This window comes from Mercurialis annua, linkage group LG8, assembly GCF_937616625.2.
Source record: "Mercurialis annua linkage group LG8, ddMerAnnu1.2, whole genome shotgun sequence".
NCBI classification, from domain to species: Eukaryota; Viridiplantae; Streptophyta; class Magnoliopsida; order Malpighiales; family Euphorbiaceae; genus Mercurialis; species Mercurialis annua.
Genome location: NC_065577.1, coordinates 8,672,857 through 8,817,035, shown reverse-complemented (window position 1 = coordinate 8,817,035; position 144,179 = coordinate 8,672,857). Strand labels below are relative to the sequence as shown.

At 32.0% G+C, this 144,179-nt stretch overlaps 8 protein-coding genes, 4 long non-coding RNA genes and 1 other non-coding gene across 14 annotated transcripts in view; 4 read left to right on the top strand and 9 right to left on the bottom strand.

Annotated features, from left to right (window-relative positions):
* LOC126660648 (protein transport protein SEC31 homolog B) overlaps nt 1–818 on the top strand; it is a 12,105-nt gene extending 11,287 nt beyond the window's left edge. The window contains exons 22-23 of one of the 2 annotated variants that reach the window (XR_007635399.2): nt 107–274; nt 633–818. Coding sequence is in view for 1 of the 2 variants with exons in the window: in XM_050354228.2 (XP_050210185.1) it covers nt 107–208 (102 nt within the window). In the remaining variant the exon portion in view is untranslated. Of the gene's footprint in view, nt 1–106; nt 545–632 lie in introns of those variants that run through there. The other variant, XM_050354228.2, reaches the window with a different exon arrangement.
* An 11,808-nt stretch (nt 819–12,626) lies between these two features.
* Nucleotides 12,627–14,518, bottom strand: LOC126660649 (serine/threonine-protein kinase-like protein At3g51990). The gene has a single exon (XM_050354229.2). It carries the CDS (start codon nt 14,261–14,263, stop codon nt 12,830–12,832), a length of 1,434 nt encoding a protein of 477 aa, XP_050210186.1. The 5' UTR covers nt 14,264–14,518; the 3' UTR covers nt 12,627–12,829.
* Nucleotides 14,519–28,638: 14,120 nt separating this feature from the next.
* On the bottom strand, nt 28,639–28,744 carry LOC126662402 (small nucleolar RNA R71). Its single transcript, XR_007635778.1, has one exon. It is a non-coding gene; the product is annotated as a small nucleolar RNA R71 (small nucleolar RNA).
* Nucleotides 28,745–44,138: 15,394 nt separating this feature from the next.
* On the top strand, nt 44,139–45,919 carry LOC130014893 (uncharacterized). The gene is made up of 3 exons (XR_008789624.1): nt 44,139–44,279; nt 45,043–45,104; nt 45,761–45,919. It is a non-coding gene; the product is annotated as an uncharacterized LOC130014893 (long non-coding RNA).
* Nucleotides 45,920–57,145: 11,226 nt separating this feature from the next.
* On the bottom strand, nt 57,146–59,492 carry LOC126661104 (uncharacterized). Its single transcript, XR_007635512.2, has 4 exons — nt 59,191–59,492; nt 58,918–58,993; nt 57,590–58,037; nt 57,146–57,296 (listed from the first exon to the last, which is right to left on the bottom strand). It is a non-coding gene; the product is annotated as an uncharacterized LOC126661104 (long non-coding RNA).
* A 3,222-nt stretch (nt 59,493–62,714) lies between these two features.
* Nucleotides 62,715–63,201, bottom strand: LOC126661567 (S-protein homolog 5-like). The gene has a single exon (XM_050355422.2). It carries the CDS (start codon nt 63,199–63,201, stop codon nt 62,803–62,805), a length of 399 nt encoding a protein of 132 aa, XP_050211379.1. The 3' UTR covers nt 62,715–62,802.
* Nucleotides 63,202–66,279: 3,078 nt separating this feature from the next.
* Nucleotides 66,280–69,079, top strand: LOC126660717 (uncharacterized). Its single transcript, XR_007635428.2, has 3 exons — nt 66,280–66,642; nt 67,609–67,705; nt 68,857–69,079. It is a non-coding gene; the product is annotated as an uncharacterized LOC126660717 (long non-coding RNA).
* Nucleotides 69,080–83,058: 13,979 nt separating this feature from the next.
* Nucleotides 83,059–85,778, top strand: LOC126660718 (uncharacterized). Its single transcript, XR_007635429.2, has 3 exons — nt 83,059–83,342; nt 84,309–84,405; nt 85,556–85,778. It is a non-coding gene; the product is annotated as an uncharacterized LOC126660718 (long non-coding RNA).
* Nucleotides 85,779–89,189: 3,411 nt separating this feature from the next.
* LOC126661566 (S-protein homolog 5-like) lies at nt 89,190–91,136 on the bottom strand. The gene is made up of 2 exons (XM_050355421.1): nt 91,060–91,136; nt 89,190–89,571 (listed from the first exon to the last, which is right to left on the bottom strand). The coding sequence occupies exons 1-2, from the start codon at nt 91,134–91,136 to the stop codon at nt 89,190–89,192; spliced, it is 459 nt and encodes a 152-aa protein (XP_050211378.1).
* A 34,335-nt stretch (nt 91,137–125,471) lies between these two features.
* On the bottom strand, nt 125,472–127,369 carry LOC126659968 (ubiquitin-60S ribosomal protein L40-like). Its single transcript, XM_050353304.1, has 5 exons — nt 127,215–127,369; nt 127,023–127,109; nt 126,838–126,940; nt 125,813–125,879; nt 125,472–125,705 (listed from the first exon to the last, which is right to left on the bottom strand). The coding sequence occupies exons 1-5, from the start codon at nt 127,315–127,317 to the stop codon at nt 125,673–125,675; spliced, it is 393 nt and encodes a 130-aa protein (XP_050209261.1). The 5' UTR covers nt 127,318–127,369; the 3' UTR covers nt 125,472–125,672.
* A 973-nt stretch (nt 127,370–128,342) lies between these two features.
* Nucleotides 128,343–128,732, bottom strand: LOC126661565 (S-protein homolog 5-like). Its single transcript, XM_050355420.1, has one exon. The coding sequence runs from the start codon at nt 128,730–128,732 to the stop codon at nt 128,343–128,345; it is 390 nt and encodes a 129-aa protein (XP_050211377.1).
* A 4,932-nt stretch (nt 128,733–133,664) lies between these two features.
* LOC126661564 (S-protein homolog 5-like) lies at nt 133,665–134,051 on the bottom strand. The gene has a single exon (XM_050355419.1). It carries the CDS (start codon nt 134,049–134,051, stop codon nt 133,665–133,667), a length of 387 nt encoding a protein of 128 aa, XP_050211376.1.
* Nucleotides 134,052–138,814: 4,763 nt separating this feature from the next.
* On the bottom strand, nt 138,815–140,314 carry LOC126659455 (acyl-CoA--sterol O-acyltransferase 1-like). The gene has a single exon (XM_050352745.2). The coding sequence runs from the start codon at nt 140,069–140,071 to the stop codon at nt 139,016–139,018; it is 1,056 nt and encodes a 351-aa protein (XP_050208702.1). The 5' UTR covers nt 140,072–140,314; the 3' UTR covers nt 138,815–139,015.
* Between the last annotated feature and the right edge of the window lie 3,865 nt (nt 140,315–144,179).

Here is a 144,179-nt window from a genome sequence, read left to right as displayed (position 1 = left end):
CTTAAATTCATGAAATTATTTACATTGTTTGTTTGTTTATCGATTACATAAAAAACATAATATAGGTGTTGTCTTTAAAAACCTTTCCGTATTGTGCATGGAACAGGTACTTCTCACAACAAGTGAGTGGGATGAATGTAATTTCTGGCTGGCAACTTTGAAAAGAATGATCAAGACAAGGCAAAGTGCGGGTGTGAGATCAAGTTAGACACTAAAAAAAGAATCTGATTACTGTCATCTTCCTCTGCTGCGTATTCATCGTTTCACAGCTGTGGTAATGCTTCTTTTGGATGACGATAGCTATTTTCTTCGTTGTATACAAAAACATATTTTCTGGACTGCAACTACAGGGTTTCGGAGCATTAGACCGACCTACAGAAATATCCCTTCTTCTAGCAGATAGCTGAATGAACTTGTTGCCTTTTTTTTTTTTTTTTTTGACTTTGAAATTTGTAGTATTGAGAAATTAGATTTGTTTTTGGCCCACCAATGTTTTAGATATCCATTTTTGGTTTTATGAAATATGTTGGTGTTTCTTATTTTATTTGTTTATTTTTGTCATGCCCATTGTCGTTTGTTACTGTTTAACAGAATGAACATTCGTATTCTTATTTTTTTTTCTTCTCCTGAAGAGATGAAGACGTATCAGATGCATGAAGGACCCATGTCAGAGACTCGTCTATATTATTGTACAACTTTTAGTTTTTTGTTTCTATTTTTATGGAATATGCATTTTCTACAAATAATTTGTATATTTAGGTGGCTCATCTTGAATGTAATTTTACATAATTTTATACAATTGAATTATTTTTGATCAATCGGCTAAACTTGATAACAATTTGCCTAATAATCTGCTACGGCCCCTGACTTTAGGGATACCTTACAACAAACTCCTTAATCTAAACAAACGATCAGTAAATCTCCTAATCTTTATGTTGGCGCTCGGTAAACCACTTTAGGACAAAAATATCCTTGGCGCCGTCTTTTTTGGTCAAATGACATTCAAAAGAAAAAAAAATTTGACGGCGCCACGTCATTAATAAATCCTAGAAAATTAAAACACCTAAAATACCCCTAAATTTATTTAAAAAAATAATTCACCCTAACTCAATCTAACCCAAACCATTCAATCAACCCTCCACCACCACCCAACCACCGCCGCCAACCAACCACCGTCACCCGACCAACGCCTTCACCTGACCACCGTCGAAAAATTTCCAGTCATCTTCTCCGAGTGAATAATTACCGGAAAATTTTCCAGTCATCCCAAGCTCGATGTGGATCTTTTCTTGGAACAGATCCCATCGTGGATCTGTTCTTGAAACAGATCCACCATTGATCTGTTTCAAAAACATATCAAAAGCTTAGATGAGCGGAAAATTTTCCGGTCATCATTCATTCGGAAAAGATAACCGGAAAATTTTTCGGCGGTGGTTGGGGTGGCGGCGGCGGTGTTGGTGGTTGGGTTGGTTGTTGTGGTTAATCAAATGGTTTTGATTAAATTGGGTTGATTTGTTTTTTTTTTTTTTGTCTTTTTCTAAATTAAATTAGGGGTATTTTGGGTGTTTGAAATTTTTATGGTATTTCGCTAACGTGGCGTCGTCGGTAATTTTTTTTTCTAAAGAATGACAGTTGACTGTAAAAAAAGCGGTGCCAGAGGTATTTTGGTCATATTTGAGGTTTAGGTGATTTAGCGAGCGCCGCCACAAAAATCAGGGGGTTTACTGATCGTTTTTTTAGATCAGGGGGTTTGTTATAAAGTACCCCTAAAATCAGGGACCATGGCAAATTATTAGCCTAACAATTTAGTAGTTTACCATAAAATTATGTTTCAAGAATGCCAAAAAAATGAGCATTTTAGCCTAATATACAATAAGAGATTTTTACACAAATAACGGAAAAATAGAAAATATTTATAAAAATACAATCTAAAAGTTTTCTTTACGAAAAATACTATCTCGCAAAAGATATTTATAAAAATACTATCTTTTTATATATAAAAATACGATTTTATATACACTCAGTATAAATTTTGTATATAAACATATAATTTACGTATACAATTTTGTTGTATATAATCCGTATATAATACGAATTATATATGTTTTTTTTTAAAAAAAAATCAGATCTGAGAATATTAGATATGAAATTTCAGATTTGAAATTTCAGATCTGATATTCTCATATCTGACAAGCGGGAAAAAATGGCGAGCAGCGACAGCCTCAATGGTCGGCGACGACGTGGAGCTGATGAGCGGCAGAGGTAGCGAATGTAACAATAGCGGCGGCGATCGGCGTGACAGCAGCGACGACGTAGGGAGGGTGCAGCTGGCAAGTGGAGGATGATGGTGATTTTGTAAGATGAAGATTGAAGTTAGTGGTGGGTGTTAATAGAAGAAAATAAAAAAAAAATTAGGATTTTGAGAGATATAAAATATGAAGAAGATAAAAAGTAGAGAAAAGTAGTGTTTTTATAAATTAAAAAGTTAAATTATACTCCCTCCGTTTCACAAAGATAGGCCGTTTGGACAAACACGGAAATTAAGAAAAAAGTAGTTAGATAAGTTAAAAATAGTTTATTTGTGTAGTTTTCCATTTTTAGCCTTTAATATTTTTTAAAATAAATAAATAATGTATTGATGACTTATTTTTGTATTGATGTATTTTGCATTGGTATTAAAAATTGACATTTATTTCATATTGATACATGGAGCAATTAATTAAGTTGAAAATAACAATATACATTTATTACGAGTAAGTAAGATTTTTAAGTTTAAAATTATTAACCAAAAATAGAAGGTGACTTATAATTTGGGACGCCCAAAATAGAAAGGTGACCTATCTTTATGGGACGGAGAGAGTATTGTTTATAAAAAAAAATATAAAAAAATATTTTTATAAATATTTTATTTTTTTTATTGTGTAGGGTGTAAATTTCCCAAGAAACAATGATGCATGGACATGTTAGCGACATTGACATTTTCCCCATCTTGGTAAAAGAAGTATAATTTCCACAAAAAAGTGAACACTTTTTTCCATGAAAATCTTTGTCCAAAATTTTAAAACTACCCTAATAAAAATTAAACAAAAAAGTTTGTTAAAAAATTAGTAAACAATTTATTAAAATTGTGACTAAACAAAGGAATACAATAAAGAGAACCGTAAGGACTATTAATTTATGCTCAAATTTGGTGACAGAATTAGAAATTTTATTTAGGAAGGCAATTTATTTAATTAAATATAACTGTTTATATAAAATTTAAAAAATCTAAAAATTTAAAAGTTTGAAAAAAACTAAAAAAATTCAGAAGCTCTAAAAGCTAAAAGTCCAAAAGGTTACAAAAACCTACAAGACAGTCTTCAAATTTAACATGTTGTAGAGCTTCTTCTTTTTTTCATTAAAGGACAATTTAGTGGAGAATGTGTAAGTTAGAGAACGTGAAAATAAAAAAAAATGTGGACATTTGAAAATAAATGGGCATCTGACGGTTTTCTGAAGAACCGCTTTAAAAGAGAAGATACGACGATTGTAAAACCCAACAAAATCAATACAAAATTCAAAAACTCCCAAGACAAAAGCAATGTCAACGTTTTAGTTCTTAAAATTCATACACAATGTAATTTATGTTTTTTTTAGTTCAATCTCCGTTTTTCAACATTATTTTTAATTATAGTTTGAGTTATAATTTCAATTCAATTTTCAGTTACAAAATCTCTCTTTCAATTTTAAACGCTATATGTAGAATATTTAAGAACCTTTAATTTTTTTTATCCTTTAAAAACTGTCATAGTCGCTTGATTTTAATTTCAGAATCTCTAATTTGAGGTATAATCCTCTGGCACGTTCACACACAAAGACCACTAATTATTTTCTAAAAAATTCATAGAAGATAATTTGGCACGTCCAATGAGACTATCATAAAGATGGCTCCAAAAATACGTAATATTTTAGAAAAAGATGTAGCCGACTCTCAAGAGAAGGACCGTTTGCCTGCAACAACAAGGCTAAAAAGACTCATTCATACCGTGGTCGAACTGTTTGAGAACTCACTTGTGCATCTTAATCATGAAAATTCAGGGGTACCACAAAATGTTGTTAAGAGAAGAAGAATGTTGTTGGTGACTCTCCAAAAACTATCATACTCATATGATAGATTACTTTAAAAAGATGGAAATGAGACAGAAGAAATTTGAAGAACAATCCAGAAAGCAGGTCAAGAAAAATGGCAAAATGATTGGAGAGAATTCCAAGAGAGTTGGGGAATACTCCGGAGGAATAAAGAAAAAGTATAGGATCATGATTGATAGTGTGGCGGAGATGCAAAGCAGTTGGGCTCAAAGAAAGAATTTGCAAAGCAAGATTTCGAAACAAGTAGAACTCGAGGGGCATTCATGTTCAGGAAGTAGCGAAATCAAACAAGGTATTTCAACCTTCTCTTGTTGTTAATCCTATTTTTGACGAAAAGTACGTTCCTCCTCATCGTAGAAATGTGGTGATAGGCACTCTTAAAAAAGGGAGCTTTTCATCAAAGAACAAACCATAATATTTTGAACACATTAATGTAAATATACAACCTAATGTGTGTAATGAAGGTTTTAACCATGATAGGAATAATTATGGTAGATCCCTAGAGCAAATATTACTCCAGTGTCTGTTTTGCAACCTCCTTTTGTATCAAATCATATGGATATGATACAGTGAGAGAAGTAGTTTAAGAACTCTATGGCCCTGACTTAAGGCAAGTTGGAAGGCTAGAGTTTCACAACCCATATCATGAAGTAATTGACAGAGATGATCCATATCCAAGAGTTGCAAGAGGTTATAGAGTTCCTGGTTTTTTTTTATTCTCAAGATATGAAGACCAATCAACACTTCAACACATAGCAAGATTTACTATCAAATGTGGGAAATTGAAAAATATTTTTAATTTTTCAAATCTTAAGTTGAGACTGTTTCCTACTCACTTACAGAAGAAACATTCACTTGGTATGCCACTCTTCCTAAAAATTTCATCTTTGTTGTGCAGTAAAAGGAAAGGCAATTCCACACTCAATTTTTCCTTGTAGAATCAGAGATCTCCATAGCTGAAATTTCAAAAATAACTCAAAGTGCTGGAGAACATGCAGAGTTGTTCATTACGAGGTCTAAGAAGTTGAGGAGTCGTAGCAAAGTGTATCTGCCAGAAATAAAGTTTTTGAAGCTAGCACAAAGGGTTTGGACATAGATTTGAGGACAAGGTTCTAAGAAATGGAATTCCATGATTTTTATGAGTAAGCAGCAAAAGTCACGAAAAATGAAGACTTGCGGAGAGAGGCGAATCACACGATGAGGACTTCAACGAGTACATAATTCCAAGAGATAAACTATGATGTTGCTGTACTAGACTTGAAATCCTTGGGTTCTTACATTTGTCAAAAGTTGGTGAAGAAAGGTACCCTGCACATGGGAAAAACACATGCATTAAATGCACAACCTCAATAAATGTTCGGCGTATCAAAGACATAAGAGATCTTTGGTTTTTTGGTGAAGGAAAAATTCATCTATTTCCCAGAAAATTACAAAACCCTTTCGAAGAGAAAATTTAAAGAAAAAGAATACTGTAAGTATCATGATTCTTGGAATCATGCTACTAATTTGTGTTGGAGTTTTAGGAATATTATCCAGAATAAAATCAACAAAAAAGTTCTAAAGTTTCCTTAAAAAAATAAGACCGAAACCACGGTCTTTAAAAATTGAGGCCCAAACCACGGATAAAGAAAGCAAAACGTGAAAGAATCTAGAAAATATATATGTACAAAAGTCAAGAAATTTTAGGTTTTTTAGACTTTTGCCAAACAATGGCTTGTTTATACCGATTTTTTTATGGTTTGTTTTAAATTTCAATATCATACTATTGGATTCTATTAGTTTAGAAAAGGTAAACATGCTGGCCACCTTTTCTTATCTTTGATGGAGTAGAACTATTGGAATCATTTGCCCTGCAGGAACCGTTAAACTGTAGGGATCGTCTGTAACTATTGAATTGCTAGAGCGTCTGAACCTGCTAGAGCGTCTAAAGTGTTTGAAACTATTGGAGGAGTTAGAATTGCTAGAGCAGCTGGAGCATCTGAAGCGTCTATATATAGTAGTTGTAGCATCTGAAACTGTCGAAGCATCTAAAACTTGTGGAGTATCTGAAAATGATAGAGCAACTGGAACGTCTAGTGGCTAAAGCGTTTGAAGCTGTTGGAGATGTTGAGACATTTATAGTTTTTGGAGCTGCTAGAATTACTAGAGCGGCAGAAACATCTAAAACTGCTAATTGTAGTGGATGTTATTTATAGAATAACACGAAGGATTTGTGAGTTGGTTATAATTTTGGTCAAGAAATTTTTTTTATATATATATAAATTAATTTACTTTTAAACTCATTTATATATAACATGATTTTTTTTACCAAAATTAAAAAATTTAGAAGTTTATAAGTCCAAAAAAATTAAAGCCCAGAAGCTCCAAAAGTAAAGCCCTAAAAATTAAAGAGATACTGAAGGCCAAGCACATAAACCTACAAATTAAAATCTCCAAATTTAGCACGTTGCAAAGTTAGTTTTTTCATATAAAGGACAGTTAGTGAAAATGTGGAAATTGAAGAACGTGGGCAGTTGAAAAGAAATGATATCTGAGCGTTTTTTGAATAAGCGCTTTACAAGAGAAAAAATACGACGATTGCAAAATCCGTCAAAAGCAATAAAAAAAACTCAAAAACTCTTTGAGAGAAAAGGAATGTCAACATCTTAATTCTTAAAATTTATACGTATTGTAATTTATGATTTTTTTAGTTCAATTTATGTTTTTCAACATTATTTTTAATCGTAGTTTCAATTATAATTAGTTTCAATTTCAGTTTTTCAATTACAAATCTCTCTTTCAATTTTAAACAGTATCTATAGATTGTTTAAGAATTTAAGTTTTTTTTCGGTCCTTTGAAAACTGTCAGAGTCGCTTGATTTTAATTTCAGAATTTGTAATTTGAAGTGTAATTTTATGGCACGCTCACACACCACTAACCATTTTCTAAAAAATTCACAAGAAACAAACACATTTGGTTGTTTTCTAAACCGTAAGTTCATTAACTTTTTTTTAAGAAAAGAATCAGTCAAAATGACAGAACGACATGTCATTTAAACTTTTTTTACCAAACGACATGCACTTTGGCTCATTATGTTTTTTAAAATAAAATTATTCAATCATTTCTAAAAGGCTTAATAACAAAAAAAAACCCCACCTTTTAGCCTTTTTTTAGTTGCACTCTGACGTTGTAATTTTGCTAGTTGCACACTAATTCGCACCTTTGGGTTTCAATTCACCCTCAAATCAAATTGGACTCTTTTTCACTCGGGAAAAATTCATAAAAACCCTTATAAAATACTCGTTTGAACTTTTTTCCACACAAAAAGTTAAAAATGGATGATTTATTTTAAGTTTTTCCAAATGGAAAAGAAATCAATTTAGTACTTGAGGGTGGAATTGAAAATCAAAGGTGCGAATTAGGGTGCAGCTGACAAAATTACAACGTCAGGGTGCATTTGAAAAGGGGTTAAAAGGTGGGATTTTTTTTGGTGATTAACCTTTCTAAAATAACTATGTAAAATTGAATTAAATTCAAATTTAAGATAAGTAATTAATTATACTTAAACTAACATAAGTTTATTTAATATATTAGGCTATTAATCAATTGTGCCATCTGAATTTAGCTTCTCATATCACAAAATCCCCTAAACTAAAAAATATTATGAAATGAAAATAGCATTGCGCATGACTATAGGATATGAAGGGATTAGATATATTACTATATATGAAGGCAGAGGCAGAGGCACATGCAAAATAGAAATTACTATAAGCTTGAATAACAAGTGAAGGCATACTCACACTTTAAGAGATTAAAATCTTTTAAGGGACACATATTGAGCCCCACTAATAATGTGGTGGCGTTAAATTTCTAACTACTAACAATTGAGATTCTAGCAGTCAATTTAGATATGAGGAAAAAAAGGGAAAAAAGATCATTTATGCTCTTAATGTTTGCCTCCAGGATCAAGTAAGCCTTCAACGTCCGAAAAAGTTCAAATATGCCCCCAACGTTTTGAAAATGAACAATCAGGCCCTCCAATTTTGACAATTAGGCCCCCAACGTTTCATTTATAAGTCAAAATGGGGGTCTGGTTGTTCTTTTTTAAGATGTTGGGGGCATATGTGAACTTTTCTAAATGTTGAGGGCTTGCTTAATCTTTGAGGTAAACGTTAGGGACATAAATGACTTTTTTCTAAAAAAAAAAAACATGTGAAGTAGAATAAAGGTTCTTACATGCTGCTAACAGCTACAGACAGAGACACTGTTCAAAGTTTATGAGTTCTATGTTATTGGGTATTGAGTCCCATTGTTCAACCACTTTCTTCTTGTCTTTTGTTTCCAAAGAGAATTTTTGTCTTAACTCATAAATTCTTTGTTTATGGACTTGGTGAATGTGTTATTTTAACTTTTATTTTGTAAGTCCAGCTTCATTATTTGAAAATTTTGCTGGGATGTCTCTAAAGATCATTAAAAAAATTATCGGGTAAAAAGTACATTTTCTATTTCTTTTATCCATTTAATTAAAATTTTATGTATTAAAAAACATGTTTTAATTTAAAATCCTAAATTTAAATATTAATATAATTCTATTAGTTAATACATATTTCGTTAATAGAATCAGAGCTAATTATTATGAAAAAGGTAAATTTGAAAAATAATAATTAAAAGGCCAAACCTCCAAAAAATTCAAAATTTTTGCGATTTTTGTTATTTATGACCAAAACTTTCAAAATTAGCCAATATAATCCGTTTTTACATATTATGTTTCTTTTATAGCCATTTGTTGAACCGGCTCGGTTTTTTTATTGTGATTAAACCTTTTATTATGACACAAAACGCAAATGTTTGGTGTTTTTTATGATTAAATCTTTTTTAATCTTGTATATATGGTTGTCAATGTCATGTTGAAAAAAAATCGGGTTGATTCAAATTTGGCTATAAAATAAACATAATATGCAAAAACGGGTTATATTTGCTAATTTTGAAAAATTTAATCATAACTGAAAAAAAAACGAAAAGATTTGGTATTTTTAGAGATTTTGGCCTAATTAAAAATCGTCTTAATATTTAAAAAAGGGCAAATTATTATAGAAATACATTTGCTAGCGAGGGTCTAGCCTTGACAAGCAAAGGCTTGTGCACCAAGAAGCCGTGAATCCAAACTTCTCCTCTGCGGTTTTACTAACTACTACTAACATTTAACACTTCAAACTATAATGCACAGATCTGTGTTTAATTTAAAAAATAAATAAATTATAGACATACATTTGGTTAATGGATAAGAAAAATACCGAAATATATATGTTTTGAAAATACACACATAAAAACCACAAACTTAAAATATTTTTTAAAACTAAAATACTAAAATGAAATTTGATATTCATCATAGATTTCACAACACTATCTCTATTGAATCAAATCTCAATAGGTTAAAAAAGATTAATTATTATGTCCCACGAATTTAGATATGAATTATTTATTTTCTTTGATCTTCCTCAAAACATTTTAGGAGTCCCTCTAATTATTATGTTTCGAGATCAAATAAACTCATTTTAATTTTTTAGATCAATTAAACACAAAACTTGTATTTTCGGAGTCCAATAAATTCATTTTAACTTTTGGATCAACTAAACTTCCAAATTTGCGTTTAAGGGTCAAATAAGTTCACATTTTGAAGTACATAATTTTAGAGTTACTTTACCTAAATTGAGAGAGCTTTGGATCCAATTGACCTAATAGTTAAAATGGATTATTTGACCCTGAAAATATAAGTTTTGGATCTAACTGTCCTACAAAGTTAAAATTGACTTATTTAATTCCGAAACATAAATTTGAGGGCCTCGTTAGCCCTTTGCTCAAAGTAAATGAGACAAAATGGAACTTCATAAGAAAGCTGTGTTTGGTAACATTCTATTGATGACCCTTGGATTTTAAGCAGAGTGCCTTTAAGAATGTCTAATTCTTTTGTGGTCCAATTTCCACCCTGTCTTCAACCTCCACAAGTAAGTTCTTGTGAAGGACATTAATTGCTTCATAATGTTTTTCTATATGCTCTTTCTTTTCTTTTCCAGTAGATAGTTGTGTATTTACCACCAATCAATATTTTTGATACACTCAATAAATACATTACATCTAACTTTTTAACAAAAAGAATTAATTTAAGGGAATAAAAAATGAAAGCTAAAATGAAAAATGTATAAATAAAAATATTAATTAGAACAGAGCATACAAAAGATTTTATCAATTAAATTAGAACATATAAATTTCAAATATCAAATATAATAAATAATTTTTTTTATATAAAAATTTAGGATTAGAACATCATTTTTCATATCACAACCCTAATCCTAAAATTAATGAGCAGATTCGATGTCAACATCTTTCATAAAAGTGTGCAAAACTAAACTCAAAAACAAAAATACATCGATAAATTTGGTTCAGTTTTATATCATAAAAATATTAATATTTTGATTTAGTCGATTTAAGTTTTAGCATACACAGAGCCAGACCAAAAAATTGTCCAGTTTGCTTGTTTGGTGTAAGAAAAATTCTAATTCTCTAAAATTTTAATTCAATTTGATGTTTTGAATATAAATAATTTAATTCAATTATATTTGATTGAATCGAATGGACGCTCCTAATTTTACGTATCATAGTCCATTTCTTTGACCAAAAAGATGTGGAAGCTATCATCACACACCTATGGGGACTTTTTTTTGGCACCAGGCAATCAAGGGAAAAATAACTAGCTTTCAAGTAAAAGTAAAAAAGGTAGCAATTACAAAGAGAAAAAGGAAAGAGTTAAATAATGAAAGTGTAAAGATTAAAAAGAAAAATTAAAAAGTGAAAGAAGATATTAAATAAAGTTTGGAATATGTCTCCCACAAGCGTTCCTCCTCCCTAATTATTAAAAAAAAATAGGTTTGGAATATATGACATGTGAAATTCCAAAATGCAGTTGGCCTACACTACGTACAGAGGAAAGCCAAGTCTTAATCTCAGTTCGGTGCATATGTGATTAATCTAATGCTATGACTGACCAATGTATCATAACAACCACATTTGGTACTCATAAAATAAGAATTGAATAATTAAAATTGCTGAATCAAGAAATCATGTTTGAGTGATGCACAATCTTTTATATCATTAAGTTGGTTTACAATTAGTTGTCATCCAAAGCAAAGTTTTGAGGGAGGTGATACGGTGAGTCCGGACTTGTGCCGGAAATTCATCGTTTCATCACCCGCATGCTTTTTTTTTATATATATATATATATATATATATATATTTATTTTGCATATATTTTAATTAATTGCTCCGTTTGTGGAGACTTGTTTGTATTTTGGAGTGCTTTATGACATAAATTTTGTTATAAGAGCATCTTACATATTCGATTAAGATTTTATCGCTTTTAGACTATCATCTGTTCTGATTCTTGATAAATCTTATTTTATAAAAATTTCATGATTTGTTTAAGATTCTTATGATGGTTCCGACTTTTTTTATTGCAAATTTATATTGGTTTCAACAATTTTTGCGATGATTCAAGTTTCGAGCTGTATATTTCTTGAACAATCAGACTTGTATTCAACTCCAGCGCAATTCTTTAATTCATATTTTTAAAGGTTTTACGACAGAATTGTGATCAAATCACTTATGATTGTAATATAGCCACTTTTTCTTTGTCAAATTTAGAGGTTTATCTTCCTTCTTATAGTATAACTGTTTTTGTTTTAAAGTTAATACAAAAATATCTATGTTTGATTTAAAAAAAAAAGTTGTAAACACGCTACATTTCATATCAATAGGTTTTGAATTCGAGTCACCAGTAAAATCCAATAATCTTTTTATTTATACTAATAAATACCAAAATATTCCATGAAAATGACATTTAGACGATTAATGTTTACTAGCAATTCAAACTTGAAGGAGAATAATAATAATAATAATGTACAATTAGTCATAATTTAACAAGAAGACAAACTCACTAAAAATAAGGTACCATGTGGCTGTCATCAGTTTTCAAACTAGTATTGGAAATGTTTACCTGTCATTCTGCTCCTTTGGCTATTGAAGAACAGATGACAAACAATTTCTTGCAATTAAAATTGTGAACTTGAACAAACATTCTTCAATTCTTAAATCAATAAAGGGTCATTTCACCCCTTCAACTTGGCACACTATATTAAAAGAGTTACAAGTTCGTAATTTTGAACAATAATACGCGTAATTTGTCCTTGTCAATTTTAAGTCAGTTTACACCTTTGATCATTAAGACTGACTTCACTTTGACGTCGGATTAGGGCGTAAACTGATTAAAATTGTCAAGTTGTAGGCTTTTGTTTTGTCTAAAATTACGAACCTGGATTCTTTTAGTCTCGTGCCAAGTTGAAGGAGCAAAATGAGCCTTCGTTGAAGGCGCAAAATGAGCCTTCGTTGAAGGAGCAAAATTCAACATTCAACCAAACTTTAGTTGATAAAAAGTTATCACATTCAAAAAAAAGTTAGATATCACTTTGCATTTTGAAGTACATTTATTCATAAGCAATTCTGTAATATACAAAACCTTTGCATATCAAAGATGTAAATAAATGAAAGGAATCAACAAAACAGACTATAAAGGGGACATCAGCAATGTGCCCTTCATCTACATACAATTAACATTTCAAGAATAACTGAAAATCAACAAATCAATGTAATTCACAAGCTAAGAGAAGCTTACAAGCCCGAGCTTTGCTCCGTTGTCAAAGTTGCTTCACTCATTTTTACAATCTCACCACATTCTTGAGTACTAAAACTCGAACCAGCAACTGCGTCATCCTGCTTCGGAAACAATTCTGTACCGTTCCCAGCAGATTGGTTTCTTCTCATTTGAAAGAGACCTTTATCACTAATACAAGCCTTTGATAGTGGTAACTTTTTTATATTATATCTTCCGCTACCAAATCTCGAGCTAAAAGTCCGATTTCCAGACTTGATGTTAGATTCAACCGCAGTCTCTGCTTCTGCACTCGCCATGAGATCCATCAAATTGCTCCGAAACCCTAAATCCGAATAAACTCTCCGCGAATCCTTCACGGATTGCACGCCATCCAAATTCTCGTCACCTACACCCTCCGGTCTAACACCGAATTGGGTATTTCTCATCTCAACGGGACGTCCCATTGTCTCAACCATCATACAAGGATTGTTAAATCCATTCCATGAATGAAGAGGAACCAATTTACTCAATGCACTTAACCAATGAGCCACTTCTTTCATTGCAGGCCTCCTCTCCCTACAAGACCTAACACATTTACTACCAATCAAAGCCAATTGCTTTCTAATCATAGGATCCTTAAGAGGAGCAATTCTAGGATCATAAATAGCACTAAGTTTCCCTTTCTTAACAAGAGGAATTGCCCAATCCACAATTGAAGGAGGGGAATGCCCTACATCTATAGCTTTTCTCCCACTTATAATCTCCAACAACAAAATCCCAAAACTAAAAACATCAGTCTTGGTACTCAAATTATCAGGAGTCACATAACATGGATCAAGATAACCGATCGTACCGGCCGGCGGAGTCGACTTAAGCCTATAATCATCATCTATACCACCACACCTCAATGCTAAACCAAAATCACCCAATCTAGCATTAAAATTCCTATCAATCAACACATTAGCAGACTTAACATCTCTATGAATTACATTTTGTGAGTGTAAAGTGTCAATAGCTTTAGCAATTTGTAAAGCTAATCTAACTCTCCTACCCCAATTGGGTGGTCTAGAATTGGAATGAAGAACATCATAAAGAGTACCATTACTCATAAACTCAACAACAAGTAACCTATCTTTAGTGTCATTAGCAAACCCTAGTAAATTTACCAATCTTGGGCTATGAATCTTGGACAAAATCTCCATTTCATTGTCAACTTCTTGCCCAATTTCAAGCCCTTTTGAGGGTTTCTTGATAGCTACATGGCGCCCACGTATGACTGCCTTGTAAACACATCCATGGCTGCCTTTACCCAGCAATTTCTGATCAGAGAAGCCATTGGTGGCTGCTTCAAGATCACTGTAATGAAACTGCTGGATCTTGATTGGTTTTTCTTGTGAAACTGATGTGGAGGTAGCAATGGCTGAGTCTGCCTTGCAAGAGAGATAACCCATTAAAAAAGATCCAATCTTTCTGGTGTTTTAAGTTAAATTTATGAAATGGGTATCTAAAATCTTTAATTATATAAAGAATTGAATGGTTTTTAAAAATTTGAAGATTTGTCTGCTACATGAACAGAACAGAGAAGAAGATAAGTTAATTGGGTTGACAAAGAATTGATAGTGTGACAAAATTTGTGGCAGATGATAGAGAGAAAATGGAGGATAGAGTAAAAGTAGTGTTTGGGTAAGGGAAAAGGAGCCCACCAAATTGGAATCCCAATGCTAAATTTATGCCTAAAATAAGGCTTAATTTTACTACTATATACTAAACTATGTTCCAAAGTCTTTCTTCATTTTTCTTGTGTCTTCTACTTGTAGTCATTTTGTACTAACTCATAGAATTCCCTCCATATTTATTGTTATAATTTTATTCAACTTCTTTAATTTCAAAAATTAAGTTTGAACATTTATTTATAGATTTAAGTAGTAATTTATCTCCTCAACTTGAACAACTAACAAATAAATCAATTTCGTGGATAAACTAATTACGAATTTAGTGATTACGAATAATTAACTCCATTTTGATAAGTTCCATCAATTTGCAAACTAATTGTCCCTTAAATTGCAATTTATCATCTCAACCAGTAAGTTTAAAATGAAATTAATTATCCATAATCACTAAAAATTAATTTATATATTAATCGCCCTTACTTACAAGTTGAGAGGATAAATTGCTACTTAAATATTTATTTATAAGGTGTGTACTAATTGAAGCAAATTGAAAATCTAATATATAAAACATTCAGTTTTTTAATTTGATTTAATTTGAGACTGTTTGAAATTGTTTTTAGAAATTGTTTTAAATTGTTTGAAATCTTTGTAGACTGTTGGAAACTGTTTGTTTGAAACTATTGTTCTTAGAACTGTTTGAAATTGTTTTTAGAAGTCTCTATAAATTGTTTGAAACATTTATAAAATATTTGAAATTTTTTGAAACTGTTTTCTAATAAAGGTTGTAAATTGCGATTTTAAAAATTGTCTAGAACTGTTTGAAATCTTTATAAACCGTTTGTACCTTTGTAAACTGTTTGAAATCTTTATAAACCGTTTGTACCTTTGTAAACTGTTTGAAACTGTTTTTTTAAAATTGTTTAAAACTTTTATAAATTGTTTGAAACCATTATATAAACTTTTTTTAGAAGGGATAATGTCAAAAAAATCACGAACTTTATATGTTTTTTCATTTTAATCACGCAGTTTAAAATTTGTCATTTTCATACATGAACCAACACTTTTTTCCAAATTTATACACGGTGCTGAGGTGTTACGCTTCCATTGGTGTAATTCGCTGAGGTGTAGGTTACTTTACACCAATGAATGAGTGCCACCTTAGAGCCGTGTATGAATTTGGAAAAAAAGTGGTAGTTCGTGTATGAAAATGACAAAATTTAAACTGCGTGATTAAAATGAAAAACTTGTAAAGTTTGTGATTTTTTTGACATAACACTTTTTTAAATGATAATAAAACTGTGTTTTATAAACTTTTAAAACCGTATGAAACTGTATGAAATGAGAATAAATAAATTAATAACTTAATTTTTTTTTGGAAAAATTATGATAGTTGGACTTGAATTCGAAGTAAAATTTGAAACAATTTGATTACGAATTATAAATTCGAGCGGATCAGGAACTAAATTTGACAACATAAAATAAATTTTTAAGAAGTGATGATACAATTAGCAAAATCAATCTATTTAATTGTTATTAGCTGGAATTTTGAATTTATTTGTTAAATTTTTAGTTATTTTATTTAGATGAACTGAAAGAAAAAGAAAGAAGAAGAAAAAGACGAAAAAGAAGAAGACGGAATATAAATCCAAAACGGCAAAATATGAAAATAAAAGAGTAGAGGAAACCCTGTAATTAGCCAAAATATTTTGTAAATTGTATATTTGTATCTTTTATAATTGTAATGTAATCGACTTGTTTAATGTCATAATTATATTTCAATTTTTGAAAGGTTTTTACAATTATGTTCAAATTTTTAAGTTTTATTCTTTTTTAAGTTCAAATATTTTTGTCTTTTATCAATTGTGACTAAAACTCTCATAGGAACTCTTTTTAAAAGTTAGATAATATTTTAAAAATTTGATAGCAATTGATAAAACACAAAAATATTTGAATTTAAAAATAAAATATAAGTTTCTAAGCGCAATTTCACAAACTTTTCAAATTGAAATATAATTATAAAAATTGAAAAATATATGGCAATTGATAAACAATTATAAATGTTTGGTTTTAAAAGTAATTTTTCCTACACACCTCTAAACACCTATTGTTTTTGTTTAAAGTGGCAAGAGGCCGGAGATATGGGTGGTGATATAAGTTAATGTGATAGTGATTTTTCATTATTATTGGTGATGTAATAAAACAAGGTCCTTTGTTTTAGATTTTGTCCCTATTTAGTACCCTTTCAATGAGTTAGGGTTTGGCCCAACTATTTATTACTTTGTACTACAAAAAAAACATTTATGATGCTTCATACAACTTATTGAGAAATCAATCATTCACAAAATGACAATTCAAAGAATTTAAAAGGTTAACTTAGTTTTAATTCAATCAAGGGATGGGCCAAGGTTAAAGTTAAACACTCAATTTTACCATAATTATACTAATAATTTAAAGAATTAAAATAGAAAACTATAGTATTATAATAATTAAATTAATCAACCATGAAAATCATAAATATCCTATAAAAATTTAAATTTATCTTTTTGACAAATTTTAATAAATATTATGACATAAAATTCCAAATTTAAAATCTTCATAAATTTTTATAAATCTAAAATTTCATAATAATTTTTTGACCTTTTTATTATTCTGTAGGTGGTTTTTTCTTTTCTTACAAGAATATTCACCAAAGGCTTTAAACCCATCATATATCGACTATAAAATGTTCAAATATGAATTCTTACGACAAACTAATAAGACATAAGCCATGATGATATATATAATTATAAAACACTAATAATATGTAATTTTTTTTATCGCAAATGCTTATAACTTATTGTATATATAATATTGTACAACCATTGCATCAAATAAACACTCAACAAACAGAGATTGAGATTCTCAACTTTAGTAATCTTAGTTTATTTTAAAATTATAATCAGATTACAATAAGTTATTTTAATTTACATTTAATTTATTTCGGTTAATTTAGTCAATTCAAAAATTTTATATTAAAAATTGAACCTAACTTAATTATCCTAAATTTGATTTGTTTTAATTATAGTCAAATTAAATTAACTGAAAATTAAATCAAACTAATTTTTTATTTGATTCGATTAATTAATTTAATCTATACCCGAATATTGTATACAAACTACACCCTATTTTCGTTTCAAATGGCTAGAGAAGATATATGGGTGGTAACAAGTTAATGTGATAATGATTTTTCAATAGAATGGGTGATGTAAAACAAGGTCCTTTGTCTTAGATTTTGTCCCTATTTAGTAGCTTTTGCCCTTTCAATGAGTTGTGTTTTAGCCCAACTAGTTGTTCTTTTGTACAACTAAAAATTTATGACGCTTTTTTTCAAAAAATAAAATAAAATTATGACGCTTATTGAGCAATCAATCATTCACAAAATGACAAATCAAAGAAGTTAACAAGGATAACTAGTTTTAAGTTTCATTCATTCACGGGATGGGATAAGGTTAAACACTAAATTTTACCAAAATTATACTAATAATTAAAGCAACGAAATGGAAAACTATTTATAAGTAGGCATTAAGATTGAAGGTTTGAAAGTAGGTATAAATTGAAAATAGAAAAATGATTGCATAAATAATTGCATACCCTAATGGGAAAAAAAAGCAAAAGATTGTATAAATATTGAATTATCAGATTTTTCGCTTTTAAATATTATTAAAAATAAAAATAAAAATAAAAAATTTGAGAGCAATTTTTTTTAATGAATAAAAGCTTTATTAAAGCCACAAGATGTGGCAAAAACCTCAACTCAAGAGTTTACGTCACTTAAAATTACGACTCCGAAAAAGGAGAAAACAAACTAAGAGAAAAAGATACTATAAGGGTTTCTATACAAATCTAAACCGGAATAAGTAAAAGAAGGATGTTTATATTTTTAATAGAAACTAACACACTGCAAACAATAAAATTAAAACTAAATAATCCAATAATAGATAAAAAGAACTAAAAATAAAAAAAAATTAATAAAGGATCATCTTGCTTGAAAATTGTTTTTCTAAAAAGAACTAAAAGTAAAGAGAATCTCAACTCCGGATCATCTTGCTCGGAAATTGCTCTTTCTCACTTTTCATAAATTTTATTTTACTGATCTCTTTGAAATTTCTTTAGAAAGTTTATTTGAAATTTTTTCTGGCGTGTCTTGTTTTTTCTTTGAAACTATTGTCCAATATTTTTGTTCTTGTATATTATTTGAAAAAAATCTAGCAAACTATCATTTAGTAGAAAACCATAGAGAGCAAACATACGATTTATTGAACTGTGGCAATTATTTCATAGAACAAATAACAGAAACATTAAGACTAAGTTTATCTGCAAGCAAGGGCCATTAAGTTCAATCTTCCAATAAAAATTTCCGCATAAATCTCTTTCTTCTACGTCTTAGGCGTAGATAAAAATTTATACGTTTTTTGAGCATGCAGAAGGTGTATGCCTTGGTCGTCGTCTTTGAACTTGCAGTGCACTGTAAGATCTACATCTTTTTCGACGTTGTTTGTTATAAAAACATGCCTTAAGTCTGGGAGATGCAATGGCTAATTGTATTTGACAAAGAAGCATGAGATAATATTGTTTAATGCTAGTAAAAGAACTCATGTTTAATTAGTTTATATTTTTCTTGTATTTTAACTATTGAGATTTATAGATTCGTCAGATGAAGGGAAAAATTAAGCATATGACCTTGAAAGGTAACTAATAATTGTGTTTCTTCAATTAGTATTATATGTTTTTGGTAATTAACAAAATTGGGGTTTAATGTAATCTAATGGTAGAACCATGCTACATGCTCATAATAATTAAAGTACATAGACTTAATCTAATTGTAGAGACATTATGTTGATTAATAATTAACGTACATAGACGTAATCTAATAGTAGCGACATGTTATTGATTAGTTTAACGTACAGAGACGTAATCTAATGGTAGAGACATGTTAATTAATATTGAGTGTACATAGACGTAATCTAATGGTAGAGACATGTTAATTAATAATTAACGTACAGACGTAATCTAATGTTAGAAACATATTGTCGTTGCCTCATTAAACTACATCAAATTAGGATTTTATCTCCAATTTGTAAGGAACGACTTCTAATTGCGCCTTTTTTTAACAGAGATATGATTAGCGGGAGGTTAACAGAGTTAGAGGGGGTTTGTTAAAGAAGAAGAAAATTCATTTTCAATCAGCCCATTGGCTGGCAGAGGTGTGAGTCAAATCCAGGACCTCCGAGTGATTCACAATGGAGCTTATGTTTTAAAGTTAACGGTTTTTTTATATACTAGTTTCGCATTACGTGCTATGCACGTGGCTCGTAACATAACTCGTCAATGAACATATTAATAAATTTATTATAATTATATCAATTTTTTTATTTAAAATTAATATTAAATTAGTTAAGAATTTTTGTAAAAATAAATATAATATATTCGGTTATTAATTTTTTTTTCATATTGAATTTATTCTTCTTTTAATTTTATAATAACCATAATTAAATAATTAACTTAATTTAATTAATAATATCTTTAAAAATAATAAGATAAAAATTTAAATAATAATATATTGACCAAATAAAGTATTTTAATTTTATAGTGCAATCAAACTAATAGATAGGTATTCCTACTAATTTGGAGACAATTTAGTTATTTTTTGCATATTAAAAACTAAATTGGAGATAATTTAGCTACCTATTCTAATTAGGACTTTAATTACAATAGTGATTAATTAAATAACCAATTAATTAATGACTATAAAACCTTTATTTAGTAGTAAACTGAAAAGGATTATTCAGTAAATTTGCCTGTCTTCCCATCTGTGCTTTTATATATAGTATAGATAATTAAGTTCACAGTGTTGTATAGAGATGGTTGGTAATAAAGGCGGTTTAAACTGTCTTTAAAACTGTTGATAATAAAAATGGAAATGTTGAGCTAGTAACTACATGTATCTTATATTTTTTCTTATCCTAAATCATTTTTCTCTCTTTTCCATACCTCATATATCTAAGTGAATATGTACTAGAGCAAATTAATCTCAGTTCTTCCCATATACTATAATTCATATCTTTGTCTTTTTATTTGAAAATTAAATATATAGTCCTATATTTTTATTTTGTTAACATTTTAGTCCTCCCCTTCAGTTTTGGTGTTAGTCAACTAAATCAAACGACTTAATTAAAAAAATTAAAGTTTAATTTAGTCTCAAAACTTATACTTTTAATATGATTAAATAAAAATTATATTATTATCAAAAGTTTAATGATTTAATGACTTAAGTTTAATTTTTTAATTTTTATCATCATTTAAACATTTTGAAAAAAATTAATTTTTTAATTTTTTGTATTGTTTTAAAAATAAAGTGTAGAATTCTTTAAAAAAATAAATTAAAATAATTTTAATATAAGAAAAGTAAAATGAATTAAATTGAATTTATTAAGCTATTAAATCTAATAAGAAAATTTTTACTTTTTTTTTTGTGAATCAATATTTATATTAAGCCATAAGAAGTGGTAAAAACCCCCAACTCAAAACTACAAAAAATGGCTCACTGATGGTGGCACATTATAGGCTACGACTTTGAGTGTTGGTTAAAAAAAAGTCTACAAGTCATAGAATAAAAAACAGTATGAATTTCTGAAAAATCCATTGCCGAATAAGAAAAATTCATATTACAATTTTTAAAATTAAAAGTCGCCTTAGAAAAGCAATTGAAAATCTTCTCCTCCTTTGATACTGATTTATTCTGAAAAATTCTATTGTTTTTACACTTCCATATCTTCCAAACAATCAGAAACCAAAATAATATGACAGAGCTTTGAATAGTGACCTCTTGGAGAAATTTTCTGCAAAGGCACATAAAAATCATAAAAAGAAGGCCTAATTATTTAAAAAACCTCCACCTTATAATAATTTTTCGTTTATAAACCTAGGAAAAAGTTCATTTGTACCATATTTTTGATTTTTCGTTTTCAACTGTACCCCGAAGTACTAAATTGATCTTTTTTCATATACAAAAAAGGCTAAAATAATCCTCCTTCCTCCCATGCAGCTCCTTCCTCCCATGGGAAGAAGGAGCAGCTCGCTCCTTCCTCCCATGGGAAGAAGGAGAGCTCCTTTAGCATCAAAACGATAAAAAAAATTAATAAAAATTTAGCGGGTTCGATAAATCGGGGGAGTACGATGGTGCGTCGATAATATTTTTTTAAATAATTTAATTAGTTATTAAAATATTTAAAAATAATAAATTAGTAGATTTATTTGAACATTTTTAAAGTTGGAGGACTTTTTTGTATTTTTTAAAATAAGGAAAAATATGGTGGAACCTTTCTATTTAGTTGTTATTAACATTTTTCTCCTTAAAAATTTTATATAGTCAATTGTACCCTTTTCGGGATAGAGATGAAAATGAAAAATCAAAAAAAGGGTACAAATGAACTTTTTCCTAAGTCATGGTATAAACGAAAAAAATATTATAAGGTGGGATTTTTTTAAGTAATTAGACCTAAAAAGAACTAGGGAAAACCCACATCATATCCAATTTTTGGAGCACACTAAACCAATTCCTCTTATAAATTCATAATGGATGAATAAATGATCTTGAGTTTCCACCACATCACATAGAGAACACTTTACATTTTTCAGATTGATAATTGAACGTCTCGCTAAAAAATCTAGAGTATGAACCCCATTATGAAACGCAATCCACATGAAGAACTTAATACGAGGGGGACCACTTGATACACAAAATCGCAAGTGTACGATATCGATAAATCAAGTAATATAATGATAAGTAAAAGTCGAACCCACGAGGACTCATGTTTTATAACTACGTTCTTATTATCTTTTCCAACCAACTTGCTTTAATGACGTTTACTCACAAATCGATTTTCAATCATGTAATTGGTGATCAAGTAATTACAAGCATTAATCCCAATAATAAGAATTGCAAGAATAAAGAAAGATAGAATATTAAATTTCAGATTTGAATTAAACCCATACTACTCACAATATCCTAGATTTAAAAGATTTAGCTAGACATAATTGAAGAAATCAATAACTCAAGAGTAATGAACATAATTAATAATATGAAAGAAAATATTTGAATTAAAAACCTGAAATTATTCGAAACACAAGTCTTCGAATCAAAGTTTCGAAGAATTAAGTCTTGAAAATAAATTAAGGACTAAAACAAAATTAACCTAAGACAAATTGTTTGTAGAATAGAAAATAATGAAAAACTAGATAGAATACATGATCTTGAGATGTCTTTATATAGTGGAAGAGTCCTTGATGTGTTGCAAGAGTTGTAGTTGAAATCAGATTCAAATCCGCGTAGAAAAAAGATTTTCACGTTTTAGGTTCGTAGGTAATCCGGGCCAGTTTCTCAATAGTGCTTGGTTCCTAGGAACTCGACACTTTTGAGGAATTGGCCACAAATGATTCGCAGAAAGTAATCCGGGCCAGTTCCTCAATAGTGTCTGGTTCCTAGGAACTAGACACTTTTGAGGAACTAGGCACTTTTTCCAGCTTTTCTCCAATTTGCTCCAAATTGCTACGCTTCACTCCATACGCATAAACCTACAAAATAAACACCTTTCCAAGCATAATATCCTCAAAAATATGCAGTAATACTATATCAAATACTTGGAAAAACCCTATATAAAATATGTGTATCAAACTCCCCCACACTTAGTTCTTTTCTTGTCCTCAAGTAAAGTAGCACATTAATTAAATCAAACTTCACAATCCTAGCATAATAACTTCCCCGAACAAAATTGACCTAAGCGATCAATAACAAGTTGAAATATATCATGAAATCGAATGACTTTAACTTTGATTAATAAAGTGTATTAACTCAAGTTAAACATTTATTCACAAAAATCAATATTACCCATAACTTAATATCAAACACAAAACTCAACTCTATCATTACCAATTAGTACCTAAGAGTTAAAAAGCATCATAAGAACTTTAAATTTCCAACCACATTCAAACTTTAAAACAAACCTTTTTCCTCACAAGATTTCTCTCAATACGCTCATGTATTTGGGGTATGAATTTACTCCTTGCTATCATGATATAAATTGAACCATAGGCTTGTAATTCAAACAAAATTCTACCACTTGAAAATAAATGACAACATGAATCAATGGGTCTTTAATTTTGGTTGTAATGGGGCTAAGGTTCAAGGTAGGATTTAAGGCTTAAATGAGGTTAAATGAGTTAAAAATTCAAACAATATTTTTCTTTATCAATCTCAAGACAATAACAATCACTAATTTACTCATGAAACTCAAAACAAGAATTCAATTGCTATATTTTTTTCAAACCAAAATTTCGTTTTTTTTTATTTTTCTTTGCTCTATATCGTTTTCTTTTTTAGAAGTTTTTTTTTCTTTTCAATTTCTTTTTGGTTCTTTTCTCTTTTCGCTCATCTTTGAATTTCTTGTCAACTATGCTTAGTGAAACATATGTCTTTTTCTTTCAATTCTCTTGCTCAAAATTTTAACTCATTGGGTTATCAAAAGAGGGAAATAAAAGAAGGATAAAAGGTGTAAACATATGTATAATAACAAGAAAAGGCTAGGCTCAAAGTTGGTTAATCCTAATGGGAAATTGGTAGTCTTTTTAAGTGGGAAAAGAAAGGGTTTTCTAAATGCCCAAATCACACTCATGTCATCACCTATCTCATATGGCCTCAAATTGATTTAGAATTGCAAGTTCTAGCAAATAAATACCAAGTAGCACACTCAAGAAAAAATATTGATACTTTAGGCTCAAAAATCTCACATTCTTAAGTGTAGTTTGTAAAAAACATCATGTGGTTAGTCCTTCAAAAATTCTCACAAAACTCAAATAAAACCTAAGCAAAATTAATTTTGATAAGAGTTGAAATTTTGGCTATCTTTAAATCACAAGTAATAGAGAATTTTGTGCTTAAATGTTATGCTCAAAAGTTAATAAAAATTATTAAAACAAAACCAAACTCATGATTTCAATCAAATGCTTTCAACAAACTTAAAGATATCATAATTTCAACTTGACACGGGGATATCTAAACATGCTTCTCAAGTTTCATTTGATCAATTAATGAACTATCCTACTTTCGGACAATCAAAAACTAAGTTCAAAAATTAAAGTTTTCTCAAAATTCAATATTCTACTAAAACAGAAAAAAAAATAGAAGAAAAAAAAATTCCTAATGTACAATACTAATACCCCCACACTTAAATATCACATTGTCCTCAATGTATAAATATAAGAAATCAAATAAGATAAAACAAGACTACTTACCTAGTGTGCATCCTACTTGATGTAACTTCTGAATTTGATGATTTTGATCTTCTTTATTACATTAGTCGTCATTACTTTTCAACTTTAATGACCTACAAAATAGACATAAAAAAATTTCATGATAATAATGTGAAGGGAAAATCTAAAAAGAAAAAAAAAACTGAATGAAAGATATGTCTTGGGGTGCCTCCCAAGTAGCGCTTTAGTTAGAGTCCATAGCTAGACTCTTCGCATATATTCATTAAGAATACATTCGAACGTGAGGGAGTGTTCTTGGCAACATCTTTTCCCTCTTTTCTCTTGTCGGTCCCCTTTTAACTTGGTAGTAGAGAGCATATTCCACTTGAATCACCTTTGGATCAATAATAAATTGAAGAATATAAGGTTCTTCTTGTGGGTTCTCAGACAATATGCTCTCTTTCACATTCTCTTTATAAGACAAATCACCCTTATATGCAACATGTATAGTTGGTTGTTCATCCTCTAAATCTTTCCTTCTCTCACTTGAAGATATAGGATAAACTTCCAAATAACACGATTCCTCCATATATTCTTTAAATTGTTCAATATTTTCACTATGGAGTGGTTGTGTTTTCCCTTCAATTTCAATTTCACCTACAAAACATGAGTTAGAATCACAAGAAAGAGATGATGGGTTAGACTCGATCTCATCCTCGATCGATAAACAATCATCATCTCTTGTAAATTGTGCTAAAGCATGTTGTCCAATTAAGCGTATATGATCTCCAATTCTTTTATTCCAAGTAGAATGATCGTCTTCTTCTAAGCATGGATAACTAAGATGTTCAAGATTGTTGTTACGAGCCCACTCTAAAGCTTGCCCATATATTGATTTATCTTTTTGATCATCAACCACAACCTGAATATTAGTATCACCACAACTAGAAAACGAGTTAAAAGAATCATTATCACAATAATCATAATAAGATAACGGTGGTGATGGTGAATAATAATATGGACAATATGCCCAATAATGATTTCCTTGACACCATTCACAAACTTGAAATTGATTATATTGCATATTATAATCCATCATATTAGAGTATTGTGCATTAAACCTCTCATATGGATAAGTTGATTCACCAAAATTCATGATGAAAACTTATAAACAACATAAATAAATAAAAAACAGAAAATAAAAAGTGTTCAAAGCAATAATTAATTAAGTTGTATTGATATAAATAACAATTCCCCGGCAACGGCGCCAAAAACTTGATACACAAAATCGCAAGTGTACGATATCGATAAATCAAGTAATATAATGATAAGTAAAAGTCGAACCCACGAGGAATTGAATCTAGTACCAAAATAGTTAACTAATTATTATTTGAACTAACGAATTTGATTGATTTGATTTTTAATTAATTAAACCTAAACTGAAAATAAAATAAGGAAATACGATGATAAAAAGCAAACCTAGAATATTGTTTTCATATGGGAAATCCTTCAAATCTTTATTCTAATCTCTATCAATCCTAGCTTTAATTATTCTTTGCAATGGCGGATAGATCTAACCTTGTTAACCCCCTATTTTGTAGACGATGTTAACCTATCATTTATAACCCGATTACCTCGAATCGTCCTTACTGTCACGGCTTAAAGGACAATAGAAAATAACCCGAAAATCATAAACAAAGCATTAAGAAAAGTTATCCACACATGCCACGCAACGCAAACATAGTGGACGGACTCATGTTTTATAACTACGTTCTTATTATCTTTTCCAACCAACTTGCTTTAATAACGTTTACTCACAAATCGATTTTCAATCATGTAATTGGTGATCAAGTAATTACAAGCATTAATCCCAATAATAAGAATTGCAAGAATAAAGAAAGATAGAATATTAAATTTCAGATTTGAATTAAACCCATACTACTCACAATATCCTAGATTTAAAAGATTTAGCTAGACATAATTGAAGAAATCAATAACTCAAGAGTAATGAACATAATTAATAATATGAAAGAAAATACTTGAATTAAAAACCTGAAATTATTCGAAACACAAGTCTTCGAATCAAAGTTTCGAAGAATTAAGTCTTGAAAATAAACTAAGGACTAAAACAAAATTAACCTAAGACAAATTGTTTGTAGAATAGAAAATAATGAAAAACTAGATAGAATACATGATCTTGAGATGTCTTTATACAGTGGAAGAGTCCTTGATGTGTTGCAAGAGTTGTAGTTGAAATCGGATCCAAATCCGCGTAGAAAAAGGATTTTCACGTTTTAGGTTCGTAGGTAATCCGGGCCAGTTCCTCAATAGTGCCTGGTTCCTAGGAACTCGGCACTTTTGAGGAATTGGCCACAAATGATTCGCAGAAAGTAATCCGGGCCAGTTCCTCAATAGTGTCTGGTTCCTAGGAACTAGACACTTTTGAGGAACTAGGCACTTTTTCCAGCTTTTCTCCAATTTGCTCCAAATTGCTACGCTTCACTCCATACGCATAAACCTACAAAATAAACACCTTTCCAAGCATAATATCCTCAAAAATATGCAATAATACTATATCAAATACTTGGAAAAACCCTATATAAAATATGTGTATCACTACTCGATTTCCAGATCTGAAGAAAAAGGGGAATGGCACTACAACCAACAATCCTTTCCCACCTAACCACCGCCGCTTCATTATTCACTAAAGCATCAGTACTAGTTTGTAGCAAATCAACTAACTCATCAACATTTTCAACGTTTGAAGCTTTTCAGTTTTGAACTCGACAAGCATTCATAACTACATACCCTACTTGACGAGTAATTGTTGGTTTGCTGTCAAAGTGAGCTCGACGAGAAGCTGCAAATCAACGTGCAACCTGTAACAAAACTTCAGAAACAAATTCATTCTGATCAAAGTTATCAACCCTTGAACCTGTTAATTCCATTGTTTTAAATCCTAATTTAATATTTTCTTTTCAAATGTTAATTGATTGAGTGTTAGTTAAGTTAATTTTATTTGTTAATTGTTGGTTTGGATTTAATTAGTTGATTAATTTTAGTTTATAAAAATTTCAAAATCCTATTTGCTGAACAATCATAGAATAAACAAATTCATTCTGATCAAAGTTGTCAACACTTGCGCAATACCATCAATTGCAATTTTTGCTAACAACTTTTTGGCGCCGTTGCCGGGGTCATCTGCATACTTAATAGATTGAGAGTAACTGTATCCTTAGTTGAGTTAGCGTTTTATGTTCTTTGTTTTGTGATTTTATATGTGCCAGGTTACCACTAGAACTGTTTCAAGACAATCTTATTAGCTTTTAAAGAAGTGTGCGTAAATCAGCCAAGAAAACCCAGTTCATGGAGGTAGATGGAGAAAACCAGAACAATGACGGATTTGATCCTCCTCTAATTGATGGTGAAAATCAAAACTGACATAATCCACAGAAGAAAAATTAGCCAAGGAAGACAATCAATGAAATCAGCAAGCACCCCAAAGGAGCACCTTGGTGATTATTTTTTGCCAAAAATAGATAATGCATAATATGGATGTTTTGCACAACCGGTCTACACAGCTGCCCGAGATCAAGACAAGCACGATTGAATTACTTGGGAGTCAATGCCAATTTTATAGATTGCAAAGATAGGATCCAGATGCGCATATTTCTAAGTTTTTAGAGGTGTGCAATACGTTTAAGATATCTAATATGGCGGAGGATCAAGTCAAGCATCAGATATTTCCGTTTTCTTTGCAGGATAAGGCGAGGTTTTTGATTCAATCTCTACCAAGTGCCTCCATCACTACTTGGAGACAATTGGCCCGAGCATTTCTCACAAAGTACTTTCTGATGGGGAAAACCGCAAGGTTGACCAAAGAGATCATCGACTTCCTTCAATTGATGGGGAATCTATATATGAAGCGTGGGATAGTTTTGAGGAGTTCTAATGAAGTTTCCCGCATCATCATCTCAATCGGGAGTACCTAATTTAGATTTTCTATAATAATACGAATGAGCGTACTAGGACAACGATTGATGCGACTTTCAGGGGGTCACTTATGAGGAAGACTTATGAAGAGACTTATGCATTATTAGATGAGCTGGCGGTGAATAGCTGCTCTTAACCAACAAAGCGATTGAGGCAACCGACACAAAAGGGAATGATGACCCTAAATCAAGTTCAAGAGATGAAAGCGACGAAAGCAAAGAACGCCGCCTTTGAAGCTCAAGTAGAAATGTACAAAAGCAAGCGGGTCAACGGCATGCTCCAGTTGCGGCGGTTTAATCGAATTGTGATCTTTGTGGAGATTTTGACCATACGGGAGTGGAATGCCCCATTTTGGGTCAAGCCATAAACAAGAAAGTCAATTTTATTGGTTGAGAAAGGCAAGGCTACGATCCATATTCAAATACCGACAACCTAGTGTGGATGGATCACCCTAATTTTGCATGGAGAGACGATGGGGTCATGCCAATGCCAATGCTCAATCTAATGCGGGTGCGAATTTTCAAGCGGGCAACTGTCATCCACCACCAAGGCAATTTCAGCTCTAACAACTATGAGAACCGTCCACAACATCCTGCCGATTTTTAGCAAATAAATCTCCGAATAAGGGAAGTAAACTTGATAAAGTCCTCGAGCGAAAGGGAATTCCATGAATATTATAGTACTGAGAATTTTTTTATCATTATCAATTGTAAAATAATCAAATCGCAAAAGGGAATTCCATGAATATTATAATATTGAGAATCATAGTACCAGTTCACATTTTACTATGATAAATAGTTCCATGCACAAAATTCAACGTAAACAATTTATAGAAGAAAGAAATATAGTATAGATGTTTAATATTTTAAAATATTCTATTACTAAAATTATTATAATATACTTTATTTATTTTATTAATTTACATATTTTTTTATTTTTACTTTTTTGGTATTTTTCATAAAAAAAATTCTTAATAAAATTACTATTTATATGAGATATGATATTGATTCCGCGTATATACGCGGGATACGACTAGTACTTATATAATTAAGAGGACCGACGGAGCTCTCTCATCGATTTTCACCATATAGAGCATCCTCATTAGTTTTCACTTTTTAAACTACTTAATATATTTTATGTTATTTTATTTTAAAAAGTTTTTAATTTCCACTTTTTTTAAACTACTTTAAATGTCCACTTTTCTTAAACTACTTATAATGTATATAATGTGAAGTTTAATCGCAGTTAAATACTTAGAAGTTGTTTACAGGTTGACTATTGTTGCAAACGACCAAAACAATGATGCTAATACAAATAAGGAATTATTTTCCAAATATCTATTTTTGGCAAAGTATTTACATCATTTTAACCCATCTTTTTCTCTTATTCAAGACTACCTAATTCGCCAATTTATTTACTAAAATACCCACTATATAAAAAAGGCTTATCTCATTTTATGTTAAACTTTTTTATAGACACCTTTTTTTTCTCTCTCTTCTCTCTCAAAGTTCTCTCTTCTTTTTTTCTTCTTTTTCATTTAATTTTCAATTTATCTCCTCCGGTTACTTTTCCGTTCGTCTTTCCGATCGCGCTTCCGTTTGTCTACTTCCGATAGATTTCTCGTTGTTTCCGGTCGTTTTTCCGTTTATCTTTTCCGTTCGCGCTAGTCCGTTCGTCTCTTCCGTTCGCGCTATGATTTCTCGACTCATTTTTAGATTACTTTAATTTTTTAGGTTTTTTTGTAAAGATTTAAATATTTTGTAAATAAATTATTGTAGATTTATAATTTTTTGTTTATAAAATTATTTTATTATTCATATAATTATTTATTTTGTCTTCTCTTATTCATAGATTTGTTTATTGCTACTGATTTTGTAAAGAAAACATTGATTTATGGTGCATTTGTAGTAATTTTATAATATCTTTACGTTTTAGTGTATTTTTGGTGTATTTATATTGTATTTCTGCCGTTTTTAGTATATTTATAGTGCATTTACAGTGTTTATGGTGCAGTTGCAGTGTTTATGGTGTATTTGCAGTGTTTATGGTGTATTTGCAATATTTTATGGTATAAACAACAAAAAACACTATAAAATGCCATAAATACACTACTTATACACTATATATACACTAATCTTACACTATATAAACACCATAAAAACACTATATATACACTACTGGTACACTATAAAAAATAAATAAAATAATTCCAGAAAAAATCTATGAAATATAAAAATTAACACTATATATACACTAATCTTACACTATATAAAAAAACTGTCGGTCGGTTTGGTCGGTTCGGTCGACCGAACCGAAAAAAACCGAAAAAACCGAAAACCAAAATTGAAAACTGAAAAAGGCATTTTTAAAATAAAAAAAGGTATTTTTTGTAAATAAAAATGTCAGAAAAGAAAAGTCAAAACTTGCAATGTAAAGTTGTAAATAAAATGCCGAAACATGTATTTTGAGAAATTACCACTATAAATAAGGCTTAATATATCTGCATGTCCCTGCACTTTTATCTTTTTGCCATAAGGTCCCTGCACTAAAATACCCCATCATTAAATCCCGCACTTTAACTTCCATCATTCTGAGGTCCCTCTGTTAACCTTCTGTTAGCGCGTGTAGTACACGCGCCGTTAATGAGACTAGAATTCATTTTTATAGTTTGATATATATAAATAAGGTCCCTGCATTTTTAATTTATACAAATAAGGTCCCTGCAATTTGATTTTATAGAAACGAAGTCCCTATAATTGTTTTCATAAAATAAAAAATAAAAAATTATTTTAATAAATATATTTTAAAAATTATATAATTTTTTAATTAATAATATAAGATGTTGATGCAATGTAATTGACTTTTTATAATATTTAAATTAACAGTAAAAATGTAAATTAAATTAATAAAAATATTATATTTTTTTTATTTTTTTATTAGATTATATTAACGATCACTTTATAAAAATAAATATGATTTCGATATTAGAGTATATATCGTAAATGAGATCCTTATTCGAAATATATTCAAAATTAATTTTAAATATTTTTGAAGAAAACTTAGATAAAATTAATAAAAAATTAGAATTCCATTGAGACTTTCGTCTTATATGTCTCCTATAGAAAATAAAGTAACCAACTTTGTCTTGTAAGTTTATATAACACATTCAAATTCGAAATTGACATTTATGAGGATCGACATCTGTTTATACTTGCACTTGTAAGTGCAATGTTGTTATATTATTTAAAAAAAAAACAAAAAAACATTGGTATTGAATATCATTTTAACTGTTTAATAAAAAAATATTAAAATTAGTTTTATATATGTGACTTAATATTTACTTTTAAAAAATAAAAAGTCTTGTTCACTTTTATTTTTTAACATGATAAAAAATTAATTAATTTTATTTTTTATTTAAAGCTAAACAATAATAATTTAAAATTTAATAAAATTATATTAACGATCATTTTATCAAAATAAATATGATTTAAATATTAGAGTACGTTTTGTGAATGAGGTCCTTTGTAATACCCCGTGATTTTAAGTAATTAGAATATGCCACGAAGTCAAATTAGAGTAATCAAAATATTAAAAATAATATTTTGAGGTTTCGAATATTAAGAAAAATATTCGAAAAGACTAAGTTTAATAGTTAAAGGATAATAATAAAATTTGACTATTTAAGGTTATTTAATTAAATCAGGGAAAGTGATTTGATAAATTCGGAATATGTAAACGTAAATTTAATTAAATGGTATTAGATTTTTTAAATTGAAAATAAAATAATTTATAAATCCCGAGCGAATAATTTTGGTGTTAATATTTGCGGAATAATTTGACGAAGCTACCATCAAATTTTTATGAAATTTAGACATAGTAATTTTAATTAAGCGGGACTAATTTTGACCTAATAAATCTTTGGAGATTTATTAAAAATAAATTATAAGTCGGATGCGAATAAAAATTATATTTTTATTCGTTTTATATTTTATTGGATTTTTGGGTAAAGTTTGACGAAATTTGGAATTAGTCTCTGTTTAGACTACGGACGACTAATTAAAATTAGAGTTAAAGTGCATGATTAAACTAGTACCAAATAGTACTTTAGCCAAATCATATTCCTATAAGTAGGAACAGAGGGGGACGCACAAACTCACCTCATTTGTATAAGTGAGGTGCTTGCTAGATATAGCAAGCTGAGGCCGGCGCGGCGCGATCCATTTCGCGATTCCTACTCCGATTCTTCAATGAATCCAGTAATAATCGAGGTATTAATCTCGTATACGATGTTTATTTCTATATATATTAATTATATATTCGATATTAAACGGTAAACGTATCAAATCGATACGATCGATTCGACGTTTTAATTATAGAATTGAATTGTTTAGGTTGTGATTAAATGTTCGGAGCGGGAAAAATCAATCAAGCACGTCGGAAAGTGGCTCGGGAATGAAATTCCGGTGCCTGCACGTGTGCACGACCGTGCATAGGCAGTGCACGAACGTGCACATGCAGTGCACGAACGTGCACTGGCCAAGGCTGTGCACGAAGGTGCACAGGCAGTGCACGGACGTGTAGTCCGACTCCGACGGGGTCTTTTCAATGTCTAATGTGTTTTGACATTTGAATTTTAATTAGATCAGACGAGTGGTCGATCTAGCGAGCCAAACACCAACGTGTTTGACTAACAAGCTTGTTTGGAGCTTACGTTTTTGAAAATGGGGACGACAGTATTGTGAGTTTTACTTTGTGGTTTTTACTTTTGAATATTTATATTTAAACTGTTTTTAAATAACAAATCGCACTAGTATAATTTAACCATGAAAGATTCATTGGAACAAGCTTCCTATTGGTTGTCAATAGGACTGTGTGATCACCAATAGTGTTTCTCGATACGAGCCTGTGTCTGACATAGAGGTCAGTTAATGTCATTGGGCGTTGGAAGTGCTAGCGACCCTGACTTAACAGTCTGAGACGGCAGTAACGGTTACGGTCACAGGAAGTACTATGATGGCAGTTTCACGGTTACGGTCCAGACATCCGGCTTAGACGGCAGTGATTCAGTTCACGGTCTAAGGCCTATATTGTGTAGGTTGAGACCCATACAATAGTCTGTCTTGTAGGGTTTCATCTGGATCGACTAATTGGTAATATTTTACATATACAAATGTTTATGTATTTGCGATTTGAATATTCAATTGTAAAATTGTAGACTCACTCAGAAATATTTATATTTCTGAGCCTCCCCAATGTTTACCTTTCAGGTAATCAAGTACGAGGTCTGACTTCCACAATAATTCCGGAAGTCAATGTCAGTCATACCTCTAGAGCTGCAAGTAGTCGGGTACTGGGAAGTCTGTCTTTCTGTTTACAACAGTTCAAGTTATTTTAATAAACTCTGATTGAACTACTGTATATAATACATGATTGAAAAGCTACGTGTTTTCTAAAATGCTAGGACCAGGTGTTTGAGTGATACACTGGTTCTCTGTTTTTAGCATTTTAGGATTGTATTAGAAACAGAGAAGGTGCGTCAACTGAGATTGATGTTTGCACTCTGATTTTGTTAAATACAATCAGGGTTTTACGAACCTAGTTTTCAGAAATGTGTTTTCATTAAACGAGAGAAAGGTTTTGATGATATTTTCTGAAAACAGATCATATGTGATATATGATATATGATCTTGAATTGCGATCGCGTTTTTAATAAAGGTGTTAAAGTATTTTCGCAATGAGGTTGCAAACCTTTTTATGTTTTAAAACGTGAAAACTTTACACAGGTTTTTAGGCTTGCTACGGGTTTCGCAGCAATCACCCCCATTCCCTAGCGCCGGTCGCGATCCATAAATTTGGGTCCTGACATCCTTACTCAAGAAATATTCAAAATTAGTTAAAATAAAATAAAGATGACATAAAAAATTATTAAAAAATTAGAAATTCACTCAGACTTCCGCATGATGTCTCCTCTATAAATGGAAGTAGACAGCTCGAACTTGTAAGCTTATATAACATACTCAACTTCGATGACATATATCAAGATGAACGTCCGTTTACACCTCTAAGTGCAATGCTGTTATATTATTTAAGAAATAAAAATTTATCGGGATAGAATATTATTTTAATTATTAAATATTAAAATTAGTTTTATTTCTCTAAGTTAATTGTTACTTTTTAAAATAAAAATTAAATTCATTTTTATTTTTCAACATAATGAAAAAAATTAATAAATTATATTTTTTTATTTATAGATGAATAATAATAAATTAAACATTTAGTAAAAATAATTTAATTATTCAATAAAATAATAGTTAAAAGATAGAAATTTCGACATTATTATTATTTAAATATGTTATGTTCATACCCATTATAAGTTTTAATATTTTATACTTAAATTTAGTTTTATTAAACTAAATATTAATGTATATTTATACATTATCTCTACATATAAAAGTACACGGACGTAACATTAAAAAATTAAAAGTGCAGGGATTTAAAGTTAAAAAAATTGAAAGTGCGTTAACGGCGTCAACACTCGCCTTAATAGAGGGACCTCGGGATGATGGAAGTTAAAATGTAAGGATTTAATGATGGGATATTTTAGTGCATCACCTTAATGAAAAAAAGAAAAGTGCATGGACACGTAAATATAGTAAGCCTATAAATAAACAATTTCTTTGATGCGTAGAGTACTAACTATTTCTTTGATCCATTAAAAAGTGAGGAGAGGACGGTAAATGCAACCACTAGGGGTGAGCAAAAATCGAACCGGATCGAGGAACCGAACCAAACCAGACCGAAATAGACTATGGAATGGTTAATATGGTGTAAATGGTGTGATTTGGTTTGAAAATTTTAAAATTCTCGGTTTCCGGTTCTGGTTTGGTTTCAGAGCACGGTTAACCGAACCGAACTAAAAAACAAGGAACTAAAACTATGTCGTTTTATATAAAATGGAGGAGGTTTGATTTTGGTATTTACCATACTTAAAAATGTAACCCTAATCTGCTAATACCCCCTCATTCACTCACAGCCCCTCATTTCTCTCAGACTCACTCTCTCTCTAGAAACCTCTCGCCTCTCTCTTCATTTCTCTCTCGTTTCTCTCTGAAACCCTACAAATGAAATCCTAATCTCTCATTTCTCTCTGATTTCCCTCTCGTTTCTTGCATTATCAACTTAATAATGGATTAAACACTTCTTCTCTGCTACTAATCCATCTGTGGTAATGTGGATTCAACATTTTGTTTGTTCTATTGGGTTCCAGTTTTTGTTATTTGTTCAAATAAACCATTTTGTTCTTTTGCATGTTAAATTTCTGGTTCTAAGAGTTTGAATCGATAAATTTTGTGGAGAAATACTTGAAATTAAATGTGATTTCGGTCGATTGAAATGTTTTTTCAGTTATTTCTTGTTTATATATCCTTTCATGTACTGGATCTAATATTTTTTCTATCTTTTGATGTTTTTAGTTGCAGATCTGGTTTTCTTACCAAAAAGACTCGATTTATTTGAGGATAGCCGAGTCTAATCTGCTTTGGTTCTTTTTGTTTGTTGATTCTGGATTTATTTTTGGTATTTGAACATATTTGCTCTGTTTGTTTATACAGTTTGTTCTTGTCTGTTTTTTTTGCCTGTCATGAACAATAACTGAAGGTTATTTGAAAATAATTCGGTGAAAGCTTTGTTTGATCATTTAAGAGATAATATATATATTGTTATTCATATTGTTCTTGGTACTTGTTGCATGTCTGATGATGTAACGTCTGGAAAATTAATGCATAAATAAATAATAATAATAATAATTAATAATAATAATAATGGTGGTAATAATAATAATAATAATGGTAGGAGTAATATAATAACTGCTTAAAGGGGTAAAACTGGAATATCGTACAATTTTCTTTTTATATATATAAATATAAACCCTAGACTACTAATTTAGGGAGACACTTTCTCTCTCTCGGTATTATCAGTCCAGCCATCTTTCATCTTATTCACCACTCTGCTTTATTTGAAGGTATTACTTTTAACTATGTTTAAATTGATCTTAAATTTTCTTTTACCTTCACATAATGTTTATTTTTTTTCTTAATGATGTGAAATAACCCCTGTACATCACTTGTCTTCATGTTTGGGCACAAAGTTCAATTTGTTCCTTTTTCTTATGCTTTTTTTTTCATTTGTTTAGGTTTGATAAAAGAAACAGAAACTATTTTCTTTGCCTTTTAAAAAAAACCTGACATCCAATTCAATTCATGTTCACGTTTTCTAAGGCTAGCCATCCTTTTCAACATTAATAAATCTAAATAGGTATAGAATTTGGTTATTGTTACTTTTCAGTCTCAAAATAAATGTGCTAAGAATATTTCAAATTTTAAATTCTAATTTCTATCACTTAAGTATATAAAGTATACTTATAATAATCTACTTATGCCGTGTGAGACTCTTGATAGATAAATATATATTTAATAAATATTTTCATACAAAACAGAAGAATAATAATAATTTTATCATTATATATAATAGTTTAAATATTAAATTAACAAGTATGTGAATTATAAATAATTTTAGGAGACGCGGATAAAGTAGATAGCCGGGTAGCACCATCTGGTAGTTAGATTTACGCGATCGAGGTAAGTATAGTTAATTATATTTATGTATATTAATTAATTGCTAATTGTGAGTTATTGTCATTTATTGTGGTACATGATTATTATATGCTAGAGGTCTGAATGCGTATAGGATTGTCTATTTGTTTTGGTTGCAATAATTATGTTATATGATTGTAAAATTTGGTTTGTCAGTAACTGGTTATATTTGATGAGACAGTTTGTAAATAAATTTTGATAATTAAGGAAGTTGACAGTTTGCTTACCTAGAACTGATTATATCCAATGGTTTAGAGATGCGACGATTAAATTGTCAAATGATGAGATAAAGATTGTGATCAAATTTTGCTAGGCACTTCGGTGCCGGGATATTCTCGGAAGCATAGAATATCCTGTGCGTTTTGCTAGACACTGGAGTGGTGTCGGGATACTAATGTGTTTGGTATCTCGTGCGATACAGATATTATTAATGTGATTTTAATGGCCGGCAAACCATTGGATATGATTCAGATAGGTTAAGCAGGGCCCTAATTAAAGAAATAAAATAAAATTATGATTTAATTTGTCTGATTGTATATGTAGGTTAGTGTATAAGAGTTAATAGGTGTATGGTTTGATTAAATGATATTTTGTTGTTTGTTTTGTTTGTTGTTGTCAGATATATATATATATATATATATAATTAGCTATATTCTATTGAGTAGGCAGCTCACCCCTTGCCACCTATTTTTCAGGAGATAGAACACAGTGATCCATTTATTTAGCTTCGTGCAGTCAGCTGATTTGATTTGCTTAGGTGGGTCAACGATGCCATCCGAGTTAGATTTCTTTTTCTTTACAAACAATTATTTTGGGGAGTGTTTAGAACAGCTATTTATTACTTTGAATTAATTTTCATGTCTTTTGTTTTGAGACTATATTTTTAGCTGTGGATTTATTGAGATATTATTATTTTGAGAAATTTAATATACGTTTGAACATGAGATTTTATGATAATAAATTCCAATTATGTCTTTGAATAAATTTTAATATATTTGAGAGAAGGGGGTTACATTTAATGGTATCAATGCGGGTATACGTTCCTAGGTTAATTGACTTGTGTAAATAATAGTTATATTATCTATTGTAGGATGGCATCTGTTGATGGACATGTTGACCCAGTAGGTCATGATGGGCCTAATGACCCAGCAGCTGAGGGGGATGACTTAGTAGAGTCTGTTATGGGTCCTTTAGCGGTCGAAAATACAGAGGGGGTAGAGGTTGATCAGGAGGATGCTAATGCAGCTAATCCTAATAATCCTGGTGGTGCTCCAGCAACAGCACTACCACCAGAGTATGCTCAGATCCTTCAGATAGCATTGCAGGCTCAAGCTAATGCTCATGCACAACACTTAGCACAAGTTCATGTACCAGCACCTGCACCAGTAGATACAGCTCCAGTTATTGATCGCAATTATGAGCGGATTAGGAAGATGGGGCTACTGAATTTGAGGGCACTTTAGATCCAGAGATTTCTGAAAGATGGTGGGAGAAGACTGAAGATGTGATGAATTTGGTGAATTGCACACCCGAGAACCGACTGAGGTATATGGTTTCATTATTCACTGGTGATGCATTGACTTGGTGGAGGTCAGTGAAGAGAGCATATGAACCTCAGGAGATGACATGGACAGACTTTCAGCGAGAGTTTGATGACAAATACAGACCGAGGATGTATCGTGACAAGAAGAAGATGGAATTTCTTAATTTGACTCAGGGGGATGATCAGACAGTGGCAGAGTATGAACTTCGGTTTGCAGCATTGGCAAAGTATGCACCTGAGGCAGTAGCTACTCAAGAAGACCGTTGTCATCGTTTTGAGCATGGATTGCGACCTGAGATCAAGCAGGGTCTTGCAATTAGGATCATAGATTTTAAGACTCTTACAGAATCGGCAGTTCGGATGGAGGATGCTTTGACTGATAGCAAGAAAAGGGAAGAACAAAAGAGGAAAGCAACTGACAACAAAGGGGAGTTCAACAAGTCGATCAAAAGGGGGGGCAGTCAGTCATTTTCTGGAGGAAGCGGAGGAGGGAACTTTCAGAGGTTCTCCACTTTTAGAGGTGATAGTGGACCGAGATTTACCGGATCTATGGGGTTTAGTAGAGGTTCTGGGGGACGTAGTTCATTTGGTACATCTTCTATTGGGACAGGAAGAGGAACTGGACAGAGTTAGGGAAGAGGATTACCTTTCGTACCTAGTTGTTCTACTTGTGGTAGACGACATTCGGGAACATGCTGGGGATCTGGTGATGTGACGAGGACATGTTATTCTTGTGGAGGTCGAGGACACATATCCAGAGATTGTCCAACAAGGACAGTGGCTATAGGTGGAGGTACATCGAGTGGACCACAGAGTCAGAGTAGTGTTGGAGATAGTGGCAGAGGAGCCGGTAGGGGGAGAGGCAGAGGTACTAGTACTTTTAGTGGGGGTCACATTGTTCCTATTAGTGCAAGCACTAGCGGAGTTGGGGCACATGGCACTCAGGGTCAGACTCAGGCGAGGATTTATCATATGACTAGAGAGGAGGCTCCAGCCTCAAATGATGTGATATCAGGTACCATATCTTTATTTGATTCTGAGGCTTATGTTTTGGTTGATCCTGGTTCTACACATTCATATATATCTTCGAATTTTGCTTCTAAAGTATCTGGTGAGAGTAGTCCTTTGGGGTATGATTTGGTAGTTCATTTGCCTGTAGGAGGGGGTGTGATAGTTAACAAAGTGAGGAAAGAGAGTCCAGTTAAAATTAGGGACGTATGTTTACCTGTAGATCTAGTAGTGATGGACTTGAGAGAGTTTGATATAATTTTAGGGATGGATTGGTTGGCGCATCACAGAGCTGTTGTTGACTGTTACACGAAGGAAGTAGTGATCCAGTCCTCGGATAAAAACCGAGTAGTGTTTGTGGGCGATCGACGAGTGATGTCCACTTGTATGATATCTGCTATTGAGGCGAGGCGGTTGATGTTAGATGGGTGTGAAGCATATTTTGCTCATATTACAGACACTAGAGTGACTTGTCCTAGCTTGAGTGAGATTCCAGTAGTAAATGAGTTTCCTGAGGTGTTTCTTGATGACTTACCGGGATTACCACCACAAAGAGAGGTGGATTTTACTATTGAGACCTTGCCAGGAGTGACTCCAATATCTATTGCAACATACAGGATGGCTCCAGTGGAGTTGCAAGAGTTGAAGAAGCAGTTAGAGGAATTATTGGAGAAAGGATTCGTTAGACCTAGTACTTCACCATGGGGAGCACCAGTTTTGTTTGTGAAGAAGAAGGATGGCAGCATGAGGTTATGTATTGACTATCGACAACTTAATCGGATGACTGTGAAGAATAAGTACCCATTACCGAGGATTGATGATTTACTAGATCAGTTGAAGGGAGCTACTATCTTTTCTAAGATAGATTTGAGATCTGGCTATTGGCAGTTGAGGGTAGCAGGGAAGGATATACCAAAGACTGCGTTTCGCACTCGATATGGTCACTATGAGTTCTTAGTGATGCCATTCGGGATGACAAATGCTCCGGCTGCATTTATGGCATTGATGAACTGCACATTTCAGGAGTACTTGGACCAGTTTGTGGTGGTGTTTATTGATGACATCTTGGTGTACTCGAAGAATAAAGAGGAGCATGAGCAACATTTGAGGATAGTATTACAGATTCTGAAGGAGAAGGAGTTGTATGCTAAGCTGAGTAAGTGTGAGTTCTGGATGGATCGAGTTGTCTTTTTAGGACATGTTGTTTCGGGAGATGGAGTTATGCCTGATCCTGCAAAGGTCAAGGCTATTATGGAGTGGGTAGCGCCGAGAAATGTGACTGAGGTTCGAAGTTTCTTGGGTTTAGCAGGGTACTACAGGAGATTTGTTGAAGACTTTTCTAAGATTGCTGGACCTTTGACAAGATTATTGCGGAAGGGAGCAACATTTCACTGGAGTGAACAATGTCAGCAAAGTTTTGATGAGTTGAAGAAAAGGTTGACATCGTCACCAATTTTAGTGTTACCATCAAGCAATGGTGGATTTGTGGTATACACGGATGCTTCGAAACAAGGTTTGGGATGTGTTCTTATGCAGGGAGGAAAGGTGATTGCTTATGCGTCCCGCCAGTTGAGGACACATGAAGTAAATTACCCTACCCACGACTTAGAGTTGGCGGCTATTGTTCATGCACTGAAGATTTGGAAGCATTATTTATACGGAGAGACATTTCAGATTTTGACTGATCATAAGAGTCTGAAATACATCATGACGCAGAAGGAGTTGAACTTGAGACAGAGAAGATGGATAGAGTTGCTGAAAGATTATAACTGCACTATAGACTATCATCTTGGAAAGGCAAATGTAGTGGCCGATGCCTTGAGTAGGAAGAGTTTGGGAACATTAGCTACTTTGGGAGCTCATGACCGGACATTGATGCTAGAGATGAGATCCATGAATGTGCAGTTAGAAGTCGATCAGATTGGAGGATTGTTAGCAACTTTGCAAATCAAACCAGATTTAGCTGAGCTGATTAAAGAGGCGCAGACTAGAGATCCATTTTTATTGCGAATGCTGGAGAGGATACAACAAGGCAAGAAGCCAAATTTTTCAGTGAGGTCGGATGGAATGATAGTGAATGGGAAGCGAGTTTGTGTTCCTGATTTGGATGGATTGCGTGAGGAGATATTGCGAGAGGCTCATAATGCCCCTTATGCTATGCATCCTGGTACTGTGAAGATGTATCGGAACTTGAGACCATATTATTGGTGGCAGACGATGAAGAAGGATGTGGCTGAATTTATATCGAGATGTTTGAGTTGTCAACAAATTAAAGCTGAGCATCAAGCTCCAGCAGGGAAGTTAATGCCTTTGACTATTCCATCTTGGAAGTGGGAAAGAATCACCATGGATTTTGTAGTAGCTTTGCCGAGGACTAGACGCAAACACGATGCAGTTTGGGTTATTGTGGACAGATTGACCAAGTCTGCTCATTTCTTACCCATTCAACAGACAGATTCGATGGATAAGTTAGCGCAAATGTATATTGACGAGATAGTGAGATTGCATGGCGTACCAGTTTCTATAGTTTCTGATAGAGATCCACGTTTTACATCACGATTTTGGTCTAGTTTTCAGAGAGCCTTGGGTACAAAATTGAATTTGAGTACAGCGTTTCATCCACAGACAGATGGTCAGTCTGAGAGGACTATTCAGACATTGGAGGATATGATGAGGGCATGTGTGATGAACTTCGAGGGTGATTGGGACAAGCACTTACCATTGATAGAGTTTGCTTATAATAATAGCTATCACTCTAGTATTGGTATGGCTCCTTTTGAGGCATTGTATGGTAGACGTTGTAGAGATCCAGTGTGTTGGGATGTTGATGGTGCAAAATTGATTGAAGGTCCAGATTTGATTCAAGAGACAGTAGAGAAAGTTGAGATAGTGAAAAAGTTTTTGAAAGCTGCTCAAGATCGACAGAAGAGTTATGCAGATCGACATAGGCGAGAGATGGAACACGAGGTTGGCCATAAGGTATTTCTGAAAGTTTCACCATGGAGAGGGATTGTACGTTTTGGCAAAAAGGGAAAGTTGAGCCCTAGGTACATCGGTCCATTCGAGATTGTCCAGCGAGTGGGACCATTAGCTTATCGATTAGCGTTACCCTATGAGTTATCGCAAATTCATGATGTTTTTCATGTGTCTATGTTGAGGAGATATCGGTCAGATCCGAGCCATATTGTGGCAGAACCTGAGATAGAAGTAGCTAAAGATTTGACTTATCGAGAGGAACCAGTCGAGATCCTAGAGCGAGAAATTAGGAAGCTTAGGAGGCGTGAGATACCTATGGTGCGAGTATTGTGGAGTCATCATCGTTCTTTGAGAGAAGCTACGTGGGAGGTAGAAGATGATGTACGACGCCAATATCCTCACTTATTTGAAAAATCAGGTACGATTATAAATTTCGAGGACGAAATTTTTTTTAGGAGGGAAGAAATGTAACATCTGGAAAATTAATGCATAAATAAATAATAATAATAATTAATAATAATAATAATGGTGGTAATAATAATAATAATAATGGTAGGAGTAATATAATAACTGCTTAAAGGGGTAAAACTGGAATATCGTACAATTTTCTTTTTATATATATAAATATAAACCCTAGACTACTAATTTAGGGAGACACTTTCTCTCTCTCGGTATTATCAGTCCAGCCGTCTTTCATCTTATTCACCACTCTGCTTTATTTGAAGGTATTACTTTTAACTATGTTTAAATTGATCTTAAATTTTCTTTTACCTTCACATAATGTTTATTTTTTTTCTTAATGATGTGAAATAACCCCTGTACATCACTTGTCTTCATGTTTGGGCACAAAGTTCAATTTGTTCCTTTTTCTTATGCTTTTTTTCATTTGTTTAGGTTTGATAAAAGAAACAGAAACTATTTTCTTTGCCTTTTAAAAAAAACCTGACATCCAATTCAATTCATGTTCACGTTTTCTAAGGCTAGCCATCCTTTTCAACATTAATAAATCTAAATAGGTATAGAATTTGGTTATTGTTACTTTTCAGTCTCAAAATAAATGTGCTAAGAATATTTCAAATTTTAAATTCTAATTTCTATCACTTAAGTATATAAAGTATACTTATAATAATCTACTTATGCCGTGTGAGACTCTTGATAGATAAATATATATTTAATAAATATTTTCATACAAAACAGAAGAATAATAATAATTTTATCATTATATATAATAGTTTAAATATTAAATTAACAAGTATGTGAATTATAAATAATTTTAGGAGACGCGGATAAAGTAGATAGCCGGGTAGCACCATCTGGTAGTTAGATTTACGCGATCGAGGTAAGTATAGTTAATTATATTTATGTATATTAATTAATTGCTAATTGTGAGTTATTGTCATTTATTGTGGTACATGATTATTATATGCTAGAGGTCTGAATGCGTATAGGATTGTCTATTTGTTTTGGTTGCAATAATTATGTTATATGATTGTAAAATTTGGTTTGTCAGTAACTGGTTATATTTGATGAGACAGTTTGTAAATAAATTTTGATAATTAAGGAAGTTGACAGTTTGCTTACCTAGAACTGATTATATCCAATGGTTTAGAGATGCGACGATTAAATTGTCAAATGATGAGATAAAGATTGTGATCAAATTTTGCTAGGCACTTCGGTGCCGGGATATTCTCGGAAGCATAGAATATCCTGTGCGTTTTGCTAGACACTGGAGTGGTGTCGGGATACTAATGTGTTTGGTATCTCGTGCGATATAGATATTATTAATGTGATTTTAATGGCCGGCAAACCATTGGATATGATTCAGATAGGTTAAGCAGGGCCCTAATTAAAGAAATAAAATAAAATTATGATTTAATTTGTCTGATTGTATATGTAGGTTAGTGTATAAGAGTTAATAGGTGTATGGTTTGATTAAATGATATTTTGTTGTTTGTTTTGTTTGTTGTTGTCAATATATATATATATATATATATATATATATATATATATATATATATATATATATATATATATATATATATAAATATAATTAGCTATATTCTATTGAGTAGGCAGCTCACCCCTTGCCACCTATTTTTCAGGAGATAGAACACAGTGATCCATTTATTTAGCTTCGTGCAGTCAGCTGATTTGATTTGCTTAGGTGGGTCAACGATGCCATCCGAGTTAGATTTCTTTTTCTTTACAAACAGTTATTTTGGGGAGTGTTTAGAACAGCTATTTATTACTTTGAATTAATTTTCATGTCTTTTGTTTTGAGACTATAATTTTAGCTGTGGATTTATTGAGATATTATTATTTTGAGAAATTTAATATACGTTTGAACATGAGATTTTATGATAATAAATTCCAATTATGTCTTTGAATAAATTTTAATATATTTGAGAGAAGGGGGTTACAGATGATCTCGAAGGTTATTCGGAAATTATAGTGTTGTTTCATGGTTTTTGTGGTTCTGTAAAGTTCATTGCCATTTTGTTATTCAAATTGTTGTTTATTACAGATGATAAGTCTTTGAGCGTGGAATTCCATTGGAATTCCAGCATTACTTCATGGAATTCCAGCATTACTTCATGAAATTCCAATGGAATTTATGCTCAAAGTCATCTGTAATATTGTTGGTGGTGATTGTTATGGGCTTCATTTTGTAGATAGAGTCTGTAATTGATATAGCTACCCAACTTGAGCCTGGAATTGGCCAAAAAACAGTGGTGTGGAAGCTAGCCCTAGTTAAATTCAATGTTCAATTTTTTGCTTTATACAAAAACTTATTGAATCTTTGTATTTTCTATTTTGCAGTATTTTGCAGTTGCTGTTGTTTTGGGGAAGATATTTGAAGCTGGCTTGCAAACTCCTATTTTTTGATAATTACGTTGTACACAAGTACAAAATTCTTATGTTATATTTAGCCATTTAGAAGTTGGCCAGTTATTTTTAAACAGTTCTCATGTGATCACAAAAAATAGCAAAAGTATGGTGTAATTTGTTCCTTAGCCAAGTCTGTTTAAATTTTATCAGTTGGCAAGAGTACATTTCGCCACCAATTAAAGTTTATTTTAATTATATTTACATGTTGGCTTGTTGAAGACCATGTAATGGCTTTGAAGTTGTCTATAAAGATTAAAGGTGAGTTAAACTGTTAAAATCTTATTCATAAAATAAAATAAAATTGTGGCTATCTTTCTTGATTGATTAAAAATATCATAAATTGATACATGCTAATAAAGTTCACTTTTTATAGGAATTTTAGATCCAAGATGGTATTCTGATTTTAGTTTCTTCTATGGTACGTAACAATTCTACATTTTTATCTTACGTTATTACTTCTTTCTGTATAATTACAATTAATATTTATTTTTATAAATTATTTATTTAATGTGTATTCAATTTTATAAATTTTATAACTTTAATTGTTTTCTCATTTTAGTTATACGCAAAAATACATCTACACTTTTTTAAGCAATATGTAATTTCATTTTAAAATTCATAATCCACATGTTCATGGAAACCAATATCTATTGACTTAATACTAATTGATGGATTCCGGCATCTCGACGGCATTAATCCTGCAAAACAGTGTAGATGGCTAATCGGACGGTTTGTCCGATTAGCTCTCCGATGCTTAAGTCAGTTTAGGCTTAAGGGATAATAATTGTATTTGTTATAAGTTGTGTGTTTAGGCATACCTCAATCTCCTTTTATAGTAGTCGAATGTATACCTTGCAGAGTTGTAGTAGGAAAGTGATTCCTATTTAGTAGGATTTGACCCTGATTAGGAGTGTCCTTCCTTATTCAGACAGGAGTCCTATTTAGGAAGATATTCCTAAACAGTCTCGTCTTCCTAAGTTGGAGGCTATCTTCCTAAGTTGGAATTTGTATCCAAATAGGACAGATACTCCAAATATGCGTAGATCTTGGAGATCTTATCCGAATCCCGGGGTCGACGTGCTTTGTCCGAGTCCTCAGGGATTCAGTCTTTATGATGTCGAATGATGTATTCCAGTCAAGGCGGATCCGGTGGATTCGGCCCTTTGGGCGGGAGTCTGGTGTCGTCTGAGAATAGATCTCCTGCGACTCGGCTCCATTATAAGTAGAATAGGATTCGGTATCCATCATTAGCCCCCCCGCAAGTGAGCTGAAGTCATGGTATTTTATGCCTTGGAGTATTTCAGCTCTATTTGAGGCGAGTCGTTTTGTATTTCGGCGTTCCTTTTTGCTTTTCGAGCAAGATTCCAGTTTTTCTCTTTTTTCGCAATGTGTTGTTCATCTATTCGTTATTTTTTGAAGGTAGGACATGTGTCCATTCGTTCTATCTTCCGTTGTCTTTAAACTGTTGTATTTGTTTCATTTTTCATCTTTTACTTTTGGTTGTTTGAAAGTAGCTTTGCCTCATCTTCAATCTTTAATTCTCGTGTTTGATTTCTTCTTTTGGCGAGACTCTTGGCGAATCTCGTTGATTTATTTTGATGCCTTATCTCCAGGTATTCATTTGTTCATGTTTTGATTGTTTTTATGTTCTTTAAATTTCTTCAATTGTCTTCTAATTTCCAATCAATTTTGTGATTCGATCCATCGACCTTTTGAATTTTATTTGTTTATCATTTTCCTCTTTGTTGAGATCCTTCTCGGCGATTCTTTATGGCGAAGCTCATTCTCTTGGCGAGACTTATTGTCTTCTTTTAAATATTTTTATAGGCAAAATTCATGTGGCGACTCCTCATCATTTGGCGAAGCTTTTATACTATATGAATCTTCATTAGTGGGCGAAGCCCTTGTATTGGGCGAAGCTCTTGTACTGGGCGAACCCTTATCTTTAGGTGTTCCCTCAGTTTGGGAGAACCTTCTTTTGTGCGCGAAACCTTATTCTTTTTATTTCAGGGTTTTGAACCTTTTTTGTTTAGTACTCGTCCGATTCTTTTTTGTTTTTCCTATGTATTCTTCTTTACTGCTGCATTACTCCTTATTTTCCATTTGTTTTGCTATGTTTGATTTTCGTTGGTTGTGATTTTAAGTCGTTTATTTCTCTTTATTCTTGATGTTCATTCTTCTTTTCTTGGTTTTCGGATTTCAACATTTCTGTGTTCTTTGTGCTTGTCTTTATCTTCATTACTCGAAGTCTTTTATTCCAGCTGATGTTTACTCTTTTAATGAGAAATTGTTTCTTCGAGGTGACTCTTTTTGTTTGCAATTCTTTTTCATTTTGTTCCTTTTGTTTTCTCCATTGGACAGATATGAGTCCTTCAAGCTCCTCCACAAATACACTGATCTTATAGGGTATTTATGCCCGTTTTGAGATCAGGTCATTCAATCTATTTCGTCGATTTTTCTTGATTTTAATTCTTTTCGGATGGACTGCCTTCCTTACTAAGATTTGTTCCTCTGATTTGGGCATGTAGCCTTATTTCTTTTGATTTGAGAGAGTCTCCTTATTTTGGCACTTGGCCTTATTTTTACCTGAATCATTTTAGACTCGGTCTTCTGTTTTGAGATCTTTCGCATTCCTTTTGATTGGCATTTTGCCTTTCTTTCGCATTTCTCTTATTTTTCGGCGTTTTTCTTTCTTTCGCATTCCTCTATTTCTTGGCATTTCGTCTTTCGCTTTATTTTGCTTTATTTAGTTGATTCGTCTTTCGCTTTGTTTTGCTTCGAGTTGATTTTGATCTTTGATATTTCTCTTTTAGAGTTAATCTAAACTCTGTTTTTGGCGTTTGCTTTTATTCTTCGAGTAAATCTATACTCTGGTTTTTGGGCGTTTCGCCTTTATTTTAGAGTAAATCTATACTCCGGTTTTTTGGGCGTTTCGCCTTTATTTTAAAGTAAATCTATACTCTGGTTTTTCGGCATTTCGCCTTTATTTATTCCGATTTCTGTCTGCTTTGCTGCGTTGTATGAATTAAAGATAGTTCGCACCATTGGGTATGACAAACGTCTACACTTGACAATGGGCGATTGGCACCGTCGGGTATGACAAAAGATCTATACTTGACGACGGGCGATTGACACCATCGGGTATGACCAAAAGTCTATACTTGATGATGGGCCTTTTGACTTCTATCTTATTCATCCTTTTTTCCCTCTTGGGGTTTTCTTCAAGATTCAGACGAATCTATCTTCTTTGTCCCTCTTGGGGTTTTCCTTTGGACGAGTCTTCTTTGGATGATTCATCTTTGTCAAGCTTTATTTTCTTTTTTGTTGTTTTCTTGGTTTACTCTTTTTGACCGAACCTTATTAAGGCGAGTCTCTTCTTGTTTAAGCTTTGGCTTATTCTTCTTTGGCGAAGCCTTCTTTGTTTATTCTTTTTGACCGAGCCTTATTAAGGCGAGTCTCTTCTTGGTTAAGCCTTGTCTTATTCTTCTTTGGCGGAGCCTTTTTGGTTTATTCATTCGTTTTGCCCGAGGTCTTTTCCTTCATTTTTACATCGCTTGGTTCTTCATGATCTCAAGTGGTGTTCTCTTTATTGATTTGTTTCTCCATCTTCATTATTGTTCTGGGTAAAATTCATTTGATTTCTTATTTCTTCTCTTCTTTCGGCCTTTATATTTATTTTTTCTTTTCTTGCCACCGATTTCTGTTATGCTTTCTATATTCTTTTACTCATTGTAGGAGTTCTGTTGCCACCATCTCTCGCTTTATTTTCTTTTTCTGGATTTTTCTTTGTTTTTGTAATTATTAGATCAGAGTTATTTGCTTCCGCTAATTGTTTGTCTTTTTTTTTTCTTTTCTTGATCGTATTCTTCGTGGAATTTATATCTCTTCCTTCAAGCTCCCCCACAAATAAACCGATCTTAAAGGGTATTTATGCCCGTTTTTTAGATCATGCCTCCGTTTTTCGCCTCTTGGGTTGTTTTCGTTCTTCCTTTTATTGCGTTGATAGGGGTGAGCACTTCAGTTTTACGTCGTCCAGGTCGAGTTCTTCGGTTTTGATTTTCTTTAGCACTTTGGTTTTCTTCTTATCTTCTTCCGCTACATATGTGGTTTTACTCCGATGTGAAAATTCACAAGATTCGCCTTTTTCTTTCTAATATTTTTTTTTTGGATTGATTTTGTGGGGCTCTTTTTACTTTAGCTCTAATTTTCTGTCTTTTGTTTTTGTTGGAGCATTTTCTCTTCGTTCTTCTCTTCTTGAATTTGGTCCACTTATGACTTCGTTTTGGTTTTCATCTTTTCGGGTGGTATCTTTTTGTTTTCTTTATTCCTTCCATCTTTCTTGTTTCTCGTTGTCTCTAGGGGCGTTATGCCCTTCTTCGTTATTTTCGGGTAGTATTCACTTTATTTTGTTGATTTATTCTTTTCTTTTAGCTTCTTGAGACATCTTGTCTTTTGCTCTTTATATCGTTTCTTCAAGTTTATTTTTGCCTTTAGGGCGATTGTTTTCTTCAGCTTTTTAGGACATTTTGACCTTCGGTCTTGGACCGTTTTTGCTCCTGATCAAAACTTTCTCTTCATCTGTATGTTTGTTTCGCCTTCGGTTTGTCTCTCAGGCTTCGCCTCTTGGGCACTTTGCTATTTGCCTCTCGAACGTTGTTCGTCTGGTTTTCGTGAATTTTTTCTTTTATTCTTTTTGGCGGAGGTTTCTTGACTTTGCAATTTTTGTTATTTTTTCTCCTCTTTCGCTCCTGATCGGGACTCCCTCTTCATCAATATGTTTGTTTCGCCTTCAGTTTGTCTTTCGAACCATCTCTCTTTGCCTCTTGGGCCGCTTCACTTTTCGCCTCTCGATCCATTTCGTTCTTTATCTTTTATTTTTGGGCGTTGTTTGCCTAGTCTTCTGTTATTTGGGACATCTCATCTCTTCTTTCAGTATATTCTCTAGCATTTCTTCTTTTATTTTCTTCATCTTCTATGTCTGTATTTTATAAATTTTGACTGGTCCAATAATGAACTTCTCGATATAATATAAATTTATCATATAGAGTTGTGTTCAAGATAGCAAGCGATCTTATATAAATTATGTAGGATATGATCCATTCTCCCATTATAAATTTTTATTAAACGGTTTTTTTGTTCATAAAGATATTTTATATTCAAGTAGTAAATTTATTACTTGATAAAGGAAACTAATGATTCCATGTGCTACATTTATTTCCTTATTAGCTAATTAGTCTTTTGTAGTCATGCAATATATCCTTTTTGACCGAGACTTTAATATATATATATATATATATATATATTATAATATATTTATTGAATTTCAATTTAAAGGCATAAAAATATTTTGAAGTCATATAAAAGTGTAGATTAAACTAAAATAATAGTTTATTATTACTATTTTTATTTGATTTTGAAACCAAAATCAATAACCAAATTTTAATATATAGCATGCGAAATTTCAAAATATATAAAGAAAAAGACTCATCGCGCATTATAATATTTCAACGAATATAAAAAATAAGATAAAATATTTGAAAAATTTATCGTGATTTAGATCCCGTGGATGATAAGATATTATCTCTGATTCGTCATTTCCGGATGTGGTCTTGGTGATTTCAGAAAATCCTCTGCCGGAATGTAGTGTTGTTTGTTGGGACTCTTTTTAGACTCTCCAAATTTAATAAAAACTCATATTCTTCTTCTCTCGCCCGCTTCCTTTTGTTGATTTATATAATTTTTGACTTGCCAAACTTTTGAAATTTGTCCAACCATATCATGATGTGACCTGCTTATGTTATCACGTTCCCTTGTCATTATAAATTACCCGTATGCTCTTTATTAGTCATCAATATGATATAGCCTCCTTCCTCTTTTCTTTCGTCATTATTAATTATTTGTATCCTCTTTTCTTTTTTGGTTTATAATATAATACGGACTGCTTCCTCTTTACTTTTTGGACAACAATATAATATAACCTGCTTTCTTTTTTTTCTTTCTTGATCTGTTCATTTCATCGCAAATATGCTTCCATATCAATAATTAATCGCCTGTTTTTTCTTCTTTTTTGACCTGATTAATTTTCTTGGCCAATCAATTATAATTAATCAGCGATGATACCTGATATTTTCAACTCTATCGATTTTGTAGATTCGTTAGATATATTGTTTGTTCTTTTGGATTAGTTCCGTCGAATGCCATCCTTCAATGAGAATTTATTTTGAGTTCAGAAAAACTCCTTCTAGTTTGAAGTTTTCAAACTTTTTCCACAGACGGCGCCAATTGATGGATTCCGGCATCTCGACGGCATTAATCCTGCAAAACAGTGTAAATGGCTAATCGGACGGTTTGTCCGATTAGCTCTCCGATACTTAAGTCAGTTTAGGCTTAAGGGAAAATAATTGTATTTGTTATAAGTTGTGTGTTTAGGCATACCTCAATCTCCTTTTATAGTAGTCGAATGTATACCTTGCAGAGTTGTAGTAGGAAAGTGATTCCTATTTAGTAGGGTTTGACCCTGATTAGGAGTGTCCTTCCTTATTCAGACAGGAGTCCTATTTAGGAAGATGGTCTTTCTAAGTTGGAGGCTATCTTCTTAAGTTGGAATTTGTATCCAAATAGGACAGATACTCCGAATATGCGTAGATCTTGGAGATCTTATCCGAATCCCGGGGTCGACGTGCTTTGTCCGAGTCCTCAGGGATTCAGTCTTTATGATGTCGAATGATGTATTCCAGTCAAGGCGGATCCGGTGGATTCGGCCCTTTGGGCGGGAGTCTGGTGTCGTCTGAGAATATCCTGCGACTCGGCTCCATTATCTATATACTTATATAATTGAGAGGACCAACGGAGCCTTCTCATTGATTCTCACCAAATAAAATGTTCTGGTAGTTTCCAATTTTTTTAAACTACTTTTATTTTAATTGATTTAATAATCTATTTAATCTGTAACTTAACTTAATTTTATTATTTTTATCATTTTTACTATATTATATAAAAAGCTAATAGTTATTGAAGCTTTATCCTTTAGTTTAAGATTACTACGCAATACGTGTAATCTTGATGAGTTGGTACATTATTTGTATGGTTCTTCATGTGAATTATTTTTATGATATGTTGCATCATTCTATTTTTATTTGCAGGGAATAGTGGGTTTTCTTTGGAAATTGGACATATTCCATGGATTACAATGTTTGAGGTATTGTTATTTTATCACACGCAATATTTATTTATACCCTAAAATAACATATGACCAAACTATTGAAATGCGATTTATTTAATTGATTTATTTCAAATCAATTACAAGTATGCATTTGAAGCCTACTATCACTTAAATCCAATAGTGTGGACGATGTTATGCGGGCAAGAATGGCAAAATGGATGTGGGATATACAAGGAATTGCAAGGTCATTTATGCTGTGAATAGAGAAGCAAATTTTCAAATGCTTTTAATGGAGGACAAATTCCAGAGTTGAGTTTATGGACGCCTGGTCTCAAATTGGCAGTGTTGTAAGAACTATAACTTTGCAAAGGTAATCATTAATTGTTTTGAGTAAGTCAATCCGTAGCCTAAATTAGTTTGAGAGCTAATATTTTGGTAGTAGAGATCATATCTATCATAATGTGATTGTATGCTTTTTGAATTCCAGAGATGACGACGTTCGATTTTGTTTTGTGTATTGACTTCACTGCTTGTGATTTGAGTATCTCTTTAAGGTAAGAAAGTTTGTTGGAATAAACTCTCAATTTCATTTTTAGTTCTTTGATATCATACACAAAAATGAAAATTTTAGAAATTATTAGTATTTGTAATTAAAGAAAAAAATGAAAAATGAAAAATGAAAAGTTAATATTAATATTCATTTTATTTAAATAAATTTTATTCATCAAGTTATAATTGTAAAAACAATTTTTAAATTATGTAACAAGTAAATGATTTATCACGAATTATTTTTTCAAAAAGTACTTTTTGAAAATTTATTTTGTAATGAGTTTCCAATTTATGTAAATTTCATGATCTATATTTTATTAAATTTTATTTTATTTAATCTCAAGAGCTAATAGTTGGAAAGTTCTCTAAATTAAATTTAAAGCACTAAATTATGTTTTCATAATTTGCAATTTTTTTTCACACATGGAAGAAGTCTTTATAACGACTCAACTGGTATATAATAACAAAAATGCTAACTATTTTCTCTCTTTTTCCCCTTATCTTCTAATACTGTCCTTTGTTAAACCATTTAACATATTCTATCAAGGAAATTTGGTATATAGTTAAATAATATAATTAAATATTTAAAAAACAATAAATTTTTTTAGTTTAATAAACATTTATTACTATGCAAACTCTCTCATAACTATTCTATTTTTATTTTCTAATTTGTTTAGACAAAAAATTAACAAAGTGACAAATATATAAAGTGACGGCTATAGAATTAACTAACATGTTTCCACTATAAAAAAATTAAAAATCGCTAAGTTGTCATATACTATAGATACAGATTTTCAAACAAGTCAAAACATACAAAAAAAATTTGAAATCAATTAATGGAGAGTAAAAAACAATAGATAGACCATTATTAAACAAAGTATCTGAATTTACAAAAAGAATTATAATATAAAATTTTAAATTTTTTATTTCCTTTTAATTATACTAATTTAAATTATCTATAAATTCTGAAAGTTCATAAAAATCCTAATAATAGATGAAAGGGTTGATCTCATCAAATAGCACCATCTTTAGCTTTTTTCCAATTTAAGCCCAACTTTTAAAACGTCTGATCCATTAGCCCAATCTTTCTAAACTTTTCATTTTATAGCCCAGTATGAATAATTTTACGCTTTGTTTTTTGTTTTTAACAAAAAACAAAAATTAAATAATAGTTTTTTTTATAATAGATACAATTAAAACCAAATGCTTTTTCAAAAAATTATTGATTTAATAAAAAAATATTTAATAAATTAAATAAATATTTTATAAATATTGGTAGCTTAAATAAGTTGAGTTTTTGACGAATATTATGAAATATTGAAAATCATGGTACTAGATTCATAATTTATTATAAGAACTGATTGTAGTCAAATTTTAGAGGACGTACACGAATCATTGAAGAGAAAAATAATCGATTCTCAAATGTATTATATTATTGGACATTATTTTTAATAAAATTATTATTAAAATTAAATATTTATCTGATTTCGCGTAAATACGCGGGTTTACGACTAGTAAGTAGAATAGGATTCGGTATCCATCACTAATCAAATAAAACATAATTATAAAATAAAATAAAAGAGATAGCAAGAAATAAAGAAATTAAAAAGATGATAATATTTTAATTTATTTTATTTCAACCGATTATATTCATTACTTTGTAATTGCAACTAAAATATTTTAAACAATGATTAAATAAAAAGTTAATTATTTGGATAGAATATAAAATTTAAAATTTAGTTCAAACTGCAAAAAATTATAACTCATTATTAGAATGTCAATTAGAATATTTAGACTTAAGAAAATTAAATTAATAAAATTAAATATTAGAAAATTTGTAACAAATGTTAGTTTCACATTTTGCATTTTATAACCACAATTCACTTACATGTTCACTTACACTCAACAATTATTTTCAACACTATAAATACAAATAAAATAAACTTATGAGCAAATTATCCTGAAGGCCCTCATAAATGTCATAATTCACACTTTCAAAAGTGAAACGATGTAATCTTTCACTTTAAATCCGTCAACGATAGTAATCTGTCTTTCAACTTTTTTTGAGATAAAAAATATAAATATAAGTTATAAAATATATATGAAATTTAATGGTTTAATAAACTCAAATTATCTAATTGTTACCGGTCTTACTTTTATTTTTTTAATTTAGTTTTTTTAATTTTTTTTAATTTTTTACTTCATTTAGTTTCTATAACTAAAAGAAACTAGAACTAAAAAAAATATTTTTTCCAAAAATTTAAAAATTATTAAGAGTGTGTTTTAAAAACTATATGAGCTTTTTTTTATTATGGTTAATCTAAATATCAACAGATAAATCCAAAATTCCAACATAATTGTTTTTAGAAAAGTATAAAAATAGAAAAAAAGATATTCAACATTGGAAAACTATCAATCATTAAAATTAAGTTATGTTCAAATGAAATAAAATAAATTAAAAAAATTAAAAGTTTATATAAAATCATGAAACATTTTATTTGCCTTTTCTTATATCATCCAAAGATATATCTAATATAAATTTATATTTCTAATAATATTCATATGATAATCCAAAGATATATCTAATATAAATTTATATTTCTAATTTAAAAAAAGTAATGCTGATGAAAAATATATCATAGTAAAAATAATTAAAAAAATAATATCGTATTGATTCCGCGCAATTGCGAGGGTATACGATTAGTGGTCTAAATAATTATGACAAAATTTAACCAAAAAAATGATGTGAAAAACAAAAAATGATGTGAAAAACAAACAAACTATTCATAAATATATCAACATCTTTGACAAAAAAAAAATCAAATATTGAGATGGTTTGAAGTCAATTTTGATTACATAGGCCACTCTAGAAATGGCGGTTAAATATTATGTTTTATTTTTGTTACGTTCTTGTAAATATGACAAATTTATGAATTAAAAATGACAAGACGACATGAATTGTCGATCACTTTGAAGAATAATTTTGTAAACATTGCTGAATTGGTTAAAGTGATAGAACTAAAAAAAATTCAGAAATTTTTTATAGATAGGGAAAATAATAATTTGTAGAGTAAATAAAACTTTCTTTTCATTTAAGAAAGTGGGTTTAGTTTTTTATTTTCTGAAATATATGTGAATCTTTAATACGGTAAACAAAACTCATGCCTAATTTGAAAATGATACAGATAGCATTAATAAGAATTCGACCATTGATAAAATTCTATCCATACTCATGGATCATAAAACACTTAAAAAGACTCAAATGATGCATGCAAATCCAATATTTGGGTATGTCTTTTTTTGTTCTAAAATACCCAGAAAAGAGAAAAAAAAGACCCCATAAAACCAGTAATTAAAGACGTACACCCATAATGGAATTAGGCACAAGAGCAGCAAAACATGAGTTTACAAACTAGTTTATAAATTAGTTTGGATCTTTAATATACCAGTCACTGGATAAAAGTTGCAGCACTTATAAAATCAAAATTATACAAACTAATTTATAAATTCAGTCATCCACAAAACAACAACATAAAAACTCTAGGAAAAGGATAAAGATAATATATAAAAAGCCCAAGAAATGAAGTGAGATCCAATAAAAAAAATTAAACAAACTGCAAAACATCTGGTTTGAAGACCTATTAATATTATAAAAAAACTAGATATGGAAAATTGAAACCACTGACCTTCACAATTGATCGACGGAGTCAAACTGAATTAAAAGAAGATGATGTTCCTCCGATACCGGCAGCCACTCTAGAAGTGAAAAAAAAAAAATCAGATATAGATAAATAAAATTTGAATGGAGTAATGAATTTTCTGTTCAAAGAAACTAGTAATGTTTTTTCTTTTCTTGAAGGAAATGACGATGATTTCAAATTGAAATGAAGTGAAAGTTTGGTCACAAAGCTGTAAAACTTAAAAAGAAGCTACAAAAATAACAAAATGAATTCATTATCAAAACCCGTATCAAATATGTGCATGATGATTTTTCAATAGTTTACCAAATTAAATATACGAAAAAACTAAAATTAAACTTTTGAACATACAGTACTGAGTTTCGCCGCCGGTGAGTGACGTGACGCAGCGGTGGCCTCCATCGCTTAACTTGAAAGCCCTTAACTTAGAAATAAGCGATGCAAACAACAAAAACGGATTCAGTAACTACAACCCATATCAACTAATCATCCTACAACCTAATCACAAGCCCTAATCCTACCTATTGAATTCTAACTGTAAATATACTTACTCTAATTATAAATCTTAATCTGAATCCTAATAATAAATCCTAATTATAATCCTAATCCTTATAACCTTAATCCTAACCCTAACCATAATCCTCAATTCTAATACTAATTGTAACCCTAATGCTAATTAGATCCTAAACCCTAAACCTAACCCTAATCATAAACATGCATATTATTCTGCAGCCCTTATAATATTTGTTTCTTGCATAAATTCTGCAGCCTCTACAATAGTTGTTTCTTGCATATTATTCTGCAGCCAAACAAACAAACAAACAGTTAGACAATGAAAAAGACCTATTTGCAGCGCACAACACAACATTCCAATCATGCATACGGATAATTTTGAAAATTAAAACTACGAGGAGCATCTAATTTCAAGCCAAAAAAACTGATAAACAGCTAAAGAATATGATCAATGTCAGAACTCCAAAATGTATTTAAACAAAAATTAAATCATCCAGTCATGGCATTTTAATAAAAGTTGTAGAACTTTATAAAATCAAAATTATACAAACTAATTTATGAAATCACAAGAAAAAGCAAAACTGAAGCCAAAAAATGAAGTGAAACCCTTGTAAAAAAATTAAACAATCATCTAATATCAATATGGTTTGAAGAGCCTATTAACATTATAAGAAAACTAGATATGGAAAATTGAAAACACTAAGCCTTCACAATTAATCGACGGAGTCAAATTAAATTAAAAGAAGACGATTTTCCTCCGATACCGGAGGCCGCTCTAGAAGTGAAAACAAAAATTCAGATCATTTTCATAAATTATTAGAAGAATTCAATAAAAATTTGATTTTATAAAAACAAAGAAAGGGAATGATTTGAATAGAGTAATGACTTTTAGTATTTTTTTTTTCTAGTAATTTTTTTTTCATTCTCATGAAGGAAATGACGGTTATTTCAAATAAAAATGAAGTGAAAGTTTTGGCGGTGAGTCAATATGGACACGCCGGTGGCCGTGGCCGTCGTCGCATAATTACAAAGCCTTTAAAACTTAAAAAGAAGCCATAAAAATAACAAAACGAATTCAATTATCAAAACCCATATCAAATATGTGCATGATTTTATATTAGAACCATAAAAACTAATCTTAACATACGAAAAAACTAAAATTAAACCTTTGAACAGTAATGATCAGTTTCGCCGGTGAGTTATTGGACACGGCAGCAGCCTCCATCGCCAAACTTGAAAGCCCTGAAATTAGAAAGAAGCAATGAAAACAACAAAATTAATTCAGTAATTAAAACCCAAATCAACTATTTGCATGATTTTAAAAAAAACCACTAAAAAATTAATCTAAACATACAAAAAAAACTAAAATTAAACCTTTAAACAGAATAGGGTAGGATGAGCTAATATAAATATCATTTATAAAAAAAAAAAAGATTTACCGGAATCGAACAATCTTCAGAAATGAACCACCAAATTTGTTTTGTGGGTTTACTTTGTTTATGAGAGAAATAGAATTTATAGATGTTTGAATGTTTGGAGAAACAAATTCTCTGCAATTTGTTTTTGAAAATTATGTTAAATATGTTTTAGGATGCTCTGTTTATGCGAGAAAGGAAATTTATAACCAAATATCCGACCATTGGCAACGGTAACAAAAAATATCCGACCGTTGTCTAATTTTATAGAGTGAAATTATTGTTGTTACGATGCCTCTAGAATCTTTGAGTTTTTTTTTTTGAATGGAAATCTTTGAGTTTATAACGGTAATAAAATCCAATTTGAAAATGACTCTAGATGGCACTACAAAAAAATATATGACCGTTGTTGTAAGTGTTTTGATCATAACAGATGAGTAATTAGCGTAAATTTATATCTTGGAAGTGGAGGTCTGAAATTTGTTTACCGTTGCTGTTATTATGATGTATAAAAATGTCACACAAACTAATTGGTAAATTTATTCATTCACTAACAATTAACATAATTATGATTAAAGAATTGAACCTTCACTTAATTAAAATTTCTAATTTAAGTGCTAAAATGTTAATGAAACTAGAATAACAATATGAATAAAAAACATATAAATAATATAATTAAAATATAAAATAAATGAAACACAATAAATATAAGACTATTGAAAAATAGTTGAGAGAAGGATCCAAAACAATCATACAAAATTTACGAATTGGATTACCATAAAAAAATTTGAGGATAAGTTTATCATTTAGTCAAAGATTTATATATAAAATTATTTGATGTTTTAAAGTTGGAGTTCTTTTACATTGATGGGTGAAAGGAGAGAAGATAATTTATAGTTATTAATACATGAAAGAATTAATTATTTTCAATAGGAGAAAGTGGGTAATAGTGGATAGAAAATAAATAAAATTATTTGGCAACATGTAAATTTTATTTTATAGTTTAAATTGATCTATATAAAATAATATAATATAAATACTGATTAATTATCAACAAAAGAAAAAACAATATCACTGAAGAAGTGAGGGATGGCAATCAAGGGGGAGGGAGGGCACCGCTAGAAAAGCGATGTTTAGCGGTTTATTCATCTGTCGCTAAACAGCGTGAATCCATCGCTAATCAAGTTTCGCAATGGATGTTGACGGATTGCTGACGGAGACCATGCGTCGGCAATTTTCCAGTCGCTAAACTTGATTAGTGACTAAGTGGACTAGTCTATTACTAATACCTATTGGGTCATCGCTAATGGGCTTTCTAGGCGACCACATTGGCGACGGCCCACGACTAATTTTACAAGGAATTTTTTCCTCACCAAATCCTGTTTTGTTAATTTAGAGACGGGCACAAATCCGTTGCTAATTGTGACAAATTTGTTGGGAAAAACTTTTTTTTTCGACAGAATTTATTCGTTTATTTACGATAAAACCTGTTTATTTCTGAAACATGTAAACACGCATCTTTACGAATGCAGAATCTGAACTATTTGAATTTAAAAAATGCCGTATCAGTAAATATACTAAATATCGAAAAAGAGTTGTAACGTATACAAAAATATAATAATACTGTATATGTGCAATACAAGAGAAGGTTAGATAACAAAACTACAAGTCCTCATCGGAATGCGATGGGGCTAGGGCTGGGGCCGGAGGTGGCTGCTCACCAATAAAACTCTATCTGTGCAGCTCCGCGACGACCTCGGCTACCAGCTGGGATCGGGTAATGTCAGACATCATCGCACCTCCGCTCGCGGCTCTGTCCGCATCTCCTCTCGCAACTCGGTCCGGAGTTGGTCTAGATCTGTTGCCTGCGACGATGAGGGTTTTTGACGGATTTGTGCCTCATATATTTAAGAAATTCCAATTTAAGGTCTCTTTTAAAAATAATTCTAATTTAGTGTGTGTGTCCCACCAAGATTACGGATTGCGTGGCAATCCACAATCCAAGATTGCGGATTACATTTAATTACTTCTCTGAAGTAATTAAGATCATTAATATGCATTAAAGGCAATCCGCAATCTAAGAATGCATATTGCCTTTGACATTCCTGCGTGGAAATGTATTCCCATGCAAGGAATTATTATAGGGATCCCAATCATTACTCCAATATATGGGATCCCCAATTATGGCAAATATATTAATTATTTTATATGTTAAATTAATCTTAATCAACTATATGAATTAAGGTATATACCAAATTAACATTAGCAACAATTATTATATACATGCATTAATAATTTTATGTTATTATTGTTTTAATAGTTTATATTTTTTTATTAGTGCATGTTTTTTTTTATTATTATTATATAAAATACTATGTGTATTATTGGTTAAAGACTGAGTCTTTTTCATATATCTATTTAGTATCAAGCCTCCAAGTTGATTAACGGTTAAATAGAACCGTTTTAAAATCAAATAATATAAAAATAATTAAAATTTGAATTTGCTTATACATCTAAATGTAATATCAAAAAAGTCAATATGGTAAGGTACACAAATGTATAATGGCTAAAAACGAATATGCATTAATTATTTATTGACATTATGAATATTTTTCATAGAATAATTAATACAAGCTTTCATAATCGTCTGAAAAATTGTTATAAAACAAAAAACAAACATGCAACATTTATTAATACAAGCTTTCATAATCGTCTGAATATCATTTTTAATAAAAAAAATAACATTAGTTTTATTAATAGTAAGATCATACAAACAGATTTGATGAATATCATAATAGACTGTAAATCCATGGTACTCGATCAACATTTCATTAGAAAAAGTAACCACATAAAAATTATGAGGAAAAAAAAAACCATAGGAGAGATAACGGTAGAGAACTGATATAAAAATTTATAAAAATATAAAATATAAAAAATGTATCATAAATATGCAATACTTTAAAATAATTGATTATTTGAATAGATTTTTATTTTATTAGTTTAAAAATTATAAAATATTAAATTATAGTCGTTATTTATATGAATTTATTTTTAAAATATAATTATTAATTAACCAAATGCGCGAGCTTACTACTGATTTAAAATAAACCCTAACTTTGATATCATTTTGGCAAATAATCCCAAGTTTAGATAAACGAAAAAATATCTATCAAGCATTTCTCTCACTGTGAAATTGCAAGAAAGAAAAACATTGGACATTTCTAGCTATAGCATCAACTTGTATTAAAGTACATTATCATATTCAATCAAAGTATTGTATTTTCTTAACTTGTGCAACTATTTCATAAATCTGCTGCCTAAACATTATAAAATGGATAATTCTCTTAATTTATTTCCAACGTCGAACCATCATAATATTTCCGTTGCCTTATATTTACTATTGAAACTACTGCAAAACTGATGTTGCAATTGCCTCATTATGTACTAGTAATATAGCCATATGTGTATAGTTAGATCAAAATATTTTAACAAAATTCAGAAACTCAACGAAATAACAATTGAACTGATATAATTAACCATCATACTATAAAACAAAAGAGATAAGCAAACACATAAAATTTATTGATCTGTGGCTATTATTTCATGGAAAATATAACATAAATATTAAGGTTGAATTTACTTGTTCCACGGAAAACATGCCTCTGGATTCTTCTGCATGCAAGGACCATTAGGTTTAATCTTCCAATAACAATCTTCGCAGTCATCTCTAGATTTATGTTCTACGTAAATATCAAACCACTTCAACTGGCCACTCCATGTAAATTTGCAATAAAATAATGTATTACCCCAAAGACTTGGGATAAATGAAAATTCAAACATTTGTTGATCATGCAGAAGGTGTGCACCTAGGTCGTTGTTTTTTGACTTACAGTGCACCGTAAGATCTACGCCTTTTCCGACGTCGTTGGTAATGTAAACATGAGTTTTATCATCGCGATGAGATGCAACGGCTAATTTTAACAAACAGAGAAGCAAGATACAATAGTATTGTTTGGTGCTAATGAGTGCATTCATGTTTAATTATTTTGCATATTCTTTTGGTTTAATTTTTGAAATTTATAGATTTCGTGAATAACGGATAAATTAAGAATAGGACTATAAAAAGTAATTAATAATTGTGTTTCTTTAATTAGTATTGTGTTTCTTTGGTAACTGACAAAATTTTGGTTCCAAGTTGCGAACTCATAGGCATAACTCTATCCGTTACTGTTATAATTAACAATAAGGTATATACATATCATATATGTTCTCATATCTTTAAAGAATTTTTTATATATACCAAATCTATTATTTTAATGCGATGGCTTAGTCTAAGGATGTGGTAGATTTTATCTATTTAAAAATTTGTTCTTATCTTTAACATAACCTATATACTAATATTTCTAACAATAGTATCAATTGATATCATAAATTTTATTTCCTTTCCTCTTATTTCGCTGAGGTAAACTAAATTACATAATTCGTAGACTTTTCATTCAAAATTCTTTATTTATAAAAGCTTTAATTTAGCATTTAATTTAATGAGAAGATATTTCCCTTTTCTTTAATCAATATATAGTATATATAAAAGCATGGATGGGAGGGGGACAGGCACTTTTACGCTAATGTCTTTTATAATAATTTAGTAATTATCTTAATATTTTATATTAATTAAATTTAATAATCACTCTAATTTAACTCCTAATATGATTCCTAATCCAAATAAAATATTAACTTTCCTATAATATAGTATTCCTTAATAATCAAAACTCTAAACTTTCTAACCAACTAAAAACTCTTTAATGTTTGATTAGTATGTTAAATAAATCCTGTGGCAAACTAATTTTATGATTGGGGATTTATTAACTGTCTAACTAAAATAGTATTTTGATGTTTGATTACCATTTTAAATAACTCCCGTAGCAAATAAATTAGGGACGTGTTGTCAATTTTATAAGGGAATTAGGTATGTTTGTTATATGTAATAGTAATAAGGATAATATTACTCAAGTAAATGACTTATAATAGAATACTCATTGTTAAGGATATTATCAAAGCAAACAAACTTAGGCGTGTTAGTAATAGCAATTTTATATATTTTCAATTTAAAGCAAACTATTTCAACAAAAAAATAAAGCAAACAAATTTGGAACCAATTCAAAATTCAATTTCAAAAAGTTGATGATAAATATGTCTAGAATTTGATAAATATGTCCATAATATGTTTTATTTTATTTTATTACTATTTCGATGTATATTTACTTCAGTATTTTTAGAAATAAAAATAAATAAATGTAAAAAGGAGTAAGAGTATACATATTTGTTTTATAATTATTTGTTATTTAACAAAAATTATAGGAGCCACGTACGTAGCACATATTGAGAATGAGAATTAAAAATTATTTGTATATGTAATACTAATAACAGACTAACATTACTAAATTAGTATTTCTTATTAAATTACTTATACTATAATTATCATTGTTAAAAATATTATCAATTTTATAACCAAACAAAAATTCTAACTAATTTGATATTTTACATATAAAATATATTGAAAAATATAATAGATTGTAAATAAATATTATCAATGTCGATTATTTTTAAAAATCAATAAATTGAAGTATTATATTTATTTATAATAAAAGTTCTAACCAATTTTATATTAATTATAAATAAATATTTTACTATAATTATGATGAATTTAATTGATATAAATCGACAAGTTACATTACGAGCCACGTGCATAGCACGTAATGCGAAACTAGTATTAATAAAGTATAGAATAACAAGTAGACTAAAAATAATAATTATACTACTGTTTTCTCTTTTCTTTTTTCTCCTAAATTATTTTAGAAACTATTTATTTTAAAATTCTCTAATTTTACAACATACCATTAAAAACTATGAAACTGAAATTTTAAAATTAAATTATATACATCAAATTTAAGTTATAAAAATGTTTTCTCTTCCATATTTACTAATATTACATCAATTGGGTTGATAGTAATTGATGTAATATAAGGTTATAAATTCTTATTTTGCTTTATTCGTACGTGATAGAAAAAAAGATTCCATTTGTTCCTTTTGTTAAAACACTTTTTTCTTGAAACAGTTAACATCGCATGAATTGTTTGAAACAATTAACTTCTGTAAAATTCTTCAATCCAAATAGTGCCATAAAGTTTTTTATTTTTATATTATTATTTGATAGAAGGAAATTTATGTTTAGATAATGTATAATATATTAAATAATAATATGTGATTGGTTTTAATAGATGTTTTAGTTTAAATATATTTCTAATTTAAATAGAAGTGCTATAAGTAATTAAAAGTATAAATAGCTTAAATTTATAAATTTTTTTATTTTTTGAAACTAATCTAAGAACGATGTAAAATTATCTCTGGAAGTACAAAATTAGGATGGATGTCGGTCTACTTTATTTTTTCTTTTTGTCTATCTTATAAGGTTAGCTTCTTTTATTCTCTATTGTGCATTATAAGTTATTAAATCTTTTGATTTTAAGTAGTATTACTTGGTGTGTAAATTGTTATGAATTTTAAAATTACGGATTATTATAGATTTATCTGTATAGTGATGAATGGTCCCATTGTTTTTGTAATGCCCCGCATTTTTGGAGAAATGTTTAATTGGATTAAACATATTATTTTAGCCAAAGGGAGCTAAAATAAGGAAATTTTCGTAAACAAGGCGGAGAATGGCGTTTTGACAAAGGATTAATTTTAATAAAGTTGGACTATATATTAGATGAAATTAATTGGATTAAAATTTTATCTCGTATTTGGATATCGAGATAAGCATATTGTTATTTAATGGAAAAATTGGAGAAATTCCCATTAAACAAAATAAATGATTTTTTTAAAGTGGATATTTAATATCCGCAAATTTTATTATTTGGATTATTTTAAGAGAATCCATAAATATTTGGAATATTATTTTTAGATAGGGATTTAAGCGCGATAAATAAATTATACGGCTAAATAATAAATTTAAGAAAAAAGGCGATAATTAATATTTTGGATTAAGAAAAGTAGTCCGTATAATTTATAATCGATGAGAGTTTGGATTTAGCCCGAGAAATTTATCGACGTGCTTAATTAATAAATTAATGAATAAATAAATTAATAGGAATTCTAAATAACCAAAATAAATGGTGTAGAGCCAAATTATGATAGGCCTAATTAATACTACAATTTATAAGCCCAAAATTAATAATGAAATAAAATAAAAGCCAAGCCCAATCCATTCCCTTTTAGTGATATTAAAAACAAATGAGCAATATAATTCCTTAGCCACAAACCAAAGAAGTTTCCAGAGAAGGAAAAAAAGAAAGAAGCCTCATCTCTTCTTCTTCACCAAGAAGAAATATTTTCCTACACCATCCATTAAAGCTTGAGGTTTGGGAATTCAAGCTTCTATTGTTTATTATCTACCTCTAGCAACAATAAAATAAGGTTAGTAGTTTCAATTTATTAAGTTATTATGTTAAGTTGAAGATGTTAGGGATTATGGAGTTAGTAGAGATTAATTGAATTGAAATTTAATTTGTTGTTAGAGTGCTTAATTATGAATAACAACACTAAATTAGATGGAATTAATGAAATTCTTGTGAATTGGGTCAAATTGGTTTGAAATTAATGATTTTATATATTGCTGGAAATTTTTAATTGATGCTAAATTATGATTTTTGGAGAACCGGAGTTGGAGTCGGGCTGGGAGCGGAGAGTGGTGGCCGGAAAGAAGACCGGTCAGGCCATTCGGCCTGACCTGTCTGCTCAAGTTGAGCAGACTACGGTCTGCTCAACCAGAGCAGACTTCGGTCTGCTTTGCTGAGCAGACCCGTGTCTGCTCAGCTATGAGCAGACCAGCTGGTCTGCTCACTGGGCAGACCAGCTGGTCGCTCCCGGACCCGTACGCCGCCGTGAATTTTCTTTTATTGGGACGTTTTTGGAAAAAAATTAAAATTAAGATTGATTTTTTGAAATAAAATGAAAATCAGAAAATAGAATTGATAAAGTTAGATAAATAAATTTTTGAAGTTGATTTTTAAATGAGTTATAGATTAAGTTAAGTTCGAATACAAATGTTAAAGTATAATGGAAATCAAGCTTAAAGGCTAAACCTAGGATTAACTACGAACTTAATATACAATTTAAGAGAAATTAGTTTATTTTAATAAAAGTTGTATTATAGTGAATCAACAATTGCCTAAGTGTTAGGAAAATTGAAAATTTAAAGTAGTAAATAAACGACTTGGTTAAATATTATCCGAATTGGCTAGTTAGACATTAAGAAGGAAAAAGTAAAAGAAATGGACTTAGAATAAATTCAAGCTTGAACGCTTGAATATAAACGCGAAGTTTTAAAAATAAAGTAGTTTACGAATTAAGACGTTAATTTAGTATTTATTTGTATTATAGATCGTACGGGTATTTGGATTGGAGAAATAGAGAATTTGGAGGGTTAAACAACGGGCTATTTTATTGTGCTTTATGAAATTTGGATTAAGCGATCGAGGTGAGTTCGCGATTTACTTTCGAGTATTATTATTTTTATTTATAAATAGATACATGTATTTGATTGAATGTTTTAATTTAAACCTATATATTTGTTTATAAAACTCATATTGATATTAATAGAGCTTTATTAAAATATTTTAAATAATAAGTTTATGACTTTTATTAACAGTTTATTTATGCTATAAACGAATAAAATATATTACACTTTATTAAAGGTCGCATAAATTGAGTTTGAAATATATTGAAAAATGTTTGATACTAGACTTTGATTTTTATAATGAATAATGCGATTTATAGTTGATGATGGCTAGATCATGAGATCGCCTTTGAAATAGCATCGTTTATTTGAAAAGAGCATATATTATTTAGTTAACGTTCTTTGTTCTTTTACGACCTTTAAGCATGTATATTAGTATAGAGAATTCGAGAATTTTATTATAGTACTTGTTATTTTAATAGCTTCGCTATATGTATGTTTATTATACGAGCTTATACATTGTTTGTCTTGCGGAATTATTATTTAAACCCAATAAGTGATCCGTGGGAAACGAGCTACCTATTGGGCGTCAATAGGCTGTGTGATCACCAGAATTGATACGAGTCTAGGCGTCTATGGTCAATATCTTGAAATGATTAATTATGAATATCGATCGATTAATGGATTAAGGAGGACAAAAAGAAAATTGATAGACATCAGGTAACTCGGTCGAACTATCTCGGGACCTGTGTCTAGTGGGTAACTCGGTCGAACTATCTCGGGACCCACAACTGGGGATTAAGTAGTGGCATAAGTAACTCGGTTGAATTATCTCGGGACTATGCCACGTGGTAGCGGGTAACTCGGTCGAACTATCTCGGGACCCGGCCACTCGGACGATATGATTCGAAAAACAATTATCGTTGATTATGTTCTATAGGTTCATAGCATTTGGGTTTAGGGTTTCAAACGGATCCGATATTGGAAACTACTAATTATATTTTATGTTTATTTATGTTTAATTTATCATTTATTATCGAAGTATGTTTAAATACAAGTTTATTGTTGAAATATTTAGAAAAGTATGTCTTATCGTTAATGCGACCTGATTTTTAAGTATAATACCGTTAGTAAATTGTGAACTCACTCAGCGTTGTCTGACCCCCCAACAGTGTTTTCTTTCAGGATTAATACTTGATGATGTGGTCGAGCTTCCATCCATTGTTCCGGAAGTCTCAATTATGGGGAGTCTTATTTTTCTTAGAGCTGCAGTAGTCAAGATATTAGAGTTAGCTTGTAGCAAACAATTTACGTTTATTTTATGCCATGACATAATGATGTATTTTGAGAAAATGAATTATCCAGGAATTTAATATATGGTTAGTTGGTATTTTATACAGAGTGGTTTGTGCGTTTTCACAGGTGTGGTTATTTAAGTTTACAGGCGTTATATTGCCGATTTTTTCGAAAATGGTTTTATTAAGTATTATAACGATTTTGGAAAAGCGAAAAATTTTTAGGTAAATTTAGGCTTGCTACGGGTTTCGGAACCAAAATTCCCATTCCCTAGCGCCGGTCGCGGCCCTCGATTTTGGGTCGTGACAAATGTGGTATCAGAGCAGTTGGTCCAGGATACCACTGCTTTGTGTGAGTCTACCTAGGAAACTACTGCAGCACATAGGATTCGAGTCATGTCTTTTGCAGGTTGTCTTCTGTTCTCTATAGTTTCAACCTTCCTATTTAGGATATAAGCCGCGATTATCATGTGATACTGCGTGCGAATTAAATAATTAGTATTTATGCGACTTGGTGACTAGGCTTAGGTAGGAAGTAATGTATAGTGTGGGGATGTTATGATAAGCATACGATATAAGCGTTTAAGGATGACTGATAGAAAGGTGTAGATTTAAAGAGGCGGAAGAACTTACCAAGTTACAGAGTTAAAGTCTGGAGAACTTACAAAGTTAAAAGTTTATGAATTAAAGTTAATTGTTTAAACGATTTTAAAAGCATAATTGTGCCTAGACCCGAGATAGAAATGCATTATTGCCACGACATGAATAGAACTGCATCACTACATACACATTAAATGGAAAGAATAATAAATGAATTCATACATTAGTAGGACATGCATCATGCTCATTTGGCCTAGACAAAAGGTAAGTTGTGGCAACTCTTTGGGGATGAGAGACGTCATCACCCTAGAGCACAATTATGCTAATCTTTAAAGGATTTGAATGTGATTTTTATAAAGGGTCATTTTCTTTGAATTGCAAAGATATTTGAATGAATTTTTTATAAGAGATTGGTATTAAACGTAAGTATACCTAGACCGAAACTCTGTAACGAAGGTAAAATGCTCGAGGTTAAGTTACAAACAACTCTAGAAGGCACGACGAATGTGCATTGGAATACAAAATAAAGATTTACGCTTTGAATATACAACGTCGGTAGTAGTTCAACGAACTATAGTGCGAGTCGAATACTAAAGCGTATCTGTACAATGATGTATATACGATTAAGCGGCAAGTTAGGATGTTCCCAACTGTAAATGAGGTGTTTAGGACATCATGCTATAAAATAGTAGATGTACAAATTAAAGAAGCGAATTTATTAAACGAATTGTAAGATCAAGGTATTAGATTTACAAGACGATCTCTACTAATTAAAGAAGCGAATTTTAAGCGATACCGGAGAATCGCCAAGATTAGTAAATCTAAAGTATCTTTTGATGGAACCATTGGACTGGTTTGGCGTCGGAGCATGACATTCCTAAGAAGGTTACTTAGGAAGGAACCGTGGAGATCGTCAAACGAAGAGTTAGGCAACAGTGTTTATAAAAAATAGTACTAGAAGATTTATATATATATAAAGGACCAAGTTATAAGGATATATAGTATATTAAGAGTATTAATGGAAACTCTATATAGATGCGAATACTGTGAAGTATTTGGTTAATGAGATTAAGAGACGAGATATGTGTATTATACGGAGAAAGTTAGGAAATTAGAAGTGCTGATTAAGGAATTAAGGAACGTAATTATAAGGTCATGAGAATCCTAATAGCAAAGAATGAAAGTTATACTACGGTAGCTATAAAAAATTGTCGGTGACTCATAAAGGAGAACGTGAACACTGCATGTCAAAGGTTAGCACATGTTTCATATCGCAGATGGTACTAAATATATAATTTGAGGATTTGTATATTCGGACCAACGAAGGAATCAAAGTAAACTAACGTTTAAAGTATATAACATATTAAAGACGGAGGTAACCGGATAAGAACTCTGTGATGAGTATAAGACGAGAATAACTTAATGCAAGTAAGAACATAAACCATGATGATAGTTATGAAGAAGGAATTAAAGGAGATGAACTCTCAGAATGAAGACACCGATAAGGATATCATGTATAAACAGGTACATGGTTGAAAGTAAAGAAAGCGGAAAACGTTAAGAAACGTGACGTCGAACTTCGATGAATTTATATATTAAAAGATAAGTGTTGAAACAGGATATGAGAAATGACTCAGGACGGAATAATACAAATTATTTGTAAAATTTTTAGAAATGATGAAGGCATATGATTTGAAAGGAAAAAAAAAAAAGATACATGAAAGACGCAAAGGTATGCAAACCTAATGGAAAAGATTGAAGTAACGGAACTTCACAAGTACTAAAGCTAATTGCAGGATAGTTAAATCATGTTTTATAATAAGTCTTATTTAATTATGTGCTCGAATCAATGAAGTAAGACGGAAGGATGGTATATGAGTTGTAAAACTTTAAGGAAGAGACAAGCCATTAAAGTAGTTGTATAAAGTCGTAGTAGAGGAAGAGATATGGAGGAGCGAGTAAGCATGTTAGCTGTCAGCGTTAAATTATTAATGAATTTATAATATAAGGTTCAGGCGTCCGCAAAATGGATACAGACACTAAATAAAGATATTTTGATGGATTATTCATTGTCAAGGTGAGGTGAAGGTGAATGTGACTACGAACATTTCATATGGATTTTGGTTATATATCAAGTGGGATAATCCAAAACTTATAACTACGTTTGGACTAGTAGTTACTTTCAATTAAGTTCAAAGAATTCAACTAAAGAAACTACATGTCAAATTAAGAAAAGTTCGGGGTAGGTAGTTTGGACAAACTTTCCGACCTCTAACGCTTGTCAAGGTCAATTTGAATCTAAATGGAAATTGCAGAGAGAGTTGCAGAGAGTGTCACGACCCAAATTTATGAGTCGCGACCGGCGCTAGGGAATGGGAGTGGTAGCTCCGAAACCCGTAGCAAGCCTAAAATCCTGTGTAAATTTTTTTCTCAAATCAAATTATTTTCATATATCAAAATACATGTGACCCCATTTTACAAAAATATCAGAGTTAAAATGCGCTATATAAATACATAGACAAAGACATCTAGACTACTGCGGACCGCTAGAATGAAAACCTTCTTTAACTTCTTGTGCAAATGACTTCCGAGAATTTAAAACTTCGGAAGCTTGACTCTCCAAATCATATCATACTATTCCTGAAAAATGGGAGGAGCAACGGGGTCAGTATAAAACTGAGTGAGTTCACCAAATTACACGCAATATCACATAAAGGGTTAAAACCATTGAAAACCCATTTTATATATAGAAAATACTCCTTTGAAATCATATTTCATACCCTCTCTACTATCCTTCATAACTTTTTGTTTATTTCATAAACTTATAGTTTATACGTATTTGACATCTTCGATTTCTTATTATGGTGTTGATATTTTTCTTTCTCGTTTTGTTGCATTAATTTTCGACAGAATCTTAAATCTTAGTTTATATCATCATGATTCTAAGTCGAATTAAATCATTGGCAAGTCTCTTGTGACTTGATCCTTATGGTTGGGTCCCGAGATAGTTCAACCGAGTTACCTTCAACCATATGGTACAGTCCCGAGATAATTCAACCGAGTTACTTGTACCATTTCTCAATCCCAAACGATTGATAGGAGTCCCGAGATAATTCAACCGAGTTACTCCTTAGACACGGGTCCCGAGATAGTTCAACCGAGTTACCTTCGTGTCTACATTCGGACTCTGCACCCTGCAGGTCTTTTGAACTTAATTGTCGATTCATATGATTCCTATTGACATTTAATAGGAAAGTTTATTCCATATTGCTTCACGATCTTGTCTCGTACAATTTCTCGATGTATACTTACTTTTTATTTCGTATGAGTCCTAAGGACTATTATCGAGAATGGATGAGATACAGGTCCCGGGATAATTCTACCGAGTTTAACCTTGTATCTCAGTTCTTATTATTGGGTGTACCATAGTACAATTCTCGTTTTACGTTTACTAATTGATTTTGTATTTTTCGTTCTGTTATATTGATCCTTTATGGACCATGGCATGCACATTACAATCTACACGCATACATCTATCACACGCACGTATGGGTATTTATTATGTTTGATAGTACATATCGGAATGTACTATATTTTCTTATTCATATTTGATTCGATACTTGTAATTTATTCGATGTTCGATTTCATATTGTATAGCTTTACCCTTCCCCGGTATTTAAATGAGTATATTCTCTTTGTTTATTTATGTTATTATGAAAATAACATAATACGATAAACAGGTATTTCAAAACATATATACGTAGTACATTTGCAAACATATATTTCAAATATATAAATATTCATATAGCCTTTCGTATGAAAATACGCAGCTTTATGAATATTGACGAGTAATTTAAAGTGTACTCACCACTTGCTATCCAAATTCTTCAAATAAGCACAACGATATCTCAATCCGTTCGCCTCGAGCCGTATCGATAGTCACTCGTCCGGTCTACGCAAATATAATAATAGCAAGAATTAATAAAATTCAAGCTATATCTATTTTCTAAAAAGTTGGTTTTCTAGCCAACTTTAACTATTAAAAACGCGTACTTAAAATAGTCCGACCCCTAAATAAAATCGACATTCTTAAAGTTTAGAACGTCGCCTAAAACTTTAGTTGAGGTCTCGGACCATGAAATACCCCTGAAGGTGTCGAAAACAAGCTTCGAAGTTAATACTTTGGGCTGTTCAGAAAATGCAGGACAGCTCTGCGCGACGTAATATCCTGCCTTAAACGAGCAGTTTAGAGTCCGATTCAGCAAAATATTAAACTTAGACATTTATAGTTAACATCCTTATATTTCCGTACCAGCAAATGGAACTTAATTTGGAATCATACAGCCCAAGATATTGCCTTTGCAATATCGCTGTTTGCAAGACGTTTTATGCAAAACGTCAATTCAATTCGGAACTTAATACACAACAAGACTAACCTATTGATACCGAATTATAACCTCAATATAATTCAGACACCTCGATCAAGCCATCTCTTAACAAATTATTCAATTCATTTCAAACCATTTTTCTACTTGTCTATGCAAATATACGTATCGGCATAACCATCGTTGTGCATAGCACGGCTGCCTACACCGACTACAGCCAAAGATTTATTCAATTAACCTATCAAATGGCCATATTTTTCTCTGAAAATTTTATGGAACTTATATAACATATATTTCTAAGTGCGTACCAAAAATTAGGCCAAACTAATGTGTTTAGGGTCCTCAAATAATTAACTTACAGCAGCAGCCTTACACAATTTACAAACAGAGCACTAGGTGCTATTTAATTTTTATCTCAATATCCGAATTATGAAAAATTCTGAAATTTTTTATACACCAACTTAACTCATATACTCAGAACATATAAAAATTCCAGATCAAACAAACATTTCTAAGTATTTCGAAAAATTCTAGTTGTAGACAGCATCAATTCAACACCAAACCAGAAAATCCAACTTTAAACTTAACCAAAACTCCACTCAATTCAATCAATTCATTACCAAAAGTCTAAAATTATGAATTTATACCTTTGTTTGATGGTATAACCCTTTGGCTGAATGAATTCCTCCATGAACAACCATCAAAATTCCATAATCATAGCTCCTAATCATCATACATAACCAAACAACCATTTTCATCAAACTTTAACAAAAACCGAAATATTAAAACCTGAAACCCTAACTGTAATTTGAGTTTATTACCTCAAATTGAAGCTATAGATCTGTAGATAATCATTTTCTCGTTCCGTGTCCGCAAGAATCGTCCAATTTGGACGAGAAACGAGTTCCGTAGCTCGTTTTGAAATCAAACACTCCATTTTCACTTCTCCATAGCTTTTCTCTCTTATCTCTTCTTTTTATTTCTTTTTGAATCATGAAGGAAAATCTGAGAATATATCTCATTCCCTTAGTAAGTAAGTTGTTGATTAAAGTCCAATTAGGTCCTTTAAATTGCCACCTCCTCACTACTTAATCCTTAACTTTTCTTTCGTCCGATTTAGTCCATTAATCCTTTAATCATTCGATTCTCGATAAATTCCATATTATTTATTTCTCAAATAAATAACATTAGTCTCACATCTTATAATATCACTTTATAATAATTTACTTTGGTAATTTTAGCCAAAAACGCTCAAATTTCCATTTTGAGCTAACTTGCACTTTTCTCACTTTTACGTCCAATTTTCATTCTAATAACTATCGATAACAACTTTATCGATATTATTTTCTCATTTTGAGAAAATAGAGTAAGGCACAACTTCCTCCGGAAGTTTGTGGTTAAAAGTCCACTTTAGTCCTTAAAGTGGCTAATTTGCACTTTAACCCTTATTCTTAACTAACCGTCAAACTTTCTTCTAAAACGATTTCATACACTTACGAAACTTGACGATCATTTATTAATAATATTTCACGGACCTTGATGTGAATATTATTAACTCTGGCTTTCCAACTTATTTTATCTTATTCCATTTTTGTCCCGATTAAATCCAATTCATCGCATAATAATTTTCCATTTAAATTATTATCCTACGATAATTCCAATAGACCCTCTTCGGTCTAAGTCCTTATTATCCAATCCTAATCTGATTTTCTCGTTCGTAATCTTTACGATTATGCCTCGTGGCACTACACGTAATACCTCAAAAAATTAGGTTATTACAATCTTCCCCCCTTATAAAAATTCGTCCTCGAATTTTCATAATCTTCTAATATCACTTAACCAATCCTTGTTCAAACCTTATCATTCACTTCCTTCCACACTTCCGCTGCGATACTCTGATTAGTTATTCACTAACTGTTGACTTTACAATTAGGTTTATACGGTCATCTCAATATACTTATCGAGTAACTTCTTATGCTAACAATCCTAACCATCTTGTTACTTCTTGATTCATAGCTATTATGAATCAATTCTCTTTATTCGACCTTTCTGAACAACATATGTTTGTTCGAAGGGTTCTTATCCCCTGACGTAACTAACTTCTATGTTTGATTTCCTCGTCCTAAAAGTAAACGTGCTTCGAGTTTAAACGTGGCCGCTATTACTTTACATGTTTGTAAAGTAGCGTCGTTGTTCTTGTATTTAATATACAAAACCGCCTTAGAGATCTGCAATTCAAATCTCGATATGTTGCAATTTGCATTACACTACTCGTCGTTCTATATACTTGTCGTGTTACATACGTATGTTTTCATATAGGCCTAACAAGATGATCAGTCTTGTTCTATGCCTCTATATACAGAGTCCCTGTCTGAGCTTACTTACGTTTGAAAACTTATCCGTTTAAAACCACGATACTCTTCATTTCTCAAATCATGTCGTAATTGTGCACCGGTGTGATGACTTCTCTCATCACAAGAGTTGCAATGACACTCCTTTTTTTTTTTCATTTCCAGACATACACAATGTATATGATGCATGGCCTATTAATGAATGCAATATGGATGTAGTGATGCAATTCTATTCGTGTCAATGCGATGTTTTTATGATTCGTGTCCGGGCACAATTATGTCTTTTCAAAACATTTCATTTTGATCAAATACTTTTATTTTCATAAAACGGGGTTTACGTAAGTTGCTCTCGACATAAGACTCTGCACTATCTATTAATTATCTTTCTATCGTTCGCAACTATTTACATTCTTTACACATGTAAAGATGTAACTCTTTTCGCCTGATTCTGACGTCGTTCGAAAGACACGTTCTAAACGTTCGTGTTTACACTAGGCTAGCTCAAAAGGTCTGATCACTTTCGAGCTTCTAGTGTTTGGACTTCATGATGTTTATCTCGATATATGGTTGTGTCTAACTAGAAGTCGTCGCGATAAACTCCATCTTTTAGGAAAAAGATTGTTTCGTATTTCCCGTGGTATCAAACTACTCGGGATGTGGGCATTCCTTCACGTGGTAACCTTGTTGTCCACATCGAAGACATATGTATGTCCTAGCTTGACAGCTAGTCGAGCATCTCCTATCGCATAACGAGTGTATGAAACTTGCATAGTTTGAACTTCCTTGTTCCGATGACAAACTAATAGTGCTAGCCCTTTTGGCTGCCTTCCCTTATCTATCTTTCCTATAAATCCGACTATGTCGCCTTTCTTAAGTCTTGAGAGCATTTCGCCCAGTATAGGCTTAGCAAACTTTCATCATTGAATCATAAGAAACTATTTCTATTCATAACAATCGATTACAATATATAAATTTTATGTATCGTATAAATTATCACAGGCTTACATACCTGTGAGCATATCACTCTCCTGAGTGATCGCGGCGCAAAACAAAACCTATCTTATTCATCAATCATATAATATCCAATCAATCAATTCAATCATAGTCCATAACGATATTCTTATATCATATGAGTCTCGAGAGTATATAACTCTTCGCAGACTATAAATACTCGAAAGCGTATTGCTTACTCGAGTAAACACACACATATTTTGTGCTCGCACACATCTAACTCGACTCCTAATAGCACATAAGGGAGAGGACGCTTTTATAAAACTTTTGAAAAATCGATGAAAACGTTGATAACGTTCAAAAGACATGACTGGAAATCCCTATAATCCGCAGTAGTTCTTAGCTTAACCTAGTGACATCATACCTAGGAACTACAGACATCAATCGTATACAGGCAATGGCCTATGAATCTAAACCATTGCTCTGATACCACCTTTGTCACGACCCAAATTTATGAGTCGCGACCGGCGCTAGGGAATGGGAGTGGTAGCTCCGAAACCCGTAGCAAGCCTAAAATCCTGTGTAAATTTTTTTCTCAAATCAAATTATTTTCATATATCAAAATACATGTGACCCCATTTTACAAAAATATCAGAGTTAAAATGCGCTATATAAATACATAGACAAAGACATCTAGACTACTGCGGACCGCTAGAATGAAAACCTTCTTTAACTTCTTGTGCAAATGACTTCCGAGAATTTAAAACTTCGGAAGCTTGACTCTCCAAATCATATCATACTATTCCTGAAAAATGGGAGGAGCAACGGGGTCAGTATAAAACTGAGTGAGTTCACCAAATTACACGCAATATCACATAAAGGGTTAAAACCATTGAAAACCCATTTTATATATAGAAAATACTCCTTTGAAATCATATTTCATACCCTCTCTACTATCCTTCATAACTTTTTGTTTATTTCATAAACTTATAGTTTATACGTATTTGACATCTTCGATTTCTTATTATGGTGTTGATATTTTTCTTTCTCGTTTTGTTGCATTAATTTTCGACAGAATCTTAAATCTTAGTTTATATCATCATGATTCTAAGTCGAATTAAATCATTGGCAAGTCTCTTGTGACTTGATCCTTATGGTTGGGTCCCGAGATAGTTCAACCGAGTTACCTTCAACCATATGGTACAGTCCCGAGATAATTCAACCGAGTTACTTGTACCATTTCTCAATCCCAAACGATTGATAGGAGTCCCGAGATAATTCAACCGAGTTACTCCTTAGACACGGGTCCCGAGATAGTTCAACCGAGTTACCTTCGTGTCTACATTCGGACTCTGCACCCTGCAGGTCTTTTGAACTTAATTGTCGATTCATATGATTCCTATTGACATTTAATAGGAAAGTTTATTCCATATTGCTTCACGATCTTGTCTCGTACAATTTCTCGATGTATACTTACTTTTTATTTCGTATGAGTCCTAAGGACTATTATCGAGAATGGATGAGATACAGGTCCCGGGATAATTCTACCGAGTTTAACCTTGTATCTCAGTTCTTATTATTGGGTGTACCATAGTACAATTCTCGTTTTACGTTTACTAATTGATTTTGTATTTTTCGTTCTGTTATATTGATCCTTTATGGACCATGGCATGCACATTACAATCTACACGCATACATCTATCACACGCACGTATGGGTATTTATTATGTTTGATAGTACATATCGGAATGTACTATATTTTCTTATTCATATTTGATTCGATACTTGTAATTTATTCGATGTTCGATTTCATATTGTATAGCTTTACCCTTCCCCGGTATTTAAATGAGTATATTCTCTTTGTTTATTTATGTTATTATGAAAATAACATAATACGATAAACAGGTATTTCAAAACATATATACGTAGTACATTTGCAAACATATATTTCAAATATATAAATATTCATATAGCCTTTCGTATGAAAATACGCAGCTTTATGAATATTGACGAGTAATTTAAAGTGTACTCACCACTTGCTATCCAAATTCTTCAAATAAGCACAACGATATCTCAATCCGTTCGCCTCGAGCCGTATCGATAGTCACTCGTCCGGTCTACGCAAATATAATAATAGCAAGAATTAATAAAATTCAAGCTATATCTATTTTCTAAAAAGTTGGTTTTCTAGCCAACTTTAACTATTAAAAACGCGTACTTAAAATAGTCCGACCCCTAAATAAAATCGACATTCTTAAAGTTTAGAACGTCGCCTAAAACTTTAGTTGAGGTCTCGGACCATGAAATACCCCTGAAGGTGTCGAAAACAAGCTTCGAAGTTAATACTTTAGGCTGTTCAGAAAATGCAGGACAGCTCTGCGCGACGTAATATCCTGCCTTAAACGAGCAGTTTAGAGTCCGATTCAGCAAAATATTAAACTTAGACATTTATAGTTAACATCCTTATATTTCCGTACCAGCAAATGGAACTTAATTTGGAATCATACAGCCCAAGATATTGCCTTTGCAATATCGCTGTTTGCAAGACGTTTTATGCAAAACGTCAATTCAATTCGGAACTTAATACACAACAAGACTAACCTATTGATACCGAATTATAACCTCAATATAATTCAGACACCTCGATCAAGCCATCTCTTAACAAATTATTCAATTCATTTCAAACCATTTTTCTACTTGTCTATGCAAATATACGTATCGGCATAACCATCGTTGTGCATAGCACGGCTGCCTACACCGACTACAGCCAAAGATTTATTCAATTAACCTATCAAATGGCCATATTTTTCTCTGAAAATTTTATGGAACTTATATAACATATATTTCTAAGTGCGTACCAAAAATTAGGCCAAACTAATGTGTTTAGGGTCCTCAAATAATTAACTTACAGCAGCAGCCTTACACAATTTACAAACAGAGCACTAGGTGCTATTTAATTTTTATCTCAATATCCGAATTATGAAAAATTCTGAAATTTTTTATACACCAACTTAACTCATATACTCAGAACATATAAAAATTCCAGATCAAACAAACATTTCTAAGTATTTCGAAAAATTCTAGTTGTAGACAGCATCAATTCAACACCAAACCAGAAAATCCAACTTTAAACTTAACCAAAACTCCACTCAATTCAATCAATTCATTACCAAAAGTCTAAAATTATGAATTTATACCTTTGTTTGATGGTATAACCCTTTGGCTGAATGAATTCCTCCATGAACAACCATCAAAATTCCATAATCATAGCTCCTAATCATCATACATAACCAAACAACCATTTTCATCAAACTTTAACAAAAACCGAAATATTAAAACCTGAAACCCTAACTGTAATTTGAGTTTATTACCTCAAATTGAAGCTATAGATCTGTAGATAATCATTTTCTCGTTCCGTGTCCGCAAGAATCGTCCAATTTGGACGAGAAACGAGTTCCGTAGCTCGTTTTGAAATCAAACACTCCATTTTCACTTCTCCATAGCTTTTCTCTCTTATCTCTTCTTTTTATTTCTTTTTGAATCATGAAGGAAAATCTGAGAATATATCTCATTCCCTTAGTAAGTAAGTTGTTGATTAAAGTCCAATTAGGTCCTTTAAATTGCCACCTCCTCACTACTTAATCCTTAACTTTTCTTTCGTCCGATTTAGTCCATTAATCCTTTAATCATTCGATTCTCGATAAATTCCATATTATTTATTTCTCAAATAAATAACATTAGTCTCACATCTTATAATATCACTTTATAATAATTTACTTTGGTAATTTTAGCCAAAAACGCTCAAATTTCCATTTTGAGCTAACTTGCACTTTTCTCACTTTTACGTCCAATTTTCATTCTAATAACTATCGATAACAACTTTATCGATATTATTTTCTCATTTTGAGAAAATAGAGTAAGGCACAACTTCCTCCGGAAGTTTGTGGTTAAAAGTCCACTTTAGTCCTTAAAGTGGCTAATTTGCACTTTAACCCTTATTCTTAACTAACCGTCAAACTTTCTTCTAAAATGATTTCGTACACTTACGAAACTTGACGATCATTTATTAATAATATTTCACGGACCTTGATGTGAATATTATTAACTCTGGCTTTCCAACTTATTTTATCTTATTCCATTTTTGTCCCGATTAAATCCAATTCATCGCATAATAATTTTCCATTTAAATTATTATCCTACGATAATTCCAATAGACCCTCTTCGGTCTAAGTCCTTATTATCCAATCCTAATCTGATTTTCTCGTTCTTAATCTTTACGATTATGCCTCGTGGCACTACACGTAATACCTCAAAAATTTAGGTTATTACAGAGAGTGCATTTAAAGAAAGTAATAAACTATTGGACGATTTTAAGTGATTCATTTAATGGTTTAAGTTTACCATTAAATCATCAACATGTTTGGAATACACTAACCTTAATAAAAGTTATTATATCAAAATTTTAACAATTAGAGTACCGCGAATTCATTTATGATTAAAGTATTAGTTCGTTCGTGTTAGGAACGCAATTTTACACTGAAATTGGTTAAAGTTAAGGGAGTTTATTGGATTTAGAATGTGAAAGTAAAGAGCGTAACAAGTGTTTAAGATGGTTATTTTGGAGGTAATTTTGGACGTGTTCGTGAAAACTTTTTGTAATTACTCTTAATGCCTTGTGGAAGGAGTATGTCAAAAAGGATAACGACAAGCTCGGATTAATCCTGAAAAACAAGACCTGCCTTAGGCAAGCAGGCAAACATTTACCCTTAAGTAAGCCTATTAATTAAAGGTTAAGCACAATTCTAATGCTAATCTAGGGAAGCCACTTCTGGATCAATTTTCGATCCCAAGAAATGTTATTTTGGACCTAGGACCAAAATAAAAGTTGTAGGTAGTGTAGCATAGAATAAGTTTCAAGTGATAAATTAAAACTTGGATAAATTTTAGATGCTGGTTTTGTGGCCTGAAGCGGGCTAAAAACCTAAAGTTTACAAAATTAAGAAGAAGTGAATTTTAGTTAGTTTGGAAAACTAACTACGTAATACATGGATAACGTAATACAAAATAAGTATAAGTTAGAAAATCGTATAATAAAATATCCTATAAGATTATGCCTTAAGGGGATGGCGGAAGTAGTGAGCACTACCAATATTAAAATAATTGGATGGTAAGCATTATAAGAAAATTCGAGGACCAATTTTTTTTAAGGGGGGAAGAATGTAATGCCCCGCATTTTTGGAGAAATGTTTAATTGGATTAAACATATTATTTTAGCCAAAGGGAGCTAAAATAAGGAAATTTTCGTAAACAAGGCGGAGAATGGCGTTTTGACAAAGGATTAATTTTAATAAAGTTGGACTATATATTAGATGAAATTAATTGGATTAAAATTTTATCTCGTATTTGGATATCGAGATAAGCATATTGTTATTTAATGGAAAAATTGGAGAAATTCCCATTAAACAAAATAAATGATTTTTTTAAAGTGGATATTTAATATCCGCAAATTTTATTATTTGGATTATTTTAAGAGAATCCATAAATATTTGGAATATTATTTTTAGATAGGGATTTAAGCGCGATAAATAAATTATACGGCTAAATAATAAATTTAAGAAAAAAGGCGATAATTAATATTTTGGATTAAGAAAAGTAGTCCGTATAATTTATAATCGATGAGAGTTTGGATTTAGCCCGAGAAATTTATCGACGTGCTTAATTAATAAATTAATGAAAAAATAAATTAATAGGAATTCTAAATAACCAAAATAAATGGTGTAGAGCCAAATTATGATAGGCCTAATTAATACTACAATTTATAAGCCCAAAATTAATAATGAAATAAAATAAAAGCCAAGCCCAATCCATTCCCTTTTAGTGATATTAAAAACAAATGAGCAATATAATTCCTTAGCCACAAACCAAAGAAGTTTCCAGAGAAGGAAAAAAAGAAAGAAGCCTCATCTCTTCTTCTTCACCAAGAAGAAATATTTTCCTACACCATCCATTAAAGCTTGAGGTTTGGGAATTCAAGCTTCTATTGTTTATTATCTACCTCTAGCAACAATAAAATAAGGTTAGTAGTTTCAATTTATTAAGTTATTATGTTAAGTTGAAGATGTTAGGGATTATGGAGTTAGTAGAGATTAATTGAATTGAAATTTAATTTGTTGTTAGAGTGCTTAATTATGAATAACAACACTAAATTAGAAGGAATTAATGAAATTCTTGTGAATTGGGTCAAATTGGTTTGAAATTAATGATTTTATATATTGCTGGAAATTTTTAATTGATGCTAAATTATGATTTTTGGAGAACCGGAGTTGGAGTCGGGCTGGGAGCGGAGAGTGGTGGCCGGAAAGAAGACCGGTCAGGCCATTCGGCCTGACCTGTCTGCTCAAGTTGAGCAGACTACGGTCTGCTCAACCAGAGCAGACTTCGGTCTGCTTTGCTGAGCAGACCCGTGTCTGCTCAGCTATGAGCAGACCAGCTGGTCTGCTCACTGGGCAGACCAGCTGGTCGCTCCCGGACCAGTACGCCGCCGTGAATTTTCTTTTATTGGGACGTTTTTGGAAAAAAATTAAAATTAAGATTGATTTTTTGAAATAAAATGAAAATCAGAAAATAGAATTGATAAAGTTAGATAAATAAATTTTTGAAGTTGATTTTTAAATGAGTTATAGATTAAGTTAAGTTCGAATACAAATGTTAAAGTATAATGGAAATCAAGCTTAAAGGCTAAACCTAGGATTAACTACGAACTTAATATACAATTTAAGAGAAATTAGTTTATTTTAATAAAAGTTGTATTATAGTGAATCAACAATTGCCTAAGTGTTAGGAAAATTGAAAATTTAAAGTAGTAAATAAACGACTTGGTTAAATATTATCCGAATTGGCTAGTTAGACATTAAGAAGGAAAAAGTAAAAGAAATGGACTTAGAATAAATTCAAGCTTGAACGCTTGAATATAAACGCGAAGTTTTAAAAATAAAGTAGTTTACGAATTAAGACGTTAATTTAGTATTTATTTGTATTATAGATCGTACGGGTATTTGGATTGGAGAAATAGAGAATTTGGAGGGTTAAACAACGGGCTATTTTATTGTGCTTTATGAAATTTGGATTAAGCGATCGAGGTGAGTTCGCGATTTACTTTCGAGTATTATTATTTTTATTTATAAATAGATACATGTATTTGATTGAATGTTTTAATTTAAACCTATATATTTGTTTATAAAACTCATATTGATATTAATAGAGCTTTATTAAAATATTTTAAATAATAAGTTTATGACTTTTATTAACAATTTATTTATGCTATAAACGAATAAAATATATTACACTTTATTAAAGGTCGCATAAATTGAGTTTGAAATATATTGAAAAATGTTTGATACTAGACTTTGATTTTTATAATGAATAATGCGATTTATAGTTGATGATGGCTAGATCGTGAGATCGCCTTTGAAATAGCATCGTTTATTTGAAAAGAGCATATATTATTTAGTTAACGTTCTTTGTTCTTTTAAGACCTTTAAGCATGTATATTAGTATAGAGAATTCGAGAATTTTATTATAGTACTTGTTATTTTAATAGCTTCGCTATATGTATGTTTATTATACGAGCTTATACATTGTTTGTCTTGCGGAATTATTATTTAAACCCAATAAGTGATCCGTGGGAAACGAGCTACCTATTGGGCGTCAATAGGCTGTGTGATCACCAGAATTGATACGAGTCTAGGCGTCTATGGTCAATATCTTGAAATGATTAATTATGAATATCGATCGATTAATGGATTAAGGAGGACAAAAAGAAAATTGATAGACACCAGGTAACTCGGTCGAACTATCTCGGGACCTGTGTCTAGTGGGTAACTCGGTCGAACTATCTCGGGACCCACAACTGGGGATTAAGTAGTGGCATAAGTAACTCGGTTGAATTATCTCGGGACTATGCCACGTGGTAGCGGGTAACTCGGTCGAACTATCTCGGGACCCGGCCACTCGGACGATATGATTCGAAAAACAATTATCGTTGATTATGTTCTATAGGTTCATAGCATTTGGGTTTAGGGTTTCAAACGGATCCGATATTGGAAACTACTAATTATATTTTATGTTTATTTATGTTTAATTTATCATTTATTATCGAAGTATGTTTAAATACAAGTTTATTGTTGAAATATTTAGAAAAGTATGTCTTATCGTTAATGCGACCTGATTTTTAAGTATAATACCGTTAGTAAATTGTGAACTCACTCAGCGTTGTCTGACCCCCAACAGTGTTTTCTTTCAGGATTAATACTTGATGATGTGGTCGAGCTTCCATCCATTGTTCCGGAAGTCTCAATTATGGGGAGTCTTATTTTTCTTAGAGCTGCAGTAGTCAAGATATTAGAGTTAGCTTGTAGCAAACAATTTACGTTTATTTTATGCCATGACATAATGATGTATTTTGAGAAAATGAATTATCCAGGAATTTAATATATGGTTAGTTGGTATTTTATACAGAGTGGTTTGTGTGTTTTCACAGGTGTGGTTATTTAAGTTTACAGGCGTTATATTGCCGATTTTTTCGAAAATGGTTTTATTAAGTATTATAACGATTTTGGAAAAGCGAAAAATTTTTAGGTAAATTTAGGCTTGCTACGGGTTTCGGAACCAAAATTCCCATTCCCTAGCGCCGGTCGCGGCCCTCGATTTTGGGTCGTGACAGTTTTGCATTTGCCATTAATTATAAAAATCAATGAACAAAGGATCACTTTACCCCCTGAACTTGGCACAAAGTATCAAAAACGCCAAATTAACAAAACGGGATCACTTTTACCCTGAACTTGTTAAATTTGGTACAAAAACTCCCCTCCCCACTCTCACCAAAGAGAGTGAGACACACTCTCTGGTTTTAAAAGTGGTTTCTTTTTTTCTAGCTGGTTTTTGATGGTAAAATATTTAAAAGGATCCTAATTTTTTAACATTGTATCAATAAGTCCATAATAATTAAAAAAGAACATTTTAATTTTAAAACCTTACATATTAAAATTATATTAATTAAAAATATAAAGGACCTTTTTATATTTTTTACATAAAAAATTTAATTTTTTTTTGTTTTCAGATGAGCAGCTGCCGGAAATCTTTTCCGGCAGCTGCTCAGTTCGTCTCAGTGAGACGAACTGAGTTCGTCTCTGTGAGACGAACCCGGGTTCTTCTCACAGAGACGAACTGAACCCAGATCTGGGTTCAGATCTGCGTTCGTCTCACGAACTCGGCAACTCCGATGGGTTTGGGGGGCGGCGGGTGGTGTTTTGGGCGGTGGTTGATGGAGGAAGAGAGATATTGGCGGTGGCGTAAAAAAACCGATTGATTTATCGTTTTTAAAAATTAAATTGAATATTTAATTATATTAAATTAATTAGAGTTAAATATTTAATTAGATTAAGTTTTTTTTTAGAATTCAATCAGATTAAGTTAATTAGAGTTAATTAGGGTTAATTAGAGTAAAATTAGTATCTCACTCTCCAATTAGGATGCCACATCAGCATAGGGGTGTTTTTGAAACGGTTTTGCCAAGTTCAGGGTAAAAGTGATCCGGTTTCGCTAATTTGGACGTTTTTGATACTTTGTGCCAAGTTCGGGGGGTAAAGTGATCCTTTGTTCAAAAATCAATTCAAATAAAAATCAAAAAGAAAAGTCAATAAATAGTGAAATATTATATTTTTAATTTAATTATTATTTATTATAATTTAATTATTATACTTAAGAATTTAATTTATATTTTAGTTAAATAACAAAAATTATTATTATCAAATTAAAGCGTCTATAAATATATTACATTTAATAATTTTTGTATAACGGTTCATGTGAATATCGCGGCGAAAAACTATCTCTAATCTATTACTATACTATAAGTGTGAGGAAGGGGGAGAACATATAAAATTACGATAATAAATTTCATTAAAGATATAATTAATACTAGAAAATATAAAGTTAAAGAGGGCACCTTTCCTTAGGGGTGTGCATTCGATTTTTTGGTTCGGAAGTAGAATTATCAAAATCGATCGGTTTTTAAGAATCTTAAAACCGGTCAGAAATTTGACCAAACAAATCGGTTCGGTTCGGTTTTCAGTTTTACTGAAATAGGAAAATAATTTTTTTTCTTTAAATTTTACTCATAAAAATTAAAATTAAAATTAAAAAATTAAATTTAAACTTCAAATCTAAGTCAATTGTAATATATCATATTTCTTTTTTACATATAAAAAAGGGTCAACACGACCTCTGAATTTGTGACACTGGAATATTTAATTCAATTTTACAATTCAAGTGACTAATCCCAAAACTCTTCATTTTTACGCTAGATTAAATCATAATTATATTTTTAAAATGCGTGGGGGATGCAAAAAAATAATAATAGAAAGTGCTGTAATTGTTATAATAAAATTACCTAAACCTATTTGTTTTCCAAAAAATATAAATTAATTTGATCTAAAAATAAAAAAATTTAGAGTTAATTGCTCAAAAAAAGTAAAAACTGAATTAAATAACCATGTGTTACAAGTTTAGGGGGCCCGTTAACCCTTAATTTTTTAAGTTATTAACATGAAAAAACATTAAACATAAATAAAAAAGATCTCTTATTTTTCTCATGTCCTATTTACTGATTTGAAGCAATTTTAAATTTATTTGTTATATATTCATCGTGATTTTTCTTTTAGTAAATTATTATGCAATCTAGAGTGATACTTTGAGCTCAGAGTGTGAGATTTCAAAGGTATTTGTTGATATATATTTTTCTCTTTTTTTTATTCTTTGTATAATTAAATTGAAAAGGAAAAAGGACCTTTGTCATTTATGCGTTGAAGTTTCATGAGCAGCAATTTGTAAATTAATTTTCGGATATTAAACTCTGTAGATCACTAAGCTTTCCTTAAATTACAGAAAGGTCACTAAAAAAACTTTTGTTACAAAATGGTCATTGAACTATAATTTTTATTACAAAGGGGTTCATCCATCTAAAACGTTGCGTTTTATAGCAAAAACGCAACATTTTCGCTTACGTGGCAAGCCAAATTTACAAAAAGGAACATAGTTTAATGACCTTTTTGTAATAAGAGGTATTATCTAGTGACATTTTTGTAATTCACGAAAAGTTTATTGTTGTTTTTGTAACAACATAAACATTTTTGTAGTAAAAGGTATAGTTCAATGATCATTTTGTAACAAAAGTTTTTTTAGTGATCTTTCTGTAATTTGAGTAAAGTCTAATGATCTACATAGTTTAATATCCTTAATTTTCTCTTGAGCTATAAGCTATCTAACTAAGAGAAAATTTATTCATAAATAAAACTATGTGAAAATATTATTTCATTTACATCGGAAAATGATTGTGGCCAGGAGAAAAAGGTATTTTTCAATAAAGATACTAAATTTAGAAAATCATAATCTTAAATTCTATATCCCCAAAACACCTAATTGAAAAGAGCATCCGTCAATTTTTTTAATGAATAATATGTATATTATTATTTAATAGGCCGAGTTGATCAGGATATTTGTTTGAATATGTCGCATGGTTTGTATATGTTATGTGGTATGATATTTATCTATTGATTAAAATGTATAGGTAATCAAATTAATTTGCTAGAAAATTCAAATATTGAAATGACAATGATGGAAGAGTTTATTGACACAGATAGAAAAGTGATGGCAGAAGGAGAAGATATGGAAGGGGTTTCATAATTGGTATAATTAACTTGCTTAATCAACGAAATAACAATTGAACTGATATAATTAACTTGCTTAATCATAATTGTTTTATGATCAAACCATCATTTTATAAACAAAAGAGAGAAGCAAACACATACAATTTATTGATCTGTGGCTATTATTTCATGGAAAAGATCACAAATTATTAAGGTTTAATTTACTTGTTCCACGGGAAACATGCCTCTGGATTCTTCTGCATGCAAGGACCATTAGGTTTAATCTTCCAATAACAATCTTCGCAGTCATCTCTAGATTTATGTTCTACGTAAATATCAAACCACTTCAACTGGCCACTCCATGTAAATTTGCAATAAAATAATGTATTACCCCAAAGACTTGGGATAAATGAAAATTCAAACATTTGTTGATCATGCAGAAGGTGAGCACCTAGGTCGTTGTTTTTCGACTTACAGTGCACCGTAAGATCTACGCCTTTTCCGACGTCGTTTGTAATATAAACATGGGTTTTATCATCGCGATGAGATGCAACGGCTAATTTTAACAAACAGAGAAACAAGATACAATAGTATTGTTTGGTGCTAATGAGTGCATTCATGTTTAATTACTTTGCATATTCTTTTGGTCTAATTTTTGATATTTATAGATTTCGTCAGGATAACAGATAAATTAAGAATAGGACTATAAAAAGTAATTAATAATTGTGTTTCTTTAATTAGTATTGTGTTTCTTTGGTAACTAACAAAATTTTGGGTCCAAGTTGCGAACTCATAGGAATAACTCTATCTGTTACTGTTATAATTAACAATTAAGGTATATACATGTCATATATGTTCTCATATCTTTAAAGAATTGTTTATATATACCAAGTCTATCATTTTAATGCGATGGCTTAGTCTAAGGATGTGGTAGATTTTATCTATTTAAAAATTTGTTCTTATCTTTAACATTAACCTATATACTAATATTTTTAAAAATAATATCAATCGATATCATTAATTTTATCTCCTTTCCTCTTATTTAGCTGAGGTAAATTAAATTACAGAATTTGTAGATTCAAGTTTCTTTATTTATAAACGCTTTAATTTAACATTTAAATTAATGAGAAGATATTTCCTTTTTTTAATATATATTATAAAAGTATTTAATAACAAGTAGACTAAAAATAATAATTATACTACTTTTCGTTTTTTTCTCCTAAATTATTTTAGAAACTATTTATTTTAAAATTCTCTTAATTTTACAACATACCATTAAAAACAATGAAACTGAAATTTTAAAATTAAATTATATACATAAAATTGAAGTTATAAAAATGTTTTCTCTTCTATATTTATTAATATTACATCAATTGGGTTGATAGTAATTGATGTAATTTAAGGTTATAAAATTATTATTTTGTTTATTTATACTTGATAAAAAAAGATTTCATTTGTTCCTTTTGTTAACTGCGCATTTTTTTGAAACAATTAACAGTGCATGAATTGTTAAATTATTTTCATTTTTTTTGTTATATTAATTATTTTACTAATCTTATTTCTAATAACTCTATTTATATAACTTTTCAATTTTCTATTCATAAAAAAACTTTTCATTTTTATTAACGTTTGACAAAGAGAATTGTTTTCATATTTTATACAATCCTTTATTTGTGCTGCTTTTTATTTTTGTTAACCTTTGATTATAAGTTTATAATATTACAAAAAACAAATTATAGCATTACATAATATTAATTGATTTGTTAACTTTATTTTAAAAATCTATATAGAAAGCATGATATTGTTTCCATTAATTGACACTTGGCACATTCTCATTCATCAAAAAATTATTTTAATTATTTTGATAATTATTCTTATAATTTTATCTCATTGTTTTTTTTTTTGATAAAAGATATTTGAATTAGCTCATTCACAAAATATGGCAAAGCAACTAAAACAATTAGACATGTACACAGAAAAAATCCAAGCTTCTAAAGACATCCATACTAGAATAAGGAAAGTTAGGATGTAAACACTTGTAAAACAGAACCGCCTTAGTAATGCTATCAAAAATGATCTTATCCACCTTACTTGTCCTGAACTTGAAAACCCGTTTGTTTCTCGCTTTCCAAAGCGACCAATTGATGAAGAACCATATCAGAAGCCATAGTTCCTTATACCTTTTCTTGCAAAGGCTGCTCCATTGCCTAAAGAACTCCACCAAAGAAAACGGCAAAACACAAGATATATTGCTCAAACAGACAACACGCATCCAAGTACACTGTCACGACCCAATCTCAAGGCCGAGACCGGCGCTAGGGAATGGGAGTGGTTGCTCCAAAACCCGTAGCAAGCCTAAAAACGTAAAATAATTTTTCGCGAAACATAAACGACATGCATGACATAAATAAGCACGTGTCATGCAGAAGCACACATGTCAGGCACACATACCCTCTGACAGTCACAATATATATATATATATAACGCAGCAAGCGTAAAACGTTTAAAACTTTAAAACGTTAAAGTAATATTTACTGAAAACTATACATACTAGCTGACTGGCAAAATACTTATCTACTGCAGCTCTAAGAGTAAAGTACTGTTTCTTTACATACTCAAAAATACAGACTTCTGGAAGTAGGATAGAAGTCCGTTGCTTCAAAGCGTCTTTATCCTGAAAGGAAATCTGTGAGGGGTCAGTATATTGGGATATACTGAGTGAGTTCATACATTTACTGATAAGTATTCAAATAAATCATAAAATCGTAATCAATCATATACAGCCAAGTACAGGATCCGAATGAAACCTTAATCCTCAAACATACTAATAATCAATCGATCAACCCAATCATAAATATCAATTGCGAGTCCAACTCGCTGGTGGCCCAGCCACTAGATATGGGGACTCCAGACTACACCGTAGCCGAGTGCTCTCTCGTATCAAAATCATAACCCAATCGTAAATTTCATATTCAACATCAGCTCCCAGCTGAGTCATATCAAAACTGGCGATCAACACAGTCCTATTGTCGCCCAATAGGTAGCACGTTCCATCGGATCAATACTGGTTTCAAATCAAACATATGCAATTCATAAAAAGAATTCGCATATAAAACATGCAGTTCAAATATAAAGCAATATAAAATAATTGCTTAAATAAATACTTTAAAAGCAAATCGTATAAACTCACAGAAAACGTTTATCCAAAAATAAGTCGGGGCTTTAGAACGTCAAGCTTCCCGAACTACTGGTCCAGCTGCTTCTTGCCTCGCCGGATCTAAAGCAAATTTTTAAAACATTTGACTTGAGTTAGAATCCTATTCTAAGATTGACTCTAGACTCGAGACTAGACATACTGAACTTTATTAACCGTCGTGCCTCTCACGTGATTATCCCGATAAACGGTATCAAACTCGTTTATGGATAAAATATCACTTTTAACTCAATTCTCTTTTAACCTCATTAAGTTAATGTCTCACATTAATCAATTACTAATCCATTTCAAATCTCGATATGCGCGTATATAATTTTCTCGAAGAACTAGGTCGATTGGCGAAAACACTGTGCGTACGCACGTCTGCCTGTGCGATTGCACAGGGGACTGTGCGTCTGCACGGTGTGACTGTGCGTTCGCACTGTCCTAGCAGACTGTGCGTTCGCACAGTCCATGACTGTGCGTTCGCACAGTCACCTGATTGTGCGTTCGCACAGTCCATTGACTGTGCGTTCGCACAGTCCTGTTGTGCGTTCGCACAGTTCGGCTGTGTGACGCACAGCCACGGGCTTTTGTCCGGAAATCGTTTTCCGACGTGCTCCATCGTGCCAAAACGCTCAAAACGTAACTAAAACGCTATTTCTAACTTCAAAACACCCAAATACGATCCTATAATCGAATGAACGATAAAATCGTTTCGTGGCCTAAAACTTTGAATCGATATAACTCAAAATATAATCAACGAAACGGTAAAACGTCAAGCTTACCGTAATTACCCGTCGAAATACGATCGTTTGGAGTTATAGAACGTCAGAAACGGACGAGAAACGGAAACCGCGCGACGAACCGTACGTTATCGCCGTTTTTGGAACGAAGAAGGAGAAGAAGGATCTGGTGATTCCTTCATCTGAAGGAAAAGATATATATATATATAACCTGGCTAATTTGCACTTTGGTCCTTGAAACTTTTCAAAAGTTCCAATTTAGTCCATAACCTATTCGCGTCCAAATTTTAAACGATCTTCGATCGATTCAGAACTTTTACCATAAATACTATAAATTATTTCGCGGACTTTGGCAAAATAAAATCCATTACGGGATTTATAAATTATTTTATATTAATTTCTGAAGTCAAATCCCCAAATCCCGCTAATTGACTTATTAAAATTTATTCTAAATTCCCGATACAATTAAATTAAATTCTCCTTAATTTAATTTATCGGAAATCACGACACGTGGCACGACGTAATTATCTTAAAATATTTTGGGGTATTACATTCACCCCCCCTTAAAATAAATTCGTACTCGAATTTAAAATTAGCCACGTACCTTGAGTAAACAGATATGGATATTTCTGCCTCATATCCTCTTTTGTCTCCCACGTGCACTCTTCTACAGATTGACTTCTCCAAAGAACTTTCACCATTGGAATTCTTTTCGTTCGCAATTGTCGTATCTGCGTATCGACAATCTGCACTGGCCGTTCTTCGTATGTTAGTTCTTCGCTCACGTCCGCCACTTGCGGTTGAATTATTCGAGAAGGGTCTGGTACATATTTCCGAAGCATGGAAATATGGAAGACAGGATGAACTTGCGACATTTCCGGTGGCAAATCCAGCTTATAGGCAACCGAGCCTATGCGTTCTACGATCTGGTAAGGTCCGACATATCTCGGTGCCAATTTACCCTTCTTTCCGAAACGAATTACTCCCTTCATCGGTGATACTTTAAGAAACACGTAGTCTCCGACCTGAAATTCGATATCCTTCCTCTTGGGGTCCGCGTAACTTTTCTGTCGACTGGAAGCAGTATTCAAACGCTGCTTTATCAACAGAACTTTTTCTGACGTAATCTGGATGATCTCTGCCCCAGTGAGCTTTCGCTCACCGACTTCATCCCAACAGATAGGGGAACGACATTTTCGCCCGTATAACGCTTCGTATGGAGCCATCTCGATACTCGAGTGATAGCTGTTGTTGTAGGCGAATTCGACTAGAGGTAGGTACGTATCCCAACTATCTCCGAAGTCTAATACGCATAGTCGAAGCATATCTTCTAACGTTTGAATTGTTCGCTCAGACTGACCGTCCGTCTGAGGGTGAAACGCAGTGCTGAAATTCAATCGTGTTCCCAACGCATCTTGTAAGCTCTTCCAGAAATGAGAGGTAAATATGGAACCTCTGTCGGAAACGATTGACACGGGAACTCCGTGTAGGCTCACAATCTTATCGATATAAGTCTCCGCCAACTTTGCTGCAGAAAAGTCGTCTTTATAGGAATGAAGTGCGCTGACTTCGTCAAACGATCCACGATTACCCATATAGAGTCAAAACCTTTTTGCATTTTGGGCAATCCAACTACGAAATCCATCGTGATTTGCTCCCACTTCCACTCCGGGTTGGGTAATGGCTGAAGAAATCTGTAAGGCCGCTGATGCTCCAACTTGACTTGTTGACAAGTTGGGCATTTAGCCACAAACTCTGCGATATCTTTCTTCATTCCGCTCCACCAGTACGTTGATTTGATGTCGTGATACATCTTCGTAGAACCTGGATGAACGCTATACATCGTTCCATGAGCCTCTTCCATAATCTTCTGTCTTAAGTCTTCCATGTCTGGAACGCACATTCGATTGCCGTATTTCAGCATTGCATTGACGATACTGAAATCTTGACTCTTTTCTCGTTGAACTTCCTCAATTAGATGCTTCAATTGAGGGTCGTCCGCTTGTAATTCTTTGATATGGTCTATCAACGTCGATCGTATCGTTAGCTGAGCCATTAAGTTTCCGAGAGATGAAATCTCAAACTCAAACCCCTTGGCTAAACATCGTATGAATCTCGTTGATTAATGGCCTCCGCCACGTTGTTGTAACATGCGCGACACTTCCTGCCGACTTCCTGCTTAATGCATCCGCCACTACGTTGACCTTACCTGGATGGTATTGTATCGTACAGTCATAGTCTTTCAGTAACTCCATCCATCGTCGCTGTCTGAGGTTTAACTCTCGTTGATCAAAAATATACTTCAAGCTTTTATGATCTGTAAAGATCTCGCACGTAGCGCCGTATAAATAATGTCTCCAAATCTTCAACGCAAAAATCACCGCTGCTAACTCTAGATCATGCGTCGGGTAATTCGTCTCATGCTTCTTAAGCTGTCGCGAAGCGTGTGCAATCACTCGACCGTGTTGCATAAGGACGCATCCTAGTCCAACTCTTGACGCATCACAGTAAACTGTGAATCCTTCTGTTTCTTCTGGTAATGCTAAGACTGGTGCTGTCGTCAGACACTCTTTCAGTTTCAGAAAACTAAATTCACACTGGTCCGTCCAGTTGAATTTTGCGTTTTTCTGAGTTAACTTCGTCAAAGGTACGGCGATCTTTGAAAAATCTTGCACGAATCGTCTGTAATATCCCGCTAAACCAAGGAAACTTCTAACTTCCGTAGCTGATTCAGGCCGCTTCCATTCTATCACAGCTTCAATCTTCTTTGGATCAACCTTGATGCCGCTTTGTGAAACCACATGACCTAAGAAAGTCACTTCCGTTAGCCAAAATTCACATTTAGAGAATTTGGCGTAAAGCTGATGCTCCCTTAGCGTCTGTAGTACTATCCGCAGATGTTGAGCGTGTTCTTCCTCTGTACGCGAATAAATTAAAATGTCGTCGATGAACACGATCACAAACTGATCCAAGTATGGTTTGAATATCCTATTCATCAAATCCACGAAGGCTGCTGGGGCGTTCGTCAATCCGAATGACATAACGAGAAATTCGTAATGACCGTATCGAGTTCGAAAAGCAGTCTTCTGAACATCATCATCGCGAATCTTCAGTTGATGATAGCCTGATCTCAGATCAATCTTGGAGAAATACTTCGCTCCTTGCAACTGGTCGAATAAATCGTCGATTCTAGGTAACGGATACTTATTCTTGATCGTCACCTTGTTCAGCTGTCGATAATCGATACATAATCGAAGCGATCCATCTTTCTTTTTCACGAATAACACTGGTGCACCCCACGGGGATACACTCGGTCTGATGAAACCACGATTAAACAATTCTTCTAACTGATCCTTAAGTTCTTTGAGCTCTGCTGGCGCCATTTGATAAGGAGGTATCGATATTGGCTTCGTGCCGGGAGCCAATTCGATACAAAATTCAATCTCGCGATCTGGAGGTAATCCAGGTAATTCCTCTGGGAAAACGTCTGGATACTCCGACACCACTGGTACATCACTTAAATTCACACTTTTCTTCTCCACATCTCGTACTATCGCTAAGAATCCTTGACATCCCTTCTTTAACATGCGACAAGCTTTAATAGCTGAAATAATACTCGTAGAAGATTCCATCTTATCACCCTGAATTGAAACCGCTTCAATTCCAGGTGTGTTGAACGTCACCGTCTTCTTTCGGCAATCCACATTGGCGTAGTGTTGAGCTAACCAATTCATTCCTAGTATGACGTCAAAAGCTAATACCTCGAGTAAAATTAAATCGACTAACAAATCTCGTCCTTGAACTTTCACAGGACAAGACGGGTAAACGATACTAACTTCCACACTCTCGCCAACTGGGGTAGCTACGGATAAAGGGTTCCTAAGGTACGCTGGTTGCACTCCTAATTTACTAGCAAAGCTAGGCAAAATAAAAGAATGTGTAGCGCCCAGATCAAATAAAACTAATGCGTCTTGAGAAGCGATAGGAAAGGTACCTTGCACCACAACATTGGAAGCCTGAGCCTCCTGAGGATTCAGTGCAAAGACCCTAGCCTGACTTCCGCCAGCCTGCAAAGTCTGACCAGTACCACGTCCTCCGCCATTTCTGCCTCCTCAATTTGCATAACCACGGCCTCTCTGACTAGTGAAGGTACTTCCTGTCTGATCATATCCTGATGCTGCCTGCTGTGCAGTCCTCTGCTGCTGATAAGAAGGTTGTACTACAGTGGTCATCAAACCCTGGGGCATCTGCCTCGGACAATCTCTAACAAAATGGCCCCGTTGACCACAATTAAAACATGCTCCAGTAGCAATGTAGCACGCGCCATAATGTCTCCTATTACAATTCAGACATAAAGGAACTCCGCCTCCCATATCACTCATCGATCTGGCACTAACTCCGGTGCCTGAAGTACTAACTCTAGTTCCATACCGAGCTCTCTTATTTCTCTGCTGACGTGATGGGGGTCGAGAATAACTTCTAACGTATGATTGGATAGGTGCGCTCTGTACGCTGCGAAACACATCACTCCTCACAGGCGCAACATTGGAAGGATCAGGAATCCTCCCAAAACGGATCAGAGAAATTTCCATTTGCCTAGCACTGTCAATCAGTTGCACTAGGGTTCTTCCGATATCAGACGTCAGACTCACAAATTCAGCTCCTAGACCCTCTACAAACCTCGAGTTCACTCTGACTGGGTCTGTAGTCAGGTCTGGTGCAAACCTACTCACCCTGGTAAACTCCGTCACATACTCTTGCACAGACCGGTTGCCTCTACTCAGGGTTAACCACTGACTACGATAACTCTCCGTCACCGCATATGGTAAAAAGTATTCCCTAAAGTGATTTGCAAATTCAGCCCAGGTCATAGTGCCCATGGTTGGCTGAATATGCTGCTGAAACCAATGTTTCGCAGGTCCTTTCAATGACATTTCCACCATAATGATGGTCTGTCTCTCATTAGCTTGCAGGCGTCGAGCGTTACGTTCTACTTCTTCGAGGAAATCGAGAGCATCGCCTGTACTGTCAAACTTAGTTGGCTTGAGGCGCATATAAGCCAAAACGATATCTCGGTCAGTAAAAGCCACATTACGTAACTGTTGCTGCTGTAATTATTCACGATGCATATTCTGCACCTCTGCCTGATTAGCTTGCATAGCCGCAATTCCCGTAAGAAACTTATTCAGATCAAAACCCACAACATTAGGTTGTTGGGCTTGCGCTTGCACTCCAGGTGCCTGCGCCTGGGCCTCTTGGCCACCACCTCCTCCACCCTGAACAGAAGACTCATCTTGAGCTTCTGGATGGACGTCATGCGCCCCTTCTATAACATTACGTGCTGCAGCGGCAGCTCGCTCTACTTCTTGTCGTTGGTCAGACATCCTGACCAAGACAAACAGCGTTACTTAGCCACACAATCACATATTATTGCAAACGCATACCATAAAAAACGCGCATCTCATCACAAGAGAACACACACGTAAGACAGACTCACATCCTAGAGGAAAAGCTGAAAGTTTAAAAATCAAATGAATACGTAACAAAGACAAGACTCGAACCCTATATGCTCCAGTAGAATCCTAAGAAAATTAATCACTCTTCTAACATAAGCAATGGTAACTGGACCATGCTCTGATACCAACATTGTCACGACCCAATCTCAAGGACGAGACCGACGCTAGGGAATGGGAGTGGTTGCTCCAAAACCCGTAGCAAGCCTAAAAACGTAAAATAATTTTTCGCGAAACATAAACGACATGCATGACATAAATAAGCACGTGTCATGCAGAAGCACACATGCCAGGCACACATACCCTCTGGCAGTCACAATATATATATAACGCAGCAAGCGTAAAACGTTTAAAACTTTAAAACGTTAAAGTAATATTTACAGAAAACTATACATACAAGCTGACTGGCAAAATACTTATCTACTGCAGCTCTAAGAGTAAAGTACTGTTTCTTTACATACTAAAAAATACAGACTTCTGGAAGTAGGATAGAAGTCCGTTGCTTCAAAGCGTCTTTATCCTGAAAGGAAATCTGTGAGGGGTCAGTATATTGGGATATACTGAGTGAGTTCATACATTTAATAAATCATAAAATCGTAATCAATCATATACAGCCAAGTACAGGATCCGAATGAAACCTTAATCCTCAAACATACTAATAATCAATCGATCAACCCAATCATAAATATCAATTGCGAGTCAACCTCGCTGGTGGCCCAACCATTAGATACGGGGACTCCAGACTACACCGTAGCCGAGTGCTCTCTCGTATCAAAATCATAACCCAATCGTAAATTTCATATTCAACATCAGCTCCCAGCTGAGTCATATCAAAACTGGTGATCACACAGTCCTATTGTCGCCCAATAGGTAGCACATTCCATCGGATCAATACTGGTTTCAAATCAAACATATGCAATTCACAAAAAGAATTCGCATATAAAACATGCAGTTCAAATATAAAGCAATATAAAATAATTGCTTAAATAAATACTTTAAAAGCACATCGTATAAACTCACAGAAAACGCTTATCCAAAAATACGTCGGGGCTTTAGAACGTCAAGCTTCCCGAACTACTGGTCCAGCTGCTTCTTGCCTCGCCGGATCTAAAGCAAATTTTTAAAACATTTGACTTGAGTTAGAATCCTATTCTAAGATTGACTCTAGACTCGAGACTAGACATACTGAACTTTATTAACCGTCGTGCCTCTCACGGGATTATCCCGATAAACGGTATCAAACTCGTTTATGGATAAAATATCACTTTTAACTCAATTCTCTTTTAACCTCATTAAGTTAATGTCTCACATTAATCAATTACTAATCCATTTCAAATCTCGATATGCGCGTATATAATTTTCTCGAAGAACTAGGTCGATTGGCGAAAACACTGTGCGTACGCACGTCTGCCTGTGCGATTGCACAGGGGACTGTGCGTCTGCACGGTGTGACTGTGCGTTCGCACAGTCCATGACTGTGCGTTCGCACAGTCCATGACTGTGCGTTCGCACAGTCCATGACTGTGCGTTCGCACAGTCCTGCTGTGCGTTCGCACAGTTCGGTTGTGTGACGCACAGCCACAGGCTTTTGCCCGGAAATCATTTTCCGACGTGCTCCATCGTGCCAAAACGCTCAAAACGTAACTAAAACGCTATTTCTAACTTCAAAACACCCAAATACGATCCTATAATCGAATGAACGATAAAATCGTTTCGTGGCCTAAAACTTTGAATCGATATAACTCAAAATATAATCAACGAAACGCTAAAACGTCAAGCTTACCGTAATTACCCGTCGAAATACGATCGTTTGGAGTTATAGAACGTCAGAAACGGACGAGAAACGGAAACCGCGCGACGAACCGTACGTTATCGCCGTTTTTGGAACGAAGAAGGAGAAGAAGGATCTGGTGATTCCTTCATCTGAAGGAAAAGATATATATATATAACCTGGCTAATTTTCACTTTGGTCCTTGAAACTTTTCAAAAGTTCCAATTTAGTCCATAACCTATTCGCGTCCAAATTTTAAACGATCTCCGATCGATTCGCAACTTTTACCATAAATACTATAAATTATTTCGCGTACTTTGGCGAAATAAAATCCATTACGGGATTTATAAATTATTTTATATTAATTTCTGAAGTCAAATCCCCAAATCCTGCTAATTGACTTATTAAAATTTATTTTAAATTCCCGATACGATTAAATTAAATTCTCCTTAATTTAATTTATCGGAAATCACGACACGTGGCACGACGTAATTATCTTATAATATTTTGGGGTATTACATACACCAAGCAAAGTGACAATGTAACAAGATGTGAATCGAAGTGTCCTCTTCCAAACATAATAAACACCCGCTATTCTCATGCAAGATTATCCCCCTCCTGGCTAAAGTAGAATAACAAGAAATTCTATCTCTGGCCAAAAGCCAATGAAAAAATTGAATCTGAGGCGGGAGCTTTGTTGCCCAAATGGTGCGAATTAAAGCGTTCCTTCCGTCTGAATCTAGAGAACCCGCCATGTTGCTTCTCATCAAACCAAGCATGGAAGCTGAAGAGTATTCTTTTGAACCCAACCAAACAAATCTGTCCCGGTCAACAGTATCAGGCCGAGCTGCTGCCAGCAGCTGCTGAAGGCGTTGAAAGTCAGCAGCTTCACCAATACGAAGCCGCTGCGCCCAGGAGAAATTTGAGAAGTCTGACCGAGTAGGGACAAAGGCTTCTGAGACTAATAAATTCTGATTTCTACAAAGATTAAACAAAGAGCCAAATTGCGATTCCAGAGAACTCATCCCCACCCATTTGTCCAACCACAATCTTGTTGTAGTGCCATTACCCAACTTGACCGTAATGTGAGACATAAAAACTCCCCAAATAGATGAATCTTCAATACAATTAGACATAATATCACGCCAAATGTGGGATAATCGTTGGCGATTTCCGGAAAGAAGATCGAACCAAAAATAAATTCTCAAGCTATTAGAAATTACAGCATACCAAAGAGAGCAAGTATCAACATTCATTAGTTTCCAGATCCATTTAAAAAGCAAACAAGAGTTTTTTAATTTAAATGGGGTTAAATTTAAACCTCCATCCGCGAAAGGCAAACAAACCACCGGCCAAGCCACCTTGCTAAAATAATTTCCATCCGCAGACCCTCTCCATAGAAAACGCCTCATTATTTGTTCTAGATTTTGAACAACGGATTGAGGCATCTTAAAAGAACACATGTAATCAATTGGCAAGCTACTAAGAACCGACTTAATCAAAACTAATCTTCCTGCAGGAGAAAGAAGATTACCTCGCCAATTTGACAGCTGAGAAGAAAAATTCTGGACAACAGGATCCCATGACTTAGCCTTAACTTTAGATAGAGAGAGAGGAAGACCCAAGTAAATAATCGGAAAAGAATCAACTTTGCAATTTAAAACTGCTGCTGCCGAGTTCAGAGAAGGAGTATCCACATTGATTCCAATTAAGGAAGACTTTTGAAAATTGATTTGCAAACCCGAGATCAACTCAAAACAACGCAGGATACGCAAGAGGTTTCTAATTTTCTCTATATCATTAGGAACAAAGAGAAGAATATCATCTGCGAATTGCAGAATAGAAATCGGAGTGTCATAGCCATCCACTGAGATACCATCTATCAGACCTTTAGAAATAGCACTTGAAAAAATAGCCCTTAAACCTTCAACATAACAAATAACATAGGAGAAAGGGGGTCACCTTGCCTAACCCCCTTTTCCATAAAGAAATTCTCCGAAGGGCACCCATTATCAAGGACTGATAACTGAGAAGAGGAAAAGCAAGAAGAAATCCAATTTGACCAAGTGGAATCAAAATTCATCTGGGTAAGCATTTTAAGAATAAATTCCCAAGAGATGGAATCAAAAGCTTTCTTGAAATCTAACTTAATCATGAAAACTTGCTCTTTACGACTGTGAGTAAGGTGGATGAGCTCTGAAGCAATCATATGGCAGTCGTGAATATTTCTGCCTCTAACAAACCCAAATTGGTTATCTGAGATGATGGAAGGAAGAACGGGAGCTAATCTGGTTGCCAAAACCTTAGAGACCAACTTCAGGATGCCATTAACTAAGCTGATAGGCCGAAAATCTGAAACATTTGAAGCACCTTTGATTTTCGGTAGAAGAACCAAAAACGCTGTATTCAAGCCAGTAGGAAAATCCCCAGTCTGATGAAAACTGTAAAACAGGTTCATAATGTCCTTCTTTAAAATACTCCAAGCTTTTCTATAAAAGAAAAAATTAAACCCATCCGGACCCGGCGACTTATTACTGTCGCAACTAGAAAGCGCAGCTAACACCTCCTCTTCTGAAAAAGGCAACCGATAAAGAAGAAGAATGAAAGCTTCTGAATAGGAAGGCAATGAAGAAAATAACGAGAAATTTTTAGATAGACCGAGTCCACCACGTCATTCATGCACTAAACCTATTACATTATGATACGTCATTAAAATAATGACATATCGTAATATTATTATTTAAAAGTGTAAAAAAGTAATAAATAAAATTATGATAGTGCCACTATTTTAATGACGTGTCATAATATAATATGCTATTTCACGGATGACGTAATAGACTAAATCTACCTAAAAATCTCTCTAAATTTTCATTCTTCTTTAATTAGAAATTGTGTTTCTTTAATTGGTATTGTGTTCTTTTAGTAACTAACAAAATTTTGATTCCAATTGCGAACTCACAGGCATAACTCCAATAATTACTGTTATAACTAATAATTAAGGTATACAGACGTAATATATGTTCTCATATCTTTAAAGAAATTTGTATACATAAAGGTTAATTCCATAAAAAGTCACGACCTTTACACGAATTTTCATTTTAATCACGACTTTTAAAAATTGACATATAAAACCACGACTTTTCATTTTTTTCAAATCTATCATCAAATCAAATTTTGGTGTATTTTTGATGACGTGGCCACCATAATCCGGAAAATTTGAAAAAAAATGAAAGATAAAATTCACCGGAAAAATAGTTCGTGATAGATTTGAAAAAAAATGAAAGGTCATGATTTATATGACAATTTTTAAAAGTCGTGATTAAAAATGAAAATTCGTGTAAAGGTCGTGACTTTTTATGGAATTACCCTATACATAAAGAGTCTATCATATTATCTGTAAACTGAGCCAATCATATTCTAACACTTTATTAAAATAATAATAAAATTGAAAAACTCTTATGTAGACTCTGACACATCATCCATAGACTAGCATATCATATTATAACACGTCTTTAAAATAGTGGCGCTATAATAATATCGTTTGTTATTTATCCAAAAAAATAATATTGTTTGTTACTTTTTTACACATTTGAATAGTAATATTACGATAGTGACACTATTTTAATGACGTGTCATTATGTGATAGGCTTAGTATGACGTGCTGGACTGAATATGCCTAAAAAAATCTCGATAATAATATAATAAATGCATATAGCATTGCAATTTTACTAATATTTCTAAAAATAATATCAAGTGATATCATTAATTATATTTCCTTTCTTCTTATTTAGCTGAGGTAAATTAAATTATAGAATTTATAAACTTTTCATTCAAGTTTCTTTATTTGTAAAAGCTTTAATATAGAATTTAATTTAATGAGAAGGTATATCCTTTTTCTTTAATCTATATTGATAAAGCATGGCAATTAGAACTCAGAAGTAGACTAAGAATAATAATTATTCTTTTCATTTCTGTTTTTTCCTCCTAAATTATTATAGAAACTATCTATTTTAAAATTCTCATAATTATAAAACATACCAATAAAATTTATAAAACTCTAAATTTAAAATTAAATTATATACATCAAATTGAAGTTTTAAAAATGTTTTCTCTTCCATATTTACTAATATTACATTAATTGGGTTGATAATAATTGATGTCATTTAAGGTTTCAAATTTATATTTTTCTTTATTTGTACGTGATTAAAAAAGATTTCATTTTTTTCTTTTGGTAATAGCACTTTTTTTTACCAATGAGCTATAACTCAAATGGCATAAGCACTAGACAACAAACTGCTAGATCGTGGGTTCGATTTGTCTGATTATAAAAAAAACAGCATTTTTTTTCTGAAACAGTTAACATTGCATGAATTGTTAAATCATTTTCATTTTTTTAATGTTATATTAATTATTTTACTTATTTTATTTCTAATAACTGTATTTGTATAGCTTTTCAATTTTTTATTCATAAAAAAACTTTTCATTTATATCAACTTTATTAATTAAACACAAGAATTAACAAGTTCATTGACCTGCAAAGGGGCATTCACGTCAGAAATACAATCTTTGCCAATAAAAATACCTCATTTAGCTAGGGCATGTGCAACGTGGTTACACTGTCTTCGAACATGCTTGAACAAAATTTCCTTCTCTTTTGTGACACCCAAACAATCATCAATGATCAACTTAATGGATTCGATAGCCCTCAAAGGGTGATGAATTCTGTTGATTACGTTGGCCGAATCTGACTCGCAAAGTAACCTCTGCCCTAGGATGTCTACTGTTATCTGAACAACCAAATAACATGGCTTGAGCTTCGGCTGTATCCACATCTGTTATACCATGCAGAACCCTAACACCCCATCTGAGAACCGAGCCAGGGTAATCCCTACAGACCACACTCGCCACTGGTAATTGACTCCGAACCGATATGGTAGCGTCGGTAACTGACGCCCTCTTTTTGCCTACAGAAACTCCAGTCTTGGAGAGTATTTTTCCTTAAGGACTCTAGCGCATAAAGACCCAAGATTTTGCATGAGTTTCTAAGCTTGTATAACAAGCATTGCGAGGTTGAAGGCTCGAAGATTTCTAAAGTCTAGGCCCCCCCCCCTTCCTTCTTAGGCTTGCAAATAAGATTCCAACTGACCCATGCAATTTTCTTTTGATTATCCGTACCACTCCACCAAAATTTTGCTCTAATACTACGCATCTCATTGCAAAAAAAAGACGGTAGAGCGAAAAACTCATGATGTAAGTTGCAATTGATTAAGCTATCAAGTTGATAAGGACTTCTCTGCCTGATTTCGACAAGAAACGCTCCTTCCAACCTAGAATCCTCTTGTGGAAGCGATCACGAAGAAAGGAAAAAATGGGCTTCTTTGAGCAACCAAGAAGCGTAGGCATACCTAGATACTTCTTAAAGTGATTCACCACTCGGAACCCCAATATCTTCCATCGTATCTCTTCTATCTTGGTGTAATACCCCAAAAGATTCTAGTTATCTAATTGGACCACGTGTCCAGTTCTAGGTGGCTGGAGTGACGATATCGGAAGGAATTCTGAGAAATTAAAATGAATACAAATCTAAGTAGGTCGGTTTCGAGAAGTTAACAATGAAGTATTTAATATTATATCCTAGCTGGAAAGTTGGAATTGGAATTAAAAGGAAAAATGTCAAGAAAAGTCACAAAATGAAGTTCAGGGACTAAAATGGTAATTTAGCCACTACATCTCAAAAATGAAAATTTATAAGTTTTGACGGGAAAATATTAATATTGGGATTCGTATTGTTTATCGGATATAAATAATACGTATAAGTTATGATTCAAGAGTTAATTGATTTAGTTATGGACTAAATCGAATAAAAGAAAAGTTTAAAGGACGAATTGTATTAATTAAAGAAAGCAAGGATTAAAGGTTCCTTTTAGCCATGATATATAAGAAAGTGAATATGAAAGAAAGGGATCAGAGGAGAGGAAAAGAAGAATCCAGAAAAACCCTTAACATTTCATCGATCATCTTCGTCAAGCCACCGTTTCGCCGTTTAACGTCCGTTTCGGACGATTTTTGCGTCGATCTCTTCGGAATTCAAGCCTCTACCTTCCCCAAGCATCAAAACAAGGTGATTTACACGTTTTTACCACGAAAAATGAAAAATAGGGGGCTGTTTTGCGGTTTAGATCGTATTTATGTTGAATTCGACGATTTGGAGCATTTAGGGTTGATTTCGAAGTGAAAAAGTATGTATAATGTGTTTAAATGAATTGAGTATGAATTGTTATGAATTTTGGGAGTTTTAGAGCTCCGGAAATGGTCTGGAGACGCCGGAAAACGTCGCACCCGATTGGTGCACGACGTGCTGCACTTCAGCACGTCGTGCTGGTACGCGACGTGCGCCACAAGGGGTGCACGACGTGCACCAGTGAAGGGCACGTCGTGCCCTTCATGAAAAATTAAGGGCACGATGTGCCAAGCTTGCACGACGTGCCCTACTTCGACCCCGATCTCCGGGTCACTTCCGTGAGCGAAAAATAGCTTCTGATAGCGTGAAATGGACATGGAATTTGACGTTTTGAGCTAGGCTTTTGGAATAAGCATATTAAGCAAGGCCTAATTGATTAGTTGAACACCACTAATGGTATTAACCAAATGTAAGAATGGGATTGAAGGTTCTTAAGTTTACAAATCGTAATAGGATCGAATTGGAGTAACCTAAGTTTATAACTTAGGGTTTTAGTACTAAGCCTACGTTTATGGATTAAACGTACAGGTAACTCGACTAAGTAACTAACGTACTGACAAGCTACCAAGCTGTCTAGCTGGAGCGGCTACGCGATCGAACAATGCATGGATCTTACGCTTGCGGGATTATAATATTGCATATTTGGATAACGGTCACTGCGAGTTGCATCTTACTTTCGCGTATTATTTATAAAAGCTAATTTCATATATGATAATTATTTCTGTCAAATACATCGTATTTATATGATTTGTTTGTATGGGATGTTGTTATGTCCGATTGCTTTGATATATCAACTTTGTGGTAATGTCTATGGTCTGTATGAGATATGAGAGATTAGTTCGTGCGATTCGAATTAGATACATCGGTTGGCTTCGCTATCGATGTCAGACGTATGAGATACATTGGTTGGCTTCGCTATCGATGTCAGGCGTATGAGATACATCGGTTGGCTTTTCTATCGAGGCATATAGGATACATCGGTTGGCTTCGCTATCGATGTCAGACATATAGGATACATCGGTTGGCTTCGCTATCGATGTCAGACATGTAGGATACATCGGTTGGCTTCGCTATCAATGTCAGGTGGATGAGGTTAAGTATGATAGTTATGAAATGAAAAATCATAAATTATATTTTGAGTATGCGATGTTATAATTTTAATAATACCGTTAATAATTTGCAAACTCACTCAGTATTTTTCAAAATACTGACCCCCTCACTCTGATGTTTTTAAGGTAGACAGAGTCGGATCAGATAAACCATCTTCGTTGTTCCAGAAGTCGATTGACTTGCACAGAGTACGAGTTCCTAGAGCTGTAGTAGTCAGTAGGTGTTAGTATTAGATAGACGCTTTGATTTCAAACGGTATTTTGTATTGTAATTTTTAATACAATATTTTAATATCTATAAATGTATTAATTAAAAGAGTTCTCTGAAAACGTTTTACGTATGATATTACATTTTTTTATTTGCAAAAAATTTATAGTTATTTTAGGCTTACTACGGGTTTTGGAGCTACCACTCCCATTCCCTAGCGCCGGTCTCGGCTCAATAATTTAGGTCGTGACACTTGGGGAACACATGCGCTGAAGAACATCTCAGATTTGTTAGAGTTGACAATCTGATGGTAGACTTGTGCATAAGAACTGATGATACCTTTCAACGCCTGTCCTTCCCTGGCTATCGCTTTAATAAACAAAACACTGTCATCAGCGAAAAGGAGATGACAAATGCGAGGGCCCCATCTACAAATTCTCCCTCCCGAGATAACCCTATCCCCACCTCGTCTAATAAGCGCAGAGAAGCCACATCACATCCAACCACATACCAATAAGAATTATAGAATAAAGTTGGCATATCATCTGGGCCCGGATCCTTTAGAGATCCCATTTACAACCGCGGCTACGACTTCATCTTCACAAAAGGACTCTAGAGGTCAGCAACTTGATCCGAATTAAGAACAGAATTGATGCACTTTATCACGCTTTCCTTCTCGGTAGGGGTTAATGTAGTAAAGAGTTGCCTGTAATAATCTTCTATAACAACGTGGACCTCAGCACCGTTCTCTCACTCTCCCGACTCGTTGCAAATCCGATGGATATAGTTGTTCTTTTTCCTGTTGGAAGCTTTGTTATGAAAAAAAATTGGTATTACGATCACCTTCTTGTAACCAATCCGACTGATATCTTTGCTTCCATACAATTTCCTCCTTGGATAGAATATCATCCAACTCGGCTGTAACCTCCATAACCCGTCCACTAACCTCTGACTGATCGTGACTATTTTGGAGGAGCAGTAACTCGGCCAGCTTCTCTTTTTTCTGCTTGTTTACACTGCCAAAATTAGAAAAAGCCCAAGATTTCAACTCGGCACCACAAGCCTCTATTCTTGACATGATATCAGATACACCTCGATAGTCACCCTTTCAAAATGAAAAGACAACTTCGTCAAACTGGTCATGAGTCATCCCCATCTGCTCAAACCGAAAGATTATGGCTCTCTCCTACCATCACTATGAGAAGAGGACATACAAGAAGTATTAAGTAATATGGGGTAGTGATCTGACATGCATCACGATAAATGAGTCACAAGCCAAGCCGGATAGGCTTCTTGCCATTTCAGATTCGCAAAGAATTTGTCGAGTCTAATCTGAATAAGGTTGTCCTGACTTTTTCTATTGGTCCACGTAAAAGTGCCGCCAGTATGCCCCAAGTCCTCTACTCCACAAACGTCAACTGTTTCCTTGAAACTATCCATCTCCCTCTGATCACTACTCCGACCGCCTTCTTTTTCATTGTGAAGCAGATGAAGATTGAAATCACCAAAAAGCAGAATAGCTTGAGATGAAGCGCATGAGAGAATTTTAATGAGCTCGCAGGTTAGATGCTTATTGTGAGCTTCTGGTTAGCCATAAATACCTGCTCCCCTCCATATGACATTTGCTAAACCATCATTCACCTCAATTGCAATGTGATTACAAGAGGAATTCTCGATCCCGACATTAATATTTTTCCTCAAAAACAGCGCTAGACCACCCTTTCTCCCAAGTGAATCGACAATAAAATAATAAAAAGCATCAAAACTTCTAAAAAGAAAACTAAATTTATTAAGAACTAACTTCGTTTCTACTAAAAAGAAAATATCGGGTGAATTATTTTTGATAAATAATTTAAGAGCCCTAACCGTCCTAGGATCCCCCAATCCTTGGAGGTTCCAACTGAAGATTTTCATTGCGTCCAGCGAGACTGCTCGCTAGTCTCCGCCGATATCTTAAAATTAACGAACTTTGATTATAATTTTATAATATTACACAAAACAAAGTTTACAATACATATATTTGTGATACAAAACAAAGTTTACAATATATATATATATATAAGGGTAACCGGGGTAGACGGACTAGTCATATTAACCTCTGGTAAAGAAAGGCCTATTCGAAAGAAAAGGATTTCCCGACTTGAGAGCCTGAAGCCCTAAAGACCGACTTCGATAGCTGGCTTTTCTCTATTTGTTTGATTTTTTACATAATTGATAATTTTTTTTTGAAATCAAAGAATATTGATATTGAAAAAGCTTCGTTCCCTTTTACCAAGGGGGGGGGGATATTTTGTCAAAACTGTTAACTCTGGCTTTAAATCCTTTACATCAAAATTCAAAGAATTCCGTGGATTGGTATGAATTTGTAACAAATACAATTTTTTCCGTCAGTATAGCTTTTTTAGGAATGCGTATGTATGTCTAGGGAATAGTCGCTTCAAAGTGAATTCTCCCTAGATAACATCTATCAGATTTCTATTTTTTATCCTTTACTTTGGTAAAAAAATTAAATTGAAAGGTCAACAAAGAGCGCCCCCCTCCACACTAAACCGAAAACCCTGACCCCTTGAGCTGAACCAACAAAGCATTCCATTGAATGAAGCCCACTTCCCTCCTAGAAAGCCATGGTCTTAGAGAACGACTGTTGGCAAATAATCGCAAGTGTACGATATCGCTCAAGTAATATAACTTGGAAGACCAAGTATCGATCCCACAGAGACAATGGACTTAATCACTAAATTCAAATATTCTTTAATCGGCTAGCTAGAAAAATCAATAGAGTTTTGTAATTTAATTAAACTAATATAAACTGAAAACAAATAATAAAATAGGGTTTAAAACAATAAGATTAAAAAGTTCAAGGATTGATAATCCCAAATAAATAAGCAAAATTATGGAATAGGATTTCTTAGTGATTTTATCGCGAATCGAGCTATTCTAAAGCACCGAATCCCGCCCTCTCAAGCCTCAAAGATCCGAATAAAATCACAACCTAATTAACTAACCAATTATTAACTCGCTCTCACGATATTAAAACTGAATTAAATAATCAAATTATAATTATGAAGCAAACTCAACGACTACCTAAATTCCAACCCGCTCTCACGGCGTTTTTCTCTAAGTTCTTAATTATCTATGTCTATTTAATTAACAATCTCTCAATTAGTTAATTAAACACAAAATCATGAACTAAGTAGCTAATTTAATCCAAGCAATAAGATTAATAATTAAGACACGAATTAACACTAATCCATCCAATCCAAGTAATTACAAATTTATAAGTTCATGTCAACCCTCGAACAAGGGTTTTAGTTACTCATATTAAAACTGAAACAAAACAATAAGGATGATGAAGAAGAAAGCATAATTAAACAATAAATACCGGAGTTGTCAATTTCGGAAAGAATCGTCTTGATTAAGCTTGAAATCTTCAACAATCGTCTTGCAGAAACTAATTATAAACTACTTATAAACTGCTGAGAAACAGAAAACTAAAACGCTAATCTAAGAGAAAATAATTAAAACTAATGTATTCTAAATTATTCTACACTATTCTACATCTTAAATTGAGTCTAGTACAAGGTCTTTATATAGTAGGAGAAGTTCCGGAGTCTTCTAATTCGTATTACAAATCAATTTGTAATAGGAATTGTAATTGTAATTGGAGGAGGAATTTCAGTCCAATTCAAAGTCTGCTGCACGCCAAATTCTCTTCTTTCCCGTTCGGGAAGCCATAGTTCCGTTCGTGACATGCCCAATTTTCTTCTTTCCCGAACGGGAAACCTCTTTCACGTTCGAAAAAACTGAAGACCGAAAGCTTTGATATCTGATTCCTTCTTGAGTCCCGAACGGGACAAGGCTTTTCCGTTCGGGAATCATGCTCACTCTGCATGTTTTCCGTTCGTGAAACCTCTTTTTCGAACGGGAACAACCCCTTTTTTCCTCAATCTCGTTCGTGAACTTCAATTCCTTCGTCCGCAAGCTACGCTTTTTACTCGTACACGCAATCCACCATAATTTTGCCCCAAATAGTCGTATTTCACCTAATTTCCACTGAAACACTAACAAACACTATTAAACGTAAAAACGCCAAATAATGTATAAAAACAATACTACACATGATGAAAACCGAGTAAAATCGACCCTAAATATAGGAGTAAAATACTCCTATCAACGACAATTACTTAAATACGTTCGTATCGCCGCAAAAGCGGCCTTTGCTTTCTTTGAAAAAGGGAAAAAATGACTCAAAGGAGTGAGTTAGGGCACAGCTGCTGGTTCCCTATAAAAAAATTATTAAACTTATTAAACAAACTTCTCATTGATCTATTTATTCATCGAGATTCGGTTAAAATCACGATAACATTCTCTTGTTCCTGAATGGGCTTCTTTAATTCTTCATGTCGTGTAGGAATAGGCCTGTGAGTTCTCATAGCAAGTGAAATAGCTAGCGATCTATGTTGGTAAGGCGTCTGAGGAATTCCCTTCCCGTCTCGAAGAATGGAACCTGCCAAAAAACCTTTTTTTTTCGAAAAGTCTCAACCTCCTGCCTCTATCGAACCAGTCATTTACCTCGTTGAGAGTCGCTCTGCGAGACGTCCAGTAGTCTCTGACTTGGTCTTCGAATCGTAAGTTTCAGCCAGTTCCCAGCTTGCCTAAAAAAAGAGATAATATATATATATGATAATATAAAATATTTCTAAAAAATAAAAATTAATTAATATTTTTTCTATTTTTTAATTAATTTTTATTTAAATAATTTTATTTTCTTGAAATTTTTTATTAAATTTCTAAATAATTTTCTTATTTCTTCTAAAATTGTTAGAACTCGAAAACTTCTTTATTCTTTCTTTATTTTATTACTTTACTTTCAATTTTCAGAATTCTTTCAGAATTCTTTCAGAATTCCTTTTTATAGTTCGATTTCCGGTCTCGTCATTCACAAAATTCCCCCGTCCATCGATCAATCACGCGAGTACGCATCCAGTCAGCACATAGCGAACGATCGCCTCTACATCAGGTAAATTTGGTTAATTCTTTTTGTTGCTATATCCACGAAAATATCATTTAACCATTCAAATCATCAAAAAATATTTCACAGATATTAAAAAAAATAAACACGCGATTATCCAGTTCAGTTAGTTCAATAGCTTTTTTCATTGCTTTCCGAAATGAAACTCTATTCTTTAATTGCGGCTGATTTGGTGCTTTAGTTAAACCAGAAGAGTTTATACTTCGAAATCAAAAGATTATGGTAAATTAATAAAGAAAATAAGGAATAGAAAGAAATTAATCGCTTGGATCGTATATCAACGTCCAATCTCCGGGTAGCATACCATATCTCAATAGATTGGCGTAATTTTTCTACCGCGTGTACATTTCCATAATAATAGTGTTTTTCCAAAATCAAACTTTGTTGTTCAGCATCTTGAACTAGCCATCCTTTAGAAGGTATTGTTAAAAGATCATCAATTCCTAATGAAATGGATGTATTTATTTGATCACAACATCAAAAAGAAAGTCTGAATTTTCCACGGAAGCCGGCTCAAAATATTTTATCTTAGGTGCATTTCCCTCTGGAATCTTATTGTTTGGGTACGACCAGACAACTTTTTGGCAGACCCACTGAAAGAATCTTTTGTATTATTTCTATTTGTTCTTCTATTTTCTTTTCGATTATCTATTAATTTATTAAATATTAATATTAATATTAATTTATTAATTCTATTTTATTTATTATTCTTAGAATGGATAAAATCGACGATTCGTCCGTCGTCAGATCCTGATAAACGATAGGCGGCTGGCTTTGCTCATGGCATAAGAAGAAAACGGCCTGTGATTAAGTGATAGATTGATCGACGTCCGGAGAACGCTCGACCGTGAGTCCCAAGGTGAAAGGCACTTAGCAAATGGGGGGTCCGGCTCTATGAGCTCCCTTCATTCTCTCGTGCTCTAGCAATTTCGCTCCCTAGACCACTACCATGTAGTTAGGTAGGGGCAATCAATCCGTAGTGACGGGAATCTAGGAATGAATGGGGATGCCTAACTTCCTTTCCTTACTGCGGTTATTCCGACAACAGTTTCTTTTCTTCTTGAACAAGAACCATGGCATTCGCTCTTTCTTTTTTCACGCGATATTGCTCCCGCGCATATTCTATATTATAGCCTGCAACTGATTCAGCTTCCGCTTCTGGGAGATCAAACGGGCTGCTTCCCTGAATGAGATAGTTTCCGCAGGTTATATTCTATTACGCAGCCACCCACCTATTCGTGATAGGTGAACGAATCGCCTAGGTGAAGGAGTTTTATAGAAGACCCTGGGGGACCTATACCGAACGAACCGAGATGACTGGGTGCGCGAAATTGAGGAAACCTTTGGGAAGATCAAAGAAAGAATCTGTTCTTCCTCCGTAAAAAATTATTACCTCTTTTTTTTAATGTTAATAAATTCGAAATATCTAAATATCTAATAAATTACTATTCACTATTCAAATATTTAGATTTTCCTTTTAATTTTAAAAAGAAATAACAAATAAGAGAATACTAAAGATTCGAGCCATAAAATTTCTCAATTTTGACACAAGGTACTTATTAGATCGAAAAAGTACATTCGATCTAATAGAGCACTATTTCTGCAAGAGTCTCTTTGCTCCTATTCCTATTATTCCTACTCCAAATAAAGAGCATCTTGATAGAAAGTGGTGCAGGATTTAATATTCAGCAATTCATTTATTTTTAAGCCGATCCATTTATTATCTATTACTCCCTCCGTTCTTTTTTAGTTGTCCATTTAGCCAATTTTATTTATCTACAAATAGTTGTCCATTTAGAAATCCCATGTGATATTAGCTACTTATCTTCCAAGTTTACTCATCCCTAATAAATGACTCTATGTTTTAATTTAAAAGGCATTTATTAACTAATAAGGCTATATTAGTATTTTCCTTTATAAATTAAGACAAAAGAAGCACTATCTTGGTATGTGCAATATTGGCTAAATGGACAACTAAAAAAGAACGGAGGGAGTATTTGATTGACCAATCCTTTATATTGGAGTGGCCAGAATGTTTGCAAGTGAAACAGAAGTAGGGTTCAGTGCTTTCCTCTTCTTTTTTTTCATTCGAGACTTTCAGAGCAAAGGGGATTGATCAGTTTAATGGCTGATTTGGACGGGACTATTCGAGTGAACAAGAAGAAAGGATCTTATTTTCTTCCAAACCCTGTTTTTGCTGTCCGAGACCTTTACCTTCATTTGGAATCAGAAGACTTGATTAGTCGCAAATAAGCTGTCACCTAGGTTTGTTTTTATTCCTCACTCATCAAATCAAGTAGACAGACTTCTAGAGAAGGTCAGATTAACCCCGAAAAAAGTGATCCAAAAAAGGATTTGACCTAAAGTTTCAGGGTATGTCCGACCAAAGATTTTAACCTCTTTCTCCTTAGCTTTGGCTTTTTTTATCGAAACTGGCTACTCCTTATGATATGCCACCTCAACCCCTCGATCTAAGAGCATCTGAGAACATAGGCTGTTAGGGGGGGTTGTTGAGCAGGAATCAATCGAAAGTACATCTTAGTCACGTTAAGTCACGTCGAGATAAAAAGAAATAGATAGGGAAAAAAAAGGCTTTGAGCGAAGGGTACGAAAAAAAACAGATTGATTTTTCGATCAAAAGTACTATGTGAAATCTTCGGTTTTTTCCTCTTTCGCTATCCTTATCCCATAGGTACAGCGTTTGGCATTTCATCAACATATAGCACTTCTTCTGGAAGTGGCAAATGGAGGAAATGCTGGAACATATATATCAATATTCATGGATCATACCTTTTGTTACATGAAGTTTTTTTCTATGTTTTGACAAAGTGGCATTTATCACATTCTTATTCATTTTGAAAAACATATTATTTTAATTGTTTTGATCATTATTCTTTTAATTTGATAGTGCTACATTAATTAATTTGTCAACTTTTTTTATAAATTGATAATTTGATATGAAAATAAGAATGATTGCTAACATTTATTTATTTTTTATTTTAGTAAGGGGTTTAACGAAATAAATTTTAACGTTTCACCTTTTTAGCGATTTAAGACTAACGTTTAAAATTTTACGAAACAAATCCTAACCTTTTTAATTTTTGCAAATTGTAGCCCAAGTTCTAAATCCAGCCATTTTGTCATCTTTTTTAGGCTACAAGTTGCAAAAATGCAAAATGTTGAAATTTTATTTATAAAATTTGAAAATGTTGGAATTTAATATATCAATAGTATGGCTGCCACATAAGCAAATAATGGTCGGGAAACGGTTTAAGCTACAATTTACAAAAATTGGAAAGATTGGGATTTTTTTTGTAAAGGTTTAAACAGGCTTAACTCGTAAAAAAGGTGAAACGTCAGGATTTTTTTCGCCAATTCCCCTATTAATAATAATAAAATATTATTTTAATTGTTTTGATAATTACTTCACAATTGTTTTCCATTTGTTTATTGATTTTCATTCTTTCATTTTTTTAATAATTATAGGACTATTAAAGATTGAATATGTAATATTACATAATTATTCCACTAACCTTATTTGTACAACTTTCTTTGTACGGATTTCCCCTCTTCTTACGAGAAATAAACTATTCTCATATTATTTCATAAAAAAAAAAAACTATTCTCATATTACTTTATCCTAATTAATATATACATTGATCTTACAAAATCTCCAGCAACAATTAAGTATTATAATAATAACCTCAAATTTAATTTATTTAATAGGGATAATGTTATAAAAATACATCAACTATACATGTTTTCTCAATTTAATCACGAATTTTAAAACGTCTCAATTATATGCATAAACTTCCATTTTTCTCGATTTGATACATGGGGTCATAATATGATGATATGGCTGCCAAATATGATGTCCACCTCAACAAAATTACACCAATAAATGAGTGCCACATCATCATATGCATTAAATTGAGAAAAAAAATGAAAGTTCATGCATACAATTGAGACGTTTTAAAGTTCGTGATTAAATTGAAAAAACATGTATAGTATGAATTTATTTAACATTATCCCAATTTAATATAATTTAGAAAAGAAAAAAATTTAAATAAATAATTTATAAAAATGTAATAATTATTTTTAGAATTTTTGATGGTCTTAATATTATAGCAATTACAAATAATATTATTCTCAATTACTATTAGATTTAAATATTAACCTTTTAAAATTAATTTTGATTTTCCATAAATAAAATTATTTATTTAAAATTTATCATTTTTTTTAATGTTTAAAGATAAATTATATTTAATTTATTTTTATTTTGACTAATATTATATCCTAATTGATGTTATAAAGTATATATATACAAGAAAATTTTTTTCCACTTGAAAGCCACTTGGCACATTCTCATCATAAAAACAATTTATTTTAATTGTTTTGATAATTATTCTTACAATTTTCTTTCATAGTTTCCTCTCTAATTAATCGAGTATTGTCAATTGTAAAATTGATTTTTTGCCGATATTTTATTTGGGTTTGCCTCTAACTGCCAAAATCAGTAAGAGCTAATCTATGGAGTCCGGTAATTAACAATTTTTCTTCTCAGCTAGCTTCTTGGAAAGGAAATTTGTTGTCTCCCGTAGAAAGACTTATCTTGATCAAATCAGTCCTTAGTTGCCTTCCAGTTTACTATCTATGTTCCTTTTCTATTCCGCAGTCAGTAATCAATATTCTTGAACGTTATATGAGGAGATTCTTGGGGAGTAGTTCAGGGGAAAATATGGGCTTCAATAAATTAGCTTGGTCTGATGTTTGTCTTCCGATGTCCAATGGTGGACTAAATGTTACTCCTTTGCGTATCAAGAATTAATCCCTTCTTCTGAAATGGATTTGGAAGTTGAGGAATGTTTGTAAACTCTCCCTATGGTGTACGATTGTTTCTAACAGCTCTACCATCTCTCAATGGCGTGATCTTGAAAGACGTTTGGTTGGGCGATCAAGCTCTTTCTTCTGCTTATCCGAGGCAGTTTAGTCTTGTTTTAGATGAAAACGTTTCAGTTTCTGATTTATACAATAGGGAGCGGGATTGCTATTCTTTCAGTTGGAATCGTCGTCCAAGATTGGGAGATATTGATATGCTAGATAACCTTTAGGAGCATCTTGAAAACCATGCTCCTAAACCTGATCAGAATGATATTTTTGCTGGTATAAAAAGAATAATTTTACACCAGTAGTTTTCAAAACTTTGGTGCAATCTCTGGTTACTACAGGTGCAACTAGTAGCTCAGCGCGCCACCCTAGTCCTTCTTCTGTCGCTTCAGTTCATCATCACACAGCAGGTCAAAATCTAATTTCTGATGTAGCTCGTCGCTGTCAATCGGCAGTAGCAGCTTGTCGCATTCAATCAGTAGGTCATTGTCGAATAGCTGATGAAGTTGCTTGCCCTTTTAAAAAAAAAAATCAAGCTTCCTCCAAGGATCCTTTTCTTTTTATGGCTGTTGGCACGGATTAGAACATCCTCTAATGTTGTTTTGGCCAATAGAGATTTTATTTCTTTCGATAATATCGATTGTTCATTTTGCTCTCATGATGAGGATAACATACACATTTCATTCATTGTCATTTTGCCTGGTTAGTTTGTCCAAATTATTCAATATGTGTAACGTTCTCTCGGTTCTTCCGGCCTCTTTGATTGCTTTCTTTTATCTTTGGGATGATCTGGCTATTAAACAGTTTCGTGGATTATGGCAAACAATTTGGTTCTATTGTTTTGGAGTTGTGGAATGTTCGAAATAAGAGAGTTTTCAAGAATGAATCAACAAAGGCGGACTCGGTTGTTTTTATGTCGTTTTGCAAAGTAGTGGAGTTTTACAAGGATAACAATAATGGATTTACTTATTCAGGAAATGAAGTGTATCACAATTTATCGTTTTCTGTAAATTTGCTTGACTTTCTTGACCTTTCGTAAGGGTTTCGCCAATCACATTTTGTGATTGACCCAATATATCATACCCATTATAAAAAAAATTGAATTTTTTCTCTAATAGTTGTAGTATTATTGAAGATTAAATAGAAACCAACCTTATTTATATTAACCATTTCTGTACGAATTTTCACTTTTTTACGGCTTTGGAAAAACTATTATCATATATATTACTTTATCCTAATTGATGTTTTATATCTTGACCTTAATCTAATCTATTTAATATAATTTAGGACAAAACAAAACAAATAAATTATTTATAAAAGGCAAAAGGAACAAAACCCCCTCGATTTTTCCTCAAAAGTAAAAATCAATCCTTTTACTTTTTTAGGTACAATTAAGCTTTCATGCTTTTAAAGTTGAACAATTAAGCCCTCGTTGTTTTAAAATCAAACAAATAAATCCTTTTAATTTTCTTTTTGGACACTTACCCTCCCTCCCCCAAATTTTTGGTAACTATTGTAAACATTATAACTATTTTTGGACTTTTTTCATATATGATTATGAGAGACATGTCAGACATTAACGACTGTTTTTAATGATGTTGACGAAAGAGGTTATTTGTTCTATTTGAAATCAAAGAGGGCTTAATTGTACCCAAAAAAATAAAAGGGCTGATATGTACTTTTGTGAAAACTATGAGGATTTTATGTACCTTTCGCCTTTATAAAAATCTAACAATTTCTTTAAAATGTTGATTGCTACGAGGCCCCTCATGTTTGACATAATTCACACTTTAGTCCCTCCTGTTTAGATATTAAACTATATGCCGCCTCACGTTTGACATAATTCACACTTTAGTCCCTCCTGTTTGAAAATTAAACTATATGACCCCTTACTTTTGTTTTTATCAACAGTTTAGTCCTTCCGTCCATTTTCGGTGCTAGTCAACGAAGTTAAAGGACTTAGGAGTAAATTAATTTTCAAATATGAGAAACGAAATCGTTGAAAAATAAAAATAAAAATAGGGGACCGTATAGTTCCGTTGACTTTGTTGACTAACACTATAATGGATGGAATGGCTAAATCGTTGACATAAATAAAAATGAGGGGCCATATCGTTTGTTTTTCAAATAAGAAGGACTAAAATGTGAATTACATTAAATGTGAGGAATGTCTTAGTAATTTGATCTAAAATGTTTAATGGTTTTACTAATTAACTTTGTATTAGCTAATGTTACAGTAATTACTAATGAAACTATTTTCAATTACTATTAGACTTAAATTTCAACCTTCTAAAATTTATTATGTTTATTCATAAATAAAACAATTTTATTAAAATTTTTATTATTATTCAAAAATAAATTTAATTTATTTTATTTTTGTTTTGACTAATTAGTAGTCATTGTCATTATTTATATCATTATAATTTTTTTTATTTAATTATATCGTTTTAATTTTAAAGATCAAACCATCCTATCCATTAATTTAAGCATTTTTATTGACAACTTGATCAAAAGCAAAAGCAAGGTTAATTCTGACACTAAAGATAAATGGATATAATCTATCCGGATAGAAGTATTAATGCTACAATTAATGACTATACAAAAGACTAATCTATCATTTTCCAATGCACATATACTTATAAGGGTAAAACAATAAAGTCCAGCCATTTAATTATAGAAAAATTACTATTATACGATTCTATCCAAATAGAATTTATCCCCTTATCACTAATCTAATTCTAATTATCCAATGCTTCAATTAGTTTTTGTCCATATACGTTTTTATACATTTTTACACATGGAAAGTGGGAGATGGAAAAATGCAATTAAGCTGCTGAATAGAGAGGTCAGATTGAGATTGATAGTAATCCTCAAATTGCCCCACATTGAGATTGATAGTAATCTCAGCTCATAATCATCAGAGGCAATTGGCATTGGTATGAAGCATTCCTAGAATGCATTATGGCATATAATATTCCCCCGAAAATCGAGCATTTTGTTTGGAGAGTTCTTCGTGATAGTCTCCCGATAAAAAGTTCCTTCCACCACATAAAAAAATTCGGAGATGTGTTATGTGCTCGTTGTGGTATCCGTGAACCGGTGGACCACGTTTTCAGAGAATGCACTTGGGTTCGTGGCATTTGGTTCGCTTGTCATCTCGCTGTGAAGACTGGTTGTCATTCAGATGTGAATTTCTTGACTTGGGCAGATAGATACTGGCAGGTTTGTACAAAAGAAGATACTGAATACTTCTGGGTAACTTGTCATGTTCAATTAATATGAGAGAAACAAACAAATAATAATCAGTTGCGAAATTGCAAAAACGAAAAAAGAAGTTGGATTTTTGTAGCATAAAACCAGTTCTTGAATTTAAGAATAGGCATCGTTTAAATAATTGGATATTCTGAAATCGACGCAATACTTTTATAAAACCGCTACTTAAACGATATAAAATGGACAATTTTATTAATTTGTTTGCAGCGGTGACAACCATAATATTTTTGTTGCCTTATATATACGATTAGAACTGCAACTATACTTGTGTTGCTATTATCAACATATCTATATTGTGAGATCTAATTAATTTGACAAAAGAAACTTAATGAATTAACAACTGAACTAGTATAATTAACTGGTTTCAAAATAATTTATATTTTTTGAACAATTTGTTCTTTTTTGGATCAAATCATCATACTACAATTTCATAGAAAAGATCACAGAAACATTAACATTCAGTTTACTTGTTCCACTTGAAACATCTGGTTGGATCCAAGCAAGGACCATCGGATTTGATCTTCCAATAACAATCTCGGCAGAAATATATGTTTTCTTTGTAAATATCAAACCACTTAAATTGGCCATTCCATGTAAATTTGCAATAGAATAATGTACTTCCCCAAATATTCCGACGGAATTTAAAATGATACATTTCTTGGTCATGCAGAAGGTGTACACCTAGGTCGTTGTCCTTCGACTTACAGTGCACTGTAAGATCTACATCTTTCCCGACCTCGTTTATGATATAAACATCTGTTTTGTAGTTAAGAGCACTGGCCAATTTTAGAAGACACAGAAGCAAGAGACAGTAGTATTGTTTGGTGCTAATGAAAGAACTCATGTTACTTAGTTTATATTTTTCTTGCGTTTGAATTATTGAGATTTATAGTTGCTGGCAGATGAACCAAAACATTAAGCATCTGTACAGAACAGGTAGCTTAATAATTTTAATTATGGTAACAGAATATTAGGAATATTTATACTATTTGACAAGGAATAATTAATTGTATATGTTATATCAAAAAAAAAGCGAAACAAGAGTTTTAAAATCCAAATTAGAAACTGCAGTAAATTAAAGAATGTCTACATCTTTATATTTTTTTAATATGGTTGTCAAATCTGGTCAGGCTAATTCGATTGAAATCAAAAAAATAAAACACACACATTGTGTATGTCCACAATATCATCCTCATACACAATGTGCTTGTGTTATTTGTTAAATAACAACTATTAATTTTGTAGTATAAATAAACACGACTCATCGGCAGACTTGGAAATATTTTATAAGATGGGCAAAATTTTATCGAAAATTTGTATGATAGACAAAATTGACAAAATATAAATTTTAAGATGAACAGTACTATAAATTTTAAGGCGAATAAACAATACTAATAATTTATATATTTATATTTTTTTAAAATTCGGAATAATAAGGTAGTCAACTGCCTAGCATAAGTTCATCTTAGATTCGCCCTGGACAGGAGTTGTTAATTCTTCTTAAAGTTTTGTATTTTACAACCTTCAATTTCAATAGTTTTGGTTCTCTGTGTTTGAATTCTGATAAATTGTTCTCTTAATAGTTTTGTATTAAAAATTGATTGATTCATAGGTTATCTGCCAATTCATATATTCCGGTATGAATCATTGGATTTCTGGGAGTTTTTTTTTAAAATTTTAAAGTAATTTTGTTTGATTATTGTTTGGTTCGGCTGTTTTTTTATAGCTGGTGACTATTAGTTGTTGCTGATAGTTGGCTGGTAGCTGATAGACTATAAGTGTTTGGTAAGATTTAATTAACTGTAGCTGTTTATATATAAAATGACCACAAAGGACATAATTTTTTTTATTTATTAAATTATAAATATATTATATCATATATTATTTAATGAAAATATTAATAATATTTTTTTATAAGAAGTAATATTTAGTTTAAATTTATTTAGATATTGTTTTGATAAATTATTAAATTATAGTTGTTTTAATATAAATAAAATAATTTTATATAATTTATGAATAATTAGAGTATTTAAAAATAATTTAAATAATTTTATATATTAAAAAATCATATATTCTAGTAGGGGTAATTTTGTCTAAATAATTAAAAATACTAAAACAGCTATCGATTGTTGGTAAAAAGCTTCAAAATGGACCTTTTCAAGCAGCAGTTTTTGCAGGTTTGAAAAGCTCCCAAAAGCTCTAAAAAATTCTCATCAAACATTTTGGTGGAGTTTTTTGAAAAGCAAAAGGTAAAAACTCCTCCAAAAAGCTGAACCAAACGCCCCCTAATTTAAGAATAAATTACGCTAAGGTCCCTGAGATATTCCATAATTAACAGTTTGATACCCCTTGTTTTAAAACTCTACTTAATGGTCCCTCAGTTTTAATTCCGTTAACTATTAGGCCCCTCCGTTAATTGCGACACTTATTTTCAAACAATTTGGTACTCCACCTTTAATTTTGTGAACAATTTAGTCCCTCACTTTTAATTTTATAAAACAATTTGGTCCCTCATTTTTAAACAATTTGGTCCCTTAAATTAACATAAGAATCTCTCACTTTTAATTATTTTGATTGTATTTTTAATCTTAAATTTGATTTGGCATAATATTATTGATTCGGTTCAGAGATGATGAGATTGACCAAATCTATCTAAAAATATCTTATCTTGTAGAGTAAAATTCATAAGTTAATTTTTTAATTTTAATATTTTCTGTATGAGTTTATTTCTCTTTTTTTATTAAAACAATAGTGATTTTATCAAAACAATAAATATTATTCTATATATCTCCAAAGATTCTTACTCTGAATATATATCACCCTTCAATCAACTGTATTATCACAAATTCATCATACGTATTACCTTAAATATAGCCTTTAAAGTTTTTACTATAAATATTTCAAGTTTTCCGATTATAAATTAAATCAAGAGAAAGTTACTCTGAAGTCTACTACATTAATATAATTTTAATTTTAAAAAACCATAACTATAATCTCATTTATAATTAACACTCATGGACTGGTTAATCGGTCGATGTCCACCCCTAAAGCCGACATATAATATGATAGAACATATTTCAACTCCTAAATCTATATCCATAACCCAATTGATCCTTTATATTCTAGTTTTAAAAAAAATGAAAAAGGTTCAAAAAAAGTCTGTAATTTAATTAAATTTTAATTATGATTAATTAGTATTTGATTATAATTAATTAGAGTAATTATGATTTTTATGAAACTCTCTATCCAATTAAGGTGTCATGTTAGCAAAAGGAGTTTTTTGATCCGGTTTTGATAAGTTCGGGATATAAGTAATACGGATTTCCACCTTTTGACTTTTTAAAATTTTTGAAACAAAATGAGGGGGTAAACTGGTCCTTTTTTCGTTTTACATGGTCGAGTGATTAAATTAAGGATCCAATTTCATAAAAAGAAAATTAAACAAAAATTAAGGAATTAGATTCATAAATTATTAATTTTTCACACTGCATGCCATCTCCAGCCACCACCGCACAACGACGCCATTGCCTCTTTTTGCAACGACAGATGATGTGGATTAGGGAGTTTTCTGTGGAGATGAGTTGAGTGTGGACGGAAAGCGAGGTCATGACGGAGGTAACTGAAGAAGAAAAAGAAGTGTAAAACAGGTGAAAAAGGTTGATAGGCAGCAGGTCAATCCTTAAGATTTAGGGTTGTTCAATTGGAATGAAGGAAAGAAAAAAATGTGAAAAAAATCCTTAGATTTTTAAATGAAAATAAATATGATTTATGAATTTTCTTAATTATAAAAATTAAATTGATATTTGAAAATTATTAAGAACTAACATAAGAAATATGATTAATATTAAGAATCATTTTAAACTTTTTACCAATAATACCAGAGTGGGTTTCACTTTTGAAGACGAAAGTGGGAAGATAAAAATTGATACAATTTGGCCAAATTTAAAATAAAAGTGATCTATTTTCCTAAAATTATACTTATTTAATATTTCGTGTCAAATTGAATAGGTGAAATAATCCTTTGTTTCGTAAGCCAAAATATAGCTTTATTACTAAATTGTAACAAAGAATACAACCATAGCTCAAACACAAGCTAAATCTTAAGAAGCACTAAAAAATTATTAATAAATCAATTTACTTAGAAATTATTTTTATTAATCCAAAATTCATAACGTTTTTTAAATAATTATATGTTACATCAAATGACAAATAATGCATTTTAAGTCTCATCCTTATAAGGACAATTCCACTAATTCAAAGATTTGAATCTATAGTGCTAATGATTGGGGAAGATTATCAAAATGATCACTCTAATCTATATACAAAATGTAGTAAAATTGTTGCATGCATATATCAGCAATATAACTTTTCTTTTGTAGGCAAAAATAGACGTATAATATGGGAAGATTTTTATTTGTTGAAGAAAATGAAATTGTTGAACTTAAAGCATATATATGAAAACAATGAGTGTTTTGTATTGTTTACCCAAATAATTTGCATAATATGGAAGTTAATAAATTGCCAGCAATAGGATACCAAATGTAGAACTATTGACTTGCCAAGTAAAAATCATTGCTCATTTTAAAAACATTAAGGAAATGACCAAGTAGACTGCAACTAAATTCAAAACCTAGAACTAGTTTGAAACAATGGAAACATATATTAATGTCCAAATCTAGCAATGATAACTTTGAATGCCCAACATGCACTCTCTGAATCATCTACCTTGATTCAATTATATTTGCTCTTCTTCTTAGGCCTCAACTGCAAAAAAAAAACAAATTATATAAACATTTATGCACCTCCATGGAAGCTCGAGGCAAAACCGACAATTATGTTCAAGGTTAAAGTTGAGAGCAACAAGAAAGCACCTGGTTGCTGTGACCGCATTTCTTCTTCCTGCAGTTTACGGCCCTTGGGTGCAGACGTGCATAACACCTAGTAACCAAAGATAAAATAGGACCATCAGTCCGAGCTGGAGCTACATTTATAATTGGCATGCAATATGTGAAATCCAGAACAAAAGACTAGTAGCACATTTGCAAGTTGATCAACAAGTGCACAGCTCAACGTACGATGAGTGACACAAAAAAATTCTACATATTAGTTCAATTACATAATGACATACTATATGTCTGAGTCTTGGTATGTGAACTTCATAGATAAGCTTTGAATAGAATTTAAAATATAGACAATATTAGTAGAGAATAGTAGTTACCAGTAATAATGATGTTTGAACATTCACATATATCATTATATCCAAACAATTTCAAAGAAACAACCAATGATATATATCATTCAGCTGTTCAACAAAATCAACTGAACTAAATAGAGCCCAGTTGATAAATTGAGAGTGAAAATTCATGTTGGGACTAAGATGCCGTCCATTCAAGATTGGAAAGCAAAGGAGGGTTCAACTAGTAGTCCCATCAAAAAACCCTACCCAGACCAGAAGAACGCATTCTGTGCCCACAAAAGTAATCAAATTCCGTTCTACATGCGAACGGAATTCATATACTATAATCTGAATCAAGGATGCACTTTTCAATATATTGATCACAACCCACTAAGCTAAACTCATTAGGTAACTACATTCTACAACTAGAAAGCAAAGCATTCTCCTAGGATATGCAAATTCAAATACTTATTTCAATCACTATTAATAAGGAAAAGAACAGTAGATGGATAACAATGCAACAGACAAACTCAGTACAATGTACCACCCATGAAAATCAACTGAATATAAGAAAATCCAAGCTGACAAAGTAGCAATGGACATTTATATGGGGAACTAGTCTGAGTTCAGGTGCACAATACATAGCAAAGAAGTTACAAAATATCATATTATGAAAATAAAACAATATACACATTTAGATTACTGAGAGAAGATGATTACTTGCGGCAAATCATCTTGTCTTGATTGTATTTGCGAGCCAAAGCCTTAAGAGTAGGCTCAATAATTCCTCCCCTGAGTCTCAACACAAGATGAAGAGTCGACTCTGCATAATCATCGTCAACAAACAAACATAAGTCTATGAAAACAGTATCCTGTATAAATGAATATTTTCCAAATAAAAATACCTTTCTGGATATTGTAATCAGCCAGGGTTCTGCCGTCCTCAAGCTGCTTACCGGCGAAGATCAAACGCTGCTGGTCAGGTGGAATCCCTATGCGATTCATTCAAGCAACAGATTCAGTTTTTTCTTTTCTTTTCTCAGCAACCAAACAAACAGAATATCAAAAAAGCAAAGAATAATTAAAATTAAAAGTACCCTCTTTGTCTTGGATCTTCGTCTTGACATTGTCGACGGTGTCGCTGCTCTCGACCTCGAGAGTAATGGTCTTTCCGGTTAGGGTTTTGACGAATATCTGCATTTTTGCTGCTCTCTCAATATCTGTCTCTCGCTGGGGAACAAGATGGTATCGGATGGGTTTTATAGTAGCTAGGGTTTCGAGAGACAGTTATTGTCTGTATGTGGGCTTTTTGAGGGACCCAAAATAATGGGTCTTTTTCAAGAGGAATTTATGTTTTTTTATGGCCAAGCGTCCGCCTTTTTAGAATTTGTTTTTTCTTCTATATTTAAATCAAATCCTTTTTATGTTTTTGTTTGCATTAATCAGCTATTTTTACATCATACATCCATAATATTTACATATTTTGTCCTCTTCATACTAATAATAACCACATTAATATTTTTTTTCATAATAATAATATCCAAAGTAATGGCATTGAAACCCACGACCTAGCAGTTTTTTGCTCAGCGTTTATACCATTTGAGCTAAAACTCATTGGTCAAATTAATATTTTTTGTCCCTGCTATATACAACTTCTCTCTTTTATAAAATTGACATAATACTATTATTTAATAAATGATTTTATTTAACGTATTATTATTTTCTAACTAATTATAATTATATTTCACATATTGATAAATTATATATATTAATTTTCAAAAAAAGGATCATTATATTTTATAAACAAAATTAAAAAAAATACTAATTTAAATATTTTATCATATTTTTTATTTATAATATTATATATTTTTAAATTAAATTTATTAAAATTAAAAAATTTGATCCAATCCGGTTGAACTATAAACATCCGACGAAGCCGGTTCCCGTTCCGGTTTTAAAAATATTAGCTTGAACATAGTAAAATGGATATGTTTCCAACCTCTAGCCGTCTTAATATTTTCGTTACCTTATATATACTATTGAAACTGGTGCTAAGTGAATATGGCATAAGAAACTCAATGAAATAACGATATTTTTGGCAACAATTTTTTTTTTTAGGATAAAACCATCATACTATAAAACCATAGAGAGAAGCAAACACATAAAATTTCTTGATGTGTGGCAATTATTTCATAGAAAGGATAACATAAACATTAAGGTTCAGTTTACTTGTTCCACGGGAAACATGCGACTGGATCCTGCTGCAAGCAAGGACCATTAGGTTCAATCTTCCAATAACAATCTTGGCAGGCATCTCGGCTTTCTACGTAAATATCGAACCACTTAAATTGGTCACTCCATGTAAATCCGCAATAGAATAATGTAGATCCCCAAATATTCGGAACAAATGAAAATTTAAACGTTTCTTGATCGTGCAGAAGGTGTTTGCCTAGGTCATCGTTTTTCGACTTGCAGTGCACTATAAGATCTACACCTTTTCCGACGTTGCTTGTAATATAAACAATGGTTGTGTCGCGAGATGCAATGGCTAATTGTAGTAGACAAAGAAGCAAGAGACAGTAGTAGTACTGTTTGGTGCTAATGAAAGAACTCATGTTTCATTAGTTTGCATTTTTCTCGTGTTTTATTATTATATATTTATAGAATCGTACGATGAACGGCAAAATTAAGCAAATGGCTAGAAAAAGTAATTAATAATTAGTGTTTTAATTAGTATTATGTTCTTTTGGTAACTAATAAAATTTTAATTCCATATTGAGAACTCGCAGCATAACTCCTATATGTTACTATTAGTAAATAATTAAGGTACATAGACATAATATAATTGTAGAGACATGCAGTTAGTACAAATTAAGGTATATAGACGTAATTCTCATGGTAGAGACATGTTCATGAGTAAAAAAAATATTAGTAGGAAATATTTATGCAATTCGACAAGGAATTAGCTGTGTATGTTAAATCAAAGAAAGGGAAAACAATAAATTTGAAATCCAAATTAGAAACTGCAGTAAATAAAGAATGTATATCTTTATGGGTAATTGATTCTGGGTAAAATGGTGACCGAACTTTTAGATATAATAAAATAGTTACTAAATTTTCATATTTGTTATTCTGAAAAATATATATAAGTAATTTCCGGTCAAATTATGCAAATGAAGTAATCAAATTTTAATTTTTGTATAAATAATACCTTATATTTTACAGATACACATGATCAACAAAAAATCATTTTGAATTTTTTTTTTGTGACCAATTTTGTTTTACATGGAAAAAAAAATAAAAGGTGCAATTTGCTGATTTATATTTTAACCAACAAATGAGTGACACGTCAGCACTGTGTATGAATTTGGAAAAAAAAAGTTGGTGTATTTTTATGAGAAGTTTTAAAGAACGTGATTATTAAAGTTGGTGAATTTTTATGACATTAACCCATAAAAATATTATGGTTCTTATTTGTTGCAAACAAATTAATAAAATTAGTCACTTTATAATGTTTAAGGCGGTTTTATGAAACTACTATTTAAGATAATGCAATAATTTAAACTGAGGCCTATTCTAAAAATCAAGGACCGTTTGTCTTTTCTGCATTTCACGACTGATTAGTATTTGTTTTTTTTTCTCTTAAATTAATTGAACATGACTTATCTTATTCAATCAATCTGCCTGCATCCTTTGTTTTAAAATGAATGGTTCAAATTAAAAGAGTTTGAATCAAAATTAAGTTTTATTTTCGAAAAATATATAGTAGAAATTTTATTTAAACAGAAGTTGGTTTATCAGCTAGTACAAAGCGAGAATATCTAAGTGAGAATATCTTATTAAGTTCTTGTTTTAATTTTTCTTCTGCATAACACCATGCTCCACATTATGACTAACCTAATCAACCAACCGAATTCTAGGTTTATAACTTTTACAAAATAGATAACAATTACGTTTATAAACCAACTTTTGTTTAATTAAAATTTTTACTACATATTTCTCAAAAATAAAACTCAATATAATTTAAATTTTTTAATTTGAACCATTCATTTTATAATGAATGGTTGATGTTGATGTTTTTGCTAGAGGAATGGAGAATTGTTCTACTTTTACTCAGGTATGAAAATCGCAGTCTCCTCCCCATACGAAATTTTTCATTTGGGAGGCTTTACATAATAGAGTTCCCATTATGAATTTCTTAGGAAAATTGCCACGACCCAATCTTAGAGCCGAGACCGGCGCTAGGGAATGGGAGTGGTTGCTCCGAAACCCGTAGCAAGCCTAAAAACGTAAAATAATTTTTCGCGAAACATAAACGTCATGCATGACAGAAATAAACACGTGTCATGCAGAAGCACACATGCCAGGCACACATATCCTCTGTCAGTCACAATATGTATAACGCAGCAAGCGTAAAACGTTTAAAACTTTAAAACTTTAAAACGTTAAAGTTATATTTACAGAAAACTGCACATACAAGCTGACTTACAAAACACTTATCTACTGCAGCTCTAAGAGTAAAGTACTGTTTCTTTACATACTAAAAAATACAGACTTCTGGGAGTAGGATAGAAGTCCGTTGCTTCAAAGCGTCTTTATCCTGAAAGGAAATCTGTGAGGGGTCAGTATATGGGAATATACTGAGTAAGTTCATACATTTACTAATAAGTATTCAAATAAAACATAACGTCGTAATCAATCATATGCAGCCAAGTACAGGATCCGAATGAAACCTTAATCCTCAAACATACTAATAATCAATCGATCAACCCAATCATAAATATCAATTGCGAGTCCAACTCGCTGGTGGCCCAGCCACTAGATACGGGGACTTCCAGGCTACACCGTAGCCGAGTTCACTCTCGTATCGAAATCATAACCCAATCGTAAATTTCATAATTCGTCATCAGCTCCCAGCTGAGTTATATCGAAACTGGTGATCACACAGTCCTATTGTCGCCCAATAGGTAGCACGTTCCATCGGATCAATACTGGTTTCAAATCAAGCATATGCGCAATTCATATAAAAGTTTCGCATATAAAACATGCAATTCAAATATAAAGCAATATAAAATAATTGCTTAAATAAATACTTTAAAAGCAAATCGTATAAACTCACAGAAAACGCTTATCCAAAAATACGTCGGGGCTTTAGAACGTCAAGCTTCCCGAACTACTGGTCCAGCTGCTTCTTGCCTCGCCGGATCTAAAACAATTTTAAAATATTTGACTTGTATTAGAATCCTATTCTAAGATTGACTCTAGACTCAAGACTTGACACATTTTACTTTCATTAATCGTCGTGCTTCTCACGCATATCCCATTAAACGATATCAAACTCGTTTACGGATCGTAAATTACTTCTAATTCAATCTATTTATAACCTCATTAGGTTAACTACTATTCGATTTCCGATTCAATACGTGAATTCCTTTAATTCAATCGAGGTACGAAGATTCAGGGTGCGAGAATCGGAGGGTGCACGCTCGTGCAGGGAGGTACACGTTCGTGTACCATATGTTGGTACACGTTCGTGTACCTTAGTACACGTTCGTGTACCATTGATGGTACACGTTCGTGTACCACAAGTACATGTTCGTGTACCACAAGTACACGTTCGTGTACCATTGATGGTACACGTTCGTGTACCACAAGTACACGTTCGTGTACCACAAGTACACGATCGTGTACTGTCGTGCACGATCCCCCAGAATCGATTTCCGGGGTTTCCGACCTGCTATAAACGTAAAAACGCTCCAAACTCAACCAAAACGCGTATTCTAAGCTCAAAACGCTATATCTCAATCCTATACTCGATAAAACGATAAAATCGTTTCGTGGCCTAAAACTTTGAATCGATATAACTCAAAATATAGTCGTTTAAACGATAAAACGTCAAGCTTACCGTGACTATCCGTCGAAATACGATCGTTTGGAGTTATAGAACGTCGGAAACGGACGAGAAACGGAATCGAGCGACGGAACGATACGGTATCGCCGTTTGTAAGAAATGAAACGAAGAAGGAGAAGAAGGCTCTGATCCCTTCTTTCATTCATCTCAATCTTATATATATCCTGGCTAAAATACGCTTTGGTCCTTGAAACTTTTCAAAAGTTTCAATTTAGTCCAAAACTTATTCAATTAATCTTTCTATTAATTCAAATACGTATTATTTATCTCCGAATCAATAATACTAACTTAAAATATATTTTTCCACCCAAAATCCTCAAATTTCTATTTTCGGGGTTTAATTGGCTAATTTGCACTTTAGCCCCTAAACTTCTCAAAGTCTACAATTTAGCCCCAAAATACCTCCACATCCAAATTTTCAAAATTAACTCCTTAAATTCCGCTAATTGACTCATTAAATTTTATTCTGAATTTCCGATATAATTAAATTAAATTCTCCTTAATTTAATTTATCGGAAATCACAACACGTGGCACGACGTAATTATCTTAAAATGTTTTGGGGTATTACAAAAATGTTCTATAGTACCTCCGGATAACACATTCTGTTCCTTATGTGATGTGGTGAAAACACATGAACATTTGTCTATGCATTGTGTTTTCACTAGGAGTATTTGGTCACTACAAGAAATACTAGAATTAGCAGCAAACATTTTTGCTGCTGATAGTGCTAAAATTGTTACTATTAACATATAGCAACGAAAATAAATTGTGGCATATTGCTGCTAATAAAACGTTGCCTTAAATATTTGGTAACAAAATTTTCTGTAAAATGCTGCTATAACTTAACTAATGGCATCAACTTTCAAAATTAATACTGCAAAATATCTTTTTGGCAGCAAAAGGAAATTAGATGCAAAAGTATTTGTTGCTAAATACAGAATTTCTTGTAGTGGGTGTGGTATAGTTCATAGATAGGATTTAGTTTGGATTGCTCCTAATTCATTTGCAGATTTTATGATTCAATGGCAAAGCATGGTTCCTAGAAGTCGCAATCGGAAACTATGGGAGATCTTGTGGTATATGCTTGTGTGGGAAATATGAAAATGTAAGAAGGACAAAGTTTTACGGAATGATTTTTCAAACAAGAAGGCGATTATTTTTAATTGCTTTTCTAAAATAGTTTTTATATTTAAAAATTGTAATATAGTTTTTGCTATTCGGATTTGGATTTTTTTATGAATCCATCCAGTATTTTGTATTTGAACAGTTGATCTCTTTGTCTGATGCTTTTTGCCTAAGTCTTTAGTGTGCCGCCTATAGTGTACCACTTTTTGTGTGATAGCTTAAAGTAGTGGTTTTTGCCACTTCTCGTGTCTTTGATATAATTTTATTCATAAAAAAATTTATTAAAACTGCAACTAAACTTGTGTTGCAATTGTTAACATATCTGTATTGTGAAAGCAAATTATTCTGATATTGAAATAACAATTGAACTAGTATAATTAACTGGCTTAAATATAATTTATATTTTTGACAACAATTTGTAGAAAACCATAGAGAGAAGCAAACACATACGATATCTTGATCTGTGGCTATTATTTCATAGAAAAGATCACAGAATCATTATGATTTAATTTATTTGTTCCACTCGAAACATGTAATTGGAATATCTTGCAAGCAAGGACCATCAGCTTTGATCTTCCAATAACAATCTTGGCAGAAATATTTATCTTCTACGAAAATATCAAACCACTTAAGTTGGTCACTCCATGTAAATTTGCAATAGAATAATGTAGTTCCCCAAACATTTCGATGAAATGAAAATTGATACGTTTCTTGATCATGCAGAAGGTGTACACCTAGGTCGTCATCTTTCGACTTACAGTGCACCGTAAGATCTACATCTTTCCCGACGTCGTTCGCAATATAAACATGCACTTTGTAGTGATATGCAATGGCTAATTTTAGAAGACAGAGAAGCAAGAGACAGTAGTACTGTTTTCTGCTAATGAAAGAACTCATGTTTGATTAGTTTAGATTTTTCTTGTGTTTGAAATATTTAGGTTTATAGATTGGTCAGATGAACGGAAAAAATTAGCATATGAACAGAATAGGTATCTTAATAATTATGTTTCTTCAATTAGTATTATACTTTTACTATTTGTTTTTAATTATGGTAACAAAATATTAGGAAATATTTATACTATTTGGCAAGGAATTAATTGTGTATGTTAAATCAAAATGGCAAAAATTAGAAACTGCAGTAAATTAAATAATGTCTACATTTTTATTTTTTTAGTATGGTTGTCAAATCTGGTCTGGCTAAATGGATTCAACTAAATAAAATACAAATTGTGTACATGCTGTTTGCCTGCACTTTGTTTATGTCCATATTATCATCATCACACACACTGTGTATGAGTTATATTTGTTAAATTAACGGTTACTAGTTTTGTAGTATAAATAGACAGGAGTTATTAATTGTTCTTTTAATTTTGATTTTACAAACTTCAATTCAATAGATTTTTTTCTCAGTGCTTGCATTCTGTTAAATTGGCCACAGGTTATATATCTGCCAACAAATATATTCCAGTATGAATCATTGGCTTTCTTGAGTTTTTTTTTAAAAAAAAAATAAAGTTAATTTGTTTTCTTATATATTTTAATTTAATTACCTTTTATTTCCTTTATGTTTCTAAGAAAACTCTAAACCTAACGTTTTTTTTTTTCGTTTTTAGAAATCCTTGTCTCAAATCTCAATAACTCAAAATTTAGTTGAATTCTATTTTTTTTAGTTTAACTTTGACTGTATATTTATTCAAATTGATAAAATCTATATTTTTATGATAAATTAAATTAAATGATTCATGTTTTATTTTTAATTTAATTTCAATTCATTTAGAATTTATTTTTCCAATATTTATCATTTTTAATTACATCATAATTTTTTATTGTAATGCTAGTTTAACAAAGTACATAGAAAAATAAAAATAATAATGTCAAAGAGAGATATAAAATATTCTTAAAATTTAAATATTCTCAAATTCTTTATTTTTTTAAATAAACATCATATTGTGATTGATATAAGATCATATTAATTTAAATGGATTTAAAAAATATATTTTAATATTAATAAGATATTTATTATCTATTATTACGTTTTTAATAAAAAAAACACAAATTTATGTTCAACTTATAAGGATCGTCTCGTAGGATTTTTTTTTTTAGAATCAAGTAGGACTTTTAGTAAAAATATGAAGCAGTTATATCTGTAAGAAATTCAGATAAGCGACAAGCTAAGAACTCAAAAGTAGGAACTGTACCATAGAAAGTCGTCCATATAAAAAACTTAATTCTTGGGAGAGCAAATGAATTCCAAAGCTTAGAGAACATACCTACAGTTGTGGCAGAGGTAACATGTTGAGATAATGCTGCTTAGCCGCTAACCTGCTGCCGCCGAGAACAACCATCCACCAACGACAACCGAACTGCTGCAGAGTCCAACGTCGATGCCACACCTGTAGCTTCTCTTAGTAGATGGTTGAAAGAGGAAGAGGAGTACACTGCTGACTTTGAGTTCCACACCAAAACATCCATATTTTCGGGCACAAAAATCAGCTCACTAAACTTCAACAAAAGAGCATTAAACACAAACATTTTAACACCTCTTAATCTACGCCTCCAACGCCAACCATCACAAAAAATTTGCTTAAGAGTAATATGTTTTTTATCCGAACGATTATAAAGACTCAAAAACATAGTAATAACAGTCCCATAACGCATCTAATTATCATTCCACAAATCAATTAAAGAACTATCCCCCACCTTATAATGCACATTTGAGATAAACACACTCCAAATATACTTGTTATTATATCAAAATTTATTATGCCTTTCCAAACAAACAAAAAAACAATTAAACATCACCCAATAGAGAGAATCCCAATTAGAAATACAAGAACAATTGGATATAACCCAAGGCCAATTAGAGGTATTATTAGTGAATATCAACTTCCAAATCCACTTAAATAACAAACAAAGGTTCTGATTTTATAGATTAACAATACCCAAACCACCGATGTAAAAGTCCTTACAAACCGTCTTCCATGAAATTTTTACGTAATGCCCTAGAGGACACATCCCCTTCACAAACAAATCATTTCATGTAAGATTCCAACTTCTTTTGAATTGAGACAGGCATAATGAAGACAGATATAAAATAAACAGAAACACTAAAGAGAACAGATTTCAGAAGAACTAACCTGCCTACCGGAGACAGAAGTGAACCTTTCCATAAGGCTAGTTTGGACATAAATCTCTCCACTACATGATCCACGTTGTCATAATTCAAACTTTATCTTGCTCAAGGGAGGTCGAGATACATCATGCAAAAGAACCAATCTTACAACCAACCATCTAAGAAGCTGCAGCCAGTTCATCACAATTGACATTAATCTTATTATAGAGTTTTTATGAAAATTAATCTTTAAACCTGAAATAAGTTCAAAGCAGCGCATAATCCAGGTTAAGTTTTGTAAATGCCTTATAAGGAAGGTAAACCAAAGTATCATCCATAAACTATAGCAAGGAAAAAGGCTAAGAGCTAGGATCAAAAGAATAATCCGAAGTAAATCCCATGTTACCAATATTTTCGAGAATGCATTTCAAACTCTCGACTGCAATCACAAACAAGTAAAGTGAGATATGAACACTATAACGAACACCTCTTTGTAATTTCATCACATGCTTTGGATATTTGTAACTCCAAATATGATTTGAATACAGACTTATATCCGAATTTTTAATTTTTCGATCCAAACATTCAGAGACAGATTTAGCGGCTACTTTACTTGCACCTAGACTTGATTTCCATTCTTCTTCTTCATGGAGTTAATACAATCAATTAGGCTTGGCTTTCACTTTATTTAAACTCTATTTATTCAAATATACTCCAAAAATACTAAGTATTTACATTTTTGATTAAAAATTACAAAAAGGTATAAGTGATTGTAAACCTCTCTATTTTACGCAACAAGATACTAAATACGTTATACAAATGACATGAAATTAACGTTCAATCACCAATTTAATTTATTTGACAATTGTTTAGCAATAAAAATATGTTTGTGTCTAATTAACTAAAGTAATAACTAAAATATCAAATAACTAAATGATTAACTAATTTAATATGTAAATTTATGGATTAGAGATTCAAGAGTTAATATTATATTATATTGTTCTTACGATCATGGATTATGGACGGTCATGCAATATAATTGAGAATCTAGCTATTTTAAATCACCAATCCCGCTCTATCACGTTTAGGATTAGAAAAACTATAATTCAACAAACACTATTTAGCGACAGAAAGATTTGTCGCTAAATGAGTTTAGCGAGAGATTATCGACGGTTTTTATAATCCGTCGACAAATCAACGACGACGATATATTGATTAGCGACGAACGAATCAACATCGATGGATTACCGATGGAAATAATTTTAATTTTAAAATAACCATTTTAATTAAATCGTAACAGCTACTCATTTTAATTATTATTTAATATCATTTTCAATATCTTAATATATCATTTTCGATATTTTTGAGAACTTTTTAGTATGTCACCCATCCTACAATTGCTCCCACTCAATGCTCGTTAGACGGACGGAAAAGCGAACGGAAAAGACGAACAAAAAAATAACCGAAGGAGACAAACTGAAAATTAAACGAAAAAAAAAGAATAAAAAAAGAAAAGAAGAGAAAACATTTAGAGAGAAGAGTGAGAAAAGAGAGAAAAAATAGTGGCTATGTAAAAATTTAACCTAAAATTAGATAAAATTTCTATATATGGTGGATACTTTTGTAAATAAATTGGAAAAATAGGTAGCGTAAGAAATAAGAGAAAGATGAATTAAAATGTTGTAAATATCTTATCAAAAACATATATTTCGAAAATAATCTCTAATTTGAAACCAAATGTATTATGAATCATATATAATAAATGAGATGAGTAGAATTTAGATTAGATCATTCTATATTTATATTTTATAATTATTTAAATCATTAAATTTTAGTCCTGTCTGATTTAGATATAAAAAATTTATTATATAATACCATATTTTATAAATTTAGTGTTATTTTAAATTCAATTCAATTTCTAGTCATATTATTTTAGGTTGAATTTTATTTTATTTTATGAAATCATTAAATTGAGTTTAAACCAACACAGTTTTAAAGTAATATGAGTATGCATCACATTGGATTCGAATCAATTATTTTTGGTGAACTAAGTCAACTTGTAAAGGGTGTAGTTCCAGTCTGTCATTTTAAAATAAAAGGAGTAATGCGTCCAAATCCATTAAAATTGGACGGTGATTTTAATCAACTACGTATTGAATTTCTTTTGTAGCAATGGCTGTTTTCTTAAGATAATAAAATATAGCTATTTTATGGATACTAATTTTTTTTAACAATTTTTACATTTTAGGGCTAATAATAGAAAAAGTGAAATATTTTTGATTTTTTATAGATTTAAATATTTTCCTTTTGTTTCTTTTCTTACTCTTCCTTAACTGTAGAAAGGTGTTAATAGCCAAATTTATCGAAGAAGCAGAAGATGAGAAATGAAAAATTTATTGGTCCCAAAAAAGCCTAGTTTAAATCGACAAAATTATTGAAAATTTAAATTTTAGTTTGAATTGCAAAAACAGAAGAAGATTTGGATATATTTTTGGACCATAAATTAACTTTTTCATAAATTTTTATATTATAGTTTCTAATGATTGAATTACATAAAATATATAAATTCAGATTATATAGTATTAAATTACAAAATTTGAGATAATTTTGCTACACTTTTTGTCAAAACTTTGGGATCAAAATTCTGTTTTAAGCACAAAATGAAAATCATGCTCCACATCGACACACTATAAGCAAATCAAGACCGTCTATCACGACTACTAGAAACCATAGACTAAAATCACAACCGTCAACGACTCTTCCAAAAATGCACTACACTTTCACTGGCATTCTTCACAATCGCCCCTAACGCCGCGTAGTCCTCAAACGCCTTAACATCAATCTTATACTGTACAAACTTCGGAAAAAACAACCAAAAACCCGTCGTCAAAACAAATCCAACGGTCAAAAATCCAGATACCAAACCAGGCAGCCGCCACCTCCCATTCAACGCTTTTTTCAAAGCAATCTCAGCCGTCAAACAAAACCCATGCAACAGAAAAAACACAGAAATATCTCCGGTGGGTTTAACCCGCCCCAAGTAATAAAACATCAGCTCATGCATAACCGCCGATACCACAAACGTCCCAAAAACAGCCGGCAGTGTAGCCCACGTCCTTCCGATGAAGCGCGTGAAGATAAACCGGGTGGGTTCATATACAGTCGGGCGTAGAATACTAGTCACCATTAAATTCCATCTATGCCCCCAAAAATCTTGAAGCGAAGTTGACAAATACGGCTCATTAAACTGCGGCTCGAGCTCAATCCCTAATATGGCTCGAGCCAAAAATGCAGTAACGGCTAGAATTATCTCAAGAAGAAAATAAACATGAAAAGCGTATAAAACCGGAATCAAATTCGGGTTCATACGGTCACTATAATCATACCCACGAACCATAACCGCTACAAGAATACCCTTAATCGCATAATTAACAAACCCGTTTTTCAATTTCGGGTCATGGGTTTGGGTAGTCTGAGATGAGTTTTTCGAAATCTTGATTGGTAAGCAAGAAACCGCGACAAAAAGTGGTAGAGAAATGTTTGGATCGGAAGATAAAGGACCTTTATGAAAACAAAATAGAAGGAGCTTGAAATTCGCCAGCCACGCTATGAAAAAAGCGGTGGTGCCACCGAGATGAGGAGAGTGTAGATTTAGAGGGAGGTAAAGGAATAAAGAGACAACTGGGAGGATTAAAACGAACCTTTTGGTGGGTTTGGAGAAATATTTTCCGATGGTGTAAGAGTAGCATAAAGAAATGATGACTGTAATCCATACCTTGATGAAATTTTGAAATTCGGACTCCATTTTTGGTTCTTGATTTCGGGTTGATTGGTTCAGTTGTTGGAGAAGATGGGCTCGGTGGATTTGGTTTTTTGTTTATTAATGAAGTTTCATGGTTTGACCGTTGAGAAGAAGTGGATCTGGACAAGTTTGTGAGATGTGAAGAAGAATAAAATATTTGAGTCATAAGCTGTATTTTGGGACCCAGAGTATCTGACTTCTGTGGTGAGAGTGGGAATTTTTAATTCCAGAATTTGTAATTTTGTTCTTCTTAATTCAGAAAAAATAAAATAGAGCATCTTCTTCTTAAATTGGGAAAGTGGGTTTTTTAATGTTAAGTTAGAGTTCAGTGCATGAAATGCAAATCTGTATTAATTAAAGAGAATATTACACCATATCATCCAAAAATTGAAAAATTTATGTTAGTAATTCAGAAAATATTTTTTTATAAATTAAAAAGTTGTTTTTATAGTGTACCTCGTTTTAATTTTGAACATGTTTACCCTTTATTTAGGAATTAGAGTTTAAATGCCAGAGTATAAATGTGGTTGGTTGCTGACCAAATTGTTGGTGGTTGGCTCGGCGGTGCTCGGACTTGACAATGGTGGCTTAGCTAAATCTATTGGATTAATAGATAATGGAACGGAATAGATATAGAGCTGATCATATTTTTTCGGTCTCTTTTCCCTTGTTATTGCTGTTTTCCATCGCGGCAAGCAAGATCTACTTTTGACGAATCTCCGATCATTACGGCGGAACTTGCGGCGGTGAAAAATTGGAAAGAGAAAATTTTGGAGAAGAGATTATCGGCTACGGCGAGAATTTTTTGTATTATTTCATTTGGTAAAGATGACAATCCATTATCTTCGCTGTTATTAGAATTTGGTGGATGATGAATTTTTGAAGGCTTAATTTCTTAAAAAACCCCCACCTTGCACTTTTTTTTCGTTTATACCCTGACCTTGTAAAAACACCATTTGTACCCAATTTTGGGTTTTTATGTTTCATCCCTACCCAAAAGCATTAAATTGTACTCTTTTCATTTAGAAAAGAGTTAAAACATACTTTTTTCTATTTTTAAAAATACAAATAAATCCTTAAACTTAAAAAATGATCAAATATATCCAAATAATTAATTAATTTTTTTAATTATATAAAATAATAAAAAAATTAAAAAAATTATTATTATTTTTAATTTTTTTGTTAGAAATATTTTTAAAAAAAAATTAAAAAAAATAAACAAAAATAAACAAAAAATTCGGAATTATTTTTTTAAAAAAATATTATTATTTTTAATTTTTTGAAGAAGATGTTATTTTTGTACTATTAATAACTTTAGTATCTAATTAGTATATAAGTTAAAAATGAAGGATTGTTTTAAACTCCTTTTCAAATGAAAAGAGTACAATTTAATGCTTTTGGGTATAGATGAAACATAAAAACTCAAAATTGGGTACAAATGATGTTTTTACAAGGTCAGAGTATAAACGAAAAAAAAATACAAGGTGGGGGTTTTTTAAGGAATTAAGCCATTTTTGAAATATCCTTATGCCTCTACAACAGACTTGCTTTCTTTCTTTGTCCTTTCCCTTACAGTTATTAAGCCTGCGTTTAGCCTACAATGCCCTCTTCCAATATTAACTGAATGGTTTTATAATATTAATGCAAATTCTTAATTGTTTCCCAATAATAATAAACTTGATATTTGATAGCTCATTCTTATTCGGGAATCATCTCACATACAAGTTCTTAACTATTTTCCAAAAACTAACAACAAGAAGGACCAAAGTCATTCTTAACTCTTCTATAAGAAATATCACCTCCAAATTTTTAATTGTTTTTATTGTCAAATGTTAAATGTTAGTGTTTTTTTATGCTAGCAAGGAAAGCCAACTTTATCTATCAATCCTGTAATTTAACTCCTTTTATCTATCTCTATTTAGGGAAAAAAACTTTATGGCTCTTTTTCTAACAAAGTTTGCTTTATTCTGTCAAGAATTAAGTTTCGATAAGACATGTCCCGTCTAAAATTCAATATCGTGTAATGACTGACCAATCAGCTCTGTCTTTTAATTAATAAAATCATGTTTTCTCTAAAAAAAAAAAACCAACCTGATGTGAACCTGATATGAACTTATATCAATTGTACTAACTTAACATTTTTTTTATAAAATTTGTCTTACTGCTCTTAACAATCTTATCTGATATTTTATATGAAGAGAATTTTGAGATATAGTCTATTATAAGAATTGAAGAACTGTTTTTAAGTAAAATATAATTAACAGTCTATAAAAATGAAAATCAAGCTGATGTGAACCATATGTGAACTTATGTCAATCGAACTAGTTTAATTCAATTTTTAATAAAATTTGTATTACTTACTTTTACAATCTTAAACGACATTTTATATAGAGAGAGAACTTTGAAATTTAATGTAATGTACAAATTGAATATCTCTTTTTAAGTGTATTGTATTTGACATTTCATAAAAACGAAAATCAACCTAACGATAACTTGATGTGAACCTATATCAATTGAACTAACTTAATTCATTTTTTTTTAATAAAACTTATTTTACTACTATTTACAATCTTAACTGAGGAATATATGATTTACAAGATATTCTTCCGGAAAGAAATGCTCGATTTACTACTCGATTGAACAATTGAGGATATTAAATTTGCGACTCAAATGAATTTCTCTTTTAAGTGAAATATATTTGATAGTCTATAAAACCAATAATCAACTTGATGTGAACCTGATATAAACCTATTTCAGCTGAACTACCTTAATTCAATTTTTAATAAAATTTATCTTCTGTTCTTTACAATCTTAAATGACATTTTATATAGAGAGAATTTTGAGATTTAGTGTAATATATAAATTCAATATCTCGTTTAATGAAATATATTTGATATTTTGTAAAACCAAAAATCAACCTGATGTGAATCAGATGTGAACCTATATCAACTGAATTATCTTAATTCAATTTTAATAAAATTTGTCATGCTGCTCTTTACGATTTTAAATGACATTTTATATAGAGAGAATTTTGAGATTTATGGTAATATACAAATTGAATATTTTCTTTTAAGTGAGATGTATTTGACATTCTATAAAACCAAAAATCAACCTGATGTGAACTGAATGTTAACCTATATCAATTGAATTACTTTATTCAAGTTTTAATAAGGGTTAATTGCAAATCAATACACAAACTTTATCCTAATTTGCAATTACAACACAAACTTTCAAACTTGGCAAATTGGTACACCGATTTTTATTTTTTGGCGAATTAATACACCGAACTGGAAAAACACTAACGTGGACATTGTCATATAAAGCCACGTGTTGTTGTATGATTGGTCTGGTACTAATTTACCAAAAAATGAAAGTTGGTGTATTAAATTGCCAAGTTTCAAAGTTCGTGCTGTAATTGCAAATTAGGGTAAAGTTTGTGTATTAATTTGCAATTAACCCTTTTAATAAAAATTATCTTACTGCTCTTTAAAATCTCCAGATCTCATTCTTTTCACAATTTGCAACTTCAAAATTTATTTTGAATCCTTGTTATCGATGATTTCTGGTAAACTTCACCAATTATCTGAGTGTAATTAATAGAAAGCAACTCCACAACATTATCAATGAACAACTTGTAAAACAATCTTTCATACCTCTCCTGCAATCCGTTAAATTGTAATGTAAACACATATTATTCTCAAATGATAGGCCTCTTAGCGTATATATCATGTTTGTAGCAATCATATATTAAAATCAGAAGAAAAAAATTCAATTACAAACTAATAGAAAACCAAAAAGCTTAGAAAAATCTAAGCAAAATAGATACCACTGATTTATGAATAAATAAGCTCAAAAGACTTAAAAGTGACAATTGCTACCAGTTGCCCTGATTAAAAGACAAGCAACTCCTAACTTCAAAAAGCTAAGAACCCTTTGAACTTATGCAGCAACATGAATGTCCACTTTCTTGAAGACCAACAACCAAAATGCAATAAGTGAATATCCACGTAGTAAATGAGGACTATCATTTAAGCAATGCTTCATGCGTTTACTTCATATACAAAAGCAAATTTGAGCAGCCACAAGGACACAACTTCCATTCCATTTCTTG

Bases quoted from the DNA above. Each gene is read 5' to 3' on its own strand.
- LOC126661567 (XM_050355422.2), bottom strand. From the start codon at position 63,201: ATGAATGCACTCATTAGCACCAAACAATACTATTGTATCTTGCTTCTC.
- LOC126661566 (XM_050355421.1), bottom strand. From the start codon at position 91,136: ATGGCTTCTGATATGGTTCTTCATCAATTGGTCGCTTTGGAAAGCGAG. The intron at 89,572-91,059 runs GTAAGGTGGATA...TGCACTCATTAG, and splicing joins GGTTTTCAAGTTCAGGACAA to CACCAAACAATACTATTGTA.
- LOC126659455 (XM_050352745.2), bottom strand. From the start codon at position 140,071: ATGGAGTCCGAATTTCAAAATTTCATCAAGGTATGGATTACAGTCATC.
- LOC126659968 (XM_050353304.1), bottom strand. From the start codon at position 127,317: ATGCAGATATTCGTCAAAACCCTAACCGGAAAGACCATTACTCTCGAG. The intron at 125,880-126,837 runs GTAATCATCTTC...TTTGGTTACTAG, and splicing joins GACAAGATGATTTGCCGCAA to GTGTTATGCACGTCTGCACC. The intron at 125,706-125,812 runs GTGCTTTCTTGT...TTTTTTTTGCAG, and splicing joins AATGCGGTCACAGCAACCAG to TTGAGGCCTAAGAAGAAGAG.
- LOC126661565 (XM_050355420.1), bottom strand. From the start codon at position 128,732: ATGAGTTCTTTCATTAGCACCAAACAGTACTACTACTGTCTCTTGCTT.
- LOC126661564 (XM_050355419.1), bottom strand. From the start codon at position 134,051: ATGAGTTCTTTCATTAGCAGAAAACAGTACTACTGTCTCTTGCTTCTC.
- LOC126660649 (XM_050354229.2), bottom strand. From the start codon at position 14,263: ATGGGTTATCTCTCTTGCAAGGCAGACTCAGCCATTGCTACCTCCACA.